At 45.5% G+C, this 144,179-nt stretch overlaps 5 protein-coding genes across 12 annotated transcripts; 2 read left to right on the forward strand and 3 right to left on the reverse strand.

Annotated features, from left to right (window-relative positions):
- The first annotated feature begins 1,318 nt into the window (after positions 1 to 1,318).
- LOC121543070 (flotillin-1-like) lies at positions 1,319 to 16,287 on the forward strand. Its single transcript, XM_045208697.1, has 12 exons — positions 1,319 to 1,472; positions 2,571 to 2,632; positions 5,290 to 5,365; positions 5,740 to 5,830; positions 5,962 to 6,105; positions 6,703 to 6,822; positions 7,350 to 7,598; positions 7,835 to 8,016; positions 9,437 to 9,482; positions 12,243 to 12,380; positions 12,688 to 12,852; positions 12,981 to 16,287. Exons 2-12 carry the CDS (start codon positions 2,590 to 2,592, stop codon positions 13,005 to 13,007), a joined length of 1,281 nt encoding a protein of 426 aa, XP_045064632.1. The 5' UTR covers positions 1,319 to 1,472; positions 2,571 to 2,589; the 3' UTR covers positions 13,008 to 16,287.
- A 2,348-nt stretch (positions 16,288 to 18,635) lies between these two features.
- On the reverse strand, positions 18,636 to 83,376 carry LOC121543073 (epithelial discoidin domain-containing receptor 1). 4 transcript variants are annotated; one of them, XM_045208693.1, is made up of 21 exons: positions 83,036 to 83,376; positions 55,021 to 55,178; positions 52,597 to 52,699; positions 50,032 to 50,107; positions 49,610 to 49,762; positions 49,158 to 49,305; positions 46,737 to 46,839; positions 42,649 to 42,835; positions 32,859 to 33,108; positions 32,340 to 32,468; positions 29,582 to 29,635; positions 27,480 to 27,646; positions 26,987 to 27,203; positions 25,980 to 26,084; positions 25,518 to 25,671; positions 21,717 to 21,849; positions 21,360 to 21,487; positions 20,688 to 20,885; positions 20,210 to 20,477; positions 19,706 to 19,855; positions 18,636 to 18,829 (listed from the first exon to the last, which is right to left on the reverse strand). In XM_045208693.1, the coding sequence occupies exons 2-21, from the start codon at positions 55,118 to 55,120 to the stop codon at positions 18,689 to 18,691; spliced, it is 2,964 nt and encodes a 987-aa protein (XP_045064628.1). In that variant the 5' UTR covers positions 55,121 to 55,178; positions 83,036 to 83,376; the 3' UTR covers positions 18,636 to 18,688. The 4 variants fall into 4 exon arrangements, with proteins under 4 accessions (XP_045064628.1, XP_041708713.2, XP_045064630.1 ...); XM_041852779.2 differs by having other exon boundaries at positions 25,980 to 26,126; XM_045208695.1 differs by lacking the exon at positions 29,582 to 29,635 and having other exon boundaries at positions 25,980 to 26,126.
- An 11,963-nt stretch (positions 83,377 to 95,339) lies between these two features.
- Positions 95,340 to 107,245, reverse strand: LOC121559959 (guanine nucleotide-binding protein-like 1). The gene is given in 13 exon segments (XM_045208698.1): positions 95,340 to 97,251; positions 97,253 to 97,346; positions 97,704 to 97,844; positions 98,027 to 98,228; positions 98,640 to 98,818; positions 99,019 to 99,201; positions 99,536 to 99,640; positions 99,788 to 99,980; positions 104,242 to 104,313; positions 104,670 to 104,821; positions 105,113 to 105,249; positions 105,924 to 106,077; positions 106,957 to 107,245. Coding segments are annotated over 13 exon segments (2,019 nt in total). The 5' UTR covers positions 107,192 to 107,245; the 3' UTR covers positions 95,340 to 97,079.
- Positions 107,246 to 107,682: 437 nt separating this feature from the next.
- Positions 107,683 to 114,054, reverse strand: LOC121559963 (zinc finger protein 384). 5 transcript variants are annotated; one of them, XM_041873000.2, is made up of 11 exons: positions 113,624 to 114,054; positions 112,792 to 112,856; positions 112,454 to 112,655; positions 112,229 to 112,348; positions 111,946 to 112,112; positions 111,673 to 111,743; positions 110,596 to 110,820; positions 109,953 to 110,120; positions 109,511 to 109,589; positions 109,216 to 109,374; positions 107,683 to 109,040 (listed from the first exon to the last, which is right to left on the reverse strand). In XM_041873000.2, the coding sequence occupies exons 2-11, from the start codon at positions 112,849 to 112,851 to the stop codon at positions 108,654 to 108,656; spliced, it is 1,638 nt and encodes a 545-aa protein (XP_041728934.2). In that variant the 5' UTR covers positions 112,852 to 112,856; positions 113,624 to 114,054; the 3' UTR covers positions 107,683 to 108,653. The 5 variants fall into 5 exon arrangements, with proteins under 5 accessions (XP_041728934.2, XP_041728932.2, XP_041728933.2 ...); XM_041872998.2 differs by having other exon boundaries at positions 111,673 to 111,761; XM_041872999.2 differs by lacking the exon at positions 113,624 to 114,054 and adding an exon at positions 113,120 to 113,565 and having other exon boundaries at positions 111,673 to 111,761.
- A 128-nt stretch (positions 114,055 to 114,182) lies between these two features.
- On the forward strand, positions 114,183 to 131,829 carry LOC121559964 (DDB1- and CUL4-associated factor 13-like). Its single transcript, XM_041873004.2, has 11 exons — positions 114,183 to 114,348; positions 114,458 to 114,657; positions 116,375 to 116,482; positions 116,827 to 116,916; positions 117,225 to 117,380; positions 117,959 to 118,036; positions 119,525 to 119,607; positions 119,921 to 120,085; positions 120,299 to 120,434; positions 129,658 to 129,821; positions 130,667 to 131,829. Exons 1-11 carry the CDS (start codon positions 114,279 to 114,281, stop codon positions 130,752 to 130,754), a joined length of 1,338 nt encoding a protein of 445 aa, XP_041728938.2. The 5' UTR covers positions 114,183 to 114,278; the 3' UTR covers positions 130,755 to 131,829.
- The last annotated feature ends 12,350 nt before the right edge of the window (positions 131,830 to 144,179 follow it).

Here is a 144,179-nt window from a genome sequence, read left to right on the forward strand (position 1 = left end):
TATTGCATGTTATTAAAAGTGTATTTCTTTAAATATAGCCTACACAATAGCTTTCAACATGCCAGTATTTGTGCAAACTTTTTAAAGAAATGCTGGTATAAATAATACAATACGTCAAATTATGAATTAATTTTTTCCAGAGGTGGTTGCATTGCTGTGAAAAACAGTTGTACTGTACTAGAGTGCTATAAAAAATTATATTCCCAAATGTAGCATGTTTTTGCAGGGGGACTCTTATTTTTGTTTTAATCATCTGTGATCATGCTGCCAGTATAATATCCTACTGCTAGGAGAATGGTAATCCTCTGGACTGGGTCCAGAGCATGGCTGGGGGGCTGGGCTGGAGACTGGGAGTGATTTTCATGTCATAGGGTGGGGTTCAAATCCATTTCCATTCATACCCCATTCACGAAGTGTATTGAAATTATATTTATGAACAAACAACTAAATTACTACTTATAAACATTAAATTGACCCCCAACTCTGTTTCATTTTAAAGTTTTGATGATATTTTCAGTCCTGAAGTTGAACCTGTAAGTGACAGTTCGACATTAACTGGGGTGGGGTGGGGGGGGCGGTTATCAAAACGTCAAGCCAGGGTAAACCCTTATTTTAAGTGTTTCTAAAATCCCCTATAGGAAAAATGAATGGTGTAAAAATTATTTGAACCATTTCCCTGTTTGACCGCTAGATGTATGGGTATTGTTATACCTCCACTGTGGGGCTCTATAGCCTGATGAGATTATTATGGACAAAAATTCGAGATTATTTTTATTTGTCAAACAGTAGCCATGCATCGATCATCATGTCACCAGAATAAGACCCTTGAAATTTATTGAAAGGAGCATAAAGCTCATCACCGTGAACTTTCACCACCCTGTGAATTTCACCACTAATGTATTTAATATGTAGCATGCTTTCCCATGATGTCATTACATTTTTTATCTGACATGTACTTTACTCCCATAAAAAGGTTGGATGGAAACCTGGTTGATGTCAAGCTATTTTGAAGATGTTGGAATTATATTTTGGACGAACATGCGCATGCCTACAGGAGACTTCTGAAGTAGCCTAATCAGATTAAAACATTGTGACTGGCTGTGTTTATGCCACATATAAAAGGTAATACATTTTAAAAGTTAAATGATAAATATTTAGGCTATATGGGCCTGCCGGGAGCATATGTGGCCACATTATTATAGGACAACTTGGGAGAATGATGATCTGCAACAGAAAACGCATCTGAGCATCAGAAGTAAAAATACAGTCAGACTGGCCTACTACTATGCCTTTCTAGACCTTATAAACTGTCGGGGGGCGTGGTCAGCATTTGCTCTCCATTGAAGTAAATAGACATTTTTGCAATTCCGGTGATTGAGCCAGTGGTGAAGTCACGTTAATCGGAGTATCTTGAAACCCTCTGGAGTGTACACGACGATTTAGGAAAACATATATTTAGGGAGAATCGATTGGTAAGTTACAGTAGGCAAGATAAAAATATGTGTTTCTTGTTTGTGGTTGTTATGGACATAGCTAGCGTAACGTAAACATTTGATTTTTCCAGCAGCAAGCTTAAACTAGCATACTGTAGCTAATTTGGTTGAGGCGGGGGCATGGAGTAGCAAGTTAGCTACTGGGAGACAGAATAGGGTGGGTCAGTATGGGTGACAGAATAGACTAGAGCACACGGCTATGGTAAATGCACTAGCCTGTTACGTTAGCTAGCTAACGTTAGATATCTGTATTCAACATTCACATTGTTGAAGTAGCTAGCTAGCTATAGTAACCACAGACAGTAGAGAAACAATCTCTGTGGTAACTATGTAACAGTAGATAGCTGTAACATCTTGGCAGACGGTAACTATTCTAATGTATCTTCCGGTATTAGCCATGGATTCACGAACGACACTGTTGAAGGATCCACATGGCTAATTTAGCCTCCCATCAATCTGCTTCGATCCCAGATGAGATGGAACGCCTCTGTCCAATTCTGCCAAATAAAGTTCTCTCTAAACTTTAGTCTGTTCTATACCCACCCAGACTGTCACTTTTTCTCAAGTTGATTGTCCTACTTTTTCTCTGCACAAGTACTAACCACAACAGTAACTGACATCTAGTTACCACAACACTTTCTCTGTTATTCCACTGGCTTGTACATTTCGTTATAAACAGGAAGTAAAGTATCAAAGGCAAAGTGTGTGTGTGTGTGTGGGAAGTTGGGTAGGGTCTGCCAATTTGGTCTTTGGCTTGGGTGATTGACGTAAACAATGTTAATTGCAGCGCCACACTACTGTGCCAGATCGATGAACAACTGACAGACAGACACACAACTTGAGACACTAGGCCTACTTCATCATGTATATTTACATTTAAACGTTATTTTAGTTTTAGCTCTAAGATCTCAAGGCTGTGTTTACATTTAGGATTGAATGTGCAGCTGTGCTCTTGACCTAGGCCAAAGCTATTTGGAATTGGAACTAGTAGCAAAATACTAGTACTAATCCAATGCGTCTTGAATGATTAGGCCAACCAAGTGGAGACTGTCTAATGTTGACAATCTTCTCTTACAGCTCTTAGGCCCAAATCAAGATGTTCCACACATGTGGACCCAATGAAGCCATGGTGGTGTCTGGTAAGATATTTTGTTTTATGTGTTCATATTGATTAACATGATCTTATATGACACAATACAGACAGGAAAAACAGGTTGCCCAACCTACCCCATTGCCCTAAATGGTCCAATATTGTTATGACTCACCTTTCTTGAAACTGTAATAGGCCTATGTTGTATACTGTATGTGATTGTTTACAGTACAAGTAACAGTAAATGTAATGTAGGGCCAAGTGACATGTGACTCACTTTAGCCTATCCTCAAGTGTCATGTGATACCACTGAGCAACTCTGGGCCACTTTCAGTTGTCAAACTTTGCAGATAGAAAAGTCATTAATAGAGCCAACATGATTCCTTGGTCTATATGTCGGAGAGGCATGTTTGTTCTATATTATATATTTATATCTGAATGTTCCAAAACGTTGTGTCCTGCTGAACGCGCCCCAGATGTCACAGTGTGTAGTAAACCAGGACAGGAATCTGTAATCAGGTTCAGCTCAAACAGTACACTACTTTGTTTACATTTCACAATACCAGCTGTCAATAGGCTAGCTCCTTACTTGCATTGTATTGTGTGGAATGTGGTGCTGCAATGTAGTCCTATATGTAGGCTAATTAATATATGTCATAGACTCACTGTGTACATTACATCTTAATTGTGTGCAGTACTGTGTTGAGAGAGTATAGCCTAATGTAATTTCATCTCTCATATTTTCAAGTAACCCACTCCTTTTTAGTATACAGTGCTATGAAAAAGTATTTGCCCCCTTTCTAATTTTCTCTACTTTTGCATATTTGTGATACTGAATGTTATCAGATCTTCAACCAAAACCTAATATTAGATAAAGGGAACATAAGTGAACAAATAACACAACAATTACATATTTATTTCATAAACAAAGTTATGCAACACCCAATTCCCCTGTGTGAAAAAGTAATTGCCCCCTTACACTCAATAACTGGTTGTGCCACCTTTAGCTGCAATGACTCCAACCAAATGCTTCCTGTAGTTGTTGATCAGTCTCTCACGTCGTTGTGGAGGAATTTTGGCCCACTCTTCCATGCAGAACTGCTTTAACTCAGTGACGTGTGGGTTTTCATTACATTACATTTACATTTACGTCATTTAGCAGACGCTCTTATCCAGAGCGACTTACAGTTAGTGAATACATTTTTTTATTTTTTTATACTGGCCCCCCGTGGGAATCGAACCCACAACCCTGGCGTTGCAAACGCCATGCTCTATCAACTGAGCTACATCCCTGCCGGCCAATTCCCTCCCCTACCCTGGACGACGCTGGGCCAATTGTGCGCCGCCCATGAGTCTCCCGGTCGCGGCCGGCTGCGACAGAGCCTGGATTCGATCCAGGATCTTTAGTGGCACAGTTAGCACTGCGATGCGGCGCCTTAGACCACTGCGCCACAAGCATGAACTGCTCGTTTCAAGTCCTGCCACAACATCTCAATTGGGATTAGGTCTGGACTTTGACTAGGCCATTCCAAAACTTCCAATTTGTTGCTTTTTAGCAAATTTCATGTAGACTTGATTGTGTGTTTTGGATCATTGTCTTGCTGCATGACCCAGCTGCGCTTCAGCTTCAGCTCACAGACGGATGTGAGCTTCTATTAAGGCAAGTCGTCCAGGTCCTGAGGCAGCAAAGCATTCCCAAACCATCACACCACCACCACCATGCTTGACCTTTGGTATGATGTTCTTACTGTGGAATGCAGAGGTTGGTTTTCGCCAGGCATTACTGGAACCATGTCGTCCAAAAAGTTATACTTTTGAATCATCTGTCCATAGAACGTCTTGATGATCATCCAGGTGCTTTTTGGCAAACTTGAGTCAACTTTTTGGACGGGATGGGTCCCATTATGCCTGGCGAAAACCAAACATTGCATTCCACAGTAAGAACATCATACCAAAGGTCAAGCATGGTGGTTGTGGTGTGATGGTTTGGGGATGCTTTGCTGCCTCAAGACCTGGACGACTTGCCTTAATAGAAGGAACCATGAATTCTGCTCTGTATCAGAGAATTCTACAGGAGAATGTCAGACCATCCGTCTGTGAGCTGAAGCTGAAGCGCAGCTGGGTCATGCAGCAAGACAATGATCCAAAACACACAATCAAGTCTACATGAAAATTGCTAAAAAGCAACACATTTGACATTTTGGAATGGCCTAGTCAAAGTCCAGACCTAATCCCAATTGAGATGTTGTGGCAGGACTTGAAACGAGCAGTTCATGCTTGAAAACCCACACGTCACTGAGTTAAAGCAGTTCTGCATGGAAGAGTGGGCCAAAATTCCTCCACAGTGACGTAAGAGACTGATCAACAACTACAGGAAGCATTTGGTTGGAGTCATTGCAGCTAAAGGTGGCACAACCAGTTATTGAGTGTAAGGGGGCAATTACTTTTTCACACAGGGGAATTGGGTGTTGCATAACTTTGTTTATGAAATAAATATGTAATTGTTGTGTTATTTGTTCACTTATGTTCCCTTTATCTAATATTAGGTTTTGGTTGAAGATCTGATAACATTCAGTATCACAAATATGCAAAAGTAGAGAAAATTAGAAAGGGGGCAAATACTTTTTCATAGCACTGTATACTAAGGCTTTTTACTTTTCTCTGTCAAAGTCTGATTGCCCCCTCTCTTCTTCGCTTCACCTCCAGGCTTTGGTCGTTCCCCTCCTCTAATGATCGCTGGAGGAAGAGTATTTGTCCTCCCCTGTATTCAACAGATCCAGAGGTAGCTATCTCTCCCTCCCCTTCTTCTTTCAGTTTTCTATCCATCTACTCATCCATCCAGGTTTCATTCAGGGATTCTGTTAATGTGTAGAGAAAAAGCCCCCATAGTCCCTGTGTATTCTCTACTGTTACTGTAACGTTAGTGTTTAAATGAATAAGCCTATACGAATACCAGGCTGCTATTTTAAGCTTATAATGCAACACCATCTATCTGTCATTTGTAGCCTCCACCTGTAGTCGTGGTTACTCTCTCTGTCTGACTGACTTTCTCCTCCCTCTCGATATCCCCCTCTCTATTCTCACTGTACTTTCCCTCTTTGAACCACATACCCTCTTCTTTCTCTGTCTCTCTCTCTGTCTCTGTCTCTCTGTTAGGATCACCCTGAACACCCTGACTCTGAATGTGAAGAGTGATAAGGTGTACACCCGTCATGGAGTGCCCATCTCTGTCACTGGCATCGCCCAGGTATGGACTCCTAGCACCTACACACTTTGTGTACATGTGAAAGTAGCCATGTATCCTGATTGGATAGGTATATTTGACCTCACATGGAATCCCTATGTGACCTTTGACCTCTAACCCCTAACCTCTGGCAGGTGAAGATCCAGGGTCAGAACAAGGAGATGCTGGCCACGGCCTGTCAGATGTTCATGGGGAAGTCTGAGGCTGAGGTCTCCAACATCGCCCTGGAAACACTGGAGGGGCACCAGAGGGCCATCATCGCCCATCTGACTGTGGAGGTAGGCTACACACACCACACCATGTCCTGATAAAGGGCATGTGTTGCCTCTGGTGCCCTTTTCTCTTCCAAAAGGATTGCCTTGGTCTTTTGAATTGACTATCACTGAATGTCTCACTGACTTGAAGCTGCAAGCCATAGCTTGTTTTTCTCATCGTTGACCTTTCTCATGACTTAGCTAAAAGGCTGGCAAACCTGCCTGGCAACTGAGAGCAGTAATGGATTATAGTTATTATAATGTAGTGAATAGTAAGAGCATAGTAGTAACAAGTGTCCTTTCATTCCCCTGGTCTGTGGTTTTACTTCACGTGTAGCTCTGGCTGATCTCCTCTGTATTCCCCCCCGTAGATACAGAAATACTAGAAGGGACAAAGCCCCTCAGACCAGGGCAATTTGACAGGAACACTCATGGGTATACTCGTTATGGCCGGTCCACCCATCTCCCCTGTGGTCCTGTGTGGCTCAGTTAGTAGAGCTTGGCGCTTCCAACACCAGGGTTCATGGGTTCGATCCCCGTTGGGGCCACCAATACGAAAATGTATAAAAGTGTCTGCTAAATGTATGTATATTATATATGATTATTGTCCTTCCCCTGTAGGAGATCTACCAGGACCGTAAGAAGTTCTCTGAGCAGGTGTTCAAGGTGGCCTCCTCTGACCTGGTCAACATGGGCATCGGCGTGGTCAGCTACACGCTCAAAGATGTTCACGACGACCAGGTTTGTTCTCTCTCTCCCTCTGTCTCTCTCACTAACACTCTGACAAAAATACAGCGATGTTACAGTATGAATGTCACACAAGGATTGTTACAGAAAACAGGCGCAGATTTTGTAAAATGTTTTTAAAAATGTATTTTAAAAGTCAGTGTTCGAGAATGCAAGACAAATTCCTGTACAAAAATACTTGTTTATTGTTCTGTTTATGTTGGTAACCAGTTTATAATAGCAATAAGTCCCAAGGAGGTGTGGTATATGGCCAATATATCACGACTAAGGGCTGTTCTTAGACACGACGCGAAGCGTAGTGCCTGCATACAGCCCTTAGCCGTGGTATATTGGCCATGTACCACAAACCCCTGAGGTGCCTTATTGATATTATAAACTGGTTACCAACATAAACAGAACAGTAAACAAGTATTTTTGTGTATATTGTCTGATATACACACGGCTGAAATGCTGTTTCAGCCAATCAGCATGCAGGACCCAAACTAGCAGGTTTCTAATAATAACAACACGGTCTCTGTCAGGACTACCTCAACTCCCTGGGTAAAGCTAGGACAGCTCAGGTGCAGAAGGATGCCAGGATCGGCGAGGCTCAGTACAAACGAGACGCGGTGATCCGGGAGGCCCAGGCCATGCAGGAGAAGGTGTCAGCCCAGTATGTGAATGAGATCGAGATGGCCAAAGCCCAGAGAGACTACGAGCTGAAGAAGGCCTCCTACGACTATGAGGTCAACACCAAGAAGGCCGAGTCTGAGATGGCCTATCAGCTGCAGGTATCCTATCACCAAACTCTGGGCTGTGCAATGATCCTCTCATTCAGACACCCAACACAGCCGATGTAGCGTGTCGTGTTCTAATAACGGATAATATTCACGTTTATTAACACAGGACAGAATCCTAACTTGAGAAGCGAGCAGGATCCTCAAGTTCGCACCACTGCTGTCACTTTTGATGTGAAGTGTCTTTGGGTGTTTTTTTCTAAATCCATTTGATTATCGGGATGATCTAGGTGGCGAAGACGAAGCAGCGTATTGAGGAGGAGACGATGCAGGTGAAGGTGGTGGAGAGGTCTCAGCAGATCCTGCTGCAGGAGCAGGAGATCACCCGCAAGGAGATGGAGCTGGAGGCCAAGGTGAAGAAGCCGGCTGAGGCAGAGAGATACCGCCTGGAGAGACTGGCTGAGGCTGAACGGTATGGTACAATACCTGCATGCTCCAGTTTTCACAAGAAAGTTGTCAGTTATAAAAACTAAACTTGAGGTGAGAATGTACTTATCCTCCCGCAAACTTTAGAGCATGCATATGCAACGTTTCTAGTGGTTGAAGTATTGCATTGCAAAAAGGCAAAAGTAGCCTTGTGCAAATGGAGAATATATGATGACACTCTTATTCATAACAAAAAAACAAGTAGCCAAATATAATAAGATGCAATCATTTGCTGTTAGTGAGAAGAGCGAAAATGTATTTATTTTTTCATTCTAAAATAATTAGAAATAGGCATATTTCCTATTATTAATTTCATTTCCATGATCATTGCAGAATAAATTCCTCACCTATTCCGGCCATGAGTTAATATTCCCAAAGGAGCAATACAACAAATGACCATGCGCATCTCTCATTTAATTGGACCTAATATGTAGGCTATTATAATTTCTAGTTTTTGCTCTAGCCTATGCATCCAACAGGGAGCGCAGTTTATAACATACAGGTGAACAAACCGTTGATCCAAAGACGGTACAGTATGAAACTCTGGTTGATCTTTTGCATTGAAGTGTGTAGGCTACCGCTGTAAGTAGACCTACTGTATTTGTAATTTTTTTTCGGGTACACCATGTTTCAGAATTCGCGGGCAGTGCAGCATATTTATGTTCGGGAAAAAGTGAATGCAAAACATTATTGCGTTCAAACGATCTGTTTACAGGTCCACAACCATTTGCAATTGTTCAGATACAGCACCTCCAGGACATTTGATCAAGTTCACCATTGCTATTTCCTTTAGATACTGTTTTGGCCTAATTCCAATACTTCTAAAGTATACAGCAAATAAGGGCCTTATTGTCACCATAAAGGGGGAATGATGGGCATTTTTCAGGCGGAGTTATAATGCTTGTTCACGCACACAGTTTTAGGATCTGATTTATAACTGGAAACATGCTAATGTATGGCCTGCGGCAAGTTTATAAATCTCAATATTTTTTTCAGAAATGGCGCACGCAGATATTCAGTGTTCAATTTACGCAACGGTTATAAATTAAGTCCCTAGCGTCCAGCATCAGGCGATCACCGCTGGGACACGCCAGAATCCCAATCAGAACTGTGGGTTTTTTCTGTTCCGTAGTAGTCCTGGGCAGTGAGTCCTGCTAAAGGTTAAACTGAGGAAGATACTTTTCTAGTGATTTTACATTTAGTCATTTAGCAGACGCTCTTATCCAGAGCGACTTACAGTTAGTGAGTGGATACATTTTCATACTGGCCCTCCGTGGGAATCGAACCCACAACCCTGGCATTGCAAGCGCCATGCTCTACCAACTGAGCTACACTGGGCCAACATTTGCTCAGTTCAGCTCAACTCCAACTGTCTCTCTCCTTCTCTGTCTCTCTCTCTTTCACAGTGCACAGCTCATCATGGAGGCTGAGGCAGAGGCAGAGTCCATCAGAGTGAGTTCAGCATCGTCTCCCTTCTCTCCTCTCCCTTCTTCTCTCCTCTGTCACTCCCCTCCACTCTCCTGTCATTCCTGTTATCAGTACAATAGCTGGCTGATATGCCCCCTGTCATAGCTTCTCCCCTGACAGCCTGTCCCTCTCCACCCTCTCATTCACCCACTTGCTCGCTCGCCCTCCTCCCTCCCTCCCTCCCTCCCTCCCTCCCTCCCTCCCTCCCTCCCTCCCTCCCTCCCTCCCTCCCTCCCTCCATATTGAGGTTGGTGTTCTCTGTTCCTCTTCCCGTCTCTATTCTAACTTCCCTGTCTCCCTCTTTGTATACATCGCTCACTTCCCTTAATACAACCTTACCTTTGGATAAGTTCTCTCTCTTTCTTCCTGTGTTTCATATATTATACACATGATTAACCAGTCCATTTGCCATTTGGATATATTTTTCATAGAATAACCCCCCACTTGTGTCTCGTAGTTCAGATGCATTGGGATATACACTCAGTGGCCAGGGAAATTGATTGCTCCTACAGACAGTGAGTCACGTGGCCGTGGCCTGCTATATAAAGCAGGCAGACAGGCATCCAGTTACTGTTCGATTGACCGTTAGAATGGACAAAACGAGTGACCTAAGCGACTTTGAGCGTGGTATGGTATCTCTGAAACGGTCGCACTCCTGGGCTTTTCACGCACGACAGTGCCTAGGGTTTACCGAGAATGGTACGACAAAAAAAAACATCCAGTCAGCGGCAGTCCTGTGGTGAAAACTGCTCATTGATGAGAGGTCGAAGGAGAATGGTAATAATCGTGCAAGCTAACAGGCGGGCCATATACAGGCAAATAACGGCGCAGTACAACAGTGGTGTACAGAACGGCATCTCGGAAGGCACAACTCGTCGGTACTTGTCACAGATGGGTTTTGCAGCAGACGACCACACCAGGTTCCACTAAAAACAAGAAGAAGCGGCTCCAGTGCGCACACGATCACCAACACTGGACAATTGAGGAGTGTAAAAACATCGCCTGGTCCGACGAATCCCGGTTCCTGTTGCGTCATGCTGATCGCAGAGTCAGGATTTGGCGTAAGTAGCATGAGTCCATGGCCTCATTCTGCCTGGTGTCAACGGTACAGGCTGGTGGCGGTGGTGTAATGGTGTGGAGAATGTTTTCCTGGCACATATTAGGTCCCTTGATTCCATTCGAGCAACTTTTCCATGCCCGAAGAATTCAGGCTGTTCTGGACCCAACCCGGTACTAAACTCAGCAAAAAAAGAAGTGTCCCTTTTTCAGGACCCTGTCTTTCAAAGCTAATTCGTAAAAATCCAAATAACTTCACAGATCTTCATTGTAAAGGGTTTAAACACTGTTTCCCATGCTTGTTCAATGAACCATAAACAATTAATGGACATGCACCTGTGGAACGGTCGTTAAGACACTAACACTAAGACACACTAAAGAGGCCTTTCTACTGACTCTGAAAAACACCAAAAGAAAGATGCCCAGGGTCCCTGCTCATCTGCGTGAACGTGCCTTAGGCATGCTGCAAGGAGGCATGAGGACTGCAGATGTGGCCAGAGCAATAAATTGCAATGTCCGTACTGTGAGACGCCTAAGACAGCGCTACAGGGAGACAGGACGGACAGCTGATCGTCCTCACAGTGGCAGACCACGTGTAACAACACCTGCACAGGATCGGTACATCCGAACCTCACACCTGCGGGACAGGTACAGGATGGCAACAACAACTGCCCGAGTTACACCAGGAACGCACAATCCTTCCATCAGTACTCAGACTGTCCGCAATAAGCTGAGAGAGGCTGGACTGAGGGCTTGTAGGCCTGTTGTAAGGCAGGTCCTCACCAGACATCACCGGCAACAACGTCGCCTATGGGCGCACACCCACCGTCGCTGGACCAGACAGCACTGTCAAAAAGTGCTCGCGGTTTTGTCTCACCAGGGGTGATGGTCTGATTCGCGTTTATCGTCGAAGGAATGAGCATTACACCGAGGTCTGTACTCTGGAGCGGGATAGATTTGGAGGTGGAGGGTCCGTCATGGTCTGGGGCGGTGTGTCACAGCATCATCGGACTGAGCTTGTTGTCATTGCAGGCAATCTCAATGCTGTGCGTTACAGGGAAGACATCTTCCTCCCTCATATGGTACCTTTCCTGCAGGCTCATCCTGACATGACCCTCCAGCATGACAATGCCACCAGCCATACTGCTCGTTCTGTGCGTGATTTCCTGCAAGACAGGAATGTCAGTGTTCTGCCAATCCCATTGAGAATGTCTGGGACCTGTTGGATCGGAGGGTGAGGGCTAGGCCATTTCCCCCCAGAAATGTCTAGGAACTTGCAGGTGTCTTGGTGGAAGAGTGGGGTAACATCTCACAGCAAGAACTGGCAAATATGGTGCAGTCCATGAGGAGGAGATACACTGCAGTACTTAATGCTGCTGGTGGCCACACCAGATACTGACTGTTACTTTTGATTTTGACCCCCCCTTTGTTCAGGGACACATTATTCCATTTCCATGTCTGTGGAACTTGTTCAGTTTGTCTCAGTTGTTGAATCTTGTTATGTTCATACAAATATTTACACATGTTAAGTTTGCTGAAAATAAACGCAGTTGACAGTGAGAGGACTTTTCTTTTTTTGAGTTTAGATGGGTGTACCTAATAAACCGGCAACTGAGTTTATTCTTATTTGTTCTTTCATATATACACCCTTTATTTATTTGAACTATAATGTGTTCTCTGTCTCTGTAGATGAAGGGCGATGCTGAGGCGTTTGCTCTGGAGGCTAAGGGTCGTGCCGAGGCAGAGCAGATGGCTAAGAAGGCTGAGGCCTTTAAACAGTACGGGGAGGGAGCCATGGTGGACATGCTGCTGGAGAAACTACCACTGGTCAGTCACTCTGGGAGTAGGACTGGTTCTACTGGAGACTGGGAGGGTGCATGGATAGGGAGAAGGATTGATGGGAAAGCGATTCAGTAGATACAGAGATGGAGAGTTTAAGCGGATGGATGGATGGATGCATAAATGGTCAGATTCAGTGTATATAAGGATAGATGGATGACAGATTGATTAGATGACAGACAGACATGTACAGTTGTGGTCAAAACTTTTGACCACTACTGTAGTGTACTGTTACTGCAGTCCTGTGTGCTGCTGTTCTCTTCCTGAAGCTGCCATCACTCCTCCTGTCCTCTAGATAGCAGAGGAGATCAGCAGGCCCCTGTCCATGGCCCAGAAGGTTACCATGGTTTCCAGCGGCGGGGGTGAGGTGGGCGCGGCCAAGCTGACCGGAGAGGTTCTGGACATCATGACCAGATTACCAGCTGCCGTGGAGAAACTCACCGGAATCAACATTTCACAGGTCTGTGTGTATGCGTGCGCGGGTGTGTGTGGAAGAGAGAGGAAAATAGTGTGTGTGTGCGTATACAGCATGTGTATGTGAACATATTTGTCGACACACACTGACATTCTCTCCCCTTCTTTCCACAGGTTGGCCTGTCCACCCGTATGGGCTGAGAATGGAGCCCAGTGAGACAGTCTGCACAGTCAGACCTGGAACTCCATACTGCCTCCTAGTGCCTATAATTACTGTTACTACTCCTAGTGTAGTCCTCTGTCTGTCTGTCTGTCTGTCTGCATGCCTGTCTGCATGCCTGTGTTAGTACTGTAGTCTTTCTTAGGGCATGTCACAACACTCTTAATCAGCCTCCCCTCTTGCTTCCTGGGCCTCGTTGGCACTGATCTGAAAACACAGGATGGGTCAAAGCTATATGTTGTAGGCCTACTGGGGGAGTTTCTTTCTCCTGGTCATTCATATCTCTGTTAGATCAGCTTGGATGAAGGAAAGGAGAGCACTTTGGACTAGCATGAAATGGCCTTAGTAGTTCAGGTAGTAACTAGCCTCCTCTCCACCATTTTGTACTCTCTTTCTCCCGTCCGTTATTCCGTTTTTTTTTATCACTGCTTCAAGCCTACCTTTCTGTCTCCCTCTATTACAGGGTTGGGTCCATATAAACTGTTAAACGTATATTTTCCAGCCTGTCACATAGTTGTTTTTGTAATTCATAGAATTGTATTTCATTGGGATATGGTTGTGGTTGAGAAATTATGTTTTCATTCTTTTATTGTTCATAGGAAATAATAGTGTGTGCATGTATGAGGTCATCCATTTCATTGTTGGGTTTGTCAGCTGATTGTTTTGTCAACATTTGCAGTTGTTCTGTAAGGTAGTCTGCCTTGTTCTCAGCATGGTTGGCCAGCTAGTTATTATCAAATGAAGAAGAAATGCTCTTTACTTTCACTGTGAACATATCTTCATATTTTCCCCAATCAGAATTGAGATATTTGTAATCCTGGTAGTCATGTTATTATACATAAACATGTTCTATCTGCTAGTTGACCTCTGCATGCTCTGTGCATGCCTTATAACATTCTAGTACCTCTGTCCACCACCTTATGGACAAGGTAGTTTTCGACTATGTGCTCCCCTAACAGTAGATCCTAGATCAGTCTATCTACTGATATCTCTAAGATAACCCTCTAGAATGGCCAGTGCCTTGTGTTTTTAAAGTATAATTAATACTATCAGTACAAGCCATATTACAATAGAAGCCAAGTTACATACAGATGATGCTGTTTTAAGATGTGTGTGCTTTTTGCCATGACTCTGCCATTTGTGGGAGATGAAATCACAAACTATATGGTGGGTTGGCACTAAACCGCTTCTCTCTGTTGGTACAATACTGGCATAGACACAATCAATGGAGTACCGAATCTGATGGTACCTAATCTCATCTAGTTACCAAAGCAAAAAACAAGGAACTACAGATTCTCTGTTAAAGTGTTGTTTATCAAACACAACAGACAGATTGTCATTATGGCTTAGTTCTAGTGTGTTAAGTGTGTTTCTAAACCCTAGACTTATTAGACGGACAGGCCTTAGATCTGAGCTTCTACTGTGGTATAAATGTATAAAGGCTGAGATTTTCTGTAAATGTATGTGAAGTGATTGGAAGGAAGTGTGTGGCAGGAGGGAGGGAGCAGACTGGGGCTTTCCTGCTGAAGGCTAACCTCAGAAGTCTCTATCTAGGTCAGGTGTCACGTGGTGCCTGATGAACATGCTGCTTGAGGTGAAGGTATATGTGTAGAATAAGGGAACGGAGAAACTAGCCTGGGTGCCAGTCTGTTTCTGTTCTCTTGTCAACTCCTTATGGAACTGTCATGTCAAACATGTTTCACTTGGCAAGGACAATGGAACAGGCAAAAGCACAAACAGATCTGGGACCAGGCTACAGACTCTACTGTAGTGGAGTCTCATTCAGTGGTATGGTCCAGTTTGGTATACAGGGACCTTCGATAGACTGGAGTAGACAATATACATTTTAATCACAGATGTGTTCATTAATCAGGATCTATCCTTTCGTATCGTAATCTTATCATTAGAATGGTCTATTTTTCCAGATGTTCTATGTTGTGCTGATCACATCCCTGTTTGATCCTTTTGTAGTATAGGGTTGTTGTAGTTGGTAGGGACTTGTTCTATACCATAGAAATATAATCATTCTTATTCTATGTTCTATACCACTGCTCAGGATTCTAGGAGCTACTTCTCTCTACCTGATTGAATACCCCAAAGCAAAGCTTACATGCTATCTGGCTGTCTATGCATTTTGTTACTGACAAGTGCCTGACTAAGTTGAAAGATTCCCATTTTTCTCTCAACCTAAAGGCTAAACTGTCACCCCAGGTTAAACATTGTAACAACCTAAATATATAGAGGCGTGCTATGTCCTAAAGATATGAATGAATGCCAATTTCGCCAAACCAATACTACTGCTTTCACTTATGCGCACACCTGTATATTACATCATAATGTCAATGATTTGTGACTTTTAGCCTTTTCTATGCTTTGTTGACTTGCCAAAATAATACCTGGCCTTCTGTGTAGTGTAAACTTTGTATGCAAGTGCACCAAGGTATGAATATTATAAATATATTTGGAATGAAATTATTGTAACATTATATAAACACAAACTCTGATTTCCTAACTTAAACCCTTTGTCGTGTGTTTAATGACAAGTAGAACATTAGTCCTTGTTTTATTTGGAAAGGTTTACTTTTATTAAAACTACAAAAATAGACAACACAATGAATTACAATGGCATCAAGGTAAGGTAGCAAGCTTTCTACAAAGGAACAAAATCAGAGACCCCAACTGTAACAAAGAAATTCCATATATTAGTCAACGAAATAAAAAGTATGTCCTTAGAATATGTACACATCATCAAGTTCAGCTTCAAAGACAAAGGACGACATCATCACTGACAAGGAGATTCTAAGTACACATACAGTAAATATATATACAAATATGGGTTTAGTTGGGCTACAGTGTATCAAAAAAGGTCAATCGAGAAGCACATACTGTATTCAAATTCATATGGCACCACCATTCACACTCATTCAATCAGTAAACAACGATTACTTGATCATCTTGATTAAACCTGACACATTCTACAGAACTACATCAGTAAGGCAGATTCCACCATGGTCAGTTTATGTTGGGAGAATGAAGATGAAAGGTCACTGACAAACTAAAAGGCTTTGGATACAGTTGCTAGTGCTCCTCATGAGTGTTACGTTCTTTGTCATTTTGATGTTTTAACCATTAGGTCTGATCGTTTCTCTATTGCTGGGTATCTATGTAGCACTGGCACAAAGTTTGGGGATGAGCATTTGGTGTACTCTGCCTTTCCTCATAATGCAGACAGGTTTTCCAAACCTTTATTTTCCTCCTTGAGAACACCTTTTATGAGGCGGTTCTATTTGAACAACAATCTACTGATATGCATCATGAATAAATGATCAACTTTAAGTAGATAAATCACAAGAAGACATTGACCTGTTTTTATAATGTTTAGGCCTGCATCTATTTCGACCAGCAATGCCATGTTTGACTGCTATAGGTTCTAACGCCAAGGGAATACAGACTGTCTGTACGCTCCAATATCCATACTAGCATATTAACATGATACTAGTATAGTAACATGAAACATACCAATGTTGGGGAGCTACTCTGAAAGTGTCGTTAACTAGTTGTTAAACTGTAACTACGCCCCAAGACTGGTCACTACTCTAGTATTCCAGTGCTGGTATTGGGGCATGTGGGCAGAAACAGCCTTTAAAGTGCAGCTGGTAGTGTATTGGATATATACATGAACCTCATTTCTGCATCTGGGTCACTGAGTCAGACCCAGCTCCGCTATCCATCGCTGGTAGAAAATCATCACATCGCTCACCTCACTTACACATGGAAATTGTAATTTACATATAATCTCAGCCCCCACCCCCCTCTAGTCGTTGATCCATCTGTCCCATCCATGTTATGCTGTTCCATCAGCTAGTCACCAATCACAACTGTCAGTTTCACATGTGATGTCACAGCACAGGCAGTGTTGTCTGTCTCTCAGTGGGTGTTGCTGTGGGCTGTAATATTCCAGCTCCCATCAGGAAGGATGTCTCTCTTCTGTTATTGTTCAAATCTCATTGGCTGTAGCCGTTCACAGTGCACCTCCCCTACTGTACCTGTTCTCTCAGTCAGTGAGGCTCACATCATGTGACACCAGTCAGTTCTCTCTGGCTCTGGAGGTCCAAAGGGTTTCAGTTTGGAGGTCTGGTAGAGTAACAACAATATCTCTATGGTAACAACCACACACGCTTCCTGTCCTGGAAAGAGTCCTCGAGTCCAGATCAGTTCACATCAGTCCACTATAACTCCATAGTTACAGCTCAGAGTGTGGATCAGTTGTGAGAGATATGAGTGAGACTGCTGAATGAAAGGCTTACGGAGTGGTGAGATACTGAGTTGGGTGGAGAGGGAGGCAGAATGTGGCAGAATATAGTCACAACACCAGCCTAGTCTGGGTTGAGCAGCTGACTAAATGACTGACTTGACAGCATTGTGTGTGTGTCTGTCTAATGCCTGGGGTTACAGACTGCTGGTGGGACACCTGTTGCTGTGTCTGCTACTGGCCTGTGTATGACATACCATCATCTTGCTCGCCAGACTTGAAAACTATGACGTAACAGGGGTAAGCCAGAGGAGTATAATGCAATATTCAGCCACACTTGTCTGGTTCCATGAGACTAGAGACTGAACCCTAGACTGGGGTCTGGGACAGAGGGTCTGGGAAGAACTGGGTTATATACTGAAAACTAGTGAAACATACTGGGAACATCCTGGAGTTTACTGGGACATACTAGTTTTATATATAGTACTAAGACAGCGAACCCTGTGTGCAATTTCATCTCTGTGCGAAAAATGTGTGCGTACCATTTTGAGATCGAGAAATGTTGACAGTATGACAGTACATATAAACCTTCACCAGTAACCCTAGCGCATGATTTTTTTAAATACCAAAAAGATTAGCATGTCAAGTAATAAAATATCTGTATAGGACGATGTGTTATTAAGTTTATCCCAAAATGTTAATATGCTATTAAACTATGATCACATTTCAGAGTATTAAAGTCTGATATTGATTCATAATCAGATTGGTATTGTTGATATTCTTTGATAAACCTTAATCAACGTTACACATTCATCTACATCATCAAGCATCGTCATATCACCTCCCCATACAGGTCTTACAGCTTCCCTATGTTAGCTAGCAGACCACTGACGGACCATTGGTGGTCCTGTAAGCACTATGCAGAATCAGATAGCAACCCACCACCGCACCAACCATTGTGTTGTGTTACATTCTTATTAAGACAATCTAGAGTCTACTCAGGGGGGGTAAAGGGGTATGACTTGGGGTCTGTCTCGTGGGAGTGAAAACCGAACCAGCGGTGTCTCAGCCCCATCCGCCCATCATAGAGAAATCCAAAATATACTGCACACCTCTCCCTCTACACCTCCACCACTTCTACACACATCCTTCGCTCAAAGCACTATGATGAATGGAGGAATGAAGGTAGGAGGAGTGGGAAGAGAAAGAAGGAGCTCTCTCTCTCTCTCTCTCTCTCTCTCTCTCTCTCTCTCTCTCTCTCTCTCTCTCTCTCTCTCTCTCTCTCTCTCTCTCTCTCTCTCTCTCTCTCTCTCTCTCTCTCTCTCTCTCTCTCTCTCTCTCTCTCTCTCTCTCTCTCTCTCTCTCTCTCTCTCTCTCTCTCTCTCTCTCTCTCTCTCTCTCTCTCTCTCTCTACACCATGTTCATGGCATCCTCTGTGAGGAAGGCGTGAATGTGGGCAAAGGAGGGGCGGAGCTTGCAGTCCCGGTTCCAGCAGCTCAGCATGAGGTCATAGAGACCCTGAGGACACACATCTGGCCTGGTCAGATACACCTGGGAGGAGGGAGGGAGGGAGAGGATGGAGGGAGAGAGGGGAGGGGGAGAGAGAGGGAGGTGATAGAGGGAGCGAGGGGATGGAGGGAGGGAGGAGGGAGGGAGGGGGGAGGGAGAGGGGGAGAGGGAGGGGGGGAGGGAGGACGGAGGGGATGGAGGGAGGGGAGGAGTGGGAGAGAGAGGGGATGGAGGGAGGGGGAGGGAGAGAGGGAGGGGGAGAGAGGGGGATGGAGGGAGGGGGGAGAGGGGATGGAGGGAGGGGGGGAGGGAGGGGATGGAGGGAGGGGAGGAGGGAGGGAGAGAGGGAGGGGGGAGAGAAGGGGAGAGGGAGGTGGAGGGAGGGAGGGGATGGAGGGAGGACGGAGGGGAGGGAGAGGGGAGGGAGAGAGAGGGGATGGAGGGAGGGAGGGGAGAGAGAGGGGATGGAGGGAGAGAGGGAGGGGGGAGAGAGGGGGAGAGGGAGGTGGAGGGAGGGGGTGGAAGGAGGACGGAGGGGAGGGAGAGAGGGAGGGAGGAAGGGGGGGGGAGAGAGGGAGGGGGAGAGAGAGAGGGAATGGAGGGAGGGGGAGAGAGGGGAGAGAGGGAGGGGGAGGGAGAGAGGGAGGGGAGGGAGAGGGAGAGAGGGAGGGGGAGGGAGGGGAGAGAGGGAGGGGGAGGGAGGGAGAGAGAGAGGGAGGGGATGGGAGAGAGAGAGGGAGGGGATGGGGGAGAAAGAGAGAGAGTGGGAGACAAAGTCAGAGGAGGGATGGGGAGAAAGATAGAAAGGGGGAGGTGGAGGGGGGAGAGAAAGGGGAGGAGGGAGAGATGAGGGTTAAACATTCTACACACTTAAATGTACTGCTATTGTACTGTATGAGCGTGTGTGTGTCTGTGTACCTGTCTTCCGTGGTCCCTGAAGAACTCTCCAGCGTTGTCTATGACCTGTTCATCAGTCAGGTTGGAGTAGGGTTGCTCCTGACACACACTCAGCATCTCCCACAGAGTCACACCAAACGCCCACACGTCACTGGCTGTGGTGAACTTCCCCTGCAGAGACACAAACTATCTGTTAGTTACTTACTTATTTACCACTGCTAACTTACTACTTGTCCCACCATTTTGTTTATTTTATTTTGTAACGTCCTCATATCCTCTCTCAGTACCTCTTGTTTTCTTTATGCCTCTCTCTCCTTCCTTCACTATGTCTTCCTTCCAGGGGCGCAACTTTGGTTTTAGAAGTGGGGGGGACATAACATTTTCACCTGACCGCTTGGAGGCGTCCGCATGGTCCTAAAGCACATCGTTGCCTCGTTTTGTATCACATTCCAATGATAAAACTGGGGGGGACATAAGTTGCGCCCCTGCTTCCTTCCCTCCCTCTCTCCCTGTGTGTCCTCTCACCATCAGTATACACTCCCAGGCCATCCATCGTATAGGCAGCACAGCTCGCCCCTGGATGCGGTAGTAGTCTCCAGTGTACAGGTTTCTGCTCATCCCAAAGTCGGCGATCTTGATGGGCCGCTCCCCGCCCCGGTCGCCCCCGCTCTCGCCCTTCTCACCCCCCACCAGGCAGTTTCTTGTGGCCAGGTCACGGTGCACAAAGTTCAGAGACGACAGAAACTTCATCCCTGAAGCTATCTGACTGGCCATGGCGATCAGAGCAGGGTAACTGTGCGGGAGGGAGGGAGGGAGGGAGGGAGGGAGGGAGGGAGGGATGTGTGGTGGAAGAAGAAGACAAGAGATAAGAGGCAGAAATACAATATTTCAGACGCAGGGAGAAAGGTGTGTGTTTGTGTGTGTTTATGCATGTCTTTGTGAAAACGTGAGTGTGACTGCCTGTGTGTACTATGTGTGTGTGTACTATGTGTGTGTGTGTTACCTGATGGTGGGGGTGTTGTGTGTGGGCCCAGTCTTGTCCAGCAGGACTCTGTGTGAGAGGTACTGGTTGAGGTCTCCACTCTCCATGTACTCTGTGACCATACAGAGAGGGTCGCTGCTCACACACACTCCCAACAGACGGATGATGTTAGGGTCCTTCAGACGAGACAGAATCTTCCCCTCCTTTAGGAAGTCATTCCTAGGAGGGAGGGAGGGAGAGAGAGAGAGAGAGAGAGAGAGAGAGAGAGAGAGAGAGAGAGAGAGAGAGAGAGAGAGAGAGAGAGAGAGAGAGCGAGAGAGAGAGAGGGGCGAGAGGGGCGAGAGGTGGAGAGAGAGAGGGGCAATAGAGTTGGAGAGAGAGAGAGGGGCGAGAGGTGGAGAGGTGGAGAGAGAGAGGGCGAGAGGTGGAGAGGTGGAGAGGTGGAGAGAGAGAGAGGGGCGAGAGGTGGAGAGAGAGAGAGAGGGGCGAGAGTTGGAGAGAGAGAGAGAGATCAACAATTGAAATGGAAAAAAAGCAAAAAAAGTAGAGAAGAGATGGAGCGAGAGAGAGAGAGAGAGAGGTAGAAACTGAGAAAGAAACGCAAAACTTTAGGACCAAAATTAGATGTTCTTAATAGCTCTTGAAATGGCAATTGTTCGCTAAATGATTTAGATTAACTATCCTGAGACAGACCTGGCGTTCTTGGAGGCGTCAGGGCGCAGTATCTTAACAGCCACCAGCAGAGGGCGTCCTTTCCTCACGTTGAAAGGGAACTCCAGGTTAGGCAGGTCCTGAGGACTCTCTATCTCACACAGGTGCACCTGAGGAAGGAACCAATGGGAAAAGTTACCTACAGACAACCAACCACCACAACTAAAAGTCCAAGTATAGTCACTGTCTCAGATAATCAGAAAACCAACCTTCGTCACCATAAATTACTTAAATGATGACAGTCTCAGACTAAAGTATGTAGTGAACGACAGAGCAGCGGAAGAATTTAGTGTGAGTTGTCAAGCTAACACACACTTGCACACACACACACAGGCGTACCTCTCCAAACTGTCCTTCTCCCAATTTCTCCTTGAAGACCAGACAGTGTCGGGGCAGTTCAGGCAGGGGGGTGGAGTCTGCTGCAGTGGGGCTGGGGGAGGTCAGGGCTGGCACTGCATACGTGTTGTTACCACTGACAAGACAAATCACAGCAAATTGTATTGAAAGTGCATTTCAAATCACAACACACTTTAGAGTAGAAACACGAAAAAGGCAATAAAAGAACGTAAAAACAAAGAAAGATCACTGATTAAAGTCCAAGTTAAAAAGGTGGGTTTTTAGCAACTGTGGTTAGTTGTTTCCAATGTTATTTCATGCTTAAGAGTACCTGTGATTGAGCCAGCTAGCTGCCACTATTCAGCTGTTTTTCTAACCTCATTATCCGAGGCATTAACGTTAGGTGGTTGGTAGCTGCTGTACTTAATTACAGCTACTGATAACAGTCTGCTGTAGTTTACAACAATTCTAATTTCTAAAGTGGAAGTTGGGAGAGTTTTATTCGGGTGGTTCAGTGAAACAATTATAGTTTCTGAGGTGGAAGTTGGGAGAGTTATATTTTTTTTTTGGTGAGGGAGGCCTGCTCTCTCCTTTCCCAGATGTTTAGTTCATTTCATTCCGATCTCCTCTGCATTATTGTAGCCATTTGCTGCAGCCTGTCAACTATGCCTCTGCCTATCCCTGTTCTCTCCTCTCCGCACAGGCTACACAAACGCCTCACACCGCGTGGCTGCTGCCTCTCTAACCTGGTGGTCCCTGCACGCACCACACACCTGGAGTTCCAGGTCTCAGGCAGCCTCTGGAACTGCCGTTCTGCCGCCAACAAGGCTGACTTCATCCCAGCCTATGCTACCCTCCAGTCCCTCGACTTCCTGGCGCTGGACGGAAACATGGATTACCACTGAAAACACTGCTACTCCTACTGCTCTCTCCTCGTCTGACCATGTGTTCTCGCTTACCCCGAGAGCATCTGGTCAGAGGGGTGGTGGCACAGGAATCCTCATCTCTCCCAAGTGGTCATTCTCAATTTTTCCCCTAACCCATCTGTCTATCTCCTCATTTGAATTCCACGCTGTCACAGTCACTAGCCCATTTAAGCTTAATATCCTTGTCATCTATCGCCCTCCAGGTTCCCTTGGAGAGTTCATCAATGAGCTTGACGCCTTGATTAGTTCCTTACCTGAGGATGGCTCACCCTTCACAGTTTTGGGGGATTTCAACCTCCCTACGTCTACATTTGACTAATTTCTCTCTGCCTCCTTCTTTCCACTCCTCTCCTCTTTTGACCTCACCCTCTCACCGTCCCCCCCTACTCACAAGGCAGGCAATACGCTTGACTTCATCTTTACTAGATGTTGCTCTTCTACTAATCTCACTGCAACTCCCCTCCATGTCTCCGACCACTACTTTGTATCCTTTTCTCTCTCGCTCTCCTCCAACACTACTCACTCTGCCCCCTACACAGATGGTAATGCGCCGCCGCAACCTTCGCTCTCTCTCTCCCACTACTCTCTCCTCTTCCATCCTATCATCTCTTCCCTCTGCTCAATCCTTCTCCCTCCAATCTCCTGATTCTGCCTCCTCAACCCTCCTCTCCTCCCTTTCTGCATCCTTTGACTCCCTGTGTCCCCCTATCCTCCCGGCCGGCTCGGTCCTCCCCTCCAGCTCCGTGGCTTGATGACTCATTGCGAGCTCACAGAACAGAGCTCCGGGCAGCTGAGCGGAAATGGAAGAAAACTAAACTCCCTGCCGACCTGGCATCTTTTCCTCCCTCCTCTCTACATTTTCTTCATCTGTTTCTGCTGCTAAGGCCACTTTCTACCACTCTAAATTCCAAGCATCTGCCTCTAACCCTAGGAAGCTCTTTGCCACATTCTCCTCACTGCTGAATCCCCCCCCCCTCCTCCCCTCTCTGTGGATGACTTCGTCAACCACTTTGAAAAGAAGGTTGACGACATCCGATCCTCGTTTGTTAAGTCTAATGACACTGCTGGTCCTGCTCACACTGCCCTACCCTATGCTTTGACTTCTTTCTCCCCTCTCTCTCCAGATAAAATCTTGCGACTAGTGACTGCAGGCCGCCCAACAACCTGCCCGCTTGACCCCATCCCCTCCTCTCTTCTCCAGACCATCTCCGGTGACCTTCTCCCCTACCTCACCTCGCTGATCAACTCATCCTTGACCGCTGGCCATGTCCCTTCCGTCTTCAAGAGAGCGAGAGTTGCACCCCTTCTCAAAAAACCAACACTCGATCCCACTGATGTCAACAACTACAGACCAGTATCCCTTCTTTCTTTTCTTTCCAAAACTATTGAGCGTGCCGTCTTTAGCCAACTCTCTTGCTATCTCTCTCAGAATGACCTTCTTGATCCAAACCAGTCAGGTTTCAGGACTGGTCATTCAACTGAGACTGCTCTTCTCTGTGTCACGGAGGCTCTCCGCACTGCTAAAGCTAACTCTCTCTCCTCTGCTCTTGTCCTTCTAGACCTGTCTGCTGCCTTTGATACTGTGAACCATCAGATCCTCCTCTCCACCCTCTCCGAGCTGGGCATCTCCGGCGCGGCTCACTCCTGGATTGCGTCCTACCTGACCGGTCGCTCCTACCAAGTGGCGTGGCGAGAAGCTGTCTCCGCACCACGTGCTCTCACCACTGGTGTCCCCCAGGGCTCAGTTCTAGGCCCTCTCCTTTTCTCCCTATACACCAAGTCACTTGGCTCTGTCATATCCTCACATGGCCTCTCCTATCATTGCTACGCTGACGATACACAACTAATCTTCTCCTTTCCCCCTTCTGATAACCAGGTGGTGAATCGCATCTCTGCATGTCTGGCCGACATATCAGTATGGATGACGGATCACCACCTTAAGCTGAACCCTGGCAAGACGGAGCTGCTCTTCCTCCCGGGGAAGGACTGCCCGTTCCATGATCTCGCCATCACGGTTGACAACTCCGTTGTGTCCTCCTCCCAGAGTGCGAAGAGCCTTGGCGTGACCCTGGACAACACCCTGTCGTTCTCCGCTAACATCAAGGCGGTGACCCGATCCTGCAGGTTCATGCTCTACAACATTCGGAGAGTACGACCCTGCCTTACACAGGAAGCGGCACAGGTCCTAATCCAGGCACTTGTCATCTCCCCGTCTGGATTACTGCAACTCGCTGTTGGCTGGGCTCCCTGCCTGTGCCATTAAACCCCTACAACTCATCCAGAATGCCGCAGCCCGTCTGGTGTTCAACCTTCCCAAGTTCTCTCACGTCACCCCCCTCCTCCGCACACTCCACTGGCTTCCAGTTGAAGCTCGCATCCGTTACAAGACCATGGTGCTTGCCTATGGAGCAGTGAGGGGAACGGCACCTCCGTACCTTCAGGCTCTGATCAGTCCCTACACCCAACCGAGAGGCATTGCGTTCATCCACCTCTGGCCTGCTGGCTCCCCTTCCTCTGCGGAAGCATAGTTCCCGCTCAGCCCAGTCAAAACTGTTCGCTGCTCTGGCACCCCAATGGTGGAACAAGCTCCCTCACGACGCCAGGACAGCGGAGTCACTCACCACCTTCCGGAGACATTTGAAACCCCACCTCTTTAAGGAATAGCTGGGATAGGATGAAGTAATCCGTCTAGCCCCCCCCCACCCCCCCCAAAAAATAATAAAAATAATAATAATTGTAAAGTGGTTAACCCACTGGCTATAGGGTGAATGCACCAATTTGTAAGTCGCTCTGGATAAGAGCGTCTGCTAAATGACTTAAATGTAAATGTAAATGTTAATTGTGATTTAAAAACCTCAGTGGTGTCTGCCCCTCTTACCTGACGCCCTGCAGGCTAACGATGTCCGCCTCTGCATAGTGGGGCACGCTGGCGGGGAAGGGGGGAGACAGGGCCGGGTAGGGAGGAGCATCGGGGTACGGGGGAGGCTCCTCCTGCGTGGGGGGCAAGCCCTTCTCCAAGTCCATACCACAGGCTGGAGGGAGGGATGGAGGGAGGGAGAAGAGGAGGGAAGAGGTTGCGAAAGGAGGGATAGAGGAGTTGAGAGAGAGGCGGGCGCAGGCCTTTGTCATGAGAATTTTGAGACAAATTATTTTATTATGTTAAAAGCATTACACAAAATGGAGTGAATTGATGCAGTGAGTGAGTGACAAAGGGTTCATAATCAAACACATGCCCAGAGCCCTGATGTTTCTCTGTTATTCTAGACAGTATGATTCCAGCTCCATGGAGCTCCAGGGAGGGGGTGAATCCTGGTATTTTCACCCAGTCAGAGGCTCTTACCCTGGGCCCCATTGTTGAGGCTCTTCTCCTGAGGGTGAGAGGAGCTGGCCCTGGCCATAGGGACGGTTAGGGGCCATGAGGAGCCTGAGCCATGCTGCCTCTGATCTGACAGGAGGAGGTCATAGGCTGGGTTGTTTAACAGCAAGGCTGGGGGTGGGGACACATGGAGCACATAGACACACATGGACGCACACACACATAGACACACACGCACCCACACACACAACAAGGCACACAACACGCAAAACACACAATAAGGCAAACAACATGCGATATACACGACAAGGCAAAACACACGATACACACAAGGCAAACAACACAACACAGCACAACACAACACAGCACAACACAACAAAAACACAACACAACACAAGTTAGCGAAACACAGCATACAATACAAGGGGAGGGATGCATTAAGATGGGGAGAACAGAACAGAACAGCATAGCAAACACCAGGCAAGGTTAACACAACTCAGGCAATGAACAAACGTAACAACCACAGGGGTAAAAAGTACATGTGGGAGGATAATATTTCTGTTATTCAACATAATAATGTTTCTGTGATATTGTTATTCTTCTGTATAATGTGACACTGTTCTAATCTACACAGTGTATAGTAAAGACAGCATAGTGGCCTCCTGCAGCGCGGTGCAACTAGGAATGCTCTCTCTCTCTTTTCTTTTCCTTCCCGTCAGTGAACAATAGGTCTCTTGTGCCCTGTGTGTGTGTGTGTGTGTGTGTGCGCGCCCTATTTGCCTGTCTGTGTCTATCGCAGGATCTGATGTTGTCATGTTTAGTTTTTGTGTTTTAAGATTTCTCCAGGATCTGTTGTATCCTTTTGTGTGTTTACTGTACTGTACCACATTTCTCTCCTTCAACTTTCCTATTAAAATCAACTGGCTAATTGATATAGCAGTTGCTATATTTTATTTTCTTTCTTCCAATAATACAGTAATGTCTGTCTGTCTGTCTGTCTGTCTGTCTGTCTGTCGGCGACCATGTCTTACCGGTGCTGTCTCGTCCGGTGTGGTCTCGTGGTCGGAGCAGTGCGCTGGGCTCCTGGTACTCTCCCTCTCCGTCGCAGCGCTCCCTGTCCCTGTCGTCAGGGAAGGTGTGTATGCGCTGGTAGCGGCTGGAGTAGCTGTGTGTGTTGTTGATCACCACGTTGTCTGAGGGGACGGACAGATGGACACGCAACTCCTCACTGGACAGACTGCCCTGGGCCTGGAGAGGACAGGGAGAGGGTTAGCAAAACACACACACAAGTAAGCCAGCGGATGCATACGTGACACACACACACACACACACACACACACACACACACACACACACACACACACACACACACACACACACACACAGTCACACATATACACGCTACTGGACAGACTAATTTGATCCTGAAAGGCCAACACGTACATTACGTAAGAATGTAAAGGTACATGAGACAGATAATGGTAGCCATTTTGAAAGTCATGCTGAAAGTCTTTCCTCCTTCACCTTGCCCAGTATCTTCTTCCAGTATTGCCTCCACAGAATGCCAGCGATCACAGCCAATAGCAGCAGAATGATGCCCACCAGGCAGCCAATTAGGATGGCTGTGTTACTGCTGTCGTCCTTGGCGACAGGAAGGCCCGCCCTCGGGGTCACAGCATCGAAGTCGGCCCCTGAGAAGAACAGAAACGTAATGAAGTGTGTGTGTGTGTTTGTGTGTGTGTGTGTGCGTATGCGACAGTATATGTGGTATGTGAGAGAGTGAGTATTTCATCAGTAAATATGTAAGTGTTTATGTGCTTTATATGAGTAGCGTGTGAGGGTGTGTGTGCTGTAGGTGTGCCTGGGTGACTTTAGAACTACCCCTGTGTGCCTCCCTGTCCAGTGTGTGTCTATGTGTGTTTCCTGACCCAGTGTTAATGTGCTTTGCATTCTGTGTATTAGCACTGTCTGCATAGTCAGAGTGGGAGCTGCTGAGAACGCATCTGTCTATCACACCCAAATATTTTCATCAAGCTCACTGACTGTCTGGTGTGTGTGTGGGAGGTCTGTGAAAGCCTCAGGGCTGGTCTTGGGGACAGAATGTTTTAGCTGTGTTTCTGTTCCAGATTACCTTGCATGAGAGCAGCAGCTCTGATTATAAAGGAAATAGAATGCGCACACACACACGCACGCACACACACGCACAGTTTATGAGTTCAGCTCAAACATGCAAAACAGTGTTGTAAAGTGAGACCTCCCTCCCGCTCTCTCTCTCTCTCTCTCTCTCTCTCTCTCTCTCTCTCTCTCTCTCTCTCTCTCTCTCTCTCTCTCTCTCTCTCTCTCTCTCTCTCTCTCTCTCTCTCTCTCTCTCTCTCTCTCCTCTCTCTCTCTCTCTCTCTCTAGGCATGCACACATACTCAAACAAACACATCCAAAGCCACCTAACCACAGCCGTTAAGACAGACAAAGCACTATACACCACAGTCTCTAAAAAGGCCTGTTATTGTCTGGTTCCATGATCTGATGTTCCTTAGTTCCACAGTGGTTCCGTTGGTTCCGTCAACATGCAGTTAGGGAGATCACAGGAAGGAAACAGTGGTGTTGTTGTATGTGAATATGATGAGGTACCACAAAGCAACATGCTGTGTTAGTGTGTTTCACTCTTTGGCCCAGAGTCAAAAAATTAACTCCACCTCCCTCCATCCTACCCTCCTGCCCTCTATCCATCCATCCCTCCATCCCTCCATCCCTCCATCCCTCCATCCCTCCTGCCCTCTATCCCTCTATCCATCCATCCCTCCATCCCTCTATCCCTCCTGCCCTCTATCCCTCCTGCCCTCCATCCCTCTATCCCTCCTGCCCTCCTGCCCTCTATCCCTCTATCCCTCTATCCCTCCATCCCTCCATCCCTCTAACCCTCCTGCCCTCTATCCCTCTATCCCTCTATCCCTCCATCCCTCTAACCCTCCTGCCCTCTATCCCTCTATCCCTCTATCCCTCCATCCCTCTATCCCTCCATCCCTCCATCCCTCTATCCCTCCTGCCCTCCATCCCTCCTGCCCTCCATCCCTCCTGCCCTCCATCCCTCTATCCCTCCTGCCCTCTATCCCTCCATCCCTCCATCCCTCTATCCCTCCTGCCCTCCATCCCTCCTGCCCTCCATCCCTCCTGCCCTCTAACCCTCCTGCCCTCTATCCCTCTATCCCTCTATCCCTCCATCCCTCTATCCCTCCATCCCTCCATCCCTCTATCCCTCCTGCCCTCCTGCCCTCCATCCCTCCTGCCCTCCATCCCTCTATCCCTCCATCCCTCCTGCCCTCCATCCCTCCATCCCTCTATCCCTCCATCCCTATATCCCTCCATCCCTCCATCCCTCTATCCCTCCATCCCTCTATCCCTCCATCCCTCTATCCCTCCAGCCCTCTATCCCTCCTGCCCTCTATCCCTCCTGCCCTCTATCCCTCCATCCCTCCCTTCCTTCCTCACTCTTTCCTTTCCTTCTGAACCCCCTCATGGTGTCAGGACAGCTCTAAGCTGTCTTAAACAGACCCGTTATCAGGGGAAATGGCAATATAAGGAAGTAGCTCCTTTCCCTCTTTCCATCCCCCTGTCTCTCTCTGTCTCACCTGACAGTGTGCTGTTACCCGTGCTGTCCATCATGGAGTTGGTGGTGGGGGGTTCTGGAGGAACGAGGGATGGAAGGAGTGATCAGACAGAGGAGAAGAGAGAGGAGGAGAAGAGAGAGAGTTCCTCTCAAGGTACTGAAAAGCATGAGAGCATGTTGACATGTAGCATATGAGATGTCCACCTCCACGTGGACAATAAAGATGTCTTATTCTGCAGACGACCATGTTGCCAGAGAAAGCTGCAGTGTAGATGGCTGTTGTGTGAGGTTGGACTGAGGCCAGGGGCTTTAACACAGCATGATGGGTAGAGGAGGAGGCTGCTCACACATGGCTCTTTTCTACAGTGATATCCAGCACCTGTCCAAAGCCATTGGATGGTGTGGATACTTCTTATACCTGTTTTTGGCACTGCTTTAAACGACTTAGAACACTGCATGCCCACACTCATCACAAATGGTGGGGTGAGGGGCAAGATGGAAAGGGAGAAGGAGAGGAGAGGAGAGAGGGGAATGGAATAGGAATGGAGGAGGGGTGAAAATGGGCAAAAAGGTGGGAAGGGAGGGGAAAGGGTGAGGGATGAGAAGAGAATGGGATGAGACGGACGGGGGTGAGACAGACAGGGGGGGAGACGGACAGGGGGGTGAGACGGACAGGGGGATGGGACGGACAGGGGGATGAGACGGACAGGGGGTGAGACGGACGGGGGTGAGACGGACAGGGGGATGAGACGGACGGGGGTGAGACGGACGGGGGTGAGACGGACAGGGGGTGAGACGGACATGGGGGTGAGACGGACAGGGGGTGAGACGGACGGGGGATGAGACGGACAGGGGGGTGAGACGGACAGGGGGGTGAGATGGACAGGGGGTGAGACGGACAGGGGGTGAGACGGACAGGGGTGAGACGGACAGGGGGTGAGACGGACGGGGGGTGAGACGGACGGGGGGTGAGACGGACAGGGGGATGAGACGGACAGGGGGATGAGACGAACAGGGGATGAGACGGACGGGGGGTGAGACGGACGGGGGTGAGACGGACAGGGGGTGAGACGGACATGGGGGGTGAGACGGACAGGGGGTGAGACGGACGGGGGATGAGACGGACAGGGGGTGAGACGGACAGGGGGTGAGACGGACGGGGGGTGAGACGGACAGGGGGTGAGACGGACAGGGGATGAGACGGACGGACGGGTGAGACGGACAGGGGGATGAGACGGACAGGGGGATGAGACGGACGGGGGGGTGAGACGGACAGGGGGGTGAGACGGACATGGGGGGTGAGACGGACAGGGGGGTGAGACGGACGGGGGATGAGACGGACAGGGGGGTGAGACGGACAGGGGGGTGAGACGGACAGGGGGTGAGACGGACGGGGAAGAGACGGACAGGGGGGTGAGACGGACAGGGGGGTGAGACGGACATGGGGGTGAGATGGACAGGGGGGTGAGAAGGACGGGGGATGAGACGGACAGGGGGTGAGACGGACAGGGGGTGAGATGGACAGGGGGTGAGACGGACAGGGGGTGAGACGGACAGGGGGTGAGACGGACGGGGGGTGAGACGGACGGGGGTGAGACGGACAGGGGGATGAGACGGACAGGGGGATGAGACGGACAGGGGATGAGACGGACGGGGGTGAGACGGACGGGGGGTGAGACGGACAGGAGGGTGAGACGGACGGGGGGTGAGACGGACAGGGGGATGAGACGGACGGGGGGGTGAGAAGAACAGGAGGATGAGACGGACGGGGGGGGGAGACGGACGGGGGGGTGAGACGGACGGGGGGTGAGACGGACGGGGGGATGAGACGGACAGGAGGGTGAGACGGACGGGGGGGTGAGACGGACAGGGGGATGAGACGGACGGGGGGGTGAGACGGACAGGAGGATGAGACGGACGGGGGTGAGACGGACGGGGGGTGAGACGGACAGGAGGGTGAGACGGACGGGGGGGGAGACGGACAGGGGGATGAGACGGACGGGGGGTGAGAAGAACAGGAGGATGAGACGGACGGGGGGTGAGACGGACAGGGGGATGAGACGGACGGGGGGGTGAGAAGAACAGGAGGATGAGACGGACGGGGGGTGAGACGGACGGGGGTGAGACGGACGGGGGGTGAGACGGACGGGGGATGAGACGGACAGGAGGGTGAGACGGACGGGGGGTGAGACGGACAGGGGATGAGACGGACGGGGGTGAGACGGACAGGAGGATGAGACGGACGGGGGGGGTGAGACGGACGGGGGTGAGACGGACAGGAGGATGAGACGGACAGGGGGTGAGACGGACAGGGGGATGAGACGGACAGGGGGGTGAGACGGACGGGGGGTGAGACGGACAGGGGGGTGAGACGGACAGGGGGTGAGACGGACGGGGGGAAGAGACGGACAGGGGGTGAGACGGACAGGGGGGATGAGATGGACAGGGGGGATGAGACGGACAGGGGGGTGAGACGGACAGGGGGATGAGACGGACAGGGGGTGAAACGGACGGGGGATGAGACGGACAGGGGGATGAGACGGACAGGGGGATGAGACGGACAGGAGGATGAGACGGACGGGGGGGTGAGACGGACAGGAGGATGAAAGGGACAGGGGGGTGAGACGGAGAGGGAGATGAGACGGACAGGGGGGTGAGACGGACAGGGAGATGAGACGGACAGGAGGATGAGACGGACAGGGAGATGAGACGGACAGGGGGATGAGACGGACGGGGGGATGAAAGGGAGAGGTACAAGTGGTGAAGGAGAGGTGACTCACCAGAGGGAACGCTAGTGAAGTTGGAGGAGTTGTGGTTGAGGGCGGGGCTGACGGAGGAGGTGAAAACAGGAGGAAGAGGAGGAAGAGCAGAGCCCGTGTCCATGGGGTCGACACCCTCCCCATAAGGCTCTGAGAGAGAGAGAGAGAGAGAGAGAGAGAGAGAGAGAGAGAGAGAGAGAGAGAGAGAGAGAGAGAGAGAGAGAGAGAGAGAGACGGATAAACAAGTATAGTATTAAACAGTGTATAACGCATACATACTGTAGACTGCATATATCATCTAAAAACAGCCCATAGAATAGGATGATCAACTTCCTAAGACAATCAGAGATAACCATGAATCCCACAGAGTAGAAGGGGAGAGAGAGACTGAGAATCAGAGAGAAAAGGAGAGATAATGTTACAATTACAGAGATAATGAGAAAAGGAGAGTAGAGAAAGAGAATGAGAAAAGGAGAGAGAATAAAAAAGGAGTGAGATGAGAATGGAAGGCACTGACAGAGAGCAATACACTGAACGTACCGGAGTAGAAGGAGATCTCAGAGATGAGCATCCATCGGTCTGCGAAGGCAAACTGGCAGCGTAAGATCTGGGCGGGGCGACCCCCCAGGGGCAGGGAGATGGGGCGTGAGGAGGGGTCCTTCAGGTCCTCCAGGGGTACAGCCAGGGAGAGGGGGGGCGAGGACCAGGGGAGTAACAGGCCAGGTTTAAACTGACACTCTACCTTACTGAAGACCCTCACACCCTGGGTGTGGCGGTTATTACTGTGGACCTGGATGGGGGAGAGGGGAGAGGGAGGGGAGGAAGAGAGATGGGTAGGGAGAGGGGAGAGGGAGGGGAGGAAGAGAGAGGGAGAGGGGAGGAGGAAGAGAAAAAAGAGTTAATAAGATAATGAACATATTTATAACAATGAGAAGGGCTTATCAAGAAAAACTTCCAAAAGGACTAATTCGAGGTAAAACGGAGTTGGAGCACTCAACCAAAAATGTATTTATTTTTGCTCACTTTAATCCATTGTACAGGATGCGAACAGGTGACTGATGTTTCAACGTCAAGCTGACGTCTTCCTCAGAGTGACCTGACCATTGCACTTAGCTCCTATTTATAGCCTAGTGATCCATTGAGACGCAACAATATAAAACAATTATAATGATAATATATTTCAAGGTAAATGGCAAATTACAGCACAAAATAATACTAATAATAAGATAAATAATGTATCTCATTAGTCAATAGGCCATGTCAAAATATACATAAGTGTTATTTGGGTGTCTGTGAATCCGGAGACACAGAGACCCCAAAAATCAAGGCAACAACATTATAGAAACGAGGACAGTGAAAAATCATCTAGCCACATAGGATCCACAGTGTCTAAGCAGTACTGCCAGAATGCCTCTCTTTGTTTTAGTTTATGTATGATGTCACCTCCTCTTGGTGAAATGTGGACCTGTTCTATGGCTACAAAGCGCATTGAGGAAGGTGAGCCATGGTTGGCTTCGATGCAGTGGCGTGCGATAGCATAGTCCATGTTTTTATTATGCTCCAACTTATTTTTACCTCAAATAAGTTATTTTGGAAGTTTTTCTTGGTAAGCCCTTCTCATGATTGTTGTCATTGTTGTTGAGCACCCCTCCTTTCCTTTGTTGCTGAAGCGCGACGGCCCACCTGATCTTGATTTTAAAAAATTGTAACACTAAAAGCCTGCGGTTATAATGCATCGTTAGCCTTGTCATGACCATGTACTACCTCCTTATAATAGGAACATCACATTGCACAGAGGTACTACAGTGAGGGAAAAAAGTATTTGATCCCCTGCTGATTTTGTACGTTTGCCCACTGACAAAGAAATGATCAGTCTATAATTTTAATGGTAGGTTTATTTGAACAGTGAGAGACAGAATAACAACAAAATCCAGAAAAACGCATGTCAAAAATGTTATAAATTGATTTGCATTTTAATGAGCGAAATAAGTATGACCCCTCTGCAAAACATAACATAGTACTTGGTGGCAAAACCCTTGTTGGCAATCTCAGAGGTCAGACGTTTCTTGTAGTTGGCCACCAGGTTTGCACACATCTCAGGAGGGATTTTGTCCCACTCCTCTTTGCAGATCTTCTCCAAGTCATTAAGGTTTTGAGGCTGACGTTTGGCAACTCGAACCTTCAGCTCCCTCCACAGATTTTCTATGGGATAGGCCACTCCAGGAACTTAATGTGCTTCTTCTTGAGCCACTCCTTTATTGCCTTGGCCGTGTGTTTTGGGTCATTGTCATGCTGGAATACCCATCCACGACCCATTTTCAATGCTCTGGCTGAGGGAAGGAGGTTCTCACCCAAGACTTGACTGTACATGGCCCCGTCCATCGTCCCTTTGATGCGGTGAAGTTGTCCTGTCCCCTCAGCAGAAAAACACCCCCAAAGCATAATGTTTCCACCTCCATGTTTGACGGTGGGGATGGTGTTCTTGGGGTTATAGGCAGCATTCCTCCTCCTCCAAACACGGCGAGTTGAGTTGATGCCAAAGAGCTCCATTTTGGTCTCATCTGACCACAACACTTTCACCCAGTTCTCCTCTGAATCATTCAGATGTTCATTTGGCAAACTTCAGACGGGCATGTATATGTGCTTTCTTGAGCAGGGGGACCTTGCGGGCGCTGCAGGATTTCAGTCCTTCACGGCGTATTGTGTTACCAATTGTTTTCTTGGTGACTATGGTCCCAGCTGCCTTGAGATCATTGACAAGATCCTCCCGTGTAGTTCTGGGCTGATTCCTCACCGTTCTCATGATCATTGCAACTCCACGAGGTGAGATCTTGCATGGAGCCCCAGGCCGAGGGAGATTGACAGTTATTTTGTGTTTCTTCCATTTGCGAATAATCGCACCAACTGTTGTCACCAAGGTGCTTGGCGATGGTCTTGTAGCCCATTCCAGCCTTGTGTAGGTCTACAATATTGTCCCTGACATCCTTGGAGAGCTCTTTGGTCTTGGCCATGGTGGAGAGTTTGGAATCTGATTGATTGATTGCTTCTGTGGACAGGTGTCTTTAATACAGGTAACAAGCTGAGATTAGGAGCACTCCCTTTAAGAGTGTGCTCCTAATCTCAGCTCGTTACCTGTATAAAAGACACCTGGGAGCCAGAAATCTTTCTGATTGAGAGGGGGTCAAATACTTATTTCCATAATTAAAATGCAAATCAATTTATAACATTTTTGACATGCATTTTTCTGGATTGTGTTGTTGTTATTCTGTCTCTCACTGTTCAAATAAACCTGGCATTAAAATTATAGACTGATCATTTCTTTGTCAGTGGGCAAACGTACAAAATCAACAGGGGATCAAATAATTTTTTCCCTCACTGTAGGTGGAAAATAACAAAATTCTGCATAAATAAATGGTCAATGTGATAACTAATCTTTACCATTCATTGTGGTTGAACCCTGAAGATGTTTTGAGGCTGAACTATATTTTTTAATTGGAGGGGGAGAGGGGGGCATTCAATTAAAACATGAAATTAAAAACAGGATTTAAATCCTGTTGACTCTTGATTGTTTTGGCAACATTGTTGTGAGCCTGCTATAAATGCTAATGAGTGAAAGTGGAAAGTGATGAGTGACAAAGTATGAGAGGGAAGAGAAGAGAGAACAACAACAAGAAGAGAAAGGAAAGAGAAGAGGGGTGAGGTGAGGTGCAGATAAGACGGGGAAAAGAAGAGATTGATTGATTTGAGAAAATACATTTTACAGCCCACCAGAGGGACAATGCGTCTATAGACTATCACTGCTACATAGTGAGGAGAGAGAGAGAAAGAGAGAGAGAGAGAGGGAGGGGGATAGGGAGGGGTGGGGGGAGAGGTCAAACTGTAGATCTAGAAAATAGGAGATCTAGAGGGAGATGGAGGGAGAGTGAGAGGGGGGCCAAGAAGAGAGAGAGAGTGAGAGAGAGGGGGGCAGGAAGAGAGGGAGAGAGAGAGAGAAAGAGGGGGACAGGAAGAGAGGGAGAGAGAGGGAATAGAGATAAATAGAAAATATAGAGGGTGAGGTAGATAGGAGTCCTACGGGGAAAATAATAGCCAGGAAGAGAGGGGGAATACAGAGAGGAAAAGAAGGGTAAGAGGGGGAGCGATAGGGCATCTGGGGTAAAGAAAGGGTGAGGGAGATAGGGCTCTAGAAGGGGGAAATGTTCCCTCTACTGGGGAAGGAAGGGCTGGTATAAAGACTCCACTGACAGGGTAGTCATTAACCTGACACTTGCTGTAGGGCCAACCTCTCTAACTGAAACCACATGTGGACCTGTGTAATACAAACACACACACACCCCTAACACACACACACATATGCCCTCATGCACACTCCTGGAACACTGAGGTTAACATGTAACTGATTGTAATCTGGAGGGAGCCTAATAAGTCAACAAAGCAAAGCCTGCTGGGTAATCTGACCTGCACAAGCCTGGCTAGAAAACAGAAATAACAAGAACATAATGTATAATGTATCTTAAGTCTAACTGTTGCATTCTTCTAGCACGTTTCAGCTCACTTACATGAATGCACTTATTTCTGAGTTGGATGAGAGCATCCTACTAACTGACTGAAATGTAAATGAAAGAACATGGAACAAGGAACATATGACAAGTAGGTCAGAGGAGAACAGACCCTTTCAGGCTGTCATTGTATCATGTAGTAACCAAAAAAGTGTTAAACAAATCAAAATATATTTTATATTTGAGATTCTTCAAATAGCCACCCTTTTCCTTGATGACAGCTTTGCACACTCTTGGCATTCTCTCAACCAGCTTCACCTGGAATGCTTTCCAACAGTCTTGAAGGAGTTCCCACATATGTTGAGCACTTGTTTGCTGCTTTTCCTTCATTCTGCCGTCCGACTCATCCCAAACCATCTCAATTGGGTTGAGGTCGGGGGATTGTGGAGGCCAGGTCATCTGATGCAGCACTCCATAACTCTCCTTCTTGGTCAAATAGCCCTTACACAGCCTGGAGGTGTGTTGGGTCATTGTCCTGTTGAAAAACAAATGATAGTCCCACTAAGCCCAAACCAGATGGGATGGCGTATCGCTGCAGAATGCTGTGGTAGCCATGCTGGTTAAGTGTGCCTTGAATTCAAAATAAATCACAGACAATGTCACCAGCCAAGCACCCCCACACCATAACAACTCCTCCTCCATGCGTCACGATGGGAACTACACATGCAGAGATCATCCGTTCACCCACACCGCGTCTCACAAAGACACAGCGGTTGGAACCAAAAATCTCCAATTTGGACTCTAGACCAAAGGACAAATTTCCACCGGTCTAATGTCCATTGCTCGTGTTTCTTGGCCCAAGCATGTCTCTTCTTCTTATTGGTTGTCACGATCGTTGAGAGATGGGTCAGACCAAGGTGCAGCGTGGTATGCGAACATGTTTATTAAACTGGATAAACACTGACAAAACAACAAAAGGCAACGAACCGTGACGTCGGAAGGCTATACACAAACAAGCCAAACTCACAGAAACACAAACAAGATCCCACAACCCAGGCAGGCAAACTGGCTGCCTAAGTATGATCCCCAATCAGAGACAACGAGCGACAGCTGCCTCTGATTGGGAATCACACCCGGCCAAACATAGAACTACAAAACATAGATTTTCACACCCTGACCAAACTACCTAGAGAATAACAGTCTCTCCAGGTCAGGGCGTGACAGTACCCCCCCCCCCCAAAGGTGCGTACTCCGGCCGCACCAACCTGACTCATTAGGGGAGGGTCCGGGTGGGCATTCAGCCTCGGAGGCGGATCCGGCTCCGGGCGTGACGACCTCCCCTCTCTGCCTCCCCGTTGCGCCCCTGGTTTGGTCTGGAACTCGGCGCAACGTTTCCCCTCTCCTTCCTCCCACGATGCACCAAGCCCTGTCTGGACCCTGGTGTCCTTTAGTAGTGGTTTCTTTGCAGCAATTCGACCATGAAGGCCTGATTCACACAATCCCCTCTGAACAGTTGATGTTGTGTCTGTGTCTTGAACTCTGTGAAGCATTTATTTGGGCTGTAATTTCTGAGGTTGGTAACTATAATGAACTTATCCTCTGCAGCAGAGGTAACTCTGGGTCTTCCATTCCTGTGGCGGTCCTCATGAGAGTGTCACGACTTCCTCCGAAGCTGCATCCTCTCCTTGTTTGGGCAGGCTTCGGGGGTCGTCGTCACCCGAGTCTAATGGGCAGGTGGAACGGGTGAATCAGGATGTGGGTAGGTTCCTGCGGTCCTACTGCCAGGACCGGCCGGGGGAGTGGTCGGTGTTCTTGCCATGGGCCGAATATGTGCAGAACTCCCTCCGCCACTCCTCCACTAACCTAACGCCATTTCAATGTGTTTTAGGTTATCAGCCGGTTCTGGCACCATGGCATCAGAGCCAGACCGAGGCTCCTGTGGTGGATGACTGGTTTCGGCGCACGGAGGAGACGTGGAACGCTGCTCACGTCCACCTCCAACGCGCCGTGCGTCGCCACAAGGCCAACGCTGACCGCCACCGCAGTGAGACCCCGGTCTTTGTACCCGGTGATCATGTCTGGCTCTCGACACGGAATCTGCCCCTCTGCCTGCACTGCCAGAAGATGAGCCCGCGGTTTTTGGGGCCGTTCAAAGTCCTGAGGAGAATAAACAAGGTTACCTATAGGTTACTACTCCCTCCAGATTACCGTATTAACCCCTCGTTCCATGTGTCTCTCCTCAGGCTGGTGGTGGCTGGTCCGCTCCAGGAGTCTGAGGTGCGGGAGGTCCCTCCGCCCCCTCTGTACATCGAGGGGGCCCTGGCGTACTCCGTCCGTTCCATCCTGGATTCGAGGCGTCGGGTGGGGGGCCTTCAGTACCCCGTGGATTGGGAGGGGTACGGTCCGGAGGAGCGGTGCTGGGTTCCGGTGAGGGATATCCTCGATCCCTCCCTGTTGCAGGGTTTTCCACTATCGCCATCCGGCTCACCCTGCTCTGCGTCCTCCTGGCCGTCCCCGACGCCGGTGTCGGCGCATTGTTGGAGCTGCATGTCATGGGAGTGGGGTACTGTCACGACTTCCTCCGAAGTTGCCTCCTCTCCTATTTCGGGCAGGCTTCGGCGGTCGTCGTCACCGGCCTTCTAGCCACTGCCGCTCCTCATCTCATCATTCCATTTGTTTTGTCTTATTTATTACACACACCTGGTTCATATCCCCTCATCAGTACCTGTATAAGTGTTCCCTCTGCCCCCTTGTCTTTGTGTGTGATTGTTTATTGTGGAGGATAGCGAAGCTCGGTGGAGGTCTGTGTATTTTGTATCGCTGGGATATTTTCCAGTGCGCCTTGTATTTTCCAGTGCGCCTGTTTTGCGCACTGGAGTGTTTTTGACGCATTACTGCGTAACTCTGTATTTGCGGAATAAAGCCTGTTATTCTGTGATTCACCCTCCTGCGCCTGACTCCTTCAACATCACCTCATCACAGAGAGCCAGTTTCATCATAGCGCTTGATGTTTTTTTTGCAAATGCGCTTGAAGAAACGTTCAAAGTTCTTGAAATGTTCCATATTGACTGACCTTCATGTCTTAAAATAATGATGGACTGTCGTTTCTCTTTGGTTATTTCAGCTGTTCTTGCCATAATATGGACTTGGTCTTTTACCAAATAGGGTTATCTTCTGTATACCCCCCCATACCTTGTCACAACACAACTGATTGTCTCAAACGCATTAACATGGAAAGAAATTCCACAAATTAACTTTTAAGAAGGCACACCTGTTAATTGAAATGCATTCCAGGTGACTACCTCATGAAGCTGATTGAGAGAATGCCAAGTGTGCAAAGCTGTCATCAAGGCAAAGGGTGGCTATTTGAAGAATCTCAAATATAAAATATATTTTGATTTGTTTAACACTTTTTTGGTTACTACATTCCATATGTGTTATTTCATAGTTTTGATGTCTTCACTATTATTCTACAATGTAGAAAATAGTAAAAATAAAGAAAAACGCTTGAATGAGTAGGTGTTCGAAAACTTCTGACCGGTAGTGTACAATGTAAAAAATTGTATATATATATTTTTCAACTTGAATGAGTAGGTGTGTCCAAACTTTTGCCTCCTTTCTGATTTTCTCTATTTTTGCATATTATTGATACTGAATGTTATCAGATCTTCAACCAAAACATAATATTAGATAAAGGGAACCTGAGTTTACAAATAACAAAAAAAAGTATACTTATTTAATTAACAAAGTTATGCAGCACCCAATTCCCCTGTGTGAAAAAGTAATTGCCCCCTTACACTCAATAACTGGTTGTGCCACCTTTAACTGCAATGACTTCAACCAAATGCTTCCTGTAGTTGTTGATCAGTCTCTCACATCGCTGTGGAGGAATTTTGGCCCACTCTTGCATTCAGAACTGCTTTAACTCAGCGACAATTGTGGGTTTTCCAGCATGAACTGCTCATTTCAAGTCCTGCCACAACATCTCAATTGGGATTAGGTCTGGACTTTGATTAGGCCATTCCAAAGCTTCCAATGTGATGCTTTCTAACCATTTTAATGTAAACTTGATTGTGTATTTTGGATCATTGTCTTGCTGCATGACCCAGCTGCACTTCAGCTTCAACTCACAGACGGATGACCTGACATTCTGCTGTAGAATTCTCTGATACAGAGCAGAATTCATGGTTTGTTCTATTAAGGCAAGTCGTCCAGGTCCTGAGGCAACAAAGCATCGACAAACCATCACACTACCACCATAACGCTTGACCGTTGGTATGAGGTTCTTACTGCGGAATGCAGTCTTTGGTTTTCACCAGACATAATGGGAACCATCTCGTCCAAAAAGTTGACTCAAGTTTGCCAAAAAGCACCTGGATCATCATCAAGACTCTTGGAAGAATGTTATATGAACAATGAGAGAGAGAGAGAGAGAGAGTGAGTGAGTGAGTGAGTGAGTGAGTGAGTGAGTGAGTGAGTGAGTGAGTGAGTGAGTGAGTGAGTGAGTGAGTGAGTGAGAGAGAGAGAGAGAGAGAGAGAGAGAGAGAGAGAGAGAGAGAGAGAGAGAGAGAGAGAGAGAGAGAGAGAGAGAGAGAGAGAGAGAGAGAGAGAGAGAGAGAGAGAGAGAGAGAGAGAGAGAGAGAGAGAGAGAGAGAGAGAGAGAGAGAGAGAGAGAGAGAGAGAGAGAGAGAGAGAGAGAGAGAGAGAGAGAGATAGGTAACGGAACACGTTCCTCTCCTGGGAGTGCGTCCTAGAACCATGTTAGAGAACATATCTCCCTTTAGGGAACACATACTTGTCAGGTTCATGTTCCTGCAGTTATGTATGTGAACTGTGTGCTATTCCCTTCAGGTGTATGTTTGCTGAGATAAGACCAGGGAACGCATTGAAAAAAGGCCGGAAAAACAGGATTATCACAGGAAAAACATCAGGAATATATCAGGAACAGGATTGAGGAAAGACTATAGGAGAAGGTATTGAAATGATCTATATAGAAAAACAAAAACACAGGAAAACATGTAAGGAAAAGAAAGCTTTAGGAAAGCGATAGAAAGTTTTAGATAGCTTAGGTGCGGCATTCCGAGAGGATCGGGAAAACTCAGGGAAAGTTCAAGAATTCCCATCGTTAACGGCATAGCATAGGGGAACTAATGAGAAACACTGAAAAGTTAAAAAACAGATTACTCATCGTTTGTAGACTGGAAAGTCAAACTGGTCAATAACGTTTCTTCACTCATCTCTTTTATTCTTTTTTACCTCCTTCATTTTATTGTTTTAAAGTGTATTGCGATTTTAAATACACTGTCATTAAAACATTTTTGATTTCATAATATGTGTTTTTATAGTGGACAAATCTCCAATCCCAGCCCTAACCAACATTCCAGACTGACTCCATTCCAGAAGAGAAAACAACAGGACATTAAACATCACAACATTTTATCATAAAGAAACCATCAAACCAAAACCACACATACAATGGCACCCAGAGACCAGACTACAGACAAACAATGATAAACGACAGGAAAATGAAAAGCTAATTGGATGGTGGGACTGAGAGGGCAATTTAAGAGAAATGTGCTAGTCAGACGATGATTAAGAGATATTAAGTGATGGTACAACAGTATGTAATTATATGTTGTGAAATATTGGTCAACATTATTGTGCTATGGATCATTTGAAGGTTTTATAGAGATGTATTGGACTGTGTGAGCTAGGGATTTTTTTGGGGGGGACTTTTGGACTTAAACAAAGACAGACAGAGACACACGTAGACATAAGGGGCACACACTCACACACATCCTCCCTCCCCTCACACACACACGTCCTCTTACCTGCATGGTGTGGAAGCTGCGTGTCTTTTCGAAGTGGAACTCGATGTCAACGCTGCCCTGCCCCAGAGCCTCTCTGCTCCAGCCCAGGTAGTCATACCCCGGCCACACCCTCAGCTCCTTGGTCTCTGTGAAGTCATCCCCTCCTAACACACCGTCAACCAGCTGGCCCAGGCCTCCAAACTGAACCCTTATACACATACATACAGTACACACACACATTATTACACAGTTATACATACGGTATACTGTACACATGCCAAGGCATACACAGTCATACATTGTACATGTGACACGCAGAAACATGCACACACCCACATGCAGACATACACACAAGTGAACGCACACGCACACACACACGCACACACACACCCCTATGTCTCAGCTTTCTCACACACACATCTGCTGTATATAGGTCTGGGTTGCGTCAAAACCGTTAGCTCACCCGCTACAAAAACACTTCTGCCCCATTAAAAAGGCATATGGGAATATAACCTCCCTACTCCCCCCCCATCCCTGGACAATACAGTCCGGAAACAGGACAACAAGTACAACTCCCTTAGCAAATAAAGTCTGATTCCAGATCATTTAATTCTTATTTGATTAGGTGGACAGAGAAAATAAACATTGGGTAGAGGAGTTGTTTCGTGTGTGTGTGTATGACAGACTAAAGTCATTTGGCTGACTGCGGCTCACTGAGGCCCTGTTCACTACTAACAGATGGGATAAAAGTTGGCAAAAGTATTCATCCCCCTTGGCGTTTTTCCTATTTTGTTGCATTACAACCTGTAATTTAAATTGATTTTTATTTGGATTCATGTAATGGACATACACAAAATAGTCAAAATTGATGAAGTGAAATGAAAAAGATAACTTGTTTCAAAAAATTCTAAAAAATAAATAACGGAAAACTGGTGCGTGCATACAGTGGGGAGAACAAGTATTTGATACACTGCCGATTTTGCAGGTTTTCCTACTTACAAAGCATGTAGAGGTCTGTAATTTTTCAACTGTGAGAGACGGAATCTAAAACAAAAATCCAGAAAATCACATTGTATGATTTTTAAGTAATTCATTTGCATTCTATTGCATGACATAAGTATTTGATACATCAGAAAAGCAGAACTTAATATTTGGTACAGAAACCTTTGTTTGCAATTACAGAGATCATACGTTTCCTGTAGGTCTTGACCAGGTTTGCACACACTGCAGCAGGGATTTTGGCCCACTCCTCCATACAGACCTTTTCCAGATCCTTCAGGTTTCGGGGCTGTCGCTGGGCAATACGGACTTTCAGCTCCCTCCAAAGACTTTCTATTGGGTTCAGGTCTGGAGACTGGTTAGGCCACTCCAGGACCTTGAGATGCTTCTTACAGAGCCACTCCTTAGTTGCCCTGGCTGTGTGTTTCGGGTCGTTGTCATGCTGGAAGACCCAGCCACGACCCATCTTCAATGCTCTTACTGAGGGAAGGAGGTTGTTGGCCAAGATCTCGCGATACATGGCCCCATCCATCCTCCCCTCAATACGGTGCAGTCGTCCTGTCCCCTTTGCAGAAAAGCATCCCCAAAGAATGATGTTTCCACCTCCATGCTTCACGGTTGGGATGGTGTTCTTGGGGTTGTACTCATCCTTCTTCTTCCTCCAAACACGGCGAGTGGAGTTTAGACCAAAAAGCTATATTTTTGTCTCATCAGACCACATGACCTTCTCCCATTCCTCCTCTGGATCATCCTGATGGTCATTGGCAAACTTCAGACAGCCTGGACATGCGCTGGCTTGAGCAGGGGGACCTTGCGTGCGCTGCAGGATTTTAATCCATGACGGCGTAGTGTGTTACTAATGGTTTTCTTTGAGACTGTGGTCCCAGCTCTCTTCAGGTCATTAACCAGGTCCTGCCGTGTAGTTCAGGGTTGATCCCTCACCTTCCTCATGATCATTGATGCCCCACGAGGTGAGATCTTGCATGGAGCCCCAGACCGAGGGTGATTGACCGTCATCTTGAACTTCTTCCATTTTCTAATAATTGCGCCAACAGTTGTTGCCTTCTCACCAAGCTGCTTGCCTATTGTCCTGTAGCCCATCCCAGCCTTGTGCAGGTCTACAGTTTTATCCCTGATGTCCTTACACAGCTCTCTGGTCTTGGCCATTGTGGAGAGGTTGGAGTCTGTTTGATTGAGTGTGTGGACAGGTGTCTTTTATACAGGTAACGAGTTCAAATAGGTGCAGTTAATACAGGTAATGAGTGGAGAAAAGGAGGGCTTCTTAAAGAAAAACTAACAGGTCTGTGAGAGCCGGAATTCTTACTGGTTGGTAGGTGATCAAATACTTATGTCATGCAATAAAATGCAAAGTAATTACTTAAAAATCATACAATGTGATTTTCTGGATTTTTGTTTTACATTCCGTCTCTCACAGTTGAAGTGTACCTATGATAAAAATTACAGACCTCTACATGCTTTGAAAGTAGGAAAACCTGCAAAATCGGCAGTGTATCAAATACTTGTTCTTCCCACTGTATGTATTCACCCCCTTTGCTATGAAACCCCTAAATAAGTCACATAATTAGTTAAATAAAGTCCACCTGTGTGCAATCTAAGTGTCACAAGATCTGTCACATGATCTCAGTATATTTACACCTGTTCTGAAAGGCCCCAGAGTCTGCAACACCAGTAAGCAAGGGGCACCACCAAGCAAGCGGCACCATGAAGACCAAGGAGCTCTCCAAACAGGTCAGGGACAAAGTTGTGAAGAAGTACAGATCAGGGTTGGGTTATAAAAAAATATCAAAAACTTTGACCATCCCACGGAGCACCATTAAATCCATTATAAAAAAATTGAATTAATATGGCACCACAACAAACCTGCCAAGAGAGGGCTGCCCACCAAAACTCACGGACCAGGCAAGGAGGGCATTAATCAGAGAGGCAACAAAGAGACCAAAGATAACTCTGAAGGAGCTGCAAAGCTCCACAGCGGAGATTGGAGTATCTGTCCATAGGACCACTTTAAGCTGTACACTCCACAGAGCTGGGCTTTACGGAAGAGTGGCCAGAAAAAAATAAGCAAACACGTTTGGTGTTCGCCAAAAGCCATGTGGGAGACTCCCCAAACATATGGAAGAAGGTACTCTGGTCAGATAAGACTAACATTTTGCTTTTTGGCCATCAAGGAAAACGCTATGTCTGGCGCAAACCCAACACCTCTCATCACCCCGAGAACACCATCCCCACAGTTAAGCATGGTGGTGGCAGCATCATGCTGTGGGGATGTTTTTCATCGGCAGGGACTGGGAAACTCATCAGAATTGAAGGAATGATGGATGGCGCTAAATACAGGGAAATTCTTGAGGGAAACCTGTTTCAGTCTTCCAGAGATTTGAGACTGGGACGGAGGTTTGCCCTCCAGCAGGACAATGACCCTAAGCATACACAATGACCCTAAGCATACTGCTAAAGCAACACTCTAGTGGTTTAAGGGGAAACATTTAAATGTCTTGGAATGGCCTAGTCAAAGCCCAGACCTCAATCCAATTGAGAATATGTGGTATGACTTAAAGATTGCTGTACACCAGTGGAACCCATCCAACTTGAAGGAGCTGGAGCAGTTTTGCCTTGAAGAATGGGCACAAATCCCAGTGGCTAGACGTGCCAAGCTTATAGAGACATACCCCAAGAGACTTGCAGCTGTAATTGCTGCAAAAGGTGGCTCTACAAAGTATTGACTTTGGGGGGTGAATAGTTATGCATGCTCAAGTTTCCTGTTTTTTTGTCTTATTTCTTGTTTGTTTCACAAACATTTTTATTTTGCATCTTCAAAGTGGTAGGCATGTTGTGTAAATCAAATGATACAAACCCCCAACAAAATCCATTTTAATTCCAGGTTGTAAGGCAACAAAATAGGAAAAATGCCAAGGGGGGTGAATACTTTCGCAAGCCACTGTATGTTGACTGAGAACACATTCTCTTTTACAGTGACAACCTGGGGAAAAGTTGCATTTGTGTGGGACCCAACTAAAGCCAACAGAGGATGAACCAGACCAGTCTCAAGTAGCCAGCCAATACCCACAGAGCTGAGAGAGAGAGATGCTTACCCTGCCTCTATGCTGCCATCGTAGGTGGAATCGTTGAGGTACACAGGTGAGCCTGACAGGTGCATCACATGACCCACTGGAGCTGTGTACACCAACAGGCCATCTGAGAGAGAGACAGAGAGAGAGAGAGACACAGAGAGAGAGAGAGAGAGAGAGAGAGAGAGAGAGAGAGAGAGAGAGAGAGAGAGAGAGAGAGAGAGAGACAGAAATAAAGAAAGAGAGAGAGAGAGGGAGAGAGAGAGGGGGGAGTGGAGGTATATAGAGAGAGACTACATTAATAATATACACTTTAATAAGATACAATATACATCATCTTTACCATCGCCTGTTCACCTACACACATTGGTTAAGCCTGTGTTCAGGAGATGGAGAAACACACAGACAGCAGAAATCTCTCCAGACCAGACCAGCTCTATAGAACATTAGTCAGTGAAACATTAGACTCTCTCTCCCCCCAGCCAGCCTGTATGGCTAATCAGCATGTTCTCCTAGCACAGGCCTGACGTCACTCACTGTAACTAGCCCCTTTACCTTCAGTGCTCACATCCATAATAAACACAGCTTTTACAGAGGGAGGGAGTGTGTGCGTGTGTGTGTGTTTTTGTGTGTGTGTGTGTGTGGGTGCGTGTCTGTACATGTGCATCAGTGTGTGTGGGGGACATGGGCTCAGTCCCATTGGGGTCTTGCACAATAAACCAACCACATAGCATACCCGTTCCCCCGCCACAATGTAAAATGAGATGATTGAACGGAATGTGTGCTGAGAAATCTCTGCATGCCATTTCTGTGGAATCTGCATGTTCTAGTGTTAGTGGTTACAGAGACAGAGACAGTACCCTCTCTAATATACTATAATGATTCCAGGAAGATAGTCAATCTATCCCCAGAGAGAGACACACAGAGGTTGTGTCTTAAATGACACCCTATTCCCTATATAGTGCACTACTTTTGACCAGAGCCCTGTTCAGGGAATAGCTAGTGCCATTTGGGATGCATACAGATGCAATGATCCCAGGCATTAAGGCTCAGCACTAGACTGGATTTACAGCCAGTCAGCCAGCCATTGTGTGAAGGGAGGAGGAGAGAGAGGAGACGTGAGCCACCCATAAATACAGCATTATTCACTGGTGCTCTGTGAGCATGGAACACACCATCTATCATCCTCTGTGCTGTAGTGTCTCTTATCTGTGGTAAAACTGGATCGTTTCATCTCAGGCCAAACCAGACAGTAAATTAACGGTCATGGTGAGTGAACCCTATTACCATATCTGCAGAAATATGTGCTTGCTTGATGGCAGCATCATGGTGGTGGCAGCATCATGCTGTTGGGATGTTTTTCATCGGCAGGGACTGGGAAACTAGTCAGAATTGAAGGAATGATGGATGGCGCTAAATACAGGGAAATTCGTGAGGGAAACATGTTTCAGTCTTCCAGAGATTTGAGACTGGGACGGAGGTTCACCTTCCAGCAGGACAATGACCCTAAGCATACTGCTAAATCAACACTTGAGGGAAACATTTAAATGTCTTGGAATGGCCTAGTCAAAGCCCAGACCTCAATCCAATTGAGAATCTGTGGTATGACTTAAAGATTGCTGTACACCAGCGGGACCCATCCCACTTGAAGGACCTGGAGCAATTTTGCCTTGAAGAATGGGCAAAAATCCCAGTGGCAAGATGTGCCAAGCTTATAGAGACATACCCCAAGAGACTTGCAGCTGTAATTTCTGCAAAAGGTGGCTATACAAAGTATTGACTTTGGGGGGGGGGGGTGAATAGTTATGCATGCTCAAGTTTCCTGTTTTTTTTGTCTTATTTCTTGTTTGTTTCACAATAAAAAATATTTTGCATCTTCAAAGTGGAAGGCATGTTGTGTAAATCAAATGATACAAACCCCCAAAAAATCTATTTTAATTCCAGGTTGTAAGGCAACAAAATAGGAAAAATGCCAAGGGGGGTGAATACATTCACAAGCCACTGTACAACCCTTTTTGGTTTATCCAGAACCTTTTTTTCTAAGAGTGTATTAATTAATCTGCGCTAAACCCACACCCCCACCCACACACAACCCCTCCACACACGCTTCCCAACTATCAAACAGACAGACACACAGACAGTAAAGTAATTCAAGGTAATGTTCTCGTGGACCATCCCACTAGGTGTCTGAGAAGCTACAGTGTGATGTCATATGATCCTCCAAGGTCTTCTTGTGAATGTCTCTGTCTGTCTGTCTGTTTCTAGAGTTCAGAACACCCTCCCCCCCCGTGGGTCCACCTAAGGACAAGGACATAGTCTTCCACACATCCATTTATGCATCCTCACTCCCTCTCATTATTGTTTCTCTTTCACGCACACGAACACACGCTCGGACGCACACACACACCCACCACACACACACACCACACACACAGTGTGACTCACCGTTCCACAGACAGCCATAGAGCTCCACTCGTAGACAGACGCTCATGACCCGGTCTGCCAGGGGGTAGAAGCGGACATAGCGGGCAACAATGGGTGGACCCAGGTCCTTCAGAACCACATCATAGGTGTTCTCATTCCCAGACACCACCTGGGGAGGTGAGGGGGGAGAGACAGTCAAGAGTAGTATGAAGACCCACTGAATAACCATGAATAGCATAATTCAGCATTTAGATGTGAAAAAGTAACACGGACATGATGGAATACAGAAATTATAGTGAATGAATGATAAATAAAAGGGCTTTAGGAAACTAGTGAGATTCAAGGATGTTGTGAGTGGGTGGCTGTATAAAAGGTTGGTATAAGACACAAATAATGGAATGAGTCATAGAGAAGCAGAGCCAAGGGGAGAGAGATACATTAGATAGATAAAAGACACAGACACTTCTCTTTACCTCCTGCCCCCAGCGGTCCTTCCAGGTGATCCAGGTGCGTCCGTCTCGGGAGTAACGGAGCCGGTAGCTGCGGGCAAACTCCTGGCCGTGCCCGTCGGCATGGCGACCCTGGGTACCGACCAGAGCCAGGAAGTGCAGCGAGCGCAGGTCCACCTGGAAGAGAGAGAACAAGATGTCTCTAGTCACTGATCTAAGGTCCGTTTTAATGTAGTGCTCTGACCCTCAACCCATCCTAACCCTCTACCTCCATCACAGGGAAGCTAGGGAACTTCTACCTCGATTAAATAAAACACAAACTCTAACCCAATGAAATTTGAGTATAGGCAGGATGAATGCACCTCTAGCCAATGGAAACAGAGAATCCTACACATACAGTATGTGGTTGTAGCCCATGGAGTAGGCCTGTGTTCTATCTGTCTTACCTGGATGTACTCTGAAGCACTGGGGAACACTGCTCCTGCAGGACACCATGCACCATCCCCCTCTCCTGTACTCAACCTGGGAGAGAGAGAGAGAAAGAGGGAGAGAAGGAGAGAGAGAGAGAGAGAAGGAGAGAGAGAGAGAGAGAGAGAGAGAGAGAGAGAGAGAGAGAGAAGGAGAGAGAGAGAGAGAGAGAGAGAGAGAGAGAGAGAGAGAGAGAGAGGAGAGAGAGAGAGAGAGAGGAGAGAGAGAGAGAGAGAGAGAGAGAGAGAGAGAGAGAGAGAGAGAGAGAGAGAGAGAGAGAGAGAGAGAGAGAGAGAGAGAGAGAGAAGGAGAGAGAGAGAGAGAGAGAGAGAGAGAGAGAGAGAGAGAGAGAGAGAGAGAGAGAGAGAGAGAGAGAGAGAGAGAGAGAGAGAGAGAGAGAGAGAGAGAGAGAGAGAGAGAGAGAGAGAGAGAGAGAGAGAGAGAGAGAAGGAGAGAGAGAGAGGGGGTTATTGAATTATGAATTTATGGATTCCATAATGAGATCATTTTGGATAGAATAGAACTTTATCATCCAAACTATCCCAACCACAAATACATATTGCAGAGACCACCATTTCTATCACCACAAAAATACCACAGTAAAACCACTTAGTCGCTGGCATCAGGATCAATTCACACTGAGAACTGGACCACATAAAGCAAACCAAACTTGGACCACGTAAAGACCAGCCCTAACACCAAGACACATTTCTTCCTGTCAACAGTGTTGAATCGAATGCTAATAAATTTTTACTACAGTGATCCCACTGAGGCAACCGAGACTAGGCACACCACAATCTACCATTCAGAACACTAGGTCACTGACACTGACAGAGGGAGGGAAGGGGGAGATAGAGAGAAGGCGGGAGGGAGGGAGATAGAGCCAGGCCAGGCCTCACTGCATCATACAGTACGTCAGAGAGGGAGGGAGGGAGGGATGGATGAAGAAAGGGAGAGAGAGAGACAGACCAGGCCTCTGCATCAGCCAAAATGATTAATATGAAAGATCACAAAATGAGAAAAACTATCCAAGTCCTCTATCCCCCCTCTCTCTATCCATTCCCTTCTTCCCCTTCTCTTCCCTTCATCACTCTCTATTCCCTCTCTCTCTTTCTCACTCTCAGACCAGCCAAGTCCTCTATCCCTTCCTCCCTCTCTCCTTCCCTCCATCTAACATGCTGTCACCAGCTGCTTTGGGACTATATCAATGAGCACCTCCCTAAAACCACACACCAGTCCTCCTCCCTCCATCCCTCTGTATATCTCCCCCTCCTCTCTCCATCACAGTGGTGCACATTTTTCCCTACTTCTCTCCACGATCCCTCCTTCCCGCTCTCTCTCTATTCCCCTATCTCTTTCTCCACTCTCCTACCATCCTTCTTACTATCTCTCCCCTCCCTCTCTCTTCTTTTTCTCCCCCCATCCTCTCCCCATCACCCTCTCTACTTCTCTCTCTCTCTCCCTATCCCCCATCCCCTCTCTTTCCTCCCATCCTTCTTACTATCTCTCCCCTCCCTCTCTCTTCTTTTTCTCCCCCCATCCTCTCCCCCATCACCCTCTCTACTTCTCTCTCTCTCTCTATCCCCCATCCCCTCTCTTTCCTCCCATCCTTCTTACTATCTCTCCACTCCCTCTCTCTTCTTTTTCTCCCCCCATCCTCTCCCCCATCACCCTCTCTACTTCTCTCTCTATCCCCCCATCCCCTCTCTTTCCACCCCATCCTTCTGTGTCTCTATATCTCTCTCCCCACCATCTCTCTCTCTCTCTCTCTCTCTCCCTCTCTCTCTCTCTCTCTCTCTCTCTATCTGTCTCTGGTGTCTCTTTAATCACCTCTACATGGACTGACAGTCAGCCAGCAGACCCAGCCCAGACAAGGCAGGCTAGGAGAGACATGGAATCTGAAGCACACACACACAAACACACACACACACACACACACACACACACACACACACACACACACACACACACACACACACACACACACACACACTCTGTGGATGTCTAGTAATAGGCCATGTGAATCTGCCTTTTTAACAGATAGGCTGGTAATGTAATGTCATTACCTAATGTGCTATAAAGCGACATGCTGGTCACAGCCTTGTATTGTAATCTAATAGTCTTCTGCTATGTGATTTAAACAGGGTGACAACAGACAACAGACATAGTCAACGGTAGAGAGATACAGACCCAGAACCAGACATGAATAGAGATAATGTAATTGCACACACACACACACACACAGGCATGCACACACACACATGCAAACACATTTTGAATACTCTATTTGCACTCTCCACAGTAAAGCATTGAGGTACAAAGGACCCACATATGTCAAAGGTCGCAGAGTCTTAGAATCATGGAAAACAGAAACACTTCTCCTCCACAGAGATAAGCTACCATAACAGCTGACACAGAGCTATTCAGGCCAGCTGCTGGGCTTTTTCCCTTTGGAAGGTATGCAGCCATTCACACAAACACACACACATGCAGGCAGGCACGCACACACACACACACACACACACACACACCGACATATGTACCTGCCGTGTTTGGCCTCAGTAGAGTCTGACCAGGCACTGGAAGCCGTGATGTCAGAGTCAGGGATGGTGCCATCCTCCATACCAAGGGCATAACGACACTGAGCTGCATGGATGTGTGTGCGGCCGTGCGTGTGTGTGTGTGTGTGTGTTTGTGTTTTTGTGTGTGTGAGAAAGGGAGACACAGACAGAGAGAGAGGGGGGAGGGACAAGAATGAGACAGAGACTACATAACATAATTCATCATGCCTGTCATACAGAGAGTAGAGGACAGAATAGAGCATTCTACTATCATACATTAGTATGTCCAGGAGTAGCATGATAGCTACATGTACAGATGTAGGATCTTCATTTGACCTGTTTCTCACAGCAGGAAAATAATCCTGCAGCAACAGGAAATATGAATTATTGTGTGGATTATAATTAATGGACATTTTTGTAGGGGTTCATACAGGAGGAGGGGCAGGAGGAGGGGAAGGAGGGGCAGGAGGAGGGGAAGGAGGGGAGGGAGGAGGAGAAGGAGGGGCAGGAGGAGGGGAAGGAGGGGCAGGAGGAGGGGAAGGAGGGGAGGGAGGAGGGGAAGGAGGGGAGGGAGGAGGAGAGGAAGGAGGGGAGGGAGGAGGAGAAGAAAGAAGAGGAGAAGGTGGAAGTGGAGGGGATACTGAAAGAGGGGAAGAGGAGGACATAAGATAAACAGTTAACCGATTAAATGGACAGCTCTGCTCTGCCCAGTTCAAATATCAGCCCAGACAACAGTCCTACAGGCATATATCAACCAGGCAGTATCACTTAGCTATCTGCCATGACTTCACTGCAGGGCCAGACATGACCAAATGGAGGGCAGAGAACCAGTCTTATGTCACAGTGAGTGGTGGTGGTGGGCCAGCTGATATGAAAGGAAGGGGGTGTGGGGGGAGACAGGATGGTGCTACTAACTGGGGTGTGTGTAGGGGTGGTGATGGTGATGTGATGGAAAATGAAGGGCGATAATGGGGTGGTGCTAGTGGGGGGGGGGATTTAACTCAGTTATTGTCATTGATATGGATACTTTGCTTTGGGTGGATAATTTATGCTGTCATTGATATGGGTGTGTGGATAACTGATGCTGTCAGTGCTATGGGGGGTACTGGGGGATGATAAGGGGGGAAGTTCTAACTCATATGCTGTCAGTGAGTCAGTGGATAGGAATGTGGGGTTGGAAGATAAACCCTCTGAGACACACAGACACACAGACACACAGACACACACATCTACCCCCTACACGGACAGGCCTGTTTCATTACATCACTACCAAGCTGCCAATAAAACTCTCTCTCTCTAGGCCTCTCCATCTCTCTTTTTACTCATCTCTCTGTCATTGCCCTATCTCTGTCTCCATTGGCTTTCTTCCCATGCTCCATCTCTCTTTCTCCCTCTCTTTCTACCCCTTTCACACACATGGTGGGTGTTTCCCTTCTTTTATTCACTCTTCATATCAGTTGATAATCCCGGTACTAATGGGCTATTTCCTCCTATAAAAGACTTGTTGTAGCATCACCACAGCAACGGTGTGGAAATAATAACCATATGGATCAAATCAGATGACACAAACGTGTGCATGCATGTGTGTGTGTGTGCATGTGTGTGTGCATGTGTGTGTGTGGGAGTCAGATAATTCATTGTCTGCTTCTACCCTGGAGGTGACAGAAAACGGCAGCTCTGGTTTCACCTTGTTGAGTTTAATTTTCTCTACTCTCTCTATCCCTCTCCTCCCCTCCCTCGCTCCCTCCCTCGCTCCCTCCCTCGCTCCCTCCCTCCCTCCCTCCCTCCCTCCCTTGCTCCCTCCCTCCCTCCCTCCCTCCCTTGCTCCCTCCCTCCCTCCCCTCTCTCTGTTTGTATGATTGACAGGTTGATGAGCGGCCTGTACATTAGTGAGGTTGAATACCCGAGGCTCTATTTCCCTGCTACCATCTCTCTCCTGTTACACATGGCTGCCTAGGAGACACGGACCTGCTGATAGCTGATGGACAGACTTAAGGCACACATCCAAGAATGTGAGGAGAATGTAGACGAGAGAGAGGCAGAGAGGGCACGGAATGGAGGGGTGGAGGAGGAGGATAGGGCAATGGGTGAGGCGGGGATGGAATTGTCTGACATTTCTTAGAGGGGGTGTCTGTGAGATCTTGAATGGAAGGTAAAACACATTTCTGTTCTGATTATAGTTTTTTCCCTTGTTGTGACTCAAATTGCATTAAACCTGGCAGATTGGTCAATGATCATCAATCCCTAGTCTGTCTACTATCTACCTTGGCTTTAACTAGGTAGGTTATTGAGAACTCATTCGCTTTAACAATAACGACCTGGAAACAATTAACCAATCATATTCTGGGGATCTGATTTGACCTTGATCTTAAGCAGCCACTTCCTGTCTGACACCTGACCTCTCACCTGGGTTAAAGTGCCACTCGTGGTCATCTGCAGCCGACAACGCCACCAGGACGACAGTAACCATGATGACAGGCAACAGCCGCAGCTCTGGCGTTGCCATGGCAATGGCGACACACCTGGTTACCTGTCCGGAGACGCGCTGACGACCACAGGCATACCTGACAGAGAGAGGGAGAGGGAGAGAGAGAGGAAGGATTAGAAGATTACAGAATGCATGAATCCTTTATTTTGTATCATGAAAGAGAGTAGGAAGAATGAGAGAGAGTTAAGTGATAATCCGTGTGGATGGGTTTCTGTCTAAATGCCAGATCCAGTCTAGTAGATACAGTAGCTTCCTCTGTGATTTATTAAGACTAACTGAAGCCCTGTCTGTCAGCCCTGTTCATGTGTAACCAGACACTATGGACTCATTGGAGTGAAACGCCACTAAATCCTCAGGCTTAGAGAGGACCCATCCATTTGGAAAATCACCTTCATACAGACACTGTTTCAGCCTGGGGCAAAGCAACATAACACAATACAATATTTAGGCAATAAGGTCAGAGGGGGTGCGGTATATGTTCAATATACCACGGCTAAGGGCTGTTCTTAAGCACGACGCAACGCGGAGTGCCTGGACACAGCCCTTAGCCGAGGTATATTGTCCATATATCACAAACCCCCGAGGTGCCTTATTGCTATTATAAACTGATTACCAACGTAATTAGAACAGGAAAAATAAATGTTTTGTCATACCCGTGGTATACCACATCTGTCTGCCAACCACCCAGTTTATACAATACAATATAACACAATATAATACAATATAATACAACACAATATAGCACAATATAACACAACACAACACAACACAATATAATACAATATACAGTGCATTCGGAAAGTATTCAGACCCCTTCACTTTTCCACATTTTGTTACGTTACAGCCTTATTCTAAAATGGATAAAATATATATTTTTCCTCATCAATCTACACACAATACCCCATAATGACAAAGCAAAAACTGGTTTTTAGATTTTTTTGCAAATGTATTAAAAATAAAAAACAGAAATACCTTATTTACATAAGTATTCAGACCCTTTGCTATGAGACTTGAAATTGAGCTCAGGTGCATCCTGTTTCCATTGACCATCCTTGAGATGTTTCTACAACTTGATTGGAGTCCACCTGTGGTAAATTTAATTGATTGGACATGATTTGGAAAGGCACACACCTGTCTATATAAGGTCCCACAGTTGACAGTGCATGTCAAAGCAAAAACCAAGCCATGAGGTCGAAGGAATTGTCTGTAGAGCAGGATTGTATCGAGGCACAGATCTGGGGAAGGGTACCAAAACATTTCTACAGCATTGAAGGTCCCCAAGAACACAGTGGCCTCCATCATTTTTAATGGAAGAAGTGCATGATAGTCTAGCTAGCTACATTTTCAGATATTACACGTTTCTAATTTTGAAATTAGAAAGTGGTTTCATTTCAAGTTAAAGTGTACTGTTAGCTAGCTAGCTAATGTTAGCTGGCTGGCTCGCTAGCTAACGTTACGTGTATGATGTTATTATTCGTACCTCAGAGTCATTTGCTTTGCTAGTTAGAGCCTAATGTTAGCTAGCTATCATTTAACCTGGTTGGTTAGCTACCAGCAGATTCATGCAGGGTATTAACATCATGAGTTGGCACTATGGTTCATTGTTTAACTAGCTAACGTTAGCTGGCTGGCTCACTAGCTAACGTTATGTAACGTGTATGATCTTACATGTTTACCTAGCTAGGTTCATTGTCTACCTAGCTAGCTAGCTACATGTCTTAACAAAGACTCCACTATGTAAGTAACCATTTCGGGTGTGTTCGTAAATTCAGTCTGAGTATGCCAGAGCGCAGAATAACTGATGAATTTACAAACACACAACACCTGTTGAATATGGCTGGTGTCAGTAAACGTCGGCAAAAAAGCGTAATTACATTGTTGCCAGCAGAGCTGGTTAGGCTGTTTTCATGTTATCCAGAGGTAAACAATGAACCATAATCCCAATTTTGTGTCTGAAAGTAAATAGCAAGCTAGCCAATGTTAGCCAGTTAGCTTGGGTGCTTGACTGCCGTTATGAGGTCAGAACGCTTGGATCAACCCTACTCATCGGCCAGAGCGTCAAGTGTGCGTTCTGAACGCTCCGAGAGCGAAACGAGATGGGTGGGGCTAAAGCTTAAGGGTGTGAAAGATGCTGAATGGGTGTAGACAAAAAGAAGAGCTCTCCACTAGGTACCAAAACATTCAAAGGCCATTTTCTCAAAAGTGAGATTACAAGTTTATCAACTTTCAAAGCGGAATAACTTTACCATTGTTCCCTTAAATGCAGTGTATGATATACCGTTTTGTAGCTCTGTGTCTTTGCTTTTATCCAATTTAAAAAACACAATTTCAAAATTTGCTACATAAGACCGAATAAAGGTGGTCGGTCACAAATGTGGAAAAAGTGAAGGGGTTTGAATACTTTCTGAATGCACTGTAACACGATATAATACAACATAACACAATACAACAAAATACAATATAACTCAATTCAACACAACACAACAAAACACAACAACAAAATACAATACAATATAGTACAATACAACACAATACAACACAACTCCCCATCCGTCCACTGAGTTTGGTTTAAGCTTGTTTCAACATAATTAGAGCCCAGAACCAGCCTGGTTCCAGATCTGTTTGTGCTGTCATGCCAACCCCCTGGTCAACTCCTGGCAAGACAACACAAACAGATCTGTGATCAGGCTAAAGTACCAGCAGTAGGAGGAACTGTAATATCCCTGAGGGGTTAATTGTCTTAGACACAGTACTGCAGTATACAAACTCTCTCAGACAATATTGAGTTGATTTAGTTGTTGGCAGCCCAGTGGCCCCCAGCCCAGTGGCACCACATTACAGACAACACTGGCTTTGTTTAGATCGGATGTTGTTACACAATGAACCAATCGAAGGTGGTATAATTAGTGTAGCCAGCGTTATTTAGTCCTTCAGCATTCTAAATGTCAATCATGTAATTTCCAACTCCCTTATTACAAACTCCTCCTCAAGCCCTAATTGGCCTAAACATAGCAGCAGGGTTGTTTAGGAGATAGAGAGAAAGAGAGTAATAAATACATCTAGATCATTCCACAGATCACATAGCCAGAAAAGGACAGATAAAGAGAGATAGAGAGAGAGATAACGAGAGAGAGCAAGAGAGAGAGAGAGAGAGAGAGGTAACATATATAGATTTGAGATGATTGACAGTCCAGTCTGTGTATCAACACTACACAGAGAGGGGCTAAGCCACAGAGAAGTGACAACAGACAGACAGACAGACAAACAGTTTATCCTTGGTCCTACACATGGTGGACCATTAACAAGTGGATATCAGAGCTCCATTCTAAACACTATTTCTATGGGTGGTGTAGTCATAGAAATATAATTAATTCAAGTTCTAATTCCTTCTACTTCTGTGGTTGTAGTTAGGCATTTATTACACACAAAAGGGCTTGTCCAGTAGGCAGTAACCCCACCATGAAAAGGTTGATTTCAGAGCTCCCTTCTAAACACTGTTTCTCTGATAGGGTGGATAGGGTGCTGTAGTAGTTAGACTGGGGCCTGATAGGGTGGATAGGGTGCTGTAGTAGTTAGACTGGGGCCTGATAGGGTGGATAGGGTGCTGTAGTAGTTAGACTGGGGCCTGATAGGGTGGATAGGGTGCTGTAGTTACCCATCTATGAGACACAAAGGGTATTGTCCAGTAGTTTTACTGGTGGATGCTTAATGATTGGGGGTGATGGGGACAGGGAGGGGGAGACAGCTGGTAGGGGAGGGGGTGTAGAGGGGTAAAGGGGTAGAGGGGTAGAGGGGTTGGCCTGGGGTCCCTTTGTGTTTCTGCTTCATCTCTGACTTCACTGACACAGACCGACAGCTGACACACAGCTGTAGAGACACAGAGGAAGGGGAGCGACAGTGTGATGGACAGAGGGAGGGAATGAAGGGAGGTATGAAGACGAGTGAAAAGTGGAATTGTAGGCATAGTGAATGGGAGAAAAGGATAGAACGAGGGAGCAGTCCAGATGACATGGATGACATAGTAGAGTGTGTGTGTGTGTGTGTGTGTGTGTGTGTGTGTGTGTGTGTGTCACAGAGGAGATTTCAGGGATAGCCAGCCAGTGCAGCTGTCCAGAACAAGAGACAGGCGCTAGGCAACAGATACAGGGTGCAAGTGTTCAGAGAGAGGGAGCGAGAGAGAGAGAGTAGACAGCTTGTTTTGAGAAAACACCCAAGCCTTCCAAACGAGTGAAGCAGTGTGTGTCAGCTGTGCCAGTTGACACCATGTTGAAATATGTCTCTTACAGGATTACAGTAACTCTAAGCATGCAGAAGCAGAGCTGAGAATCTCCCTCCGCTGGCCTGTCCACTATGTCAACAATCCTACACCATGGTAACCACTCCACATCATAAATGAACATGATCCCCGTCACAATCAATAACAAGGTACTCGACAAATGTTACAACGAATAAAATACTTTTACTGACCACCAAACTGGATGGAAACACAAACCTTAGGTTCTAAAGAAAACACAACCAAATTAAATCACCACTAACCAAAACCAAGATTATGTTTGGCATACACAGTCAAGTGTTTTTGAGGCACCAGGCAGCTGCCATGTCTAAGTGGGAAAACAAGCCGCAGTGTTCAGGGAGAAGCTAGCGAGGGAAGCGAGGCGAGCCCACAGTGTTTAGCTAACCATCTATCTCCCTATCCCACTGCCATCTCCCTCCACTCACATGATTTGTCCAGAATAATCCACAGTGCTAATGAATGGTTATGAACAGCTGTCTAAGTCCCACCACACAACAATAAAACAGACAGAGAGAGGGGAGGAGAGAGGGAAGGAGGGAATGAGGGAGGGAGGAGAAAGGCTCTTATGAAAAAGTATGCTTCAGAGAAAGTTTGACAAAAGTGTTTGGATTCCTTTTGGCACTGGAATGTCTCATGACAATCACATTGTAATTTGCATTCTAAACTATACTGAACAAAAATATAAACGCAACACGTAAAGTGTTGGTCCCATGTTTCATGAGCTGAAATAAAAGATCCAGAAATTGTCCATACGCACACATTTTGTGCACAAATTTGTTTACATCCCTGTTAGTGAGCATTTCTCATTTGCCAAGACAATCCATCCACCTGACAGGTGTGGCATATCAAGAAGCTGATTAAACAACATGATGATTTTGCAGGTGCACCTTGTGCTGGGGACAATAAAACGCCACTCTAAAATGTGCAGATTTGTCACACAACACAATGCCACAGATGTCTCAAGTTTTGAGGGTGTGCAATTGGCATGCTGACTGAAGGAATGTCCACCAGAGCTGTTGCCAGAGAATTTAATGTTCATTTCTCTACCATAAGCCTCCTCCAACATCGTTTTAGAGAATTTGGCAGTACGTTCAACCGGCCTCACAACCGCAGACCACGTGTACCCACGCCAGCCCAGGACTTCCACATCTGGCTTTTTCACCTGTGGGATCGTCTGAGACAACCCACCCGGACAGCTGATGAAACTGTGGGCTTGCAAACCAAAGTATTTCTGCACAAACTGTCAGAAACCGTCTCTAGGAAGCTCCTCTGCATGTTCGTCATCTTCACCAGGGTCTTGACCTGACTGTAGTTTGCCGTCGTAACCGACTTCAGTGGGCAAATGCTCACCTTTGATGGCCACTGGTACGCTGGAGAAGTGTGCTCTTCACAGATGAGTCCCCATGTCGCAAGGATCTGTACACAATTCCTGGAAGCTGAAAATGTCCCAGTTCTTCCATGGCCTGCATACTCACCAGACATGTCACCCATTGAGCATGTTTGGGATACTCTGGATCGATGTGTACGACAGCGTGTTCCAGTTCCCGCCAATATCCAGCACAGCCATTGAAGAGGAGTGGGACAACATTCCACAGGCCACAATCAACAACCTGATCAACTCTATGCGAAAGAGATGTGTCATGCTGCATGAGGCAAATGGTGGTCACACCAGATACTGACTGGTTTTCTGATCCACGCCCCTACCTTTTTTTAAAGGTATCTGTGACCAACAGATGCATATCTGTATTCCCAATCATGTGAAATCCATAGATTAGGGCCTAGTGAATTTATTTCAATTGACTGATTTCCTTATAATCAAATCAAATCAAATCAAATCAAATCAAATTTTATTGGTCACATGCGCCGAATACAACAAGTGCAGACATTACAGTGAAATGCTTACTTACAGCCCTTAACCAACAGTGCGTTTATTTTAAACAAAAAAGTAAGAATAAAACAACAACAAAAAAAAAAGTGTTGAGAAAAACAAAGAGCAGAAGTAAAATAAAGTGACAGTAGGGAGGCTATATATACAGGGGGTAACGGTGCAGAGTCAATGTGCGGGGGGCACCGGCTAGTTGAGGTAGTTGAGGTAATATGTACATGTGGGTAGAGTTAAAGTGACTATGCATAAATACTTAACAGAGTAGCAGCAGCGTAAAAAGGATGGGGTGGGGGGCAGTGCAAATAGTCCGGGTAGCCATGATTAGCTGTTCAGGAGTCTTATGGCTTGTGGGTAGAAGCTGTTGAGAAGTCTTTTGGACCTAGACTTGGCACTCCGGTACCGCTTGCCGTGCGGTAGCAGAGAGAACAGTCTATGACTAGGGTGGCTGGAGTCTTTGACAATTTTGAGGGCCTTCCTCTGACACCGCCTGGTATAGAGGTCTTGGATGGCAGGGAGCTTTGCCCCAGTGATGTACTGGGCAAAGCTCCCTGCCATTTTACTGTAACTCAGTAAAATCTTTGAAATTGTTGCATGTTGTGTTTATATTTTTTGTTCAGTGTTTAATGTGATTGTCTTGGAACTGCTAAGATCAATAGCGCCCATTAAAACACCCATTCAAGTTGGGCCATACTATGAGAGTTTGCCATACTATATGACTTGATGGTATCAAGCCCAACTTTGAGTTGGAATGTTCGTTCCACTCAGTCTAATTCTAAGGCATTGAGTTTGGGCCAGGGGTTGAACAAGGAGCTGATTCTAAATCTATTATGTTCTCTGTGTTCTGTCTTCTCTGTGTGGTGTCCATGAACACAGCAGCCACACAGACTGTTTCTCTCCCCAGCCAGTCAGTCAGTAAGACAGACCGTTCTCTCCCCAGCCAGTCAGCCAGTCAGTCAGTAAGACAGACCGTTCTCTCCCCAGCCAGTCAGCCAGTCAGTCAGTAAGACAGACCGTTCTCTCCCCAGTCAGCCAGTCAGTAAGACAGACTGTTTCTCTCCCCAGCCAGTCAGCCAGTCAGTCAGTCAGTAAGACAGACCGTTCTCTCCCCAGTCAGCCAGTCAGTAAGACAGACTGTTTCTCTCCCCAGCCAGTCAGCCAGTCAGTCAGTCAGTAAGACAGACTGTCACGACCCGGTGCGAGAAACAGTCACTAATAATAGTCAGAACCCAGAAGATGAGGCAGACACAGCTGTACTGGAGATGGTGGTTTAATTAAAGAACAAAATCTTCAGGCAAAGAAACTCAATCCACAATGTCCAAAAATAAAGCCAAGAGGCACAAAGAGGAAAACCTCCAAAAAACAAAAGAAACTCCACAAAGTGGTAAAAAACAGCAGGGAAAAACAAACCTCAAAAGACTACTCAAACAAAACACAAGAACTAAACCAGAGAACCTCTGGAAAATCCCACCAGAGAAATATCTATATAAAACAAGGCTTGGGCTGGGGCTGGGTGCTAACTTACAAACACTGAGCAAGGAACTGAGGAACACACAGGGTTTAAATACTAACAAGGGAATGACCTACAGGTGCAAACAATAATTAGAGCAAGAAAAACAAAAGGTACAAAAAAGGTGCAATGGGGACATCTAGTGACCAAAACCCGAACAGTCATGGCCAAAACCTGACACAGACCGTTCTCTCCCCAGTCAGCCAGTCAGTAAGACAGACTGTTTCTCTCCCCAGCCAGTCAGCCAGTCAGTCAGTCAGTAAGACAGACCGTTCTCTCCCCAGCCAGTCAGCCAGTCAGTCAGTCAGTAAGACAGACCGTTCTCTCTCCCCAGTCAGCCAGTCAGTAAGACAGACCGTTCTCTCCCCAGTCAGCCAGTCAGTTAGACAGACAGACCGTTCTCTCCCCAGTCAGCCAGTCAGTAAGACAGACTGTTTCTCTCCCCAGCCAGTCAGCCAGTCAGTCAGTCAGTAAGACAGACCGTTCTCTCCCCAGCCAGTCAGCCAGTCAGTCAGTCAGTAAGACAGACCGTTCTCTCTCCCCAGTCAGCCAGTCAGTAAGACAGACCGTTCTCTCCCCAGTCAGCCAGTCAGTTAGACAAGCATGAGTAATAGTAACCCTCCCACTGGGGAGGCTAGAGAGGAGTGAGGTCTTTGTTTTGGGTTTCCGTCAGACCCAGTAGAGGGAGTAAAGGGAGTCACAACCATCCGGTGAGTCCTCGATAGAAGGAAACACCTTTTAACCTCTCCGAGCATTTACAGTGTTCGATAGCGTCAGCCAGGGAAACAAGGCGGCACTTGAAGGCTTTCCTGAATGAGAGCAGATGGTCTTGTTGTGTTGTCTGTGAGTCAGGGATAGCCTGGTCCCAGATCTGTTTGTGAGGTCTTGACAGCTAACTTTAATTAACAACCAGAAATAACTGTCGATTTTCTGGTTCATTAAAAAGCCAAACTTAGATATGTGTTATTGGTTGTTGAGTCATTTAGACCATGCCCATTCCAAGCTTATCTTTCTAAAAACGACAATGTTATTTCAGAATAGTTACAGTGGGGGAAAAAAGTATTTAGTCAGCCACCAATTGTGCAAGTTCTCCCACTTAAAAAGATGAGAGAGGCCTGTAATTTTCATCATAGGTACACGTCAACTATGACAGACAAAATGAGAAAAGAAAATCCAGAAAATCACATTGTAGGATTTCTTATGAATTTATTTGCAAATTATGGTGGAAAATAAGTATTTGGTCAATAACAAAAGTTTCTCAATACTTTGTTATATACCCTTTGTTGGCAATGACACAGGTCAAACGTTTTCTGTAAGTCTTCACCAGGTTTTCACACACTGTTGCTGGTATTTTGGCCCATTCCTCCATGCAGATCTCCTCTAGAGCAGTGATGTTTTGGGGCTGTCGCTGGGCAACACGGACTTTCAACTCCCTCCAAAGATTTTCTATGGGGTTGAGATCTGGAGACTGGCTAGGCCACTCCAGGACCTTGAAATGCTTCTTACGAAGCCACTCCTTCGTTGCCCGGGCGGTGTGTTTGGGATCATTGTCATGCTGAAAGACCCAGCCACGTTTCATCTTCAATGCCCTTGCTGATGGAAGGAGGTTTTCACTCAAAATCTCACGATACATGGCCCCATTCATTCTTTCCTTTACACGGATCAGTCGTCCTGGTCCCTTTGCAGAAAAACAGCCCCAAAGCATGATGTTTCCACCCCCATGCTTCACAGTAGGTATGGTGTTCTTTGGATGCAACTCAGCATTCTTTGTCCTCCAAACACGACGAGTTGAGTTTTTACCAAAAAGTTATATTTTGCTTTCATCTGACCATATGACATTCTCCCAATCCTCTTCTGGATCATCCAAATGCACTCTAGCAAACTTCAGACGGGCCTGGACATGTACTGGCTTAAGCAGGGGGACACGTCTGGCACTGCAGGATTTGAGTCCCTGGCGGCGTAGTGTGTTACTGATGGTAGGCTTTGTTACTTTGGTCCCAGCTCTCTGCAGGTCATTCACTAGGTCCCCCCGTGTGGTTCTGGGATTTTTGCTCACCGTTCTTGTGATCATTTTGACCCCACGGGGTGAGATCTTGCGTGGAGCCCCAGATCGAGGGAGATTATCAGTGGTCTTGTATGTCTTCCATTTCCTAATAATTGCTCCCACAGTTGATTTCTTCAAACCAAGCTGCTTACCTATTGCATATTCAGTCTTCCCAGCCTGGTGCAGGTCTACAATTTTGTTTCTGGTGTCCTTTGACAGCTCTTTGGTCTTGGCCATAGTGGAGTTTGGAGTGTGACTGTTTGAGGTTGTGGACAGGTGTCTTTTATACTGATAACAAGTTCAAACAGGTGCCATTAATACAGGTAACGAGTGGAGGACAGAGGTGCCTCTTAAAGAAGAAGTTACAGGTCTGTGAGAGCCAGAAATCTTGCTTGTTTGTAGGTGACCAAATACTTATTTTCCAACATAATTTGCAAATAAATTCATAAAAAATCCTACAATGTGATTTTCTGGAGAAAATAATTCTCAATTTGTCTGTCATAGTTGACGTGTACCTATGATGAAAATTACAGGCCTCTCTCATCTTTTTAAGTGGGAGAACTTGCACAATTGGTGGCTGACTAAATCCTTTTTTCCCCACTGTAACTATTCTGAAATAACATTGTAGGTAAGTTAGCTGGCTAACTTATTGATCCTGCTTTGTAGAATACCCCTTTGTTTGTTTATGCTGTAGTTGACAATACAGCACAGAGACCAGGTTAGGTCAGGGTTGTTGTTAGCCTGTGTGATGTCACGAGAGGCTGTGTCCTGGAGGGACGTTACATCCCCCTGAGGTGGCTGCAAACCCAGACAGCTATGGCTCCATCTGCTGGTATGGTCGGGAACTCCACCCCTCTATGGCCAATCTTCCCACGCAGCTGAAACAAATGAGGAGCTGATGAGCTGAAGGTTTGGGAAGGGAAGAGACACAGTCTCCAACCTGGGCTCTCTGGAGGACAAGAGTGCTGCACGTCCACTTCCATGAGGAATATAAGGATTTGGAGATACTTACCTTTGGGAAATACTCACCTTTGGATATATGCACCTGTGGAAATACGTGAGAGACATTTGGAAGGACTTTTTGCTGGGTTGGCCACTAGCTGCAACGTGGACTACAGTAAGGCTGGGGAAAAGTTATCTGAGCGAGTGAGAATTATGATTTTGGATGTGGAAGAGACATCCCTGAACTGTTAACCCTTAAAGAGCCACAAGAGAACAGAATTTTGTTATATTTTCGTTAATTTCCCAAGACCTATAATAAAATCCTTGTTTTGTTTGAACCTTGTCTCCTTGCACTACTTGAGCAATCCCGCTGAAAGCTGTGTAGCCTCTCGTGACGTCACAGATGGTGGAGAATACGGGCACGCTCAAGCGTTAATAGTGCATGTCAGAGGAGGATACCGAAGGTTTGATCACCCAGTTTTCCAAGTTGGCCGTAGGCTCCCCGCCGACTGAAATGGAGGACATATTGAAAGCCCTTGTTGCTGGCCAGCACGCCCAGATGCAAGTAAACGTGGCTCTCTTGGAGGAGCAAAAGAAAGCCAACCTTCTGAAGGCAGAGGAATTGCAGTTGCAGAGACAGAGGGTGGTCCAAAATACCCGCCCAATAAAGGCAAGTGACTTTATATCTAAGATGGGAGCTACCGATGACATTGAGGCATACCTGCATGCATTTGAGGCCACGGCCACTAGGGAAGCCTGGCCCAAGCAACAGTGGGTTGGTCTGTTAGCCCCCTTTCTAACCGGGGAATCGCTGAATGCTGTCCGGGACCTGGGCCCTGACCAGGTTACTGACTATGATGCCCTGAAGTCTGAGATCCTCAGCAGATATGGACTCACAAAGTTTGGTATGGCCCAGCGCTTCACAGCTGGACCTTCCAACCAGACCAACCTCCTCGGGCGCAGATGCATGAACTTGTCCGAATCGCAAGGAAATGGCTGGATCCGCAGAGGAATACAGCAGCGGCGGTGGTGGAGGCCGTTGTGGTGGATCGTTACCTACGCGCCCTGCCTTATGAGGCAAAACGGTTCGTCAGTCAACAGGCCTTGACCACGGCTGATCTGACCGTGGAAGCTGTGGAAAAGTACCAGGCCACAGCGGAGATGCTGAATGCTTCCCGAAAAGACCCCAGGAGTGCGGCCCCACCACAAATGGGAAGAACCCGTCCAAAGGACCCCAAGGTCTCGAACCCAGCCACGTCAGGACTTATCCCGGCTCCAGGGGGAGCCAGAAACCAGGCGGGTCCAAGAAGAGTACACCAGGAGGGGGAAACTCGACAGTGTTACCGGTGTGGGGAGATGGGACATATCTCCTGGCAGTGTGGGAAACCAGCCGATGAACCTATGCCCACTGCGGAGTCCTCCAGCTCAGCACCCACACACCGTTTTGCCTCGCTCTTGGGAGTCGTAGATGGCGGCCCAGATCGACCCCCCCACCTGCCCGGTAACTGTGAATCACCATGATGTGGAGGCCTTACTGGATTCTGGTAGCCGGGCCACCCTGGTGCGTAAGGATTTGGTGGGCCCAACGTGTCTGACCCCGGGGAAAGTCCTCCCAGTTTCCTGTGTCCATGGGGACACCAGAGAATACCCCATTACTGAACTTACAATGACCAGCACACGGGGAACCATACACACGACGGCGGGGGGTGGTTGATTCCCTCCCCGTCCCTGTCCTAATTGGACGAGACTGCCCAGCCTTTTACCCACTCTGGAGAGAGTCTCAGGAGAGGATAACCCGAGTACCTCGGAAACGGAGAGGCAAGACTCATCCTGGGAAGGCTCCGGTGCAATCCTCCGAGTTACTCACTCCCGCCCGGGCTCTGATAGGGATGGCAGGTGCCCAGACCGACACAGAGACGGAGCTACAGAATCTGGACAAAGAACTGTCTGGTCTGAAGGGGACCGCTGAGAGGTATCGTTTGTTAAAGCAACAGTTAGACATGAAGACAGAAGAGTTAGATATCCTCCAGGCTAAACTCCAACAGAGCTCCTTCCCTAAGCAACAGGAGGAGCTGGAGAGGCTGCGCAGGACCATCGAGGAGTGTGAGGAGACCCTGCGCAGTAGTAAGGAGGTCCAGAAGAAGGCAGAGGAGAAGTACAAGGTGTTGGAGAACAAGATGAAGAATGCGGAGGCAGAGAGAGAGAAGGAACTGAAAGCTGCTCAACAGAAGCTAAACTCTGCTAAAACCAAGGCTGATGCGTTCAGTAAGAAACTCAAGGAGAGACAACAGGAGGCTGAGTCCCTGGTCCTAGAGTTGGAGGAGTTGAAGAGAGAGCAGTCTGGCAAGCACCACGGCAATGCGGACGCCCTCTCCCGGCGTGATGCCTTCTTCGCTGCCTTTACCCCGACGAGGACGTCGGTCCCGAGGAGGGGGATGTGTGATGTCACGAGAGGCTGTGTCCTGGAGGGACGTTACATCCCCCTGAGGTGGCTGCAAACCCAGACAGCTATGGCTCCATCTGCTGGTATGGTCGGGAACTCCACCCCTCTATGGCCAATCTTCCCACGCAGCTGAAACAAATGAGGAGCTGATGAGCTGAAGGTTTGGGAAGGGAAGAGACACAGTCTCCAACCTGGGCTCTCTGGAGGACAAGAGTGCTGCACGTCCACTTCCATGAGGAATATAAGGATTTGGAGATACTTACCTTTGGGAAATACTCACCTTTGGATATATGCACCTGTGGAAATACGTGAGAGACATTTGGAAGGACTTTTTGCTGGGTTGGCCACTAGCTGCAACGTGGACTACAGTAAGGCTGGGGAAAAGTTATCTGAGCGAGTGAGAATTATGATTTTGGATGTGGAAGAGACATCCCTGAACTGTTAACCCTTAAAGAGCCACAAGAGAACAGAATTTTGTTATATTTTCGTTAATTTCCCAAGACCTATAATAAAATCCTTGTTTTGTTTGAACCTTGTCTCCTTGCACTACTTGAGCAATCCCGCTGAAAGCTGTGTAGCCTCTCGTGACGTCACACCTGGTAACACTGCTACTGGTTCTGAGGGGCTATTCTCTGAGAGTCTTTGAAGACCTGGCCAGAAGAACAATAGAGTCAGCTAGAGTGCTGTGCTACTATCCCTGAAGCCGTTGCCTTCCCTTGAAGCAGTCACACCTCCCTTTAAGTATTATTAAACTATCTGACTCAATGTATTTCTCCTCCATGTCATTGGTTATTGTTCTCAGAACATCATTGGTCACTGAAGCCGAGGGAAGATGGCTGCCCTCTTGGACAGTAGCCCAACAGAAAGTTCTGACCCTCGCTACGATCGATCGGGATATTGTCATAGGTCTGAGAGAGGTGTGGTGTGGGGCGTTGTCCTTCAACAGAACAACAAACACACTGAGATGGAATAATAATATAATAATATGCCATTTAGCAGACGCTTTTATCCAAAGCGACTTACAGTCATGTGTGCATACATTTTTACGTATGGGTGGTCCCGGGGATCGAACCCACTACCTTGGCGTTACAAGCGCCATGCTCTACCAACTGAGCTACAGAGGACCACATGAAGCCATCTGTCTGGAAACAATGGCTGTGGTGGATATCCTCTGTGATGACACTGTATGTAACAGTGCTATTGGTTGGTCAGTCAGTCTGCGGTCAGTGATTCACTAGTATGTGTCAGCTGACACTTCATCAATACCAGGAAGTACCAGTCAGCAGGAAGTAAGGAAGTACAGCCAGTCAGAAGTTTGGAATCTGAACTGATTTTGACAGGATGGAGCAGAAAGAGAGGAGAAAAAGTGAGTAATTTAAAAAGGACAAAAAGTGATGAGAGAGGTGGAAGATAGAGGCAAATAGATGGAGAGAAACGAACTAAATGCTTTTGAGAAGCTAAAACAAAAAATGTCAAGAGTGAGGAAGGAGAGAGGGAGAGAGAGAGAGAGAGAGAGAGAGAGAGAGAGAGAGAGAGGGGAGAGGGAGAGGGAGAGGGAGAGAGAGAGAGGATTATAAAAGTGGGCGGAAAGAGAATTGTAAAAAAGTCATTTTTTAAAGCGGGCGGAGATAGAGAAAGAGAGAGTGAGAGAGAGTGAAAGAAAGGGAACTAATTTCCAGGAATAGTTTGGCCTTGGGAAGTGTGGCATGACTCATTAGGACGACTCTCTGCTTTCCAAAACACAGGTTCAACAACTCACACACACATACATATGTATACACACTCACACACAAACACACACACACACACTTTTACTTCACCTAACTCCACTGGCTTGGACAAGCACACAACTGCCAGTGCCAACACCATAAACTTACGCCATGCACAACAACATTGCTCTGAACCAATCTAACTGACAAGGAATGGACAGAGAAAAGATTTACGCAATAAAGACCCATGAATCAACTATTTAGGGAAGTGAGACAGGAGTAAAAAATGATTGTAATAAACTTTGATTCATTATATGCAGCTTGGGCCAAGTAGAAGTCAATCATTAAGGGAGTAAAACTTCATATTATTCCACTACGCTCCTTCCCCCTTTCCCTGGCCTCCCCCTCTCCTCTCCTCTCCTCTCCTCTCCTCTCCTCTCCTCTCCTCTCCTCTCCTCTCCTCATAGTTAGGATCAGGTCTTCTTGGCCTTCCCCAGTCCTCCTTACTCTAACTCCCTCTCAGCGCCATAAGAGCTGCATTACTAGGATTGCACATTCTTCAGCAAGTCTACATCAGTGGAGGCTCCTCAGAGGAGGAAGGGGAGGACCATCCTCCTCAGTGAATTTCATAAAAATAAAAATAGTGAAAGATTAAAAAAGTTATCCTTTTTAGATAAAACAATACTAAATATATTCACGTCACCAAATAATTGATTAAAACACACTGTTTTGCAATGAAGGTCCACAGTAGCCTCAGCAGCACTCTGTAGGGTAGCACCATGGTGTAGCCGGAGGACAGCTAGCTTCTGTCCTCGTCTGGGTACATGGACCTCAATACAAAATCTAGGAGGCTCATGGTTCTCACCCCCTTCCATAGACTTACACAGTAATTATGACAACTTCCGAAGGACATCCTCCAACCTATCAGATCTCTTGCAGCATGAACTGACATGTTGTCCACCCAATAAAAGGATCAGAGAATGAATCTAGTACTGAAAGCATAAGCTACAGCTAGCTAGCACTGCAGTGCATAAAAAGTGGTGAGTAATTGACTCAAAAAGAGAGAAAGACAATAGTTGAACAGTTTTTACAAATACATTTCTTCCAAAATTAAGGAGAAGCAAGAGAGAGATAGAGAGAGAGATACAGTACCAGTTAAAAGTTTCGACACACCTACTCATTCCAGGGTTTTTCTTTATTTTTACTATTTTCTACATTGTGGAATAATAGTGAAGACATCAAAACTATGAAATAACACATATGGAATCATGTAGTAACCAAAAAAGTGTTAAACAAATCAAAATATATTTTATATTTGAGATTCTTCAAATAGCCACCCTTTGCTTTGATGACAGCTTTGCACACTCTTGGCATTCTCTCAACCCGCTTCATGAGGTAGTCACCTGGAATGCATTTCAATTAACAGGTGTGCCTTCTTAAAAGTTAATTTGTGGAATTTCTTTCCTTTTTAATGCGTTTGAGCCAATCAGTTGTGTTGTGACAAGGTAGGGGGGGTATACAAAAGATAGCCCTATTTGGTAAAAGACCAAGTCCATATTATGGCAAGAACAGCTCAAATAAGCAAAGAGAAACGACAGTCCATCATTACTTTAAGACATGAAGGTCAGTCAATATGGAACATTTCAAGAACTTTGAAAGTTTCTTTATGTGCAGTCGCAAAAACCATCAAGCGCTATGATGAAACTGACTCTCATGAGGACCGCCACAGGAATGGAAGACCCAGAGTTACCTCTGCTGCAGAGGATAAGTTCATTAGAGTTACCAGCCTCAGAAATTGCAGCCCAAATAAATGCTTCACAGAGTTCAAGTCACAGACACATCTCAACATCAACTGTTCAGAGGAGACTGTGTGAATCAGGCCTTCATGGTTGTTGCAAAGAAACCACTACTAAAGGACACCAATAATAAGAAGAGACTTGCTTGGGCCAAGAAACACAAGCAATGGACATTAGACCGGTGGAAATTTGTCCTTTGGTCTGATGAGTCCAAATTTGAGATTTTTGGTTCCAACCGCCGTGTCTTTGTGAGACGCAGTGTAGGTGAACGGATGATCTCTGCATGTGTGGTTCCCACTGTGAAGCATGGAGGAGGAGGCATGATGGTGCTTTGCTGGTGACACTATCTGTGATTTATTTAGAATTCAAGGCACACTGTACCAGCATGGCTACCACAGCATTCTGCAGCGATACGCCATCCCATCCGGTTTGCGCTTAGTGGGACTATCAACTGAGATGGTTTGGTTTCCACTGCTCCATTGGACTCTGGAGCAGTGGAAATGCGTTCTTTGGAGTGATGAATCACACTTCACCATCTGGCAGTCCGACAGGCGAATCTGGGTTTGGCGGATGCCAGGAAAACGCTACATGCCTTGAATGAGTAGGTGTTTTAAAACTTTTGACCGGTAGTGTATATACTGGATTCTTGACATAGCCCACTCTAATATATCTACTGTTGACCTATCATTCTTAGTATATCTTGTGTAAAATAATCCAGTGTATATACATATAGATTACATTTGGATTACTGTTACAGTGCTATTTGGGTTGATCATTGGATTCGTTCCAACATTTCTTAATTTCTTGTTGTGTTTTTTTATATTACTATTTTTATAATAGTTTGTATTATTTGTGTACTTCTTTGACATTTTACTGCATTGGTAGGAGCTAGTAGCATAAGCATTTCGCTGCACCCGCTTTAACATCTGCTAAACTGTGTACGTGACCAATAAACTTTGATTTGATTTATCATGCTGAGCTAAAGCCTAGACATTAGATTTAGACCACGTTAGCACACTGAGCTAAAGCCTAGGCATTAGATCTAGACCATGGTAGCACACTGAGCTAAAGCCTAGGCATTAGCTCTAGACCACGGTAGCACACTGAGCTAAAGCCTAGGCATTAGATCTAGACCATGTTAGCACACTGAGCTAAAGCCTAGGCATTAGATCTAGACCACGTTAGCACACTGAGCTAAAGCCTAGGCATTAGGTCTAGAAGTTGACAAAGCTTTCAGGTCTCAGGCAAGTTTACTCATCACATATATATGGGAGATTGGAAATGATGCAGACAATACATTGATAGAAGCCACACTCTATCTGCATTATTCATATTAAAAATACTTTTTTTAAAGGATAAAAAAAAAGGCCCTGGTCAAAAGTAGAGCACTATGCCATTTTGGACTCAGAGTGGGACTCCAATAGGTTCCCACAGGACAATAATTTTGTTTCACTCTCACTGTCTGCTACTCCAACTGTTTTGTTTTGGTTCTCAGACAGGGCTAAGATCTCCGTACTTGTCGGTGCACGTCCAGGGAACTGCTCTGGGCCTCAAACAGATGATTACACCTGGCCGAGTGGAGCTACACTCTCTCTCTCTCTATAATCCCTATCCTGGATATATACACTGAGTGTACAAAACATTAGGAACACCAGCTCTTTCCATGACATAGACTGACCTGGTGAATCCAGGTAAAAGCTATGATCCGTTATTGATATCACTTGTTAAATCCACTTCAATCAGTGTAGATGAAGGGGAGGAGACAGGTTAAAGAAGGATTTTTAAGCTTTGAGACAATTGAGACATGGATTCTGTATGTGCACCAAGACAAAAGATTTAAGTGCCTTTGAACAGGGAATGATAAGGTGCCAGGCGCACTGGTTTGAGTGTGTCAAGAACTGCAACGCTGCTGGGTTTTTCATGCTCAACAGTTTCCCGTGTGTATCAAGAATGGTTAATCACCCAATGGACATCCAGCCAACTTGACACAACTGCATTGGAGTAAACATGGGCCAACGAATTGAGGCTGTTCTGAGGGCAACTCAATATTAGGAAGATGTTCTGTATATATACACTGAACAAAAATATAAACTCAACATGTAAAGTGTTGGTCCCTTTTGGTTTCATGAGTTGAAATAAAAGATCCCAGAAATTGTCCATACGCACAAATTTGTTAACATCTCTGTTAGTGAGTATTTCTCCTTTGCCAAGATAATCCATCCACCTGACAGATGTGGCATATCAAGAAGCTGATTAAACAACATGATCATTACGCAGGTGCACCTTGTGCTGGGGCCTCCTCCAACATCGTTTTAGAGAATTTGGCAGTCCGTTCAACCGGCCTCACAACCGCAGACCACGTGTAAGGCATCATGTGGACAAGCGGTTTGCTGATGTCAACATTGTGAACAGAGTGCGCCATGGTGGTGGTTGGGTTATGGTATGGGCAGGCATAAGCTATGAACGAACACAATTGCATTTTATCGATGGCAATTTGAATGCACAGAAATACCGTGACGAGATCCTGAGGCCCATTGTGAGGCCCATTTCTTTTAAGGTATCTGTTACCAACAGATGCATATCTGTATTCCCACTCATGTGAAATCCATAGAATAGGGCTGAATTAATTAATTTCAATTGACTGATTTCCTCATATGAATTGTAACTCAGTAAAATCTTTGAAATTGTTGCATGTTGCGTTTATATTTTTCTTCAGTATATGTTTTATTGTCACATACACCAGATAGGTGCAGTGTAATGTGTTGTTTTACAAGGTCAGCCATAGTAGTATGGCGCCCCTGAAGAAAATTAGGGTTGAGTGCCTTGCTCAATGGCACATCTACAGATTTTTCACTTTATCAGCTCAGGTATTCGAACCACCGACCTTTCGATTACTGACCCAACACTCTAACCGCTAGGCTACCTGCCACCCTAGATGGGAGAGAAGTGCAGTCACGAAAATCCAGGGAGGAGTCCTTCCAGTGAATCTGAATTAAGAACCTGTCAAATCTCTTTTAGTCTCATGCTATAAACATAGTCTTGGTGAGAACATTTTTGCACTGAAAAAAGTATTATGTTTTAACTGAATAGAGCCCTAGGTATAGGCATAACAGTACCTATCTAACTTATGATGTACTTTTTTCTATATGAGACCTATACTATAAGTATGTAATACATCTATAGTAGCATTGGCATGCTAATGACATACTGGCGATAGAGTGAATATAAATCTGTGATGCTAGAGTGACTCTAGCTATACTGGACCTCTGAGGTTTGTGTTAGAGTTGTAGTGTGACACAAACGCCTCAGACCAATTCCCTGAATTCAATTTACACTGTCTCACTACCACCTGTCTGAGGAGAGGTGAAAGAAAGAGGGATGAGGGGGAGGAGAGAGCGAGAGGGAGGGGGGAGGAGAGAGAGGGGGAGGAGGGGGAGGAGAGAGAGAGGGGATGAGGGGGAGGAGAGAGGAGAGAGAGAAAGGGGATGAGGGGGAGAAGAGAGAGAGGGGATGAGGGGGAGGAGAGAGAGGGGATGAGGGGGAGGAGAGAGAGAGGATGAGGGGGAGGAGAGAGAGAGGATGAGGGGGAGGAGAGAGAGAGAGAGGGGATGAGGGGGAGGAGAGAGAGGGGATGAGGGGGAGGAGAGAGAGAGGATGAGGGGGAGGAGAGAGAGAGGGGATGAGGGGGAGGAGAGAGAGGGGATGAGGGGGAGGAGAGAGAGGGGATGAGGGGGAGGAGAGAGAGGGGATGAGGGGAGGAGAGAGAGAGGGGATGAGGGGGAGAGAGAGAGGGGATGAGGGGGAGGAGAGAGAGAGGGGGATGAGGGGAGGAGAGAGAGAGGGGATGAGGGGGGAGGAGAGAGAGAGGGGATGAGGGGAGGAGAGAGAGAGGGGATGAGGGGGAGGAGAGAGAGAGGATGAGGGGGAGGAGAGAGAGAGGGGATGAGGGGAGGAGAGAGAGAGGGGATGAGGGGGGAGAGGAGAGAGGGGGATGAGGTGAGGAGAGAGAGAGGGGAGGAGGGGGAGGAGAGAGAGAGGGGAGGAGGGGGAGGAGACAGAGAGGGGATGAGGGGGAGGAGAGAGAGAGAGGATGAGGGGGGAGAGAGAGAGGATGAGGGAGGAGAGAGAGAGGGGATGAGGGGAGGAGAGAGAGAGGGGATGAGGGGAGGAGAGAGAGAGGGGGATGAGGGGAGGAGAGAGAGAGGGGATGAAGGGGAGGAGAGAGAGGGGATGAGGGGAGGAGAGAGAGAGAGGGGATGAGGGGGAGGAGAGGGGATGAGGGGGAGGAGAGAGAGAGAGGATGAGGGGGAGGAGAGAGAGAGGGGATGAGGGGAGGAGAGAGGAGAGCGAGAGAGGGGATGAGGGGGACGAGAGAGAGAGGGGATGAGGGGGAGGAGAGAGAGGAGATGAGGGGAGGAGAAAGAGAGGGGATGAGGGGGAGGAGAGAGAAAGGGGATGAGGGGGAGAGAGAGAGGGGATGAGGGGGAGGAGAGAGATGGGAGGAGGGGGAGGAGAGAGAGAGGGGATGAGGGGAGGAGAGAGAGGGGATGAGGGGAGGAGAGAGAGGGGAGGAGGGGGAGGAGAGAAAGAGAGAGAGAGAGAGAGAGAGAGAGATAGGGGATGAGGGGAGGAGAGAGGGGATGAGGGGGAGGAGAGATGGGATGAGGGGGAGGAGAGAGAGAGGATGAGGGGAGGAAAGAGAGGGGATGAGGGGATGAGGGGGAGGAGAGAGAGAGGATGAGGGGGAGGAGAGAGAGGGGATGAGGGGGAGGAGAGAGAGAGGATGAGGGGGAGGAGAGAGAGAGGATGAGGGGGAGGAGAGAGAGAGAAGTATGTGACGGCACCGTGCTACTCTCACAATGGGGAGAGAGAAAACTGACTGCCACCCCGTCCACCACGGTGGAGAGAGAGTAGGAGAGAAAGGGGGGAGAGGAGCAGAGAGAGAGAGAGAGAGAGGGAGGGGCCTTCCATATTTAGAAGCCTGTCTCAGAAATACAGAGTAAGCGTTAGACAAAGACCTTGGCAGCAGGAGGGTGAGAATGATTCACCCAGTGATTTAGCATTGAAACGGAGAGGAGGACAGGAGAGAAAGGAGGGAGGGAGGGATAGTTTGGAGAGAGAGATTAAAGAGAGAGAACAGGTCAAACCGGAATGTGTTGTGCGAGGCTCAGCATTTACAACTGCAGTGAGAAAAACAGACTTTCTCTACTTCACTAACTAACTTACTCATCAAGATAAATAAATGGTCTTGCAGGGGAAGGCTGAAGACTGTTAAATGTCAGTATGGACCATTCAAACACACACACACACAACAAACAAACAAAATATCAGCTCTGGAGTAGTTCCTGTTGACCTGATTAACGTGGAGTCTGGCACTAGATGAAACTCATGCTGACACACACACGAACACGCACACACACACACACACACACACACACACACACACACACACACACCATCATTATTATTACACCCTTCAGGCATCGGCTGAACCCTCTACCAGCTCATTTCTTTCTGTCCCTGCTCCTAAAAAGATCTCAGTGACATTTCACACGGCAGTATCCTGGTCCTAATGCCTGGAAGGGGAAGGCTGATGTCACAGTCAGAACCTCAGAACCTCAACAGGGATGGTGTTACTCTGAAAACTCGCTGAGGTGATACAGAGACATAGGTTGCGTCCCAAATGGCACCTTATTCCCTTTATAGTGCACTACTTTTGACCAGGGCCTAGGAGAGCTCTGGTCAAATGTAGTGCACGAATAGGGAAGAGGGTGCCATTTGGGACGCAACATATTAAAATAAGCAACACTTTGATGTTCAGCATGGCGTTGTGGCGTTTTTTCCCCGAAGCTTTTCAAAAGCTTTCTAGAGTCGCCCGGAAGCCATGAGTAATGATTGGTGGGGGTGGGATACTGTACCACATGAGTCGGCGTGTGTGTGTGTTAGCAACTGAGGAAAAAACACTGGGAGAGAGAGAGCGATGAAAGAAAAAGAGCTCATTATTTGGGACTGAAGTTGACTGAAGTTTGCAAGTTTCCATACTTATCATAGAGAAATATGATACCCGGCCCACTGACTGTCATACAGAATGTAGAGAGACACTTGTTAGAGCACAGTGAGTCTGACTCTGACTCATACAAACCAAATACAATTCATTTATTCAGTTTGTAAAAAAAACTCCTGGAAGACATGTTCCTATTGCCAAACATAGGGTATTTATAAGGCAGTCGATTGTGTTTTCAACAACAACAACAGTGAGTCAGTGCTCAGGCAAGACATTCATTGGAATAAAATCATTACAATATATTTATCTTAAATGCCTTTTAGGTTGTTTGGGGGCACACACTTCACTATTCAAATACTCCCTGGCTGTATCACTGAAATGAACAACCCTGAAGATGAGTCCTCATTATACAGCATACAGACAGAGGAATTCCAGTGAGCTCTTATGAAGGCATGATATGGTGAGGGTATGTGAGATCCCCAGATAAGATACACTGACAGATTCACTCATTAAAACAGTCCAGCCAGAGCCAATAGGCACAAACTGTTTACCCAGCCCCATACCAACACTATCTATCAGGGTTGGGAGGAGGGTAACCACACATATGAGTGGGCGTAGAGATGAGGGGGGAGGGGGTGGGGAGGATGATGATGATAAAGAGATGGGAGGATGAGGGAAAGGGATAGAGGGATGAATTATCTAGTGCTGCTTCAAAGCAGCCGGAGGGGGACAGAGAGAGAGAGAGAGAGAGAGAGAGAGAGAGAGAGAGAGAGAGAGAGAGAGAGAGAGAGAGAGAGAGAGAGAGAGAGAGAGAGAGAGAGAGAGAGAGAGAGAGAGAGAGAGAGAGAGAGAGAGAGAGAGAGAGAGAGAGAGAGAGAGAGAGAGAGAGAGAGAGAGAGAGAGAGAGAGAGAGAGAGAGAGAGAGTGGTGGAAGATGAAGTGAAAGAAGAGATGTTCAGAGAGAGATTTGGAGAGAGACAGATTGCCAGAATGATCAATTACTACATCAAAGGTATGTTGGATGGGGCCGAGGGAGAGACGGATGGAGATGGAGAGGAGAGAGAGGGGGAGATCAAATGGGTCTCAGAAAAGGTTTCATTTTAGATTTGAAACAAACCGACACGCAAAACCCAAGACGACTTCACGTCCCGCTTTTAAGTGTTGCCGCCCATTATGCAATTTAGAGTTTCTCTCTCTCTCTACTTCCTCTCTCTCCTCCTCTCTCTTTAACAGCCATTAAAATGCTCGCAAGAGAAACGTATGAGAACGAAATTGGATTGAAACGTCTAGCTAGCTGTCTAGACCAAGGGGAAATTGGTTCAGGACTAGAGATAAACAATTTAGCCAATACTTTCTTTTTGGAGGTGTCTTCTGTAAATGGCTACTTTGTCTAAGTGTGTGGTTGGAACCCGCTGGTCTTTGATTATTTAATTATTCCTGAACGTGAGGTCTGTCAGTCTGTTGGGAACCAATTAGTCCAAAACAAACCCCAGTGATATGGACAACTAGATAACTTCTACCATACAAGCCATACACTCCACATTTTATATTCCTATGAACCAGTAAGATCTATTTTTATTTTATTTATTTTTTTTACATGCGAGCGCATCACTTTTGAAGATTGAAGTCATTTAACAAACTTTACAGTATCTCTCCTAACACTTTATCGAATAACTTTATCTCATAACCCCAATGACCTGAAAAAGAGGACAATGGTGTCATGAGCAGCTAGGATAATGATGAACCTGTGTGACTGTATACTGGCAGAGACTAAACCTAAACCCAGTTCCATTATTCATCTTTAACATGCTGCTGTAATACTGGATACCACTTATTTCCCATAATCCATTTTGTCACACTTATTAAGTTTTACTGATAATGTGTAGTTACATGGTATGTGGTATGCATGCCTTAGTGTAATAACATGCATCTACAGTGCCTTCAGAAACTATTCACACCCTTTGACTTTTTCCACATTTTGTTGTGTTACAAGGTGGGATTAAAATTGACTAATTGTCATTTTTTGTCAACGATCTACACAAAATACTCTGCAATGTCAAAGTGAAAAAAAGAATCTCACTGATTTTTTTGTTTTCGTTTTACGAATATATCTTCATTATATAAGTATTCAACCCCCTGAGTCAATACATGTTAGAATCACCTTTGTCAGCGATTACAGCTGCGAGTCTTTCTGGGTAAGTCTCTAAGAGCCTTGCACACCTAGATTGTACAATATTTGCACATTATCCTTTTTAAAATGCTTCCAAGAGATACCTCTTACTGATAGACTGAACAGACAACTTGCATAGAGCACTATACACTTACAAAGAAAATCATTCTGACTCTGTAAATTCAGCTTTTCCTGTACAAAACTCAAAAGAAAGCACAAGAATCCAATTTGTATGCAGCGGTATACTCACATTGTTGCAGTTTGATCTAAATACTGTAGGCTATAATATGTCAATCTCTTCTCGTCTCTTCTCTACAGCTGATAGAACCAGACTATAAAATGACAACCATCCTCTTGGGGCGACATGGAGGAATTAGCATCCAAATGGCCATTAGACAGGGATACAACAGATCTATGCTCCCCTTGGGGTCTATCTATCAACACAATGCTCCTCCTCTCATCCTCACTCTTCACTGGTACTACTAGCACAGCAGAGGGGAGTAGGGGAGAGAGAGAGAGAGAGAGAGAGAGAGTAAGGGGGAGACGGAGTGAGCAAGTAGGGGACAGAAAGGAGGCACAGAGAGAGAGAGAGAGAGAGAGAGAGAGAGAGAGAGAGAGAGAGAGAGAGAGAGAGAGAGAGAGAGAGAGAGAGAGAGAGAGAGAGAGAAAGCCATCACCTACAGAGAGATTAACCTGGAGAAGAGTCCCCTAAGCAAGCTGGTCCTGGGGCTCTGTTCACAAACACAAACAGACCCCACAGAGCCCCAGGACAGCAACACAATTACACTCAACCAAATCATGAGAAAATATAATTACTTGACACATTGGAAAGAATTAACAAAAAAACAGAGCAAACTACAATGCTATTTGGCCCAAAACAGAGAGTAATAATAATAATAATATGCCATTTAGCAGACGCTTTTATCCAAAGCGACTTACAGTCGTGCGTGCGTGCATACATTTTTTTTTTTTGTGTATGGGTGGTCCCGGGGATCGAACCCACTACCTTGGCGTTACAAGCGCCGTGCTCTACCAGCTGAGCTACAGAGGACCACAGAGTACACAGTGGCAGAATACCTGACCACTGTGACTGACCCAAGATTCACTTTTTATTGTTTATTTCACTTTTGTTTATCCATTTCACTTGCTTTGGCAATGTAAACATATGTTTCCCATGTCAATAAAGCCCCTTGAATTGAATTGAGAGAGAGAATATGGGAAAGAGAGTAGGGGGAGAAAAGGGTTTTATTGTCTTTTTATCTATTAACAAAACCACAGGCAGCTAAACCAACCCCCCAGCCAGGCAGAAATCCCCCACACCCCAACAACACCATCCTCCCTAGACAGCAGCAGGACCAGCCCCCTGGCCAGGACAATCAGCTACTCCCCCAATAAAGGCATATCTACCCCCTAAAGGCAGCATTTCCACCCCAGGGAAGAGAAACCAGCCCCCTGCTCTCTCTGCACAATTACCCCCCCCTAACCCTATTGTTTACTCTGTGTCCCAAAAACACACACACGCACGCATCGCGCACACACACACACTTGGTTCTATGAGAAAGCATATTCTCTCTCATTGTAATTAATCTCATGTCTCTATCAGAGGATAATCGATCCATTCATTCTCCATGATGGATTCATTAACACTGTGGGTGATGATGCTTGGGACATAATGGACATGTTTCTCCTTCTTCCTTCTCATCTTCTGCATGTGTTTCTTCTAAAAACCCTTCAGTCCCTGGTAGTGTCCGATTGTGTTCCAAAGGTTGAGAATGGTTTCTCTAAAACCATATTTATTTTATCTGGTAGTACTTTGGGCTAGTTTGGGGGTTTGTTCTAGTGACTGATTGCTTCCCAGAGGAGAACCCTCCCATTCGCTACACTGGTGCATCCCACAGGGACGAAATTCAAGCGGCTCTGCCTTGTTTGGGGTCACCTGCCTGCCGCTCGAGGTCGCAAGGTTAATAACCGCGCCATGTTCCATCTCGGTGTGACAATGGCCACCTGGGCGCTATGAGGTCATCACGGTAAACATCGGACGTTTTATTGACTCCATCCTTCTCACGTCAAGGACCGTTGAGCCTTTGCCTTTTTACAGTTTTAGTACTCTGCCTCCGTAGAATGTATTATGTTTAACACCAACTGGGTTTGAGGAGCCCCATAGAAATAGAATCGGCCCATTACCTCTATAGTTTACAGACTGGGTAATTCAAAGCGAACAATGGCGCTGAAAGGTTATTTAGTATGGAATGCGGCCGGGGGGATGACTTGTAACAACTCAAGCCCATTGGCAATCTAGGGGGGTCAATTGTGGGCAGTAAATCGGATAAGCACCTAAGAGATCTGATGGAAAACGTAGCCTAAATAACGATATGCATGAAAAAGCTACATTTGTGCATAGGCCTTCGCCTAATGCAGGCCAGCTAATTCATTTAGGTAGCCTATTAAGACCAATAAACTATTGAACAACTTTTTAGGTAATACACTGTTTATACACTGGTATTACAGTGGTCAGCCTATCAAAGAATATAATAGAATAACGTGAAGAGCAGTTAGGCCTATGTGGTCTAATAAGAAGCCGATGTTATGGGTTATCAGTTCTGTTATCACTTAGTGAGATACAATGTACTGTCACTACGCTATATAGACCTATGCTATAAATGAGGTTACTTTTTATACTGCAGGGATACAATGTAGCCTAATTACAATAGCCCTAACTAGCTACTTTGTATATCACCAATGAATAAGTGAATGATGCAATGTAATAACTAAGTAGTTAGTTCGTTGACTCGTGGAAGATACAATGTATCTATTCACCAGGCCAGACAAACAAGCAATGTGGGTGCAACGTTACACCTCACTATGGGCTTCCCGAGTGCTGTGGCGAGAGTCCAAACCAGCCTTCCCCGCCTGACACCGAGACTGTTTGACGCCAATCGACACAGTGTGAGGCAAGCAGACAGACTGACATAAGCCCACAAACACCCATTCACAGACAAACATGTAACCGTCTAAAATAGCCTACTCACAGCAGCCCACAAACTAGCATGAGTGAAGCGATTTAGCATTTTGCACTTATTGACAGTGCGTCCTGATATGTAACCTCTTTATCAATGCAGAAACCGTTTTTCCCACTTACCTAAAAGTCACGGAGAACTGTGACACCAATCGCAATTTCTAAATGTTTTGAATATCCCGTGCGTAATGTGTCTGTGACTGTGACTGGAATAATCCAACTCTGCCTGCCGTTCGACCTTTCTTAAACTCTGAAAACAAGCAAGCACTCCAAAATAGGCAACACGTTACGTCCAAAAATTTAGATGAAAATGTCAAGTTGTCTAGCTCACATTTGTCAAGATTAAAGTGAGAACTGACAAGAGAACGAGATGAGAAAACCGTTAATATATCCGTTCCGTTTGTTCGTTGCTCTCTATTCGTCTATATCACCGCAAAAGCCTAGCTTCAGCTGCGCACATGAGAGCCCTGCTGAAACCTCAACTCACCGCGAGGCCAGCAAACGCCACCAGGTGCTCATTTACATAACTGCACTGGCTGTGTCCAATCACAGCAGCTAACCAGGTGCTTGTTGAATATTCTACCAGCAAATAGCCAATCAGGAGTCGCCCTGGGTCGGGACCCATGGCCCGACAACAGCACTGTAAATGTGAGTAAACCCCTGGGTATAGTTATTTTTTATTTGTTATAGGAATTGAGAGATTTGGGGAATATGAAATATAATACAGAGGAAGGAAACAGAGGTATTTTACCTTGCTAACCCCTTGCTTGTACTCCTAACAAAATCTACCTTTCTGTCTGTGTAACTGTATCTCGGTTTTCAGCATCAACATCCTTACTTTATATGAGATATCAAAAGCAACACTTAGGCTGTGTGTACCAAATGACACCCAATTCCCTATACAGTACACAACTTTTGACTCTGGGCCCTGGTAAAAAAAAATTGTGCACTATATAGGGAATAGCGTGCCATTTGGGATGCAAAACTTCATCTGTTATCACTTCTTTCATCCACTCATCATAGCTGTTGCCAGTAGCCTACCATCTATCTAGGGTTCTCTCTTTGAATTTACCTAAAAAGTAAACATTATTACAGAGTTTGCCACTTTAACTGTATACTATTACACCCCTGGGCTATAATGAGTGTGATTGAAGGGTTTACACTAAAGCACAGTACTTTAGATCATAAGAGTTGTGAAAATGGGGCTTGGAGAGGAGCCAAAGTGCACACGGAAAATACTTAACCTAAGAAGTGAGATAAAAGTGGTGTTCAGTATAAGCATGAAAGAGTAGAGTTTGAAAGGTGAATGAAACAAGCAAACACAAACAGTAACACACTACACAAACCCTAATGAAAACGATTGGTTATTTTAAAATCAAGCCAATGAGAGTCCAAAAGTGTAGTAGCCTAGGAGTTGGGTATGCTGAAGGAAAATGAGTAGAAGGCACAAAGAGCGAGACAGGGAGGAAGAGTATTTGGCAGCTATGTGTCAGTACTTGCCCGTCTCTCGCAGTGTTGTGCGGCGAGGAGAAAAAGCTAACTTTAGCTGGCACTCTATCAGCAGCGTGGGACAATAAAGGTCATTAGCAAACACTGCCTGATCCAGCCCCACCTTGGATAAACAGGGTCACTGAACCACTGATAGACTGTTTGTGTGTGTGTATATGTGTACAGTAGGTCAAGATGAGGACATGGTGTGCTTTATGTTGGAGGACACAGAGACATAAACGGTATATTCCAAACGCCCATAAACCCACATAATGTACAGACACAAATAGTTTTACATGCATGCCCTCATTTCCTTTAATCTCTCTCTCTCTCTCTCTCTCTCTCTCTCTCTCTCTCTCTCTCTCTCTCTCTCTCTCTCTCGCTCTCTCGCTCGCTCTCCCTCTCTCTCTCTCTCTCTCTCTCTCTCTCTCTCTCTCTCTCTCTCTCTCTCTCTCTCTCTCTCTCTCTCTCTCTCTCTCTCTCTCTCTCTCTCTCTCTCTCTCTCTCTCTCTCTCTCTCTCTCTCTCTCTCTCTCTCTCTCTCTCTCTCTCTCATTCACCCCCCCCCTTTTCTCTCTCTCCTTTCTCTCTCTTTGTCCATTTGAATTGCATAGCTGCAGTTTCCTTTGGCCTGCTTGCCTTGCCCTGCATATCATTAACATTCTATCACCAGCTTCCAATTCATGCTAAACCCAAGCCTGAGCCCAAAACCTACTCTTTTGTTTGACTGTAAACCCTGGACCCAAATCCGATTCTCTCTTTAAACCTCTTAATGGTTATATTTTAAGCTTCTCCTCCTCAAAGTCCAAGTGTTTCATACAAACCACTTTGTAACTGCTGAACTTATGAACAGGGTTTTCCACCATGTTCTTTGAATCTATTTAGTCACTTCACTAACTTGATTTATACATGTTGTCTGGTTGCTGGGGTTGTTTCATAGACGTACTTGCAGCTTTTACTGCAACTGTCTGTCCCCACAAAAGTGTTTTTGAGGTTATTTTTCCCCCCAAGACGAATGCCGATTGAGTAGGCCAATGTAACAGTTAAACTATAGTAAACTGTGAGGCAATGTTTAACTGATATTTTCCAAATGTATGAAGGTGACGGAAACCTTCCAATGAATGTTTGACAGTCATCAGATATTAAGTACTGTCCGTTCCTCAAGCATATTCATACAAAAAGTTCCCCATGGGGAAAATAAAGTTTAAAAAAATACACTACCAGTCAAAAGTTTGGACACACCTACTCATTCAAGGGTTTTTCTTTATTTTTAAATATTTTTTACATTGTAGAATAATAGTGAAGACATCAAAACTATGAAATAACATATATGGATTCATGTAGAAACCAAAAAAAGTGTTATACAAATTCTTCAAAAAGCCACCCTTTGCCTTGATGACAGCTTTGCCCACTCTCAACCAGCTTCACCTGGAATGCTTTTCCAACCGTCTTGAAGGAGTTCCCACATATGCTGAGCACTTGTTGGCTGCTTTTCCTTCACTCTGCGGTCCAACTCATTTTTACATTTACATTTACTCATCCCAAACCATCTCAATTGGGTTGAGGTCGGGGGATTGTGGAGGCCAGGTCATCTGATGCAGCACTCCATCACTCTCCTTCTTGGTAAAATAGCCCTTACACAGCCTGGAGGTGTGCTGGGTCATTGTCCTGTTGAAAAACAAGTGATAGTCCCACTAAGCCCAAACCAGATGGGATGGCGTATCGCTGCAGAATGCTGTGGTTAAGTGTGCCTTGAATTCTTAAATAAATCACAGACAGTGTCACCAGCAAAGCACCCCCACACCATAACACCTCCTCCTCCATTCTTTACGTTGGGAACTAAACATGCGGAGATCATCCGTTCACCCACACCGCGTCACACAAAGACACAGCGGTTTGAACCAAAAATCTCAAATTTGGACTCCAGACCAAAGGACACATTTCCACCGGTCTAATGTCCATTGCTTGTGTTTCTTGGCCCAAGCAAGTATCTTCTTCTTATTGGTGTCCTTTATTAGTGGTTTATTTGCAGCAATTCAACCATGAAGGCCTGATTTACACAGTCTCCTCTGAACAGTTGATGTTGAGATGTGTCTGTGACTTGAACTCTGTGAAGCATTTATTTGGGCTGCAATTTCTGAGGCTGGTAACTCTAATGAATTTATCCTCTGCAGAAGAGGTAACTCTGGGTCTTCCATTCCTGTGGCGGTCCTCATGAGAGCCAGTTTCATCATAGAGCTTTATGGTTTTTGCGACTGCACTTGAAGAAACGTTCAAAGTTTTGAAATGTTCCGTATTGACTGACCTTTATGTCTTAAAGTAATGATGGACTGTCATTTCTCTTTGCTTATTTGAGCTGTTCTTGCCATAATATTGACTTGGTCTTTTACCAAATAGGGCTATCTTCTGTATACCTCCCTACCTAGTCACAACACAACTGATTGGCTCAAACGCATTAAGAAGGAAATACATTTCACTAATGAACTTTTAAGAAGGCATCTCAGATATAAAATATATTTTGATTTGTTTAACACTTTTAGTTTTGATATCTTCACTACTATTCTACAATGTAAAACATTTTAAAAATAAAGAAAAACCCTTGAATGAGTAGGTGTGTCCAAACTTTTGACTGGTAGTGTATATATTTTCTCCCATTTCTATCAGAAGCTCTTTTTCATTCTTACTGAGAAATACTTCAGCTGCTATCCTTTGTGTAGGCCATTGCCTCTCTCTCTCGCTTTCACTCTCTTTTCTGGGCTCTTCCCCTGACTGTCAAGGCTTTGTTGGTTGCCTGAGCAACCGCAAATACCCCTCCAACTGTTATGACCTTTATTACCATTATTCTTCTGGCCTTCTCTCCCTCTGTCTCTCTTTACTTCCTCCCTCCTTTCTGACATTATTTCTCTCCATTTTACAAAATACATGTTTTGTCTATTTGCTATGTTGTTTAAAACCTACCCATGCTGCCCCTTAACCAGCCATTTTGGTGTGGTGTCACTCTCCACCCCTCTTCTTCTCTCTCTTCACTTTCTCCCTCCTCTCTCGCTACTTTGAGTGAAACCTAGTGAAGCATAAAAAGCAGGTCTGATCCTGTGAGGAATTCACTGAAGGAGAGAGAGAGAGAGAGAGAGAGAGAGAGAGAGAGAGAGAGAGAGAGAGAGAGAGAGAGAGGAAAAGTTAAAGTTGTAGAATGGATGAGGAGTCAGGTAGAAAGAGAGAGGAAAAAAAGTTAAGAAGGTTGAGTAGAGAAAGAAGTGCAGACAGAGAGAGAGACACACACACAGAGAGAGAGAGAGAGAGAGAGAGAGAGAGAGAGAGAGAGAGAGAGAGAGAGAGGAGGATGCCCAGAAAACATCAAGTCAGAGTCATTATCAAGAGAGAGCATAGAAAAAGGGTTTTAAAGGGGAGTTTTTCCTCTACTCTTCAGTAATGCGCCTAACTCTGTTCGTTGAAAGATAGCCTTGAGATTTTAGAGAATAAGTTGATTATGAGAAATTAATGTGTCTCTGTAATTTAACCTTTCATCCCAAGTTTATTTAAGTATTCAGTCTAGTTCTTCTGTGTTGACAGTGATGCATTGCCTGTCATTCGACTCATTCCAAATGTATGATATCAATTTATCGCCTCTTTCACTTCAGCCGAAAAATTTTAATAAAAAATGTAAGTGGCTCTCAATGGAATTCAAGAGGCAAGACACACACACACACACACACACACACATCCCCGACCCAGCCCCTGTGGTGATATGACAGCTGTGGAGGGGTGCAGGATTCTGACAACACAGATCATTCTACCCTCTAAAACATTCTAAATTATGTGTCGCTCTTTCTCAATGTCTCTCAGAATCCCTAGAATTTCTAAAATTCTCAATGGCTGTTGAAAGCACAGACTGTACAGTGACACAACCCCCCCCCCCCTTCTCTCTCTCTCTCTCTCTCTCTCTCTCCCTCTCTTACTCCTTTCATGGGCTTTCCACTCTCAGTTCTTCAATGTCACCTCTGAAATGGACGGAAGGCACTTAGTTCTTATTTCAATATGCAACATGTTTACTGACGGTGTGTTCTTGTGTGTATGTGTCTGTCTGTGTGTGTGTGTGTGTGTGTGTGTTGTGTGTCTGTTTATTATGAGTTGTTTGTGTTTGTCAGTATCAATGTCCTAGGCCTCGGGGTGGGTTGTATATGATTGGTCCCTGGAGAGGCTGTGGGAGTCGTGGAGGTGTCAGGGGTCATTGGGTCAATGTCTACCCCAGTGGAAGGTTCCTGGGTAGGGGTCAGGGTGTGTGGCACAGCCCCTGAGGAGCTCTCCTCTGGATGTTCAGTGTAAAAAATCTGTGGTGGTCAGCTCCTCTCACTCTCCTCACAGTTATTTCTGTGACCTGGCACATTCCCCCACCCAACTCAGTTTTACACCCACCCTGCCAGCCAGCCAGCCAGCAAGTCAGTGTGTCTGTCTGTGTGTGTGTGTCTCAGTGTGTGTTGGGGGGAGCTTTGTTTTACAAGCAAAGAAATGAGAGCCAAGAGAGCCAGACGACTCAGTGGCTATAGAGGATAGATTTAAATGGCCATTTAGAGTGCTAGTGGTTAAAGAGGTGATTGATAGCTCATGTACTGTAATAAAAGAGCACCATAGCAGCATACTGTCTAACAGTGAGCAAATCAATGTTTCTGTCTCTGAAGAGGTGCGACAGCCTTTATGTGAAATACTCTACTCAATAATGGATAAATGGATTGATCAGTGTGTATTTAACAACTGTCTCAGGCATTTCATCTGTGTTTGTAGTCATTGAAAGTGATCCCACTCGAAGGTTTGTGCTGTGCAGGCCAGAGGGTTGTGTGGTGGGTTGCTACACTGTTGTTTGCTAGAGGGTGGACGTGATGTTGGTTGGAGGGGCATATGGGTGGTGGGTGAGAGGAGAGGGGGTGGGGGGTTGGGGGTAGGCTTTGAGGCGGGTGTTCCAAATGACCCCTCACACAGTCAGGAGGTCTCTGGGGACCCTCTCAGCTGTACCCTGCCATGGCCTGCACTTGTGTCTCCTCTTCCTCCTGGAGGGCTGGGTGGGGGTGGTGGATGGGGGGGCAGACTTATTTTGGGTGTCGGGTTACTTTACTCCTCTCAGAAATCCCCTGCTTTCCTTCATCCACCACACACACGACTAGTAGCACTCACACACATACACCAACGCACACACACACACACCAACTAGTAGTACACAAACATACACACGCACGCACACACGACACATACACACCCTGCAGTAGAGGGGGACTGCTGCAGTCGCTATGGCATTTGGGCGGCTCTCCCACAACTGTCGCCCCCTGTTCAAACTGTCACTCCAACCCCTCTAGGGTTACGCTTAGTTTTTTATTCCCCCTAATCCCTCCTCCTCCTCCCCCCCCCCCCCTCCCTCCCCCCTCCCCCTCCCCTCCCCTCCCCTCCCTCCCTCCCTCCTTTCCTTCTCTCTCCACTCCTGTTCTGCTCAGCCTATTGCAAACAATAGCGCTTAGGGACTTCCTCTCATAGCCCCCATTGGATGGTGTCTAATTCACTTTGTCTAGTCGTGGAACCATTGTCTTGTTCAATTACGCCTCCTTTCATCCACTCAGTCAGTTGAGGCCTTACCATCCTATTACCGCTCCTCTGTCTCTCCAACACTAACAGTAGCTGAGTGAAATCTCTCAACCACTCAGTCTTTCTCAAACACAGACGCCTACAGTCTTGTCTGTCTGTGTGCAAGAGGACTGTGTGCGAACATGGTTAGACTCAACAATCTAGAAGCATTGTTCCAATTCCAAAGGGAAAGTTTGTTATTGAAGTGATTTTTAACTTACATCATAGTCGCCTATGGCAGGGAACTGCGGGTTCTACTATCCCCATGGTTACTGGAGTCCTCCAATCCCCTATCGTCTGTCTGTCTGTTTGTCTCTGCTCCTCTTGGTTCTAAAGTCTCACTCTCCTTTTTAAAGTTACACACTGACTGTTGCTGGCTGGCTCTCTCTCCCCAGTGAGAGTGAATGTTATGGCGGAGGGATTGGAGGGGTGGAAGTGGGGGGTGGAGGGGGTGGGTGGGGGAGGTCCAAAGGGGTGCGAATGAGTGCCATTGCAATGCAGTGAGAGGCGGCACTAAAAATACCTATTGACACATGGGCTCCAACTCACAAACAGGGTCACAGACAAACACACACGCCGCCTGCGGTCGATGACTGAAGGGGACCCATTCAAGCATGGACACACTCTCAGAGACATATACAGTATACAGTACCTCATAGACTGAAAACAAGAGGATTACACGCACAAATAACAGTAGGCTTCATGCAGCCAGACAGACATGACTATGTATGATTAGTTCAGCATCATCTACATCTCAGCCCCTTTAATGACAATGACTGAGTTTGTATTCCTAGAATGATGCCACTCACCCAATCTAAAAGCCCTCTGTCAAACAGTGCCAAAAGTTTTCACACTCAAGCGCAAGTCCTTGAGGAAAACAGCTCAGCTGACATATTGTGAAATAAATATGTAGAGAAAGTGCTATTTCTGTGTAACTTCATAAAACATGACAGTTGGGACATGTATGGACTAGTTTACCTAATGTTGTCATGATGATACTAGATCAGTCCGCCAATTGTTGATAGTCTGATGTACAGTAAAGTAGTCCCTGCAGTCTAGTAAATAGTTGCTACTTCATTATGACTATTTTGTGTTTTTCCTAACAGAGGAACTGGGACTGGGTGTGTTTACCTGGTTATGAGTCCCTCCAGGACAATAGAGACTGAATGTTACTGAGCAGCCCAGTTTGTGACACGATATGCTTTTTCTCTCAAAGAGGCTGTATGTCAATAGTATAGTATAGTAACAGGCTTGATTGCCATGGCCTCTCCTTCATGAAAGAACTGGACATGCTCCCAGTAGACCTCCACCATATTGCTTCCACTTACTTTGTGTTTTCAGATCAGTAAAAGTGAAGGAGAGAAGATGAATAGAGGACGCCCATCTATTGAGATTCAGCATTTCATTATAGCACAGTCTAAAGTGGCTTCCTTTCCTCGTCTCCTACCCTTCATCTCAAGTCCTCTCCTAGTTATTTCCTGGGAGTGCTCTGTCCCCAAGCAAACACACCAGCATATCCAGAGACCGTAAGAAATGTTTTGCACCAGCCTGGTGGGTATGATCGATTGTAGATCAAGCTTTTGCAGAATGTTTCAGCGGGAAAACAAACCCAAGACAGGAATAACATCATTAAGATGACAATGAGGATACATAATATCATGATGCACAGAAAAATACCTACCTGAGCACCAGGTCAACCAGAACAGCAGTGACGATGGGCCCAATCCAGTAGACCTAGTGGTCAGGTGGCTTCCTAGTCTTCTCTCATCTCCCCACGGTGCTCTGTTTGGGCCTAGTGTGTTGCTCTAGTGAAAACAAGCCTGAGACAGGGAGATCAGGATACCCAATCTGCCGGCTGAGGCTGCCCTGACCCCAACAACGACGCACCACTCGGAAGCAGGCTGGAGACAACTGCCTGGTAGTAAATCATATAAGGGAGGTGTGTGTGTGTCTGTGTTTGTTTGTGTGTGTGTGTGTTTGTGTGAGAGAGAGAGAGTGTGTCTGTGAGTAAATACATTACAGTCTGTGAGAAAAGACAGTATGTGTGTGTCTGTGAGTAAGTAGAGAGTGAGTGGCTGAGTGTGCGCCTGTGTGTGTGTACAATTGTATGTGTACGTGTGTATGTGTGAGAGAGGGCGAGATACTCATAATAGTCCATGACACACCTATGTAAAGGTGATAAAACCCAGTCATGTGTGTGACATCATGTAGCACATACTGCACATACAAACTATTAACACCACCAATGAGAACCCAGCGCTCAATAGGCCAGCAGAACCTGACCATTAACAACTCCAGACATCAATGGTGCTGCAAGGCTTGAAAGCCCTCTAGTGACCATACAGGTGTACATGCCAGCTGGGTATTTTGGTCCCACAGTTGGTGTTGTGGAAATCTTCCTACCGATGCTAGCCTGGGGAAGAAGTTAGTGTTGTAGTAATGAGGTTAACTTTGGGTGTTGGGTTTGGGCCTATGGGGTCCTCTCTATTCTGTTTTCCCTATAAGTAGCCATAATAAGGGCCCATTATAACACCTCTACTCTCAGCTTCATGTGTGTGTGTGTGTCCACTCAGGGGACAGTGTCTACCAGGCTTAACGCCGTTTCTGTGGTTTGTTAATTTTCCGCCTCTCATACGAAACCTATTGATTACCAATTGGTCTCACACACATTAGGCATTTGGCTAGTTGAGGGGGCACTTGGAGAGGGAGTGTGTGCCAGGGTAGGAAGTGTGCATGTGTGTCTATGTCTGTAATTGTCTGTCTGTCTCTCTGTGTGTGTGTGTGTGTGTGTGTGTGTGTGTATGTGTGTGTGTGTGTGTCAGGATAGGAAGGGGATGGGGGTTAAAGCACTGATTACATCATGAGAAAAGCGTTCCCAAGTGAGCCTCCCTGAAAAGCTGAACTCTAACTCAAACCACATGGGTATTACTGGCATGACCAACACATACTGCTGGCAGTAAATTATTTTGACACACCAGAATTTAATTAACAGTTTTTAAATTTACGGTGTCATGCACTAGTAAATCTCAAGGCTGCTTTTTTATGTGACGGTATAATTGCTACCATACAGGTTGTAGTTCCCTGTCCTAATTAAAAACCAATCTGGGGAAATCAGGCGGTGAATAGTTTGGGGTGTCGATCAGATGGACAGAAACCATTCCAGATTATCTGTGGTATTAACCCACTTGATGGATGGAAATGAACAGTATGATGAAATAGATAACCACTGCAATCAGATACACACACTGTATAGTGCACTACTATATAGGGAATAGGGTGCCAAGACAGGTATGATGAGTGTGTGGATGATGATTCAGAAGATGACAGTCTGCTTCAACATGATAGCCTATATAGAGTTCCCCAACTTGCAGCCGAATTTGGCCTGCTGGTGGCTTTATTTGGCCCCCCAAATTCTGAGAATTATTATTATTCTTTATTTTTATCGTTGAATATAAAGGTTTGTAAAAACACCAGGATTTTTATTTTTGGAAGTCTGTTCCCAAGTACTCCCATAATAGAGAGAGATGCGTGTGATCGGATACAAATGTATGCAAGGTTTGAAATAATTATTATTTAGTCAAATATTATAGGGTCAATTTGCAGTCTACACATTTTTTGTAATTATCTTCCGGCCCCCAGACCATACGCTCAAAAGAAAATCAGCCTGCGGCTAAATTAAGTTGATCCTTGCTATATACTGGAATGTTGAGTGATGAATTTATCATTCATTTTCTCAGAGAATAATATAAATATAAATCGTAAAGACGCTCTGACCGTTGACAAGGTAATTTCTGCAGAAGACATCCACCCCTTTGGGACTCAACATGCAGATAATATAAGCCATATGCCTTGAACTACATAAAACAAATATATCTCACCCAAAAGGCTAATTGAATTTGGACAATTAGAGAGTACATGAGTCAGGACGTGTTACCACACATTCTAAACCGAATCCCGATGGTGTAATATCGGGGTACAATAATACACTACATGGCCAAAAGTATGTGGACAACTGCTCGTCAAACATCTCATTCCAAAATCATGGGCATTAATATGGAGTTGATCCCCCTTTGCTGCTATAACAGCCTCCACTCTTCTGGGAGGCTTTCCACTAGATGTTGGAACATTGCTGCGGGGACTTGCTTCCATTCAGCCACAAGAGCATTTGTGAGGTCCGGCACTGATGTAGGGCGATTAGGCCTGGCTCGCAGTCGGCGTTCCAATTAATCCCAAAGGTGTTCGATGGGGTTGAGGTCAGGGCTCTGTGCAGGCCAGTCAAGTTCTTCCACACCGATCTCGACAAACCATTTTTGTATGGACCTCGCTTTGTGCACAGGGGCATTGTCATGCTGAAACAGGAAAGGGCCTTCCCTAAACAGTTGCCATAAAGTTGGAAGCACAGAATCGTCTAAAATGTCATTGTATGCTGTAGCCTAGACCGAACCATGAAAAACAGCCCCAGACATTTTTATTTATTTAACCTTTATTTAACTAGGCAAGTCAGTTAAGAACAAATTCTTATTTACAATGACGGCCTACACCGGCCAAACCCGGACGACGCTGGGCCAATTGCGCGCTGCCCTATGGGACTCCCAATCACGGCCGGTTGTGATACAGCCTGGAATCTAACCAGGGGGTCTGTAGTGACGCCTCAAGCACTGAGATGCAGTGCCTTAGACCGCTGCGCCACTCGGGAGCCGTTTATTCCTCCACCACCAAACTTTACAGTTGGCACTATGCATTGGGGCAGGTAGCATTCTCCTGGCATCCGCCAAACCCAGATTTGTCAGTCGGACTGCCAGATGGTGAAGCGTGATTCATCACTCCAGTTTGGAAGTCGGTAGTGAGTGTTGCAACAGAGGACAGGCGATTTTTACACGTTACACACATCAGCGTTCCTGTTCTGTGACCTTGTGTGGCCTACCACTTCGCGGCTGAGTCGTTGTTGCTCCTAGACTTTTCCATTTCACAATAACAGCACTTACAGTTGACCGGGGCAGCTCTAGCAGGGCAGAAATTTGAAGAACTGACTTGTTGGAAAGGTAACATCCTAGTGTACTTATTTTGTGTGCCAGTATCTTAAATGGGCAATCTGGGATTCAAACAACAAAGCAGACATCCCGCCACTTTTTTGATTAACAGCGGAGGGATGGGATAAAACAGTTGAACTAAGCTCATTAGACATTTATACGTTATATTTTTCAAGAATGAATGGCTATAAATAATTTATTTAAAAGTCCAGAAATGAATATACCAATCTCAGATTGCCACTTTTAGGATTACCGCAGAGTAAATCCTGCTATTAGAGTTTGTCATGAAAAGACAGACATGGAGACCTTGTTCCATGGATTATCTTTATTGCAGAGAGCAGTCCAGTTCATTGTCATTTGGCCATACCAGGAATGAAATAGAGAATGCAGCAAATACACAATCCAAACACTCGCGTACAAGTCACGTGGGTAGGACAAACTCTGCTGGGTCCCTAGTTGTTGCTTAGACACACTACGGCCCAGAGTTTTTCCTGATCAGTCACACAGACAGGAAAAACGAATGGCCGTAGTGTGTATATTTATATTTATGTGCCATTGGTATAGACAAGACCAGTGCATGTTGTTACATGGCAACACAGCACTGTGATGTAGTGTTCCCTCACAGTGACATGTAATACAGTAGAACAGGAAGAATGAGGTACAACAGTAGGCAACAGCACACTATAATAAAGCCTTACAGACTGTAACATTAGAACAGAGCCCTAGAGAGGGAAGAGGTTTGACCAACATTAGTGCCGTTCCATTCTTCCAGTATTTGGACTCTCGTTCTAAATTCTAGCTACTCAGCTAGTTTGCGTAGCTGGTATAATTTAGGATCATTAACAGGACCGTTATTGTATTGGTCAATATTGGCTGCTATGGAATCATGTGATACTATCTCAGAACATCAGAGTGCTTTTTGGTTGAAACCGCAGTGGCCAAACTCTCTCTCTTTCTCAAGTCAGTCAGTCAGTCAGCGTTGCATGATACAGTGCAGCACCTGAGTGAGTCTCTGTAACAGCAAGTTCTGACAGTTTTCTTCTGTAGTAGTTAGAACACTACACCAACCATCTATAGTCCATAACAACAGGTCTTTAAACCCAATCAGATATTTTTCAAGCCTGGTCCTGGGGACTCACAAGGAGTGCAGGCTTTTGTTTCAGTCCAATACTGCGAGTCTCCTGACCAGGATTGATGAACACTGCCCCTAGTGGACCCTAAAATAGAACACTGATTTGGGTAGAACCATATAAATGGGTTCGACAATGATTTTTACCACTGAAAGCAGCATGGAATGCTGAATTCCACACATCCACTGACCCTACCGAAGTACTATAATACTGTGGTATACAGTGAAATCAACCAGGATTAGACAGTCAAATGGAAGTCCCATGTGGATGACATCATCACTGTGTGACCGTCAACATGAGGTGGAATCCATAACCCTGTCAGTTCAAGCCATTCCATTTCTAGGGTCTAATGACCTTATCTGACCTTTGGCATCTCAGCTATGAGGCCACTTATCAATAAACAGATTGAAAACCAATCAATGATTAATACACCACAATGCCCCTACCAGCTTTTAAGGGAAATAATAATAGTAAAATCCTACATGCAGGAAAATGATAAAAACAAACCAAATGTAATCCTACAATAGTTTAGACAGGCAGCCCAATTCTGATCTTTCCTTCACTAATTGGTCTTTTGACCAATCAGCTGTGATAAAGATTGGATGTGAAAAGATAGGATGTGATTGGTCAAAAAACCAATTAGTGGAAAAAAGATCAGAATTGGGCTACCTGTCTAAACGCAGCCTAAGTACAGCTTCATGGGTGTACAAGCAGAGCAGAGGCACAGCATGGAGAAATAAAAACGTGAGTGCTTTTATTAACCTAGGGGGGAGGGATGGGCGGAGAGAGAGTAGAGGAAAAAAAGAGTTGAGTCAGAATGTTAAAGGAATGCAAGTCAAGGAAAGGAAAATGGTGGGTGGAGAGGGAGAGATCAAGCACTGTTTTTTTTATTCATTCTTTCTTCCCTTCTCCCTCACTCGCACTCGTTTTCCCGGAGGACATCGAACATGTTGACTGTGAGGCTGGTTGGCCCCTTCCTCTCCTTCACTGCCGGGTGTCCAATCCCTTCATCATCACCATCCTCATCATCATCATCAGCGTCCCTATCCCTCTCCTCCTCCGGCTCAGAGCTGGACTCCCCTTCCCTCCTCCTCCTCATCCCTCTCTCCTGCCCTCTCCTCTTCCCTCCGTCCCTGTAGAGCGATGATCTCTGCCAGGTCTGGGTGGGACTCCCACTGCTCTGTATACCACAAATCCATTGATTGATTCATTAATCAATATATCAAACACTTTTCTTCATATTTTTGTTTGTACAAAGCCCCAGTCATCAGTTTAAAGGACGGAAGCCAGATCAACATGAACGTCAGCCGTGCGCAGTAGATCACCTGCTGGGATTTGACCTTCCCCTGCGCGCCCGCTGTGCACGGCCGACATTTGTGTCGGTGTGTCTTCCCTTTTAAATATGAGTCTCTGGTTGTCTGTACAGTAGTGATGAAGTGATATGCCTGACTGGTTGTCTTGACCGGTCTATGACCTCTCTGATCGTTGTGTGACCTGTCTATGACCTCTCTGATCATTGTATGACCTGTGTACTGACCTCTCTGATCGTTGTATGCAGGTGGTCTGAGGCACAGACACAGCCTACCGTCGACGGCCAGCCGCAGTAGACTGTTAGCTGCCCGATACACGTCGTTACGAGCTGCCTTCGCTGTCTTATAACCCCTCCTCTCTGCCCAGGCTGTGAGACAGACAGGGAGAAAGAGAGAGAACGAGAGGTATGAAGGGAAAACAAAAATCGATAAATTATTATTGTTCCTGAAAATTTCCCAAAGGTCTCCCTGACATCCAGACAAGCGGGTGTGTTTCAACAGTTTAGAACCAGACCAGAGTTTCTAGAGCCAGACTTGAGGTGGTCCTTACCCTCACACACGTCCCAGGCTGTCCAGCTGTGCTCGGGCCCCTGCTCCCTCTCCTTCTCCCCCCCTTTGGGTGCATGCTGTGGGCCCTCCACGCTGGGGTGCCGGAGCTTGAGCACCGACAGAAAGGGGGTCCGCTCACACAGATAACCCACAGAACTGTAGGGCTCCTGCAGCTGAGACACTGGGTAGATACCAGCTAGGATCTAGGGAGAAAGGGACAGAAGAGACAGAGAAGAGGAGGGCGAGAGATGGAGGAAGAGGCGTAGATACAAAAGAATGGAGGAAAAGTGTTTATAAAGAGTAAGAGCATGAGAAAGATAGGAGAGGGAGGACAAATCAAGAAAAAGGGTTTGAAAAGGGTTGATGGGTAATGATTGATTTTATACACAAAGCTCTCCCCAGTAGTTGAGACTTAAAAGTGGTACGGATTCTGATTCTACTCCAAAGACAGCCTTCAAATGGCCAGAGGGAATTTCAGTTATTCTTCTATTCCCCAAGACATTTCCTCCACAGTGATTAGACCTGGGATTCTAAGGGAATGTGAGGTCATAGTGCGCACACATACATACATACACACTTACACCCTACCCACACACACACTCCCTCTCAGTTACCTGTAGTTGTTTGTTGACTAGTGAAGGGAAGACCAGTCCAGGGCAATCACACAGTTTGACAGTGGGTGTGAGGTAGTAGGTCTGGAAGTATTTGGTGTGGCCGGGGGTTCGAGACACACTCACCACCTTCCTACCTACCAGACTGTTCAATACTGATGATTTCCCCACGTTAGGGAAGCCTAGGGAGGGAGGGAGAGAGAGACAGTGCAGATATATTAATATTCTGTTTGTAGTAGAAGTTTCTGAATGCCAGAGGGGGTTGGTGGGGGAACAAAGCCTTGAGGTACACAAGCATAACTTGATAAATGAAGTTACTAATCAGTGATGACAGATTACTGATTGGGAGGTAGGAAAGCAAGCTTCCAACATGGCCGCTCACCTATACAGCCCAGCGTGAGCACACCATCTTTATACAGCTCCTGGGAGGGGCTGCTCATCTCCATGGCAACATCACTCTGGTGCTCCACTAGCACAGAGTCCGCCACCTCCTCTGACTGCTCTCCCTCTGGTCCCATAGCAACCGCATCTCTCTGGATCTTCTTCTCCCAGCTGGACAGGTCCACTACAAGGGGGGAGGGGGAGTAACAATGGCGAACACTCCCTACAGCCAATGCTTCTGCAAACTTCTGGGAAAAAGTGGAGAATCGGGACGCAGCCTTACTTGTCTTTAGCCTATTTTAAGACTACTTCTGTTCAGTGTTGATTCTTCTATGATATACCCTTACAACCCTGCACCCACAGATCTTTGTATGAAGACACCAATCCTTCATTCAACAGTAATTAGCTATGCTATGGAAAGTGCCTGGCCAAAGCATTAAGTCATTACAGACTTGCATGGTTAGCAATACATGTGTGAAATAGGTACTAAGCCACCCAGGTGGGTGTGTCCCTCTCACCTTTTCCTGCTGTGATTTCCTGACACGCCTTCAGGATGTGAGTGGGGCCTCCAGCATGTCCCCACCCACATGTACCCTTTTTTCTCATCCTCTTCTTCTGAAGCACTAGAGACACAGAGACAGATACAGACAGTGCAATAGGTTATTCTGGTGATCAAGTACGCAGTTCAACAGCACCAATCAGCTCTCATCATTGTCTCTCGCCTTGTGTGTCACTTTCGCTCCAGCACAAACATCCTCCCTCCCACTCACCTGTGCTGTATGGCTGGCCGGGGTGTGATGTGAAGCAGACACAGTGGAGGTGGGGGAACTGTGTCTGGAGGTAGTGTGTCCAGGCCAGCACCAGGGGAGGGGGACACAGGTCAGCTTTGTTCAGCACCACCACCACCTGCTTCTGCAGCTCCCCAGTGATATAGTGGTACAGCGCCGGGGGAAACTGCAGCACCTGCATGGGAGGGACACACAAGGAACACATTCATTAAGACATGCATGCTCGGTCTGGCAAACAACTTATAGACTACGTCCCAAATAGCACCCTATTCCATATATAGTGCACTACTTTTGACCAGGGCCCATAGGAACATTGTCATGTATGACGAATGGTCCTGACCATGTTCTGACTTACCCTGTCTGTGGCTCCACCTGGTGGATACTCTATGTATGCATTTCACCATATGGTTCAACGCATAATGATACCATCAGTGACTATTAATTACATTATCATGGTGACAGTAGTAAGTTGATAATGATACTATGGTACATGACTTTTTATTTTATTTTAATTTTTATATTTAACCTTTATTTAACCAGGTAAGCCAGTTGAGAACAAGTTCTCATTTACAACTGCGACCTGGCCAAGATAAAGCAAAGCAGTGCAATAAAAACAACAACACAGAGTTACATATGGGGTAAAAAACATAAAGTCAAAAAATACAACAGAAAATATATATACAGTGTGTGCAAATGTAGCAAGTTATGGAGGTAAGGCAATAAATAGGCTATAGTGCAAAATAATTACAATTAGTATTAACACTGGAATGCTAGATGTGCAAGAGATTATGTGCAAATAGAGTACTGGGGTGCAAAAGAGCAAAATAAATAACAATATAGGGATGAGGTAGTTGGGTGGGCTAATTTCAGATGGGCTGTGTACAGGTGCAGTGATCGGTAAGGTGCTCTGACAACTGATGCTTAAAGTTAGTGAGGGAGATAAGAGTCTCCAGCTTCAGAGATTTTTGCAATTCGTTCCAGTCATTGGCAGCAGAGAACTGGAAGGAATGGCGGCCAAAGGAGGTGTTGGCTTTGGGAATGACCAGTGAGATATACCTGCTGGAGCGCAGACTACGGGTGGGTGCTGCTATGGTGACCAATGAGCTAAGATAAGGCGGGGATTTGCCTAGCAGTGATTTATAGATGGCCTGGAGCCAGTGGGTTTGACGACGAACATGTAGTGAGGACCAGCCAACAAGATTGTACAGGTCACAGTGGTGGGTAGTGTATGGGGCTTTGGAGACTAAACGGATGGCACTGTGATAGACTATATCCAATTTGCTGAGTAGAGTGTTGGAGGCTATTTTGTAAATGACATCGCCGAAGTCAAGGATCGGTAGGATAGTCAGTTTTACGAGGGCATGTTTGGCAGCATGAGTGAAGGAGGCTTTGTTGCGAAATAGGAAGCCGATTCTAGATTTAACTTTGGATTGGAGATTCTTAATGTGAGTCTGGAAGGAGAGTTTACAGTCTAACCAGACACCTAGGTATTTGTAGTTGTCCACATACTCTAGGTCAGACCCGTCGAGAGTGGTGATTCTAGTCGGGTGGGCGGGTGCCAGCAGCGTTCGATTGAAAAGCATGCATTTAGTTTTACTAGTGTTTAAGAGCAGTTGGAGGCTACTGAAGGAGTGTTGTATGGCATTGAAGCTCGTTTGGAGGTTTGTTAACACAGTGTCCAATGAAGGGCCAGATGTATACAAAATGGTGTCGTCTGCGTAGAGGTGGATCTGAGAGTCACCAGCAGCAAGAGCGACATCATTAATATACACAGAGAAAAGAGTCGGCCCAAGAATTGAACCCTGTGGCACCCCCATAGAGACTGCCATAGGTCCAGACAACAGGCCCTCGGATTTTACACACTGAACTCTATCTGAGAAGTAGTTGGTGAACCAGGCGAGGCAGTCATTTGAGAAACCAAGGCTATTTAGTCTGCCAATAAGAATGCGGTGGTTGACAGAGTCGAAAGCCTTGGCCAGGTCGATGAAGACGGCTTCACAGTACTGTCTATTATCGATCGTGGTTATAATATCGTTTAGGACCTTGAGCGTGGCTGAAGTGCACCCATGACCAGCTCGGAAACCGGATTGCATAGCGGAGAAGGTACGGTGGGATTCGAAATGGTCAGTGATCTGTTTGTTAACTTGGCTTTCAAATACTTTCGAAAGGCAGGGCAGGATGGATATAGGTCTGTAACAGTTTGGATCTAGTGTCACCCCCTTTGAAGAGGGGGATGACCGCGGCAGCTTTCCAATCTCTGGGGATCTCAGACGTTACGAAAGAGAGGTTGAACAGACTAGTAATAGGGGTTGCGACAATTTCGGCGGCTAGTTTTAGAAAGAAAGGGTCCAGATTGTCTAGCCCTGCTGATTTGTAGGGGTCCAGATTTTGCAGCTCTTTCAGAACATCAGCTGTCTGAATTTGTGTGAAGGAGAAGCGGGGGGGGCATGGGCAAGTTGCAGCGGAGGGTGCAGAGTTGGTGGCCGGGGTAGTGGTAGCCAGGTGGAAAGCATGGCCAGTCGTAGCAAAATGCTTGTTGAAATTCTCGATTATTGTAGATTTATCGGTGGTGATAGTGTTTCCTAGCCTCAGTGCAGTGGGCAGCTGGGAGGAAGTGTTCTTATTTTCCATGGACTTTACAGTGTCCCAAAACTTTTTGGAGTTAGTGCTACAGGATGCAAATTTCTGTTTGAAAAAGCTAGCCTTTGCTTTCCTGACTGCTTGTGTATATTGGTTCCTAACTTCCCTGAAAATTTGCATATCGCGGGGGCTATTAGATGCTAATGCAGTACGCCACAGGATGTTTTTGTGCTGGTCAAGGGCAGTCAAGTCTGAGGAGAACCAGGGGCTATATCTGTTCTTAGTTCTGTATTTTTTGAATGGGGCATGTTTATTTAAGATTGAGAGGAAATTACTTTTAAAGAACAACCAGGCATCCTCTACTGACGGAATGAGATCTATATCCATCCAGGATACCTGGGCCAGGTCAATTAGGAAGGCCTGCTCGCTAAAGTGTTTTAGGGAGCGTTTGACAATGATGAGGGGTGGTCGTTTCACCGCGGACCCGTTACGGACGCAGGCAATAAGGCAGTGATCGCTGAGATCCTGGTTGAAGACAGCGGAGGTGTATTTAGAGGGTAAGTTAGTCAGGATGATATCTATGAGGGTACCCATGTTTACGGATTTAGGGTTGTACCTGGTTGGTTCGTTGATAATTTGCGTGAGATTGAGGGCATCTAGTTTGGATTGTAGGATGGCCGGGGTATTAAGCATATCCCAATTTAGGTCACCAAGCAGTACGAACTCTGAGGATAAATGGGGGCAATCAATTCACATATGGTGTCCAGGGCACAGCTGGGGGCTGAGGGGGTCTGTAGCAAGCAGCAACAGTGAGAGACTTATTTCTGGAAAGGTGGATTTTTAGAAGTAGAAGCTCAAACTGTTTGGGCACAGACCTGGATAGTATGATAGAGCTCTGCAGGCTATCTCTACAGTAGATTGCAACTCCACCCCCTTTGGCAGTTCTATCTAGACGGAAAATGTTATAGTTGGGGATGGAAATTTCAGAATTTTTGGTGGCCTTCCTAAGCCAGGATTCAGACACTGCTAGAACATCAGGGTTGGCGGAGTGTGCTAACGCAGTGAATAACTCAAACTTAGGAAGTAGACTTCTGATATTTACATGCAGGAAACCAAGGCTTTTGCGATTACAGAAGTCAGCAAATGATAGCGCCTGGGGAGTAGGAGTGATACTGAGGGCTGCAGGGCCTGGGTTAGCCTCTACATCACCGGAGGAACAGAGGAGGACTAGAATAAGGATACGGCTTAAGGCTTTAAGAACTGGTCTTCTAGTGCGTTGGGTACATAGAATAAAGGGGGCAGATTTCCGGGCGTTGTAGAAAAGATTCAGGGCATTATGTACAGACAACGATATGGAAGGATATGAGTAAAGTGGAGGTAAACCTAAGCGTTGGGTAACAATGAAAGAGATAGCATCACTGGAGGCACCAATTGAGTCGGTCTCCGCGTGTATGGGGGGTGGAACAAAGGAGCTATCTAAGGCAGGTTTAGCTGGGCTGGGGGATCTACAGTGAAATAGTACAATTAGAAATAACCGAAACAACAATAAGCTAACCATATTGAGATGGGAGAGTGGCATAAAGCAATCACGGGTGTAATTTGAGAGAGCTAAGACAACAGCTGGTAATGACGACACAGTTTGGGCTGAGGCTAAACATAAACAGGATGCGGTACCGTAAAAAGGAACAGTCCAGCAGACATCAGCTGTATAGCTGAGTTATCATAAGGTCCGGTGAACAGCAATAGGATAGTTCGGAGGTAGCTATAGCACTAGCTAGCAAGAGGCCACGGCTAGCGTGTGCTAGCGACTAGTAGTAGATAATGACTGTAGAAGGAGTTTAAAATAGATTACCCACCGGGTGCCTGATGTCCACGATGAGCAGAATCACATCGGACATCTCCAACACTCTCCACAACTGTCTCCACGTCTAAGAGAAAGAGAGGGGTAAAGATAGAGGGGGGGAGAGATAGAGAGAGGGGGAGAGATAGAGAGAGGGGGAAGAAAGGGAGGGTATAAAGTTATATGAAGAGTATATAGGGTTTTACCTACCCTACATTTTGCTCAGTGTCAGAGAAAGAGGTGGTTTTTAAAGGATTCATTAAAGTTTATAGAATACTGTAGAATTAATAGATCTTTATTTATCCATCAAAATGGATCTTTCTGCTGACACAATACACCCCCCACCCCCCTGTAACGAGCCGGTCACTAACCTCAAGGCTACCACCGCCCTCAAAAGCATTTATAAAGGGTGTATAAAGGGTTCTGAATATATAGTTTCCTCACCTCCAGGTTGTGCTCAAAGTGGCTGAGGGATCCAGGTGGGTTTCTGGAGTGCAGGTCGTTCAGATATTCCCGGTATGACTTCTCTTCTTTCTTCAGCAGCTCCTCACGATTCATCCCATAGTTCCACGGAGGTCGACGTGGGAACTCAAGACCTGAGATTGGAGGTGGTCAGTGGCACAGACACGTCAAGCTATGACACAAAGTGAAAAGACCATGTCAAAACTCCCACTAGAGTGGGTTTTTATTTAACAGCATTGAGAGGCTCAGGGTACAGGTTACGTACCAAATTACACCATATAGTGTCCTACTTGGACTAGAGCACATATAGCTTTGGTCAAAATTAGTGCACTAAATAAGGAATAGGGTGCCATTTGAGACTGAACCTTTATTTAACAGCATTAAGAGGCTGTTGTGAGGCTCAGGGTCCAGGAGCTCTGACCTACCTTTCTCTGTGGGGTATATGTCGTTAATGTCAACCTCCAGGTCTTTGTCTAACATCTGGTCCAGAACCTTCTCTCTGGCAAGCTTCTTCCTCCTCTCCACCTCCTCTCTGCTCTCCTTCTCAAAGTGCAGACGGAACCTGAATGGACAGAGAGATGAGTATAGCTGTGTGTAAGTAGAGGGGGGGAATTGGGCAGGGTGAGTGTGAAGGACACAAAAGCATCTGTGTGCAGTCATGAACATCAGGTGTGTGGGATGTGGGTGTTTGTTCTGACAACAGCAGTTTCTGTAATCTACCATTGACCTCTGTCTGAAAGTTGTTTGCTCATGTTTCAGGATTCCTGGAGTAACATGTTCTAATTTTTTTTATTTAGTCTCTTTTGGCCTCTTACTTTTAATATCTACAGACCCAGACATTGCTCTAATTAATATTTTTCCATTAACCCTTCAGTTTGTTCCAGGGAATTCCCACTGTTCCAGGCATCAGTTCATACAGAAATCATGACATGTTTTCCCAAAAGGTAACGTTGATGATATCTGACAAAACAGAAACCCACTCAGCAGGTGACAGCCTTATGAGCCTAGCTATCAGTGGTCACCATTCCTGATCCATACAGTGTGCAGGCTTTTGTTCAAGACCAGCAATAACACACCCATCATTGTGTTTGGTTTCATTGCAGGTGATGTACAGTATTACCTTAGCTCTGGTCCAGGGTGTTATGTGTGGCTTGCTCAGCTTCTGCATCAGTAAGCAGCATGTAATCCCCTGGACCAGAGCTAAGTATTACCTATGCTAATGTATTGGTAACTCACCTATTGGGGTCGTATCTGCCCTCCCTGATGCCAGGCTGCTGGTTTATCCTCCTGACATCTGTGGTTTCACTATCTGACGTGTCCGACTGCCTATCCCTGTCCATCCCCCGCTCCACACTGTTATTACGGCTGCTGGGCCCTGAGCCTGGCTCACCTGAGGAGGCGAGGTCATCATAATCAGAGGCTTATATTGAACCCTTCCCAAATGGCACCCTATTCCCTATATATAGGGGATAGGGCGCCATTTGGGACAGGAACATACAGTGGACAGAATGAAAACTTGCCTCTTTGTCAGCAATTGGTACCAAACAAAGACCACATTCTACAACGTTCAACTTTAGAATCTAATGTACACACATTTACATATATGCTATCTATACATTTAGTAATTGTCTCAATACTAACCCTATGTAATAAATTGACAGTGGACGTTGTCATAATGAATCGCTTTTCATTGCTAGTTAGCTGTAGAAGAGTGTAGGTATGTGATCTCCAACAGCTTTTGTTATCCCCTCAACTTGAGATAGCTAGCTTTCCTATTACATAATGTTATACCGAGTCTGCGCAGTAGAGCTTACACATAGTGAAAACAATACCAGTGTAGTACAGTGATGCTGATTTCTCTGCATCAATACTTTTCCACTTCAGCCCCATCAATGACAATGAATGACGCCAGCAATATAATTGAGCGATAAGGTCACACACACACATAGCTAGCTCTGTAACGTCGTCAGTTTAGCTAGCAAGCAAGGTACTAGCTAGCTAGCAAGCAAGGTAGCTAACGTTTGCTAGAAAGACCCAAATACACACATGACATGCATGTTATGGCAAAAATAATTACGGCCCTATTCTTTATTTGTAGCTAATTCGTCAAAAATATATCGGGGAAAATGACATAGTGTTCTTGTTCCTCAAAGCAGACAGCTAACTAGCCAATTTACTCAACTCTCCACGTACAAGTTAGTAAAACGAAAAGCTAGCTAACGTTAGCATTTTCGGCACGCACACTTTCTGTCATTGCAGCGAACGTTACCTCGCTTTCTTTCCCGTTTCACTTGCATCTGTTTCTTCTTCTGTTTGGTGCTGAATGGCTTTTTCCGAGGCATGTTTGAATGAAAAATTACAGTGTCGTGGTGTGGGTTTCTCTTAGCTAAGGCAGAAATACAGTAACGTCGTAATTTACTATCGTGAAGTTTCTCGACTCCTACACTTTTCACCGACCCGACGCCATTCAATACAGAAAAAAATGTTCGATGGTAATATGTCATCAAAGTTTATTAACTTTTTTTTTTAAACAATGTCAATATCATGCTTTTAAATCATTGTCTGACAAGACATGGCAAGTTAATATGGATATATATTTTTTTAAGAATGGTACAGCCCACACAGTAAACCGCCGATTCCACTATTATTGCTCACGCTAATGTTGTTCACGAGACTTCTTATTTGCATGACACATCACACTACAGCAGATCAATGAATCAAGCTTTTACTAGACAGATAGGCAATCAACACTGCCAACTTTGCCAAGTCCTTACATGTATCATGCATTGGGGCAAATGTACATCTACAGCTGTCATGTTCAAATGTGACATTCAGTGTCATTCAAACTAATAATACCTCTGTGGTTACAATAAAATAAATCGCATCATGCATAGGAGCAACAACTCACCCGTTCAAACATAGGCTATCTTCAAAGTTAATCTTTATAATTACTGCAAGTGCACAATGTGTTACAGGGATAGAGAAAGGCAAATTGTTGGATTTCAGTGAGGTTTTTATTGTTTGATAAGAGAAAACACACTGCATTTTCATGTGTCAGTCTATTTGTAAAGGCTCATACACTTTAGTATAACAGTAATGGAAGTATAGTCAGAATATATTTGGATAACTTAGGACACAAAAAATAAATACTACAAGGATTACATAAAACACGTACCAGCTGATCACATTCACTTCCCAGTTCTTACAGGGTCATGTGAGATAAACAGGGCTTGATGATAGGCTTAATATCAAAGTGTTATATAGTATGGATTATACATTTATTTTTAACAGGCACACATATACACTGGTATGTATATCAATATATACTTTTGCAGGCCTTTTTTCTTTCCAGAAACAGAAAACAGAGCCTACTTCCCTTTTTTTCAGTGAAAAATATTTATGTGAGCACATTTTACAAGGTAGATTACAGTAACCATAATGACAATGATGATGTAATCAAAACCTGATAGTCTCTGTGGGAAAGTAGAAAAAGTTACCTTGACAGTTATCTGTCAGTTTCAGTTACACACTTCACAGACATGACCCTAATCAAAGTTGTGTTTGTAGGGAGGAGCAGGAGGATATAAAATAGCCCCCCACCCCCCCAAAAAATAGAAAACATGATCTCTTCACTCATTCTTCGTCTCTCTTCCTCACCATTGCAGTGACGGACAGAGAAACACTAATTTACCAACGGTATACACTAGCCATCCATTATAAAAGAGTACAAAAACACACAAAGTCAACATAGGCATAATGAAATAAAACTGAGAAACAAGTACCAAAAAGTCCTCTATTTCCAGACTCCTCCATCTCTGTTTGAACATCTCTTAACTTCCTCTTCCATTATCCACCTTTCAGGCACAGTCACATCTTCCTATATCCCCTCTGTATTGCTTTTATCCACAGTCTGTCCATAGGCCTCCTCCAGTTTCTCTCAGTCTCTACCACTCCTCCCTCCCACCCCTATGAGTTTAGGTGCTCCACCTGAATGGTGGAGGTAGCCACGGTGAGACAGAGGTCCTTGTGGGTCGCTAGGTCCGCCACACTGACTGTTTTGAACTGGATGTCCCCTGCAGCAACTGTCTTATACTGGTGCAGGTCAAAGGGGCAGGATGCCGTCTCTGCCTGAGAGTAGCTGCCCTGGTTTTGCCCCTGGTTCTGTTCTTGTCCATGACCTCCACCTTGTCCTCCAGCTCGGTCTGCCCCACTATCGGTGCCCTCTCCTCGGCCTTGGCCATGAGAACCTCTCTGGTTCTGGGTATGGCTTTGGTTCTGCTGAGACTGCTGTGCAGCTGCCACAGTGAGCGGGTCTGAGTTGTGCTTCTGCATGTGTTTCACCAGGTACGTCTCCTGAGAATAGAATACAGAGCGTTAGAGTGAGAGTTGACAAGTGTGCACAAACACACTATGCACAGACATGCACTATACATGCACACTGTCTGAAGCCTGTGAAAATGTCAGAGTCGAAAGTTAAAGTTCTGCGACTACTACATGCCGGATGCCTTAACAGTGGTGTTTCTCTTACAGAGGTGTATGTGCGGTTGCAGAGTCCACAGGAGTAGAGCTTGGCGTGTTTGACCGTGTGAGTGGACAGGTGGACTTCCAGACTGGCCGCGTCCGTGTAACCACGGTTACAGTTGGTGCACTTGAAGGGTTTATCCTTGTTGTGCTGCCGTCTGTGGGACTGGAACAGAACAGGACCGTTCAGGACACATCTTCAAATGGGTATTTATACTAATGCAACTACTAAGGGTCAGTGTTACTAAGCTTTCACCACTGGGAATAAAAACAAAAAAACAAAGAAAAGGGATAGTAGTCACCTGTAGGTTGGAGAGTTGTGTGAAGGATTTCTCACATCCCGGATGAACACACTTATAAGGCCTGTCTCCTGTGTGGATCCTGCAGAAACATGGAAAACACAACCGGTAAGAAGAAGAGAGAAAAGAGGGGGGAGAAATGTAAACGGTCCCTCCATATTCTCCTTTCAGCTATCCTGTTATCCACACCATTGCGGATGAGGGAGATGAAGAGAGGAAGCCACTGTAGACTATTGAGATGCCCGCACAGACAAAATACTATTGAGATGCGCGCGCCCCCACAGACTGTTGAGGCTCCCACAGAAAAGACTTGACATGACCCCCACAGAAAATACTATTGACATGCCCCCCTCAGAAAATACTATTGAGATGCCCCCCCACAGAGAAAAGACTATTGAGATGCCCCCACAGAGAAAAGGGCAGATATGTAGGACATCAACCTCACCGGTTGTGCTGCTGTAGATGACTGAGCTGTCTGAAGGACTTCTGACAGAAAGAGCAGGTGTAGGGTTTCACCCCTGTGTGGATGCGGAAATGCTGGGCCAGATAGCTGGAGTTGGCAAAGGATTTAGTGCAGTGGGGACACTTGTGGGGCTTGGACTCTGTGTGGTTTCTGGAAGCAAGAAGAGAGGATGGAGAGAGGGAGGAGGGGAGAACAATGTTGCTTTTCTTTAAACCTGTATTGATAGTAAAAATCACACTTAAACCCCCTCTATTACTGAGTGCCTGACTTCTAAAAATCACAAAGTTTCGCTGAAACTTAAGTCTTCCACTCTGACCTAAATTATTGTATGTAATAGTGTGTGTGTGTGTGTGTGTGTGTGTGCGCGCGTGCGCAAGAGAGAAGCAGCAGTGAAGAAGTAAGGACACCAAGCAGACAGACTGAAGAGACAAAGAGGGACTGGAAGCAGAGACCACACACAAACGTGCGCACACACACACACAACCTGCGTCTTGCCTTTTCACAGACATCCCCACACACACACACACAGTGCTAGCAGCCAATAGAGGGGAGGGGAGAGGGGCAGGCTAGGTAGAGCCTGCAGGGTAGAGCAGGTCAGGTCAGGTGGAGCTGCTGTGAGCAGTACCGTGTGTGCTGCTGTAAGTGACTGAGCTGTCTAAAGGACTTCTGGCAGTAGGAGCAGGTGTAGGGCTTGGCCCCGCTGTGGATGCGGATGTGCTGGGCCAGGTAGCTGGAGTTGGCGAATGACTTGGAGCAGTGGGGACACTTGTGGGGCTTGGCCTCTGTGTGAGACTTGGAGTGGATCTGCATGTCTGACTTACTGAAGAAGGTCACCGCACACATCCGGCACCTACGGGACAGAGACAGACACACAGACCAGGGAGGGAGGGAGGGGGAGAAACGGAGAGATGAAAATACAAAAAGCAAGGACAAAGAGACAGGGACATGAGAGATGGGCAAGGGAGAGGGCAAGGGAAGGGGAGGAAGATAGTGGAAGGAGGCAAAAAAGAGGGGTGAAGCATGAGACAGCAAGTGGGGAAAACAAAGGGAGAGAGCAAGAGGAAAAAGAGAAGAGGATAGAAAGCAAAACACAAGGGAGCAGATGAAATGAACGAGGGATGTGAAAAAAGAAGACAAGAGAAAGAGGGGGGAGAGAGAAAGAGGGTGAAATCAGTGAAAACAGCAGGAAAAAGAGCAGATTCTGCTGAAGCAAGACATAGAAAGACAAACAGAGATAGCTTGAAAAGGTAGAAATACTGTATGAAGGAGAGATAGAAAAAAGAGAGAACAACAAATAGGACAGAAGTAGGTGAAGGAGTGCGTGTCCAATGTGTGCAGGGATGCGCGTGTGTGTGGGGCGGACGCATGAGGGAGGCAGAGAATGTGTGTGTCCATGCTGTAGAGAAAACACACATTGTGTTCCAGAGCGCAGGTACGTACACATAGTGAAATACTTAAGCAGGTGTGTGTGCTGCCACAGCATGCAGTGGAGTCGTTCTGTGGTTTGTGTGTGTGTCAGAGAAAGAGAGAAATGCCCGTGCCCAGCAGCACCTAGTGTTCATCCACAGCCTGTGTCTAACCTTTCCTGACTCTATCATCTACAACATACAGGTGTGCAAGCATTCCACAGCTTCACATTCCTATGGGGATGCACAGCACGGCAGGTGCTTTTTGGCCCTTCTGTGACGCCGTAGGTCCGTACCTGTAGGTCTTGTTGCCGTCTTTCCCACTGTGGTCCTCGTCGGCGAGGTCGTACGGGTCAGTTGTATAATGCTGCGAAGACATAACCACCTATCAAATGTCACACAAACATTAGAATCACATTCATCATATTAAAAAGGCACTCTGTTGTAAAAATGTCTACATAAAAATTTTTGGGGAAAGAAAATCAATAACCTGAGCTTAGTCTGGAAATGTTTTAGTGGGAATAGGTTTTATTTTGGTTACTATGGAGTTACTATGGTAACTGTCTCACCTGCCCTCCCGACGCCAAGTGAGCCAGAATCAACGCCTCATTTCCAGCGGAGAGGGTGTGGCCACCGGCAGGCCCCGCCCTCCCTAGTGTCGACTTCTTCTTCCTGCCTCGCTTCGAGGGGGTCGGCATGACGACCACCTGGGGGGTTCCACCTTCCTGTTTCTTGTCTAAGGAAGTGATAGAAAGGAAAAATATGTGTGAGAGTCTGATAGTATGTGACTGAAGTGTGCATTTTTCAGAGTTAGGATAATGGAGGGTGGCGACAATCGTGTGTGTGTGTTACCTGGAGCGTGCAGTGTAGAGACGATCATTGTGGTGGTGGGATGTCCAGACACGAAGGACTGAGAGGAGGAGGCAGGAGAGACCAGCTGCGTGCCTTGAGGGGTAGTGATGACCAGACCCGCTGCAGAGAGAGGAAAATAAAAATATGATACAAAACAGACATTGATGGGAAAAAGACCATGCCAAAGTGTGATAAATACTACACTAACAGTTGACACACACACACCTGCTGTCATGATGCCAGTGGAAGGTACAGGCACCACAGTGATGTTCTGGGTGTGAGGGGGGTGTAGGTGACCCCCTTGGCCCTGCCCCCCTCCCTCCTGCTTGGGGACAGTGAGCATGGCTGTCTGATAATGAGAGGAGGAGGGGAAAGAAGTGTTCTTCTCCTGGTCCTTCAGCTGCTTCAGGAACATGGCGTTCTCAATCTGACAGCGAGAGAGAAATCCTTCTTACAAAATTCCAAACTCCAAAAAGAGTAATGTTTCTAACAGTGCTATAGTCCAAAGGTGTCACTTGCAATATACTTTAACATTTTAAACTGACATTTTTCACTAAACGTACCTGTCCTTGTACAGGCAAAGGGGACCAGAAATACTGAGGGTTAAAATGGGAATCCTCCATAACTTCTGTAATGAAAGAGTAACACCACCATATCACCACTAGACCAAACAGCTAATCACTCATCAATTGAAATAAAATTGGCTACGTTGTTGCACATCCGACTGACACCTTCGGTGACAGGCGACAATGACCTGAAGTCATTGAAAATGTCACTTCACATAAGCTACCTAGCTAGCTAATGAAACAATAATGAGAGTTACGTTGGTACTTTATTTGGTTAGTTAGCCGAAATATTTGGACATATGGGCTACACAATAATATGACTTACATCAAGCTAGTTAGGTAATTTAGCTGCCTACTGTAAAGACGCATTGTGGAATGTGGTTGCATAGGAAGGAGGACCGTGCTAGCTCGCTATTACATGGGTTTCCCCCTTCAAAGTAATTCATTTGGTGATACAATGTAGCTAGCAATCATTCGAACAAAAATAAGATGTCTAGCTTGCTATTTGTTAGCAATTTGCTGAGATGCAAGCGTGCAACTCCATTTCAATTCCTTGCTAGGCGTGCACAGTTAGTTAGCTAGTTAGATGCTCTAATAAAAACACGAGAGGAACGTTATCTGACTCTCGCTCTATTCGATGCCTGTGAAAATAGAAAAAGCAAAGCACCCAAAAAATTCAAGGATTTTAAAAAAACTGAAGAGGTGAGAGAAGAAAAAAAAAACAATCTAGCACAGACTTCCGGTCAGACAGAGAAGAGATTCGTCGGGTGCAAGTCGCTCAAATTGGAAGATAAATACTATGATTATGAAGCCAAATAACAGTATTTACCGGTGCTGACAACGCTTTCTCCCTTCCAGGAATTCCCGTGGACCGGGACACTTCAGAAACTCTGTAAAAATCTTTCAGATTTGACAAATTCACCGAGTTTTTTTCTCCAATTTTTTTCTCTTTTTAATATTTTTTTTTTCTTGTGGAGTCGCTTGTCTGCGCTGCACTTCCTTCGAAGAAGGTCGAGTAAACTCTGTGAGAAACAAAGCGCTCTGAATGTGTGGTGATGTCATTTCCGTCGAATGAGGTCTAATTTTTAAAGCTTGAAATTAATTGGTACTATCGCTATGCTATTAAACATATAAAACGCTAATCAATGTCATTTTCTCCTTCTGCGTATTTTACTGCCATGCAATACATTTTTTATGTCCCACAAGAAGTCTAGTCTAGTAAGACCTCTGAAGCCCAGAGTACAGTGACAGTCCCCAATCAGTCCACATGGTGTCGCCAAATATTTTTTATAACTCAACGTTCTATCTGTGGTCGCTATAAGCACAAGCAACAAACACACTTCCGGCAAATGAGGTCGGATATTGCCCTCAACATCCGGTAGGTGAGGTGACACACATAAACACATGGCCGTACGAATGATTTTACTGTGGTAAATTTTTTGGGAAGAAGTATAGAGCTTTATACAAATTCACGCCAACACGCAATGAAAGTTAAAGTCCTCTCCAGGAATCCGGACGACTATGTCCGTGAGACGAAGTTGGATATCCAGCGTGGTAAGTGCAAATAGTTAGCTAACTTCACACAGTTCAATCCACTGTAGAGAGCTGTAGCTAGCCTCACTGGCAAAACAACTTATTCTAACAGAGTGTCTGTAACCTACAGTACCAAGAAATTACGACCCGTCCCTCCATCCGTTCGAGGTGCCAAGAGAATACACCCGTGCCCTGAATGCGACCAAGCTGGAGCGCGTGTTCTCCAAGCCGTTCCTGGCTTCTCTGGACGGCCACAGGGATGGGGTGAACTGCATGGCCAAACACCCCAAAAGCCTCTCCACAATTCTGTCCGGCTCCTGCGATGGAGAGGTAACTAACTGTACTTTGAGTTAGCAATGGCCTGGTTAAATAGGAGTTGATTGTAAATCCAAGAACTCTAGTCTCTACATGTCATACTATGGAATGGAGTGGTCAAACATACACTACCAGTCAAAAGTTTGGACACACCTACTCAATCAAGGGTTTTTCTTTGTTTTTACTATTTTTTACATTGTAGAATAATAGTGAAGACATCAAAACTATGAAATAACACATGGAATGATGTAGTAACCAAAAAAAGTGTTAAACAAATCAAAATATATTTTCTTCGAATAGCCACCCTTTGCCTTGATAAAAGCTTTTCACACTCTTGGCATTCTCTCAACCAGCTTCATGAGGTAGTCACCTGGAATGCATTTCAATTAACAGGTGTGCCTTCTTAAAAGTTAATTTGTGGAATTTCTTTCCTTCTTAATGCGTTTGAGCCAATCAGTTGTGTTGTGATAGCCCTATTTGGTAAAAGACCAAGTCCATATTATGGCAAGAACAGCTCAAATAAGCAAAGAGAAACAACAGTCTATCATTACTTTAAGACATGAAGGTCAGTCAATATGGAACATTTCAAGAACTTTGAATGTTTCTTCAAGTGCAGTCGCAAAAACCATCAAGCGCTATGATGAAACTGGCTCTCATGACGACCGCCACAGGAAAGGAAGACCTAGAGTTACCTCTGCTGCTGAGGATAAATTCATTAAATAAATAAATGCTTCATGGAGTTCAAGTCACAGACACATCTCAACATCAACTGTTCAGAGGGGACTGTGTGAATCAGGCCTTCATGGTCGAATTGCTACAAAGAAATCACTACTAAAGGACACGAATAAGAAGAGACCTGCTTGGGCCAAGAAACATGAGCAATGGACATTAGATTGGTGGAAATGTGTCCTTTGGTCTGGAGTCCAAATTTGAGATTTTTGGTTGCAACTGCTGTGTCTTTGTGAGACGCAGTGTAGGTGAACGGATGATCTCTGCATATGTAGTTCCCACCGTGAAGCATGGAGGAGGAGGTGTGATGGTGTGGGGGTGCTTTGCTGGTGACACTGTCTGTGGTTTATTTAGAATTCAAGGCACACTTCACCAGCATGGCTACCACAGCATTCTGCAGCGATACGCCATCCCACCTGGTATGGGCTTAGTGGGACTATCATTTGTTTTTCAACAGACAATGACCCAACACACCTCCAGGCTGTGTAAGGGCTATTTTACCAAGAAGGAGAGTGATGGAGTGCTGTATCAGATGACCTGGCCTCCACAACCTCCCGACCTCAACCCAATTGAGATGGTTTGGGATGAGTCGGGCAGCAGAGTGAAGGAAAAGCAGCCAACAAGTGCTCAGCATATGTGGGAACTCCTTCAATACTGTTGGAAAAGCATTCCATGTGAAGCTGGTTGAGAGAATGCCAAGAGTGTGCAAAGCTGTCATCAAGGCAAAGGATGACTGTTTGAAGAATCTCAAATATAAAATATATTTTGATTTGTTTAACACTTTTTTGGTTACTACATGATTCCATATGTGTTATTTCATAGTTTTGATGTCTTCACTATTATTCTACAATGTAGAAAATAGTATAAATAAAGAAAAACCCTTGAATGAGTAGGTGTGTCCAAACCTTTGACTGGTACTGTATATGATGACAAGTCTGTGCATTGAGATGGTGAATCTAAATTACCTGTTGATACTGTAAGACTAACTTATTGTGTTCCTCAGCTGAAGGTGTGGAATCTCACCAAACGTGAGTGTGTTCGCACACTCCAGGCCCATGAAGGCTTTGTCAGGGGGATGGTCGTCCGCTTCTGTGGCACCTCCTTCTTTACGGTACGGTATCTGTTCCACTATCCAGGGTGGTATTCACTAGGGCACACTAACTAAACGTTGTGCAATGGACAAGTTCACATAGTACCCCCCATTCTGGCCTGTTTGCTTCCATTTCCTGTCCAGTGAATACTAACCAGACCAGGGGTGTATTCATTAGTCGGATTCCGTTGCAAAACGTTTGGTCTGTTGCAACGGAAACTGTTTACCGTTCACTCCAGTAACCAAGCAGAATGAAACTGGGAGGGACCTACCTGAATTTGTTGAATAGAAACTCTTGTTTTTGTTGCAAAAGGTCTTCCGTTTTCCTCTGTGAAAGTAAAAATGCTCGTGTTTCTGAATAACAGGTTGGTGATGACAAGACTATCAAACAGTGGAAGATGGAGACTCCAGGCTACGGAGAGGAAGAGGAACCTCTCAATACTATTCTTGGGAAGGTATGGAGGAAGAGCTGTCTGTCTGTCATTATTCTACTCAATGAATATCTCTGAGAGTGTCTCTGACCGAACCTATCTGATCTCATTAAGCAACACTGTAAAATGTGCATACCATCGAGTGGACCCATCATTAAAGATTGTGGCTATAACCCCATGATGATGATGATAAGAATGATGGGTTTGGAGATATTCCCTACAGTCAGGGTGATGATGATGATGGTTGTTGTAATGTATTCCCTCTAGTCAGTGATGATGATTGCGGGTTCACTTTAAAAAATGTAACTGACACCAATATTTGTTCCTTCCAGTCTGTGTTCACCAGCATCGACCACCACCAGAAGGAGGGTGTGTTTGTGACGTGTGGCCAACAGGTGGACATCTGGGACGAGCAGCGCAGCAGCCCCATCCGCTCCTTTTCCTGGGGCGTGGACAGTTTCAGCTGCGTCCGCTTCAACCCTGTAGAGGTAATCAACCCTCTGTCGGTGTGAATTGTAGCAGAAAGTGTCTCATAGTATGATTGCTGATCTAATATGGTAGTGAGGGGAAGTCCAGTCGCGGTTAGTGGGAGAGGATGGAACTAAGTGAAACTGGGCTGACATTCTGTTCCCAAAACTAGAATCTGTTACACAGTGCATTAATTTTTATAGAATTGGCGTTTTGCCAAACTTTTAAAAAAATGGTGTTGTTTAGAAGGAGTGCAAGGTCGAATTGAGTTTGTACACACAAGCAATTCCCTAACGGAAATATGCAAATACATGCTACAACGTGCCAATAGGATCTTGCTAGCTTGTGCTTGGCTTTGCCCACCTCCTTGCTTGTTCTGCCCACTATGCTTAATTTACTCCCACTGTAAACGACACAGATGAACTATCTTGTGTTAGTTATAAATATATTTGGTTATAGCTTCCATACACCAGAATAATGGAGGCAATACCCATATCAGGACTATGTAGTTCAAAGGTTGTGTAAAACACAGAGGTATTGTATGTTAGTGGATTTTAAAAATATGTTTTATTCTTGACCTTCCCCCTTTCCTCCTCAGACTGAACTTCTAGCAAGTTGTGCCTCTGACAGAAGTATTGTGCTGTATGACATGAGGGAAGCTACACCTCTTAAAAAGGTACATTTCTACGTCCTTGGTTGCATCCCAAATGGCACCCTATTTAGTGCACTACCATTTGACGAGGGCTCATAGGTTGCCATTTGGGATGCTGTCCATTAGAACTGCACGATTAATCACATTTTAATTGAAATTGCGATATTGACATGTGCAATATCCATAACTTAAGAGACAGCGATATTTTGAAATGCCACTTAGCCGTCCGTCTGTAACGCCCGTTTTTAAAAACGTTTGATATATTGCTCTAGTTGACAGTTCTCCTTCTCTCCTCTTTTGTCCGCTTCCCAATTCCACACACACCAAGCCCCGCCCCCTGTCACTCAAGAAGGCAGTTCCTTGTGCTAAAGATTCACTGCATGCATTGACCAAACAGCATGCAGTCAACAGATTTTTCCAAACAAGAATGACGCAGCTTTCCACTTTGCTTCTTAATATAAATTCACATGTTTTCTGTATTATACCGTTTGTTTGTGTAACTTGCTCTCTGCAAAACACTGGTTAGTTGGTCTTAGCAAGCTGAAAATGTGCCAAAAATTTGTTAGCTCCTAATGCTAATCGCTTGCTAGCTAAATCCACTGAGGGCAAATCTTGCTAGCAAACTTTTGCTCTAATATTGGATGGTACCAATGGTGGAGTATATCATCATTGTTTGTGCAACAGTTTGTTCTTAATCAGAGAGGAAAAGGCGACGAATATTCTAAAATCTTTGTCTGAATGTACCTATCTATTTAGGGTCCCATTTTATTTATTTAACCAGGTAAGTTGGCTGAGAACACGTTCTCATTTACAGCAATGACCTGGGGAATAGTAAGGAGCCAATTGGAAGCTGGGGATGATTAGGTGGCCATGACGGCCAGATTGGGAATTTAGCCAGGACACCGGGGTTAACAACCCTACTCTTACGATAAGTGCCATGAGAGTCAGGTCACCCGTTCAACGTCCCATCCGAAAGACGAGAACCTACACAGGGCAATGTCCCCAATCACTGCCCTGGGGCATTTTTTTTAGACCAGAGGAAAGAGTGCCTCCTACTGGCCCTCCAACACCACTTCCAGCAGCATCTGGTCTCCCATCCAGGACCAACCCTGCTTAGCTTTAGAGGCAAGCCAGCAGTGGGATGCAGGGTGGTATGCTGCTGGCCATGGGAAACACTGACCAACACTTTGGTTCTTACTCTGTCACAACCATCTCCTCCCTTACTTTTTCATCATTGTCATGCCAAACAAAACTGCATTCCAAGTGCCCACTGTATTCCAACCATACAATTTAAATGATCATTCTATTTCTATGACTCCAAGTGTTTTGATGTAAAATCGCAGTATTTGGTAGAAAAATTGCAATTAGATTTTTTTGCCCATATCGTGCAGCCCTACTGCCCATGACTTTGCCCTTTACTATACCCATCTCCCATTCTGTACTGTCCTCTCATTACCGGAATGTATCTAATGGTTAGTGTATTGAAGTATGAATGTGTGATTTCCTATATAGGTAATCATGAGCATGAGGAGCAACACTTTGTGCTGGAATCCCATGGAAGCTTATAACTTCACCTGCTCTAATGAAGATTACAAGTGAGTGACGCAATTCAACATGATGTATTGAGTTTACGTGCTCACTACACCACAGGCCTCATTCATTCCTGGAGAGAAGTTTGTGTGTTTTCAATGCTAATAATGTTTTTGTTCATGCAATTGTTTGGGGAGTGATTGAATCATTATGTCTAATGTACATTTACACTAGTTTTACAATAACACCATGTTCATTGAGATCTCAAGTGTTTTCATTTACTGGCCTTGCACCACGAATGAGAGAAGCATAGTGGTTTGTGTTAACCTCTCATCTTTGTATTTATTAACCAACCGTATGTGTTTCCTCCCCCTTCAGTCTGTATACATATGATATGAGGTACCTGGACAAGCCTTTCACCGTCCACATGGACCATGTCTCAGCCGTGCTGGATGTAGACTACTCTCCAACAGGCAAGGAGTTTGTCTCGGCCAGCTTTGACAAGACCATCCGCATCTTCCCCAAAGACAGTGGCCACAGCAGGTTAGTGGTGCCAAGGGTTCAGACACTGGGTTCCAGCAGACTGCTGCCAACACCAGGGCAGTTGTTCTGAATCCCGTGTCTCCGTGTGTGTTTATTATCAGCTTTGATGTATTTCTTTTTGCACAGGTGTAAACGTGTTTAAAGATGACACTGTGCAACAGCAACATTGTGTTCAGCACTTGAGTGTGTGTGGTTGTGTGTGACTATCCACAGGGAGGTGTACCACACCAAGCGCATGCAGCACGTCATCTCCATAAAGTGGTCGTCAGACAACAAGTACATCCTGAGTGCTTCAGATGAGATGAACATCAGACTGTGGAAGGCCAACGCTGCTGAGAAGTTGGGATTGGTGAGACACAGTCCTCTTCCTCTCCCTTAGAAGTAGTGTATGCATGTCCAGTAACCTGCAGGTGCAGGGTATCAAAACTAATGTCATGAAAGAAAGATGGATCGCAGAACAATGTTGAATGCTTACCATTAGCCGGTAGGCTTATATGCTAATATTCTGATTCATTTGTTGGAGCTGTGATTTTGACCTTCCGTTTTGTGAGTTTGCTGGATTCCTCAACCTGCCATGGCCTGATGCCCACCACGGCAGCTCAGCATGGTAAGAGAGAGAGAGGCCAGGCTGCCAGCAGCAACAGCAGTGGCACTGCCAAGGGCTCTGATGGATGCTGACTGACTTGGAACAGAATCACTTTCAATAAGTACAATGGACCAATAGGGACAGCAGAGCTGGGTTAGTGACAGACTGGAGCTTTTTGGAACTCTTGATTACCAATAGACAAAGTCTGACCAGTCAGTCAGTGTAGGCAATGTGGCACTATAGAGTGGATTTAAAGGGATAGTTCACTAAAATGTTTGTATGCGTAAAGTTTTTTGGGGAAGTCTATGGGCAAATAGTGACTGCAACTTTGATAGACTTAAATGACTTAGAGGTGTTACAGCAGGCTAACGTTAGCATCACCCATCCCAAAACATTGGAATATAATTATATTTGTTATGCTTTCTTCAAACTCTAACTCTCTGAATGTTCAAGGCATTCTTTACACATTACCTGAAATGTAAGGTTCTGTTTTGCTATCTTAAACAGATTCTTACACATACAGTCTAGCCTAACTCCTTTCTCATCTGATGCCAAAACCGGCATTTAGCCTACAAGAATGAATTACAAGGGAGATGAATGGATGTTTTTCGGTGCCATCTCCAATATCCATCCCCCTTCTGCTTCACTCTTCCTTATTCCCTTAATGCAGCTTAACACTGGAGAATTGGCCAACTTTTGGCACTTGTTTTACTGTCAGTGTATAAGAGGAGATTTATTCTGTAGCTTTGCACTTAAACAGATCAGACGAGCCCAGCTGCTATCAGCAGTTTGAATAGGCCCAATTACTTAAAGAGAGAGGCCACTCTGGAAATAATTAAGCATTAACAATCAAGTTGGACTGTAATGGTCTTTAATTAAAATGAAATGCTGAATCAAGGCTGTCTGTCAGATCTCAGGAGGAGTGGAAGTCTTCAGCCTGAGTTTGTTGCAACTGCAGTGTCTCTCTGGTTTTTGACGCCTTTCTATGAGCTGACCTTTGACCTCACTGTGTGAACTATACAGGTGGAAGGTCATTAGTTTTCATCCTGTGATAGTTTTTGTTCTGTGATCCTAATTTTCATGTTACTTGGAGGAGTAACATTGACCATATCATAGCCTTTGACATATTGTAAATTCACCTTCTGAAATCACACCAAAATTACCCTCCGTATCACACATTCTCATGACAGTCATGAGAAATATGACTATATAAACCTATACATACAGTGAGCTCCAAAAGTATTGGGACAATGACACATTCTTTTTTTTGGCTTTGTACTCAAGCACTTTTCACTCCATATCTGGTGAACCGTTTAGAAATGACAGCACTTTTTGTACATAGTCCCCCCATTTTACAGGAACCAAAAGTATTGGGACAAATTCACTTGGGTGTATTAAAGTAGTCAAAAGTTTAGTATTTGGTCCCATATTCATAGCACACAATGACTACATCAAGCTTGTGACTCGACAAACTTGTTGAATGCATTTGATGTTTGTGTTGGGTGTGTTTCAGATGTATTTTGTGCCCAATAGAAATGAATGGTAAATAAGGTATTGTGTCATTTTGGAGTCACTTTTATTGTAAATAAGAATAAAATGTTTCTAAACACTTCTACATTAATGTGGATGCTACCATGACCAAAACAAACAGCAAATGCATCCAACAAGTTTGTAGTCACAAGCTTAATGTAATCATTGCGTGCTAGGAATATGGGACCAAATACTAAACTTTTGACTACTTTAAAACACATAAGTGAATTTGTCCCCAATACTTTTGGTCCACTAAAATGGGTGCTGTAATTTCTAAACGGTTCACCCGATATGAATGAAAATACCCTCAAATTAAAGCGGACAGTCTGTACTTTAACCTCAGTCATTGTACCATTTCAAATCAAAAGTGCTGGAGTACAGAGCCAAAACAACACGTTTGTCATTGTCCCAATACTTTTGGAATTCACTGTATCTCTCTGGATACACGGCTCATACAGCTACATAACACCTTAAGCATACTACTCATTGGCTATTGAAAGAGCGTAGAGGCCATAGAGAACTCTGCAGAGTCAGTCAGTCAATGTTGCTCTGCTCCTTTTATCTCACTGTAAATGTTAAGGTTTTCATAAATAACATTTAACAGGCTGTTGGCCTGGTCTAAGGGAAGCAGAGTACCTCAACAGCATCAGCAGCTATTAGCTAATCTCCAACAAATTGAATTGATTTTAATTAGAATAAAAGCCCTGGAAGAGTGGCCACTTAGAGAACCTCGGAACCACGGCCGGAGAGAATGAGAGATGCTCAAGATCTTTGAGGGAGAGGAAGGGAGATGGAGAGTGAAGGGTGTGTTGAATTGTTGTCCATTCATTCAGATTGGAATGTGAAGGTTGTCTATGTACTAATTGGGCTGACCCCAATTATTTGACTGGTCGATTGTTTGGTCGACCAAGATTGTTTTTAGTTGAGCAGTAGCATATATATATATATATATATATATATATACTGCTAAAAAAAATAAAGGGAACACTTAAACAACACATCCTAGATCTGAATGAATGAAATAATCTTATTAAATACTTTTTTCTTTACATAGTTGAATGTGCTGACAACAAAATCACATAAAAATGATCAATGGAAATCAAATTTATCAACCCATGGAGGTCTGGATTTGGAGTCAACCTCAAAATTAAAGTGGAAAACCACACTACAGGCTGATCCAACTTTGATGTAATGTCCTTAAAACAAGTCAAAATGAGGCTCAGTAGTGTGTGTGGCCTCCACGTGCCTGTATGACCTCCCTACAACGCCTGGTGAGGTGGCGGATGGTCTCCTGAGGGATCTCCTCCCAGACCTGGACTAAAGCATCCGCCAACTCCTGGACAGTCTGTGGTGCAATGTGGCGTTGGTGGATGGAGCGAGACATGATGTCCCAGATGTGCTCAATTGGATTCAGGTCTGGGGAACGGGCGGGCCAGTCCATAGCATCAATGCCTTCCTCTTGCAGGAACTGCTGACACACTCCTCCCACATGAGGTCTAGCATTGTCTTGCATTAGGAGGAACCCAGGGCCAACCGCACCAGCATATGGTCTCACAAGGGGTCTGAGGATCTCATCTCGGTACCTAATGGCAGTCAGGCTACCTCTGGCGAGCACATGGAGGGCTGTGTGGCCCCCCCAAAGAAATGTCACCCCACACCATGACTGACCCACCGCCAAACCGGTCATGCTGGAGGATGTTGCAGGCAGCTGAACGTTCTCCACAGCGTCTCCAGACTCTGTCACGTCTGTCACATGTGCTCAGTGTGAACCTGCTTTCATCTGTGAAGAGCACAGGGCGCCAGTGGCGAATTTGCCAATCTTGGTGTTCTCTGGCAAATGCCAAACGTCCTGCACGGTGTTGGGCTGTAAGCACAACCCCCACCTGTGGACGTCGGGCCCTCATACCACCCTCATGGAGTCTGTTTCTGACCGTTTGAGCAGACACATGCACATTTGTGGCCTGCTGGAGGTCATTTTGCAGGGCTCTGGCAGTGCTCCTCCTGCTCCTCCTTGCACAAAGGCAGAGGTAGCGGTCCTGCTGCTGGGTTGTTGCCCTCCTACGGCCTCCTCCACGTCTCCTGATGTACTGGCCTGTCTCCTGGTAGCGCCTCCATGCTCTGGACACTACGCTGACCGACACAGCAAACCTTCTTGCCACAGCTCGCATTGATGTGCCATCCTGGATGAGCTGCACTACCTGAGCCACTTGTGTGGGTTGTAGACTCATGCTACCACTAGAGTGAAAGCACCGCCAGCATTCAAAAGTGACCAAAACATCAGCCAGGAAGCATAGGAACTGAGAAGTGGTCTGTGGTCACCACCTGCAGAACCACTTCTTTATTGGGGGTGTCTTGCTAATTGCCTATAATTTCCACCTGTTGTCTATTCCATTTGCACAACAGCATGTGACAGTTATTGTCAATCAGTGTTGCTTCCTAAGTGGACAGTTTGATTTCACAGAAGTGTGATTGACTTGGAGTTACTTTGTGTTGTTTAAGTGTTCCCTTTATTTGAGCAGTGTATATATATGTATGTATGTGTATATATATATATATATATATATATATATATATATATATATATATATATATATATATATATATATCACACACACACACACACACACACACACACACACACACACAGTGGGGAGAACAAGTATTTGATACACTGCCGATTTTGCAGGTTTTCCTACTTACAAAGCATGTAGAGGTCTGTCATTTTTATCATAGGTACACTTCAACTGTGAGAGACAGAATCTAAAACAAACATCCAGAAAATCACATTGTATGATTTTTAGGTAATTCATTTGCATTTTATTGCATGACATAAGTATTTGATCACCTACCAACCAGTGAGAATTTCGGCTCTCACAGACCTGTTAGTTTTTCTTTAAGAAGCCCTCCTGTTCTCCACTCATTACCTGTATTAACTGCAACTGTTTGAACTCGTTACCTGTATAAAAGACACCTGTCCACACACTCAATCAAACAGACTCCAACCTCTCCACAATGGCCAAGACCAGAGAGCTGTGTAAGGACATCAGGGATACAATTGTAGACCTGCACAAGGCTGGGATGGGCTACAGGACAATAGGCAAGCAGCTTGGTGAGAAGGCAACAACTGTTGGCGCAATTATTAAAAAATGGAAGAAGTTCAAGATGACGGTCAATCACCCTCGGTCTGGGGCTCCATGCAAGATCTCACCTCGTGGGGCATCAATGATCATGAGGAAGGTGAGGGATCAGCCCAGAACTACACGGCAGGACCTGGTCAATGACCTGAAGAGAGCTGGGACCACAGTCTCAAAGAAAACCATTAGTAACACACTACGCCGTCATGGATTAAAATCCTGCAGCGCACGCAAGGTCCCCCTGCTCAAGCCAGCGCATGTCCAGGCCCGTCTGAAGTTTGCCAATGACCATCTGGATGATCCAGAGGAGGAATGGGAGAAGGTCATGTGGTCTGATGAGACAAAAATAGAGCTTTTTGGTCTAAACTCCACTCGCCGTGTTTGGAGGAAGAAGAAGGATGAGTTCAACCCCAAGAACACCATCCCAACCGTGAAGAATGTAGGTGGAAACATCATTCTTTGGGGATGCTTTTCTGCAAAAGGGACAGGACGACTGCACCGTATTGAGGGGAGGATGGATGGGGCCATGTATTGCGAGATCTTGGCCAACAACCTCCTTCCCTCAGTAAGAGCATTGAAGATGGGTCGTGGCTGGGTCTTCCAGCATGACAACGACCCGAAACACACAGCCAGGGCAACTATGGAGTGGCTCCGTTAGAAGCATCTCAAGGTCCTGGAGTGGCCTAACCAGTCTCCAGACCTGAACCCAATAGAAAATATATTGCCCAGCGACAGCCCCGAAACCTGAAGGATCTGGAGAAGGTCTGTATGGAGGAGTGGGCCAAAATCCCTGCTGCAGTGTGTGCAAACCTGGTCAAGACCTACAGGAAACGTATGATCTCTGTAATTTGCAAACAAAGGTTTCTGTACCAAATATTAAGTTCTGCTTTTCTGATGTATCAAATACTTATGTCATGCAATAAAATACAAATGAATTACTTAAAAATCATACAATGTGATTTTCTGGATTTTTGTTTTAGATTCCGACTCTCACAGTTGAAGTGTACCTATGATAAAAATTACAGACCTCTACATGCTTTGTAAGTAGGAAAACCTGCAAAATCGGCAGTGTATCAAATACTTGTTCTCCCCACTGTATATAGTTGAGCAGTAGCATATATACACATACACAGTACCAGTCAAAAGTTTGGACACACCTACTCATTCAAGGGTTTTTCTTTATTCTTTACTATTTTCTACATTGTAGAATAATAGTGAAGACATCAAAACTATTAAATAACACATATGGAATCATGTAGTAACCAAAGACGTGTTAAACAAATCAAAATATATTTTATATTTGAGATTCTTCAAATAGCCACCCTTTGCCTTGATGACAGCTTTGCACACTCTTGGCATTCTCTCAACCAGCTTCACCTGGAATGCTTTTCCAACAGTCTTGAAGGAGTTCCCACACATGCTGAGCACTTGTTGGCTGCTTTTCCTTCACTCTGCGGTCCAACTCATCCCAAACCATCTCAATTGGGTTGAGGTGGGGTGATTGTGGAGGCCAGGTCATCTGGTGCAGCACTCCATCACTCTCCTTCTTGGTCAAATAGCACTTACACAGCCTGGAGGTGTGTTGGGTCATTGTCCTGTTGAAAACAAATTATTGTCCCACTAAGCCCAAACCAGATGGGATGGCATATCGCTGGGGTAGCCATGCTGGTTGTGTGCCTTGAATTCTAAATAAATCACAGACGGTGTCACTAGCAAAGCATCACTCCTCCTCCATGCTTCACGTGAGAAATACACATGCAGAGATCATCCGTTCACCTACACTGCATCTCACAAAGACACAGCAGTTGGAACCAAAAATCTCCAATTTGGACTCCAGACCAAAGGACAGATTTCCACCAGTCTAATGTCCATTGCTCGTGTTTCTTGGCCCAAGCAAGTCTCTTCTTCTTATTGGTGTCCTTTAGTAGTGGTTTCTTTGCAGCAATTCGACCATGAAGGCCTGATTCCCGTAGTCTCCTCTGAACAGTTGATGTTGAGATATGTCTGTTACTTGAACTCTGTGAAGCACTTATTTGGGCTGCAATTTCTGAGGCTGGTAACTATAATGAACTTATCCTCTGCAGCAGATGTAACTCTGGGTCTTCCATTCCTGTGGCGGTCCTCATGAGAGCCAGTTTCATCATAGCGCTTGATGTTTTTTGCCAAATTAAACTTTAACAAGGCACACCTGTTAATTGAAATGCATTCCAGGTGACTACCTCATGAATCTGGTTGAGAGAATGCCAATAGTGTGCAAAGCTGTCATCAAGGCAAAGGGTGGCTACTTTGAAGAATCTCAAATATAATATTTGTTTAACACTTTTTTGGTTACTACATGATTCCATGTGTTATTTCATAGTTTTGATGTCTTCACTATTATTCTACAATGTAGAAAATAGTAAAAATAAAGAAAAACACTGGAATGAGGAGGTGTGTCCAAACTTTTGACTGGTACTGTAAATCAAGTTTTTATTATGGCACACAAGACACCTGTCTTATTCGCGCCCATCTCAGTGAACTAATCCATCGCGGAAGTCGAGAATAATCTATTGCGTAGGCCGCGGTGGTGGCACAGTCCAAGAAGAACGGGAGTGTGGCTGCACAATGCACGTCTCTCTCCAGAATGCGCTCTCTCCTGCCAATTTGTGCACATTCATTGTTTCATATCTTCATTGTGTGAATTGTTTGCCTTTGATTGTTAGTGTCTATCAATTCTCCATTACATATATCACCAATAGTACATTTACTATTCATTCCTATAATTTCTAATCTACAATGATTGTTTGGTTTCCGTAATATCTGTTAATGCATTCAAAATATATTATTATTCCAGTCTTTTACTGTTATCATTGTTGGAGTGGACACGTTGTTTGCGGCGTGCTCAACCTATGCAACACTTGTTTTGGTTTATTTCATTCCATTTACGAGTTCTGTCAATTTAGTCATTATCTTGTTTGGAGCGCTCCTGTCAATGTTGATTAAGGACTTGCACCTGATCACTGGCGCAGGAAACTCTGAGGGCCCAGAATATTTTATACAGTGTTGCAAGGAGCTTCAGGCCGGACCCAAGTTAATAGTTGGTACAATGTTTCAAGTTCGTTGCAGATAGGCCATAAGTAGCCAATGTGATTTATAGGATATTTCTTCTTATCAGGATGTTTTCTACCTGCAGGCTGCAATGTTTTTATTATTATAATAATATGGCATTTAGCAGACGCTTTTATCCAAAGCGACTTAGTCATGCGTGCATATTTTTTTTTTTTGTGTATGGGTGGTCCCGGGAATCGAACCCACTACCCTGGCGTTACAAGCGCCGTGCTCTACCAGCTGAGCTACAGAGGACCACCCATTAGTTATTAGTTGGCTTTATAGGATATTTTTACATAGTTGGCAATAGAAGTTAATTTTTAGGTTTATAATTTTCATTTAGATTTGTATTGAATTTTGATTAACTAAATGACAATGATTTTGATATACGAAGACGTTATTATAAATGAAATGAAACCGTTCCACGGAAATGTGCATTAGAAAACCATAACTGGCTCGCAGATCAGGTCGGTAGAAATGGTAAGATAAATTGCCATTCCACATGAGAGTTTGCCGACTTCTCGTGTAGTCTATTACCGGCAACTTCAGGTTATCTTGATCTCTGGCTCCCTCTTGAGTAATGTGTGTCTTATTTCATCAAACAGTGAGCTTAAAGCATCAGACAAGCTCAATGCATAAATAGTTGATTTTATTAAAACAGGTTGTGTCTATACAATGGAAAAATACACGTTTTAAAATTTTGACCAATCAATTGGTCGAAATAAGACAACTTTCAGTGATCCAATATTATTTTTGGTCGGGGACAGCCCTATACTGTACATAATAGTGAATATGTTACCATCTTGTAACTAAACATGGGACCTATCGTTCAGTCATAATATCCAAGTCACAAAGATTTTCACATACTGGTCAATGGATGGTTGAGCGAGCAGTAGTAGGTGTTCAAGATAACTGTCTATCCAAAGCTGAACATTTTCAACCCTGCTTTTCCCATGGTGCAACATCCCAGGGGATATAGTCATACATTTATACAATTTTATTTAGATTTCAGTTTTCTCATGAAAATGTTGTCATTATGGACTGGTAATTAGTGTATACTTGTACATGAGGCACCCAAGTAGACCCCAGTAGTAGATGGTTCTCCTGAAAGTAATTTCACTATCTTTTTCCCCTTATTCTGTCTCCCTTTCTCTTTTTCTTTTTCTCTCTCCTTCTTACCTACTATTTCTCTTTCTCTCTCTCTGTCCTCCCCCTCCCCTCCCCCCATGGTCTAGCTGGCTCCTAGGGAGAAGGCAGCTGTGAACTACAGCCAGAAGCTGAAGGATAAGTTCCAGCATCACCCTCAGATCCGCCGCATCTCGCGCCACCGCCACCTGCCCAAGTCCATCTACAGCCAGAGCAAGGAGCTGCGTGTCATGAAGGAGGCTCGCCGCAGGAAGTATGGGCGCCTTCTTTACCCATGCCACTACTGTCTGCCCTACAGTGGCTTTCTGTTCTCAACTCTACCTGCACATATCCTCAATACACTTGTTTGTAACAGTCAAACCACAGAAGTCTATATATTACAGTATTTATATCAGTAGAATTGGCTTCTTGGTGAAGTTCTTGGTGAGGTTAGTGTGGTTTTGGACCTTATTTGTCTCTGTGTTGATGGGAGGAGGTTTTCGGGTGGTTGGCCTGGTCTTTGGCCTCATCACAAAGGAAACTGTCAATCTCTGTTAACACAGTAGGTTTAGAATTACCCTGGCCTCTGTCCAACTATGGCAGAAGGTCCTCATAGTGTCGATGTAGTGGTTATGAGGCCATAGCTGGCTGCCAGAATAGGTCTGACTCTGCCCTACCATGGCACACTTATCCTAATGGGAAACCAGACTGATAGGATAGGATGGTCGCTTATGGCTTGGGCATCATGGGCTCTTTGCTCATTTACACTAACGTCTCTTAAGGGGAAGTGATGGTGCCGTCATGACCAGTTGATGATTAATCAAATATTAGTCAGTGTTGATTTTTGGTCCTGAACCCGTAGTAACACATTATTGTGATATGTCATCCATGTGTACATAGGAGCTGTGACTGATGGCAGTGTAGCCTACATGTTCTTTGTGTATTTTTCAGATGACATCATTATTAGTCAATTCTACATTTTATGACATCAGGCCACCTGCCTGGCACTAACTCCTTTGTGTACTCTGCTAACGTTTCTCGCTCTGTGTGTGAATATTTTCAATGAGTTGGTGTTTGATGTTTGAGTTATTCATTGTTGCCTCATTGTGTCTGTTCCAGGGAGAGGAACGTACGCAAGCACAGCAAGCCTGGCTCCATGCCCGTGGTGACGGAGAAAGAGAAACATGTAGTCACCGTGGTGAAATAGAAGGAACATGGACACCTCTGTCTCTACACACACCTGGGTCATTTTCAGAAACACACAACTAGTGTTGCAAAATGTCTGTAAGTTTCCCAAAATTATCTGGTTTTCCAGAAATTCCAGATACCTGGATTTCCTGCTTATTCCCTCCTGATTCCAGGAATAATCCAAATGGGATTTCTGAAAAACCTGGCCATTTGGGAAAGATACCAGAATTTTGCAACCCTGCACACAACGTTGTGGATCCCTTCAGTTATATTCATGACATTATAATCTGCAACATTCAGAAGGATGCACCCTCCTGAACACAACCCTGTCTATGACTCTGAACCCTCCTGAACACAACCCTGTCTACGACTCTGAACCCTCCTGAACATAACCCTGTCTACGACTCTGAACCCTCCTGAACACAACCCTGTCTACGACTCTGAACCCTCCTGAACATAACCCTGTCTACGACTCTGAACCCTCCTGAACATAACCCTGTCTACGACTCTGAACCCTCCTGAACATAACCCTGTCTACGACTCTGAACCCTCCTGAACATAACCCTGTCTACGACTCTGAACCCTCCTGAACATAACCCTGTCTACGACTCTGAACCCTCCTGAACATAACCCTGTCTACGACTCTGAACCCTCCTGAACATAACCCTGTCTACGACTCTGAAATAACTCATTCCTCCTCTCCAAGGCGTATTACAGAAGAGAAATATGGGTCAATATTGTGAAGTTTGTTGACATAAGAGTCACAACTGTCATGGTACAACTAATTTCAGATGATGATTTCATTCATGCTTTTGTTGGAACAGTGATTTTGGGATATTCTTTTTGTATTGAAAAAATAATACACTAGTTACCGAGAAGATCGACATCCGTCAAATATCACCAGAAAAAATATTTGTGTATTTTAGAAACTTTCTTGAAAATGTTTGGCCTCCCTACACCACCACATACCTTCAGCAATTGTGTATACTGATTCAGTATATATCCTTAAAGATTACATGATGCAAAGGGTTGATTGTATTGATACTGTTTTTTTGTGTTTATTAATGCACTGCTAATAAAGATGTGGTATGGTATTTTTGGGTCTGATATGGATACAGATTTTTGGTAGGCAAAATACACTGATTCTCATTTTGGCAGATTGTTTTTCAGATCAAATCAAATTGTATTTGTCACATACACGTGTTTAGCAGATGTTTTTGCAGGTGTAACGAAATGCTTGTGCTTCTAGCTCCGACAGTTCAGTAATATCTAACAAGTAATATCTAACAATTTCACAACATATACACACAAATCTAGTAAGGAATGGAATTTAAGAATAGATACAGTGGGGGAAAAAAGTATTTAGTCAGCCACCAATTGTGCAAGTTCTCCCACTTAAAAAGATGAGAGGCCTGTAATTTTCATCATAGGTACACGTCAACTATGACACAAATTTAGATTTTTTTTCTCCAGAAAATCACATTGTAGGATTTTTAATGAATTTATTTGCAAATTATGGTGGAAAATAAGTATTTGGTCACCTACAAACAAGCAAGATTTCTGGCTCTCACAGACCTGTAACTTCTTCTTTAAGAGGCTCCTCTGTCCTCCACTCGTTACCTGTATTAATGGCACCTGTTTGAACTTGTTATCAGTATAAAAGACACCTGTCCACAACCTCAAACAGTCACACTCCAAACTCCACTATGGTCAAGACCAAAGAGCTGTCAAAGGACACCAGAAACAAAATTGTAGACCTGCACCAGAATGGGAAGACTGAATCTGCAATAGGTAAGCAGCTTGGTTTGAAGAAATCAACTGTGGGAGCAATTATTAGGAAATGGAAGACATACAAGACCACTGATAATCTCCCTCGATCTGGGGCTCCACGCAAGATCTCACCCCGTGGGGTCAAAATGATCACAAGAACGGTGAGCAAAAATCCCAGAACCACACGGGGGGACCTAGTGAATGACCTGCAGAGAGCTGGGACCAAAGTAACAAATCCTACCATCAGTAACACACTATGCCGCCAGGGACTCAAATCCTGCAGTGCCAGACGTGTCCCCCTGCTTAAGCCAGTACATGTCCAGGCCCGTCTGAAGTTTGCTAGAGTGCATTTGGATGATCCAGAAGAGGATTGGGAGAATGTCATATGGTCAGATGAAACCAAAATATAACTTTTTGGTAAAAACTCAACTCGTCGTGTTTGGAGGACAAAGAATGCTGAGTTGCATCCAAAGAACACCATACCTACTGTGAAGCATGGGGGTGGAAACATCATGCTTTGGGGCTGTTTTTCTGCAAAGGGACCAGGACGACTGATCCGTGTAAAGGAAAGAATGAATGGGGCCATGTATCGTGAGATTTTGAGTGAAAACCTCCTTCCATCAGCATGGGCATTGAAGATGAAACGTGGCTGGGTCTTTCAGCATGACAATGATCCCAAACACACCGCCCGGGCAACGAAGGAGTGGCTTCGTAAGAAGCATTTCAAGGTCCTGGAGTGGCCTAGCCAGTCTCCAGATCTCAACCCCATAGAAAATCTTTGGAGGGAGTTGAAAGTCCGTGTTGCCCAGCGACAGCCCCAAAACACCACTGCTCTAGAGGAGATCTGCATGGAGGAATGGGCCAAAATACCAGCAACAGTGTGTGAAAACCTTGTGAAGACTTACAGAAAACGTTTTACCTGTGTCATTGCCAACAAAGGGTATATAACAAAGTATTGAGAAACTTTTGTTATTGACCAAATACTTATTTTCCACCATAATTTGCAAATAAATTCATAAAAAATCCTACAATGTGATTTTCTGGAATTTTTTTCTCATTTTGTCTGTCATAGTTGACGTGTACCTATGATGAAAATTACAGGCCTCTCTCATCTTTTTAAGTGGGAGAACTTGCACAATTGGTGGCTGACTAAATACTTTTTTTCCCCACTGTATATATATGGACAAGCCATGACAGAGCGGTATGGACTAAGATACAGTAGAATATTATAGAATACAGTATATACATATGAGATGAGTAGTGCAAGATATGTAAACATTATTAAAGTGACTAGTGTTCCGTTTCTTAAAGTGGCCAGTGATTTCAATAGGCAGCAGCAGCCTCTAATGTGCTAGTGATGGCTATTTAATAGTCTGATGGCCTTGAGATAGAAGCTGTTTTTCATTCTCTCGGTCCCAGCTTTGATGCAGCTGTACTGACCTCGCCTTCTGGATGATAGCGGGGTGAACAGGCAGTGGCTCGGGTGGTTGATATCCTTGATGATCGTTTTGGCCTTCCTGTGAAATCGGGTGCTGTTGGTGTCTTGGAGGGTGGGTAGTTTGGCCCCGTTAATGCATTCGGCAGACCTCACCACCTTCTGGAGAGCCCTGTGGTTGCGGGCGGTGCAGTTGCCGTACCAGGCGGTGATACAGCCCGACAGGATGCTCTCAATTGTGCATCTGTGAGGGTTTTAGGTGCCAAGCCAAATTTCTTCAGCCTCCTGAGGTTGAAGAGGCTCTGTTGCGCCTTCACCACACTGTCTGCGTGGATGGACCATTTCAGTTTGTCAGTGATGTCTACGCCAAAGAACTTGAAGCTTTCTACCTTCCCGTCGATGTGGATAGGGGGGTGCACCCTCTGCTGTTTCCTGAAGTCCACGATCATCTCCTTTGTTTTGTTGACGTTGAGTGAGAGGTTATTTTCCTGGCACCACACTCCCAGAGCCCTCACCACCTCCCTGTAGGCGGTCTCGTCATTGTTGGTAATCAAGTCTACTACTGTTGTGTCATCTGCAAACTAGATGATTGAGTTGGAGGCGTGCTTGGCCACGCAGTCATGGGTGAACAGGGAGTACAGGAGGGGGATGAGCACGCACCCTTGTGGGGCCCCAGTGTTGAGGATCAGCGAAGTGGAGATGTTTCCTATGTGGGATGAAGTCTGTTTTCTGCACAAATTGAGCGCAAAATAAGCAGTTCTACTATACAACGATACTTTTGAATGCTTGTTTCTTACATTAGAAAATCAAAATATAAAATTAACATCCAAGGTGCTCAGATTAGCATGATTTGTGTTTTGTTTATCATATGTTAGTAATATAGGTGGTATAACGACAGATACATTATAGCAGTAAAATCCTAAAAACAGTCAACTGATATATGGGTCTGGCACTAATGATGGTAAGAAGGTTGATTTGTTTCTGAATTGTTATTTTAATATGCCTGAGTTCCAGTGACCAAGGAGGTCTGTATTGTAATTGATATACATATGTTGCAGGGCAGACAAACACAAAATTAGACTGACTTTTACCAATGTCTTTGGGTTCATTTTGTACCAATGATTTCTTAGCATTGTGACTCAAGGTGGATGATCTCTATAGGGGTCACTGTATTGATGCAGGTTTCGTTGGCTGGGACACGTGCTAAGTATCCCACCAGAAGATATCCCCAAAGGTGCCTTCATGTGGACACCAACTGGAAAGAGCAAGCGAGGCAGGCCAAAAACGACACAGCGACGGATAGTGGTGGCTGAGCTTGAAGTGATGGGTCTCTCATGGGATAGCACAAGCTGTGGCCAAAGACAGAGACTGATTGCAGAAGATTGTTGCAGCCTTATGTCCCACCCGAGAGACGATTGAGGACTAAGTAAGTCAGTAGCTATGGTAACAAGTTCAACACACTTTTATCAGTGTTTTGGCGTTCAATGATTTCTCGGCATTCTGACTCAAAGTGGATGATCTTGTGTTGGGTTCAGTGTATTGATGCTAATGGACTTACAGTCTTAATGAGGTATAGTGTTCTATCCACTTTATCACTGCAGGATTTAGCTATGATGCTCATGCCTTATTTCATAATCCTATCAAACCTGGATCATGAGCACGGTTTTGGAAGGGGTTGGGGGGGGGTTAGCACTGGGCCTTGTGATGACGGGTTAGGGCTGGGCCTTGGGATGAGGGGTTAGGGCTTGGCCTTGTGATGAGGGATTAGGACTGGGCCTTGGGATGAGGGGTTAGGACTGGGACTTGGGATGAGGGGTTAGGGCTGGGCCTTGGGATGAGGGGTTAGGGCTGGGACATGGGATGAGGGTTTAGGGCTGGGCCTTGGGATGAGGGGTTAGGGCTGGGACTTGGGATGAGGGGTTAGGACTGGGCCTTGTGATGAGGGGTTAGGGCTGGGACTTGGGATGAGGGGTTAGGGCTGGGACTTGGGATGAGGGATTAGGGCTGGGATTTGGGATGAGGGGTTAGGACTGGGCCTTGTGATGAGGGGTTAGGGCTGGGACTTGGGATGAGGGGTTAGGGCTGGGACTTGGGATGAGGGGTTAGGGCTGGGATTTGGGATGAGGGATTAGGGCTGGGACTTGGGATGAGGGGTTAGGACTGGGCCTTGTGATGAGGGGTTAGGGCTGGGACTTGGGATGAGGGGTTAGGGCTGGGACTTGGGATGAGGGATTAGGGCTGGGCCTTGGGATTGGGTGAGAGGGGATAAGAGGGGTGTTTGACATGATAGGACTAAAAAGTTAAGAAGTAGTGTCACAAGAAGCAGCTGATAATTCAATGATAGACATGGATTGTGTTGGTGCTAGCTTTTTTCTAGGCCAAATGAAAAATATATATAATTATACCTGGATGGTTAAAAGTAGCCTAAAGTGTTACCAAATTAGGAATAGGAATGCAGTATAACACTACTCATACCTCCAGTTGGAGAGGCAATCCTATCTGAAGAGAATTTGTACTGATCCACAATATATGCTGCTCCACCACATAGCAAACTGGACAGCGACATGGTGCTGAAATGCACATTTCTAGTGTGCCCGTGTTACCGTGTGCTGATGAAGCTTTTAACTTTCGCTATACATTTCACATCACTTTTCTTCAGAAAATGCTCTTTAACAGGCCTATGGTTTTTATAATCTGGTCCAGCTGCAAAGGATTTCCAGTCCGTGTTTTGCAAATGCCTGATGTCAATGAAAATACGTCGACAAGCGCCCCTCTCCCCTTCTTTTGTCATGGAGCCGCTCACGCTCAGCTTTGTTCTACGCGTCTCCATCGCTCCGCCTACTCTTCCTATCGGGATTTTTTCATTGCATCCATTTTTGTGCATTTAAGAAATCTCCAAGAATTATAAACCTGGAGGAAAGTGAGAGCGTGGCGCAAGGACTCGAAAGAAAAACAAACAAACAAGGAAAGAGGCGACGTCTTTATTTCAGCATGCGAGCAAAGCCATTCTAAAGGATGACCGCGATGGGTTAGACAGGATTTAACATGATTGCAAAATAAAAGGCAAGAGCTCTATTCTATATTTCTCCACAATCCATCCTTGAATGGAGTATGATAATTGTGTTTGGAATGCTTGGTTCCAGAAGACCGTATATTTTGGTTATAAAAGCAAAGGGCCTCTATCCACCATCTCCCCGTGTATATCTCATAGGCTACTGGAATTGGGGAGTTTGTGTGAGAATTAGGCGATGATTCTGTTGGATATGTGTCATGTTGTCCTCACGGATTCATTTCTCTGTATTTATTATGAGCTGTAGCAGCCTGCTATACCTGAACCGTTGAATCCCCATCAGATAACGTTCATGTATTGGGTGGAAATTGAGGCTATATAGAAAGCATGTCTGCATTCCTCGTAAAAAGGAACATTTTGACACATTGTGTCTTATTCTTAAAGCCCAAATATAACGGCATGCGTGAGGATATGTGTGAACAATCCAACCCAAATGTCTTGCATTAGGGTAGCCTATGCTAGTGGTTATGATGATGAATACAAGAACCACATCAATGGAATATTGCAGCCTAATATTAGAGAGCAGCAAACTGATTGAGCAATTTGGCAATTTTCTATTAAAATCAAGTCTATCCATTCTATCACTCAATGTTGGTATTTGTTTAAATATATATATATATTTATATATTTTTTTAGCAATTGTGTGTAGCCATGTCAGCTCCACTCGGGCCCCGGGGCCCAGGCGCTCCCCCGCCGGCTGGAGCCCTACCCGACCTGCCGGACCTCAGCCACCTCACCGAGGATGAGAGGAAGATCATCCTGGGCGTCATGGACCGACAGAAAAAGGAAGAGGAGAAGGAACAGTCGATGCTAAAGTAAGCCATTGTGATTCGCTATCATTCGAACGTGTGAGAGAGAGAGTGGAGAAAGAGAGAGAGTCAGTGTGGGGACTGTCGCGTCAGCTGTGCTCGTGCAGTGCTGGGTTGGGGTAACCCTGTTGTAACTGGTTGTTGCGAGCTGGAGCTGATCACATTGCAGGGTTACGTAGCCTACGTCCTGCGCGTATTGCCTGTTCTAATGGGCTACTCGTTCTGAGTGGAGAAATATATGATATTTATATTATCATTGCCTCTAGAAATAGCTTTTACAATAAGGCAGCATATTGGCTATGCATTTTATCTGTTCTCCAAATGAATGTTCAGATAATATGAGCAGGGAGAAAGATCTTTGAGTCGACTGAATATGCTTCAGTAGCCTATGTCTTTCGACAGTTAGCAATGCATTTGAATCCTGGGTTATTAAGCGGCCTTCTCACTCTGTTGGCTTTGGGTTGGTTTAGCAACGGGCGCCATCTTCGCATCAAATCATACCACTTCCTTTTCAATCACGTACATATTACACAACAACGATTAAACAATGGTGTGTGAAGAAATAATTAGATATATCCTGTATAATGATTTTCAACGTTAGCCTATCTGTCAGACTACACTGCATCAGTGCAATCGAAACGGAAGCGTTCACTCTCCTGTGTGTGCCGCTGAGCATTTCAGCACCACGGTGCTGTCCAGTTCTAGGCATGGAGCAGCAGCACAGTTGTAGATAGATCGTTAATTGCTATTCATAGGCTAAGCTTTGTGTGCCAAATGATTGACATGCTTTTGACAACGCTTTTAGTGTAATAGTAAATATTGAACACAGTTATCTCTATGTTGTCACTTCCTGCAGATACTGTATTATCCTCATGAAACTTTTAACGGTTCTGTTTACATAGACTGTAATTTTCTTCATTTTTTGTGGAAAAGTCTCAAATCGTCCTCTATTTTACTGGGGTTTTGGGATTATATTAAGTCTCTGGAATTTGAATAGATATGAGGAGATATTGTATCACAGGCAGGTTTCTAGGAGTTCACTTGTGGATCTGCACAGTGGTTCAAGGTTCAACATGCAGGTTTTTCTAAAGAGCTTTTTGGATTCCAGATGTCAGGCCTTTTCTTAGTCCCAAATGGCAAACTATTTTCTTTATAATGCATTACTTTACCATATGGGCCCTGCTCAAAAGTAGTGCACTCTATAGGAAATAGAGTGCCATTTTGTGCCACATTCAGAGACTGTGACGTCGTGTGTCAGGCTTTTTAGGGCCATTCAATGCTGATGTTTTCCGTCATCTGGTAAATATTAACAGTTGGGTTTGATCTGATGGGGACTGGGGAGGAAATCACCTAGTGGAGCAATACTGTGGTAAATATGACTCACAGACTCCAAGATAATGGCAGGCAGGCCACCTCAGTTTGTGCTGCTGCCTGCGTGTGAATCATCCCTGGCTGTTTTTCCCATCGCTGAGTGCTTTTTGCATTTCTCTCTCTCTCTCTCTCTCTCTCTCTCTCTCTCTCTCTCTCTCTCTCTCTCTCTCTCTCTCTCTCTCTCTCTCTCTCTCTCTCTCTCTCTCTCTCTCTCTCTCAATTCAATTTCAATTCAATTTCAATTTAAGGGCTTTATTGGCATGGGAAACGTGTGTTAACATTGCCAAAGCAAGTGAAGTAGATAGTAAACAAAAGTGAAATAAACAATAAATATTAACAGTAAACATTACACTCAGAAGTTTCAAAAGAATAAAGACATTTCAAATGTCATATTATGTATATATACAGTGTTGTAACAATGTGCAAATAGTTAAAGTACAAATGGGAAAATAAATAAACATAAATATGGGTTGTATTTACAATGGTGTTTGTTCTTCACTGGTTGCCCTTTTCTTGTGGCAACAGGTCACAAATCTTGCAGCTGTGATGGCACACTGTGGTTTTTCACCCAGTAGATAAGGGAGTTTATCAAAATTGGGTTTGTTTTCGAATTCTTTGTGGATCGCTGTAATCTGAGGGAAATCTCTCTCTCTCTCTCTCTCTCTCAGAGGTAAAGCGATTGTCAGCTTTAGTCACTCACAGCCATGCAGGCTGCCAGTGATGTCACAGCCTAGCGTAGCTCGACTAACTGAGTGTGTGCAGCAGGAATGCTAGTCTACCTTACAGGCGACATGGTCACTCAGTCACTGTCTCTAAAGTTCATTATTTTAAGACACACACAGACTGGGGTGGTGGGCTGAGACAAACTGACCTTTTGTGGCTAATGCAGAAATATGTATAATTCCATAGTCTTACTAGCACTGATTTTGCAGAGAGTGGTTTTACTTCAAATGATCATGATATGTGGTTGTTTTACCTACAATAGGTGAATGCACTTATTGTAAGTAAGTCACTCTGGATAAGAGTGTAGCTAAGGGAACTAAATGCAGATGTATGATCACCCTGCCATGTTCCCTGTGTGGCCTCCCCCTTCTTCCCCCTCTATCCCTCCCTCCTCGCCCTCTTTCCCTCTAAATGCTTCAGTTACCCAGAGCCTTATCTCATTAGCAGAGGTGAACAAAGGAGGGTTGTGTCCCAAATGGTACCCTATTCCCTATATAGTCTATAGGGCTCTGATCAAAAGTAGTGCACTATATTGGAAAGGGTGCCAACTGGGACGCACACAGGGTATATGTCAGCCTCACAGCACTTACTTATGTTAGTATTATGGTATGGGCTGTTTGTCAACAAGTGATGTCACCAGACATGTCACATGTTAAAAACAGTGTAGGTTTTAGGGGCTATTTGATATGGTGTGTTTTTATCCTGTATCACCTAACATGAGACAGGAACCTCCTAAGCTTTGCTACGGACACAAGTAGTGCACTATATAGGGAACAGAATAAGGCTCTGGCCAAAACTAGTACACTATATAGGGAATAGGATGCCATTTGATAGGCAACCTGTAATGTAATAAAGGGAATCCTGAGATAGAGAGAAAGAGAACGTAAGAGAGACAAAGAGAGACAGAGAGAGACAGGGAGAGACAGAGAGAGAGAGAGAGAGAGAGAGAGAGTGAGAGAAAGAGCGAGAAAGAGAAGCCTCCAGGTGTGTAGGGCTTGCCAAGTCCCTGTCCCTGCTACCAAGACAATGGCAGACAATTCAGAGGAATGCAGGGAGAATACTGCTGCTGCTACTGCTGACTCCCATGCAGTGGCGGCTCCTGAAAAAATTCTCAGGAGGGGCAATTTTTCTGATGATTTAGGTGACCTACACACGTGCACGAGTCCGTGCACGCGATTCCAGATATCTTTACCTCTGAATAAACTGCCTTTATTATACCATATCCACCCTGTCCAAAGTCTCTACTTGGTCTCAGTTCTCCAGTAAACTTGTGATTATCAACAGTACACAACGGTAACAAACAATTGGGGGAACTCACGGGGCAGATAGTAACCACTTAAAAGGAAGCGATTCCCAAACCTTCCATAACAAAGCCATCACCTACAGAGAGATGAACTTGGAGAAGAGTCCCCTAAGTAAGCTTGTCCTGGGCCTCTGTTCACAAACACAAACAGACCCCACACAGCCCCAGGACAACAACAACAACAACAACAACAACACAATTAGACCCAACCAAATCATGAGAAAACAAAAAGAGAATTACTTGACACATTGGAAAGAACAAACAAAAAAACAGAGCAAACTAGAATGCTATTTGGCCCTAAACAGAGAGTACACAGTGGCAGAATACCTGACCACTGTGACTGACCCAAACTTAAGGAAAGCTTTGACTATGTACAGACTCAGTGACCATAGCCTTGCTATTGAGAAAGGCCGCCGTAGGCAGACCTGGCTCTCAAGAGAAGACAGGCTATATGCACACTGCCCACAAAATGAGGTGGAAACTGAGCTGCACTTCCTAACCTCCTGCCAAATGTATGACCATATTAGAGACACATATTTCCCTCAGATTACAGCGATCCACAAAGAATTCGAAAACAAACCCAATTTTGATAAACTCCCTTATCTACTGGGTGAAAAACCACAGTGTGCCATCACAGCTGCAAGATTTGTGACCTGTTGCCACAAGAAAAGGGCAACCAGTGAAGAACAAACACCATTGTAAATACAACCCATATTTATGTTTATTTATTTTCCCATTTGTACTTTAACTATTTGCACATTGTAACAACACTGTATATATACATAATATGACATTTGAAATGTCTTTATTCTTTTGAAACTTCTGAGTGTAATGTTTACTGTTAATATTTATTGTTTATTTCACTTTTGTTTACTATCTACTTCCCTTGCTTTGGCAATGTTAACACACGTTTCCCATGCCAATAAAGCCCCTTAAATTGAATTGAATTGATAGTAAGGTCGCAATGACACAGAAAGCAGTTCAATGTCGGGGTACAGAGTCGCTCTCTTACCAGGATCGCGGTCCGCTCTGACCAGGGTGAAGGTGGCCGGCTCCACTTCTCTGTCCGGGACTCATCCAGCCAAGTCTCCCAGCTGTATTGGGATTCAGCTGCCAGCAGCGTTTTCATTATTTAGTCCGTTCGTAGCGGGTATGTACACGATCAACAAGATCAGTCCAAAACCAACCACTGGAAATCCATGGTTGGCAGAATGCTTGTAAACTAAGTCTACAAATTAAAAACATAAAATAACGCCGCACTGCAGGTCGCAACAGAGACGCTGATAGCCGCCATTGTCTTAGTTACGTTCAACGTTACGTCACGTATGACGACAGCGTAAGTGCAAGCCCACAGACACCCATAGAGAATGTATTGAAAGCTTTGAAATGTGAAAAAATAGATTTTACATGACAGGCTATGAGAGACTTCTGGGCGATTTTCAACTTGACTGAAATCGCCCCAAAAACGGGCGGGGCCATTTGAAGCACGACTTTAGCCTGATTTGACATTTAGTGGCTGGCAGATCAGACGTGAACACTGATAACTGCTGTTGCCGTGATATAATTGATTAGAAAAAAAATCCCTTCCTTTTCCCGTTTGGCAGTGCGTCGCCCATATCGCCCTATTGAATAAGCCGTCCCTGCTCCCATGTCATTATTCAGTCTTCCCCACTTCTACATACTAGCATGTGTGTGTGTGTGTGTTGTTCCTCATCTGTCTACATATTACTACATACTGTATCACAACTCCTATAAATCCCAACAGTTTTCAAATGAAATAGCCCCCCGTAAGAATTTCCTCTTTAAGAATGACTATGTTGCTGAACTGCATGTCAATACATGATGACATGAATGCAGGAGAACCCATTGACTTCCCAGAGCCTGTGTGTCTGTCACGACTGTCTGTGAGATGCGGTAAACGAAGTCAGGCGCAGGACACAGAACTCTCGGATATGTACTTTTAATACGAAAAGGATCCAAAAGGACACAGAAAATAACTCTACGCAGGGAGGAAATAACCTGCTCACAAAATAGACAACCGCGAAGGGGAAAACAATCACACACAAAGTACAGATGAGAGACAGGGGTAATTATAAGGGAAACAATTAACATAATGACGAACAGGTGTAAACAATACAGACACAACTAAACAAACACCGATAACATCGAACGGCAGCAGCTAGTACTCCGGGGACGACGAACGCCGAAGCCTGCCCGAGCAAGGAGGGGGAGCAGCCTCGGCAGAATCCGTGACAGTGTCTGAACTCTCTCTATCATTTTTGCTCCATAACAATTAACACAATATTGTTTGTTATTGTTTGAAGGGTGAGTGAGATGTAGTATTTAGAGAAACAGTCACTTACATAATCTTGATATTTTTTAGACAATGTACCAGTTACACTAAATAGCCAGTCAAATGTTCAAGTTGTAGTGCAGGGGTATTCAACTCTTACCCTACGAGGTCCGGAGCCTGCTGGTTTTCTGTTATACCTGATAATTAATTGCACCCACCTGTTATCCCAGGTCTAAATCAGTCTCTGATTCGAAGGGAACAATTTAAAAAAGGAGTGGAACTGGCTTCGAGGTCCAGATTTGAGTTTGAGGGTTCTAGTGCTTGGTCAATTTTATGTCCCTCTGATATCGATTGGTTGTTTCCCCATATTAATCTCCTATCCTTACAATATACAGTAGCTTGACTTATTCCACTTTTTGTTTCCAATCCGATGTAGTCTCTATAGCAGCCATAAGACGTTCTATAGCTCTGATTTGTTCAAAGAAACATCCATACATGTACTGTGAGTTTAGTTAACGAACAGCACCAATACTAGGTGACGTGATGCAATATGGAATGATTAAAGGCAGTGCACACTCTTCCAATTAACCAAGCATCCATCGCTCCAGGTCCACTGGCACTTCAAACAGACTGTAGCCAGCTAGCTGTATGCCTGCTGCAGCAGTCGGTC

Source organism: Coregonus clupeaformis, chromosome 28 (genome assembly GCF_020615455.1).
Source record: "Coregonus clupeaformis isolate EN_2021a chromosome 28, ASM2061545v1, whole genome shotgun sequence".
Lineage (NCBI taxonomy): Eukaryota > Metazoa > Chordata > Actinopteri > Salmoniformes > Salmonidae > Coregonus > Coregonus clupeaformis.

Coding starts and splice junctions, on each gene's coding strand:
- LOC121543070 (XM_045208697.1), top strand. CDS start 2,590: ATGTTCCACACATGTGGACCCAATGAAGCCATGGTGGTGTCTG. Junction 2,633..5,289: donor TGAAGCCATGGTGGTGTCTG/GTAAGATATTTT, acceptor CTTCACCTCCAG/GCTTTGGTCGTTCCCCTCCT. Junction 9,483..12,242: donor CAGAGGCAGAGTCCATCAGA/GTGAGTTCAGCA, acceptor CTGTCTCTGTAG/ATGAAGGGCGATGCTGAGGC.
- LOC121559963 (XM_041872998.2), bottom strand. CDS start 112,851: ATGGAGGATTCCCATTTTAACCCTCAGTATTTCTGGTCCCCTTTGCCT. Junction 110,821..111,672: donor GACGGCAACAAGACCTACAG/GTACGGACCTAC, acceptor TCTGTCCCGTAG/GTGCCGGATGTGTGCGGTGA. Junction 109,375..109,510: donor CACAACTCTCCAACCTACAG/GTGACTACTATC, acceptor GTTCTGTTCCAG/TCCCACAGACGGCAGCACAA.
- LOC121559964 (XM_041873004.2), top strand. CDS start 114,279: ATGAAAGTTAAAGTCCTCTCCAGGAATCCGGACGACTATGTCCGTGAG. Junction 118,037..119,524: donor AAGCTACACCTCTTAAAAAG/GTACATTTCTAC, acceptor TTTCCTATATAG/GTAATCATGAGCATGAGGAG. Junction 120,086..120,298: donor AAAGACAGTGGCCACAGCAG/GTTAGTGGTGCC, acceptor GACTATCCACAG/GGAGGTGTACCACACCAAGC.
- LOC121543073 (XM_041852779.2), bottom strand. CDS start 55,120: ATGGCAACGCCAGAGCTGCGGCTGTTGCCTGTCATCATGGTTACTGTC. Junction 49,763..50,031: donor GTGCTTCAGAGTACATCCAG/GTAAGACAGATA, acceptor TCTCTCTTCCAG/GTGGACCTGCGCTCGCTGCA. Junction 21,850..25,517: donor GTTAGCCTGCAGGGCGTCAG/GTAAGAGGGGCA, acceptor TTGTCTTGTCAG/TGGTAACAACACGTATGCAG.